Raw genomic sequence first — 138067 nt, 5'->3', positions numbered from 1 at the left:
AAAATCAAAACATAAAACTGTTTCTAGATAACCCAAAATATAACACTGTTTCTGGAAAAAAAAAATCAGATACAATGTTTGTTTTGTCTGTGCACAAACAAACAATGTATCTGGAAAGAAAAGAACCAAAATCCAGAAACAGTGACTTAAATTTCAGAAACAATGACTTAAATTTTAGAAACAGTTATTTGGATTCAAAAAACAGTGACTTAGATTCCAGAAACAGTCTATGTTTTAACCTTTGACAGTTTCTTTTCTTTCATGCATCAGTTGATTATATTTAAGAAATAGGGTGCTTATTTTTCTTTGAATCCAAATACAATGAATTTCACTATTTCTTTTCTAGCTTACATTTAAGAAACAATGTGTCTATTTCATTTGGATCCAGAAACAGTAATTTAGATTTCAGAAATAGTGTTACTTAAAATCCAGAAACAATTTATTTTTACAATCCAGAAATAGTGACTCATCGTTATTATTGAATAGCATGTAGATCTCTAATTTATTTTCTGGAGAAACAAACGATGAACTCCACTGATGAATAAAAATTGAAAAACAGTACCTCGAATACACTATGAATAATAATAATGATCACATTTCAACGAAATAATACAAAATATAAATTAAATAGCATGAGGATCTATATTTTTGTTTCAAAGAAAAAGAAGGTGGTCTGCAAAACAACGATGAACTCCATTAACGATGAAAATCTGGAACTCAACCTAAAAAAGTTAGGGGTAAAATCGACAAATCATAATTTATTATAGTTGGGCTATTTTTAGTTAGACTACTTTAATATGGATCTTGTACTAATCATTAAACAAAACCTATAACATGGTATTTGATTAAAACTAAAACTTTTCAAGGCTTTTTCATTATTATTATTTTCAATTTTTTTGCTGCTGAATGTGCTGAATGCTAGTTTAAAAATACCCAGTATTTCAAGTGGCTATATTTTAAATATGGGACACTTTGGATGCGGTCCCTAACTATCAATATTCTTTGATTGAAACCTTGTTAGTTTTTAGTTTTTGATTGAGGTCCCTAACATTAATGTAATAATGTAAGTTACTATATTTTTTAAATTAAAAATTAAAAATTGAAATTTGTAATTGTTTATATTAATGAGATTTTAAATAAAACCCATAATTTATGGGATTAAAAATAATAAAATATAAATTATACTCTCTATTATATTGTGTGTGTGTGTGTGTGTGTGTGTGTGTACATATATGTATGGGTACATTAACCAAAATTAACAAAAAAAGTTATTGTACCAAAACATGGATACATTCTCAAATCAACGAAAAAGAATGTACCCATATAAGTTTAAACATAGATTAAAAATTTTGAATGGATTTTATATTAAAAAAGGGTACATTTTACATATAACAAATTGATATATTTGAGAATGGGTACATTTAAGATTAAAAAAATTGAAAAATTATATGAATGGGTACATTTAAGATTAAAAATTAAGAATCTTTTTATATATATAAAAAAACTAATAGGTACAAACTTAATTTAATTTAATTTTTTATTATTTTGGAAATGTTTGAATTGAAAATTAATTAGAAGTTTAATAGAGGTGTGAGTATTAAACCCTAAATTAATTACTAATTTTTATATTAAAAAATTATATAATAAACATGTAAATTCATTATCACATTAATGCTAGGGACTTGAATCAAAATTTAATAACTAATAAGGTCTTAGTTAATAAACAGTAAGAATTAGGGACCGGATACTAATTTTTCCTTTAAATATTTAGTTTAATTTAAAAAATAACGTAATCATGTACCAAATACACAATTAAGAATTTAGCTGAGGATAAATGGATAATGTATTATTTAAATGTATAGCATATTACAACTTGTCAAACGCTTTGTATTTTACAAAGCTCTACTGTATTTTGCATTACAACAGCAATTAGGTACGTAATACAGTCCTTGTCGTCGTCGTCATATCAGTTGTCAAATGGGAATAGGATATAAAAAATTTAGAATTCATGACATGAGACTCGGTCTTCGACGATGTATAATATGTCAAATTGTGAAAAACTTCAAGGGGCACGAGGTCAAGCATAAAGAGGGCATGCCACCATTTGCTGTCTTCAAGATACATTTGGCTCCCGTAAGAGGGTTTTGTACCAATTGTTGACGAGTTCAAAGTCACCAACTTACCCAGCTGGTAACTTCTGGTAAACGTTTGAAATGTACAGGCCTTGTTTATGATAACAAAGACGATCATGCTCTTTTTGTAGATACAATTTTCACAGCCTCAAACGATGAAATTATACACTGCCACCGTTTTATTTTAATGGAGCAGCAGTACACCCTATCTACAAGCAGCAGATTGCAGTAATATCACAGATTAAAATTTTTATTTCTCGCACAAAACCAAAACCTAGACAACGTATTATGGCCAAGAAGAAAAAGAGTGTGATTTTACTATTCACCAAAAAACTCCGGATGACAGACTAAACAACATAAGTCATGCCAAGCCAGCAGGTTCAATGGCAAAGATTGGGAAGCTACGATGTTACCTAGAAATAAAGTCAACCCGTGTTTGTCCAATTTTGTGTACGGTTTCAAGAGTAACATTACCAGATGCCTGTTGTGGTGAAGCAGAAGTCAGAAATAAAAAGCAAAAAATCTAATCCATGAGATTAGTAGTTATTTTCCCACACCAACACATATTGAAATTAACTGCTAGCATGAAGGACAGCATATAATCTCTTCGAAACCAGAAGGGTCACAGAGGAAGTGGTTAACCTAGATATAAAGAAAGAGTCTTCAACAGAAAATAGTGAAACTACGATATAAGATGTTTATGGAAAGTTCCAAACAGCCGAACAATCCACATTTTCTACACCGAAATTATGAAATGGCATGGCGAATGTGATACAATAGAAAAATTGAATACAAAATTTAAGGTCCCTCAGTTTCGAATCTCCGTTCAATCAATTTCACAGCTTGTTCGAGCATAAATACATCAACATCCCCATTTGGTAATACAACCATATTATCCAACATCATCTGCGTCAAGGAAGTCTTTGTTTGAGATGCATATTCCAGTACCTTTTCTATCTCCTCAATTGTCCGGGTCTCAACCTGGGAATTAAACACATGTATCCACATGCACACGCGAGAGAGGGAGGGAGAGAGAGAGAGAGAGAGAGGGAGGGAGGGAGGGAGGGAGGGAGGGAGGGAGGGAGGGAGGGAGGGAGGGAGGGAGGGAGGGAGGGAGGGAGGGAGGGAGAGAGAGAGAGAGAGAGAGAGAGAGAGAGAGAGAGAGAGAGAGAGTGGGAATTAAACACATGTATCCACATGCACACGCGAGAGAGGGAGGGAGGGAGGGAGGGAGGGAGGGAGGGAGGGAGGGAGGGAGAGAGAGAGGGAGGGAGAGAGAGAGAGAGAGAGAGAGCATTCTGTAACAGATTGCAGCATGTTGATGCACAAAATCAGTGAGGACTTTGGTACAACAGAAAATGTTATGTTTGTGACCTTCATTAGATTGCTCTGGTCACTAGTGTGGATAAGTAAGTAAATGGATAAGGACAAGGAAGCAAACACAAGATGTACGCGGTTCACCCAGATTGGCTACGTCCACGGAGTAGAGGAGTTCTCATTAATTGTGAAGGGTTTACACAAATACATAGGTTCAAGCTCTCCTTTAGTGAGTACTAGTGAATGATTTAGTACAAATGACATTAGGAAATATTGTGAAAGAATGATCTCTATTTATAGAAGAGAGTTTCTAGTTTCATTCTCACATTGACACGTGTCGTGTTGTGATTGGCTTCTGATGTTGACACGTGTCGCGCTATGATTGGCTTTTAATGTCGACACGTGTCGCGCTGTGATTGGCCTCCTGGTTGGAGGGAAACTCTTCTGGGTCCTTGACGATATAACGTTGACCAGTGCTCAGTAGTTTCGGGATTGGTCAAGTATGGTACAAACAGTGCTCCCCTAAGTTCTCAAGTGAAGGAAGCTCTTCGGTTGGGGACTTGCAAGATCCAAGCCATTGAGTAATCACGATACTTCTAAGTACCGAAGTGTGGTATCATTTTCACTTGCCTTATCTGTCTCATACGTAGATGTGACATCTTCTCTGGAAGTATTTTTCCTCCATCCAGGGGTGGTATCTTTAACCGATGAAAATGCATAAGGTAATGTATCAATTTCACTTGAAGGTTACTCGTAGTTTCGGGCTTGGTCAAGTGCGATACAAAACCTTATAGTAGGAGTCCCCTAAGTCGTTGAGCTAGGAGATTTGCCGAAAGAGGTAACAGACAAGGTAAGCAATCAGACTTCCAAGAAAGCAACCTGGATCGGAGGTTCGACTTCGGCTTCCGGTTGATTGTTCTCCTTCTCCTTGTGTCGTAAACAGCAATAAGGATAAGGAGAAGCAAATGGAGAATAGATGATATGAGATACTTTTACTTTTGAAGAAGTAACTTTCCACAGGCTTATTCTTGAACTAGGCTGGAAGGTTTTCTGGTTTCCTCCAGAGTATAAGGCCAACTCAAGAATTTGAGTGTCAAAACAAGTCCATTAAATCAAGAGTGCATTCGACCTTGATGATATGAGATACTTTTGCTGTTGACGAAGTAATAGATGAATCGGCACGTGTTCTGTTGCGCTTGTCTCCACATGCTTCCTTGTATCATTCTCACTTGCCCTATCTGTTCCTCAGGCAGATGTGGTATCCTTTCTAGAAGCATAAGATGTTGAAGATGAGTACTCGAGAGCAATGCCAAGTAAGTAATCAGGCAAGAGGTTACAGACGGTCAATTCCTGACTGGAAGCTTGATTCCAAGTGTTGACTGATTGGTCTCTTTCTCTTTGTCTTGCAGGTAAGAACAAGGACAAAGGAAAAGACAAGGAAAAAGCATGATATGAGATACTCTTGCTTTTAGCCCTGATGATATGAGATACTCTTACTCTGGTGTGGCTGGTTTGCATAGGTATTATTGGGGGGGAAGAAAGCTGAGTATTTCGAAAGGCTTCGTTGGGAGTGCCTTCTCAGATATGAGGAAGGGTTGAACATTTTTGCAGGTCTGCCTGTCCGTGAAGGATGGAGGTCGACATATATAGGAGTCTCCCTAACAACAAGTAGTAATGTTATTCATTTACCCTTCTTGGTCGTAGCAATGTAGTGGGAGTTGCAAGCTTCACGTGTTTTAACTTTGTCAGAGCACTTTGAAAAAGTAGTATGTGGTATCTGGAAAGCTGATGTTGCGTGTGAAGATTGCAGACAAGCTTTATCCAAGGAAATCTGGCTCTCGAAGTTCGGTTCGGTTTTCGAACAAGCAATCTTGTTGGGGATCTGACTCTCAAGATTCGGAGAACGGTGCCTTTTTAATTTTTTAGAAAGCAATCCTATTGGGAGTCTGGCTCTTGAGATTCGGATAGCAGTGCCTCTTCGATTTTTTGAGAAAGTAATCCTGTTGGGAGTTTGGCTCTTGAGATTCGGAGGGCGGTGCCTCTTCGATTTTTGAGCAAGTAATAATGCTATTCTTTTACCCTTCTTGGTCATAGCAATGTAGTGGAAGCTGCAAGCTTCACATGTTGCGTGTGAAGATTGTAGACAAGTTTTATCCAAGGAAATCTGGCTCTCGAAGTTTGGAGAGCGGTGCCTCTTTGGTTTTTGAACAAGAAATCTTGTTGGGGATCTGGCTCTCGAGATTCAAAAAACGGTGCCTATTCGATTTTTGAGAAAGCAGTCATGTTGCGAGTCCAACTCTTGAGATTCGGAGAGTGGTGCCTCTTCGATTTTTGAGTAAGCAATCTTGTTGGGAGTGTTTTCTCGAATGTGAGTAAAGGTTGGACATTTTTGCCAGTCTGCCTTGCCACGGAGCATGGAAGTTGACACACATTGGGACTTTCTAGTTATCAAGCAGTGGTGATGTTCTTTTACCCTTGTGGGTAATAGTAGGGTAGCTGGACCTTCAAATTTTATATGTCTAAACTTTGTTAGAGATCTTTGGCAAAGTTATCTGCGGTACCCGATGAGCTGATGTTGTGTGTGGAAAGTGGTGCCTCTTCGAATTCGGAGAGTGGTGCCTCTTCGATTTTTAAACCATCGACCTTGTTGCCTTTTCTTTTATAAGGGCAGCAATTGTGTGCAAGAAGTACATTCAGAGAGTTATTACTTGTAGGAATTTTCCCCTTACTTCAGAGATTTATTGCACCTCATTTCTCCTTCATCATTTTTTAGAATGTATGACCTATCCGACCGTCGTTTTGACTTGATCTTTAGTGAAGAGGTAGCCATGCCTTCTCAAGACAATATATGGCGCCCATCCTTCTTATTCCCTACTGGTCCTCTTACCGTTGGGGACTCTGTGATGAAGAATGATATGACAGCTGCGGTGGTGGACAGGAACCTTCTCACTCCCAAAGATAACAAACTACTTTCCAAATGGTCTGATGAGTTGGTTGTTAAGGATTCTCGGGCTCTCAGTGTTTAGTGTGCAGGTTCTGTGTCTAATATGGCCCAACGCCTATTTGCTCGAACCCGCCAAATTGAATCATTGGTTGCTGAAGTGATAAGTCTCAAACAAGAGATCAGAGGGTTCAAGCATGAGAATAAACAATTGCACAGGCTCGCACATGACTATGCTACAAACATGAAAATAAAGCTCGACCAGCTGCAGGAATATGATGGTCAGATTTTACTTGATCATCAGAGGTTTGTGAGTTTGTTCCAAAGACATTTATTGCCTTCGTCTTCTAGGGTTGTACCGCGTAATGAAGCTCCAAATGATCAACCTTTGGTGCCTCCTCCTTCTAGGGTTCTGCCTAGTACTGAGGCTCCGAATAATCACCCTCTGGTACCTTCTCTTTCTGGGGCTCTGCCGACTGCTGAGATTTCTTCTGAGCAACCTTTGTGAAGGCTCCCTCTAGTTTGTTTATTTTGATTCATGTATATGTACATATTTGTAACTTATCGGAGATATCAATAAACAAGCTTTGCTTCATTTCAACGTATTGTGTTAAATACACCAAGGCCTTCTTCACTAAGTTCTTTAAATTTTTCCTTTTGTTGAAGTATGTTGAAGCTTTGTGAGTGAAGCATGTAGGTTGAGGTAATGCTTCCTTAATTTTCCGAGTGAGGAAAACTTCTCATTTGGAGACTGAAAAATCCAAGTTACTGAGTGGTCGTGAGACTTCCGAGTATCAAGGTGCAGTAGCATATGGTAGGAGTCCCCCAAGTCTTCGGTCGAGGGAGTTGACGAATAAGGCATTTCCTTTCTAAGTGGTAGCCCAAAACTCATTCTTCATATATATTTGTTATGAAAGCTGTTAGGCCCAAAGAAGAGGAAGTCTAGGCAACAGACTCTATTAACTAAAGACTTGGGGGACTACACACTATGTACCATATATGGGTTTCCGCAATTGGGTCTCATGAAAAATACTTGGGGGACTTAGCCCATCACTTATGTACTGAGGAGCGAACTCTTATTCTATAAAAGGGACTCCCTTATTTTCATTAAAGAGCACCCATTATTCATGTATTGAGGAGTGAACCCTTATTCTATAAAAGGGACTCCCTCACCTTCATTAGAGAGCACCCATTATTCATATATTAAGGAGCGAACCCTTATTCTATAAAAGGGACTCCCTCACCATCATTAGAGAGCATCGCCGCCTGCTGAGCAACCGCCTCGTCTCGAGCACCAACTCTAGCTCATCATTTTTGTATTGAGGAGCGAACTCTTATTCTATAAAAGGGACTCCCTCACCTTCAACGCACAAGCTGAGCCAACTAAGGCAATATAAGCCACAAGCAGAGCAGCGTCGCAACATGTGCTACTTCTGGTTGAGCATCATTTCAGATTGGGCACCGCCTCATATCGAGTATCAATTCTAGACGACATCTAGTTACTTCAGCCCACACATGGACTGAATTTCAAGTCTCCAGCCAAAAGACTCCCTTGACTGAAGACTTGGGGGACTACTGTTTATACTATACTTAGGGCCTCCGTATTTAGATCTCATATAAATACTCGGATGACTCAAATGTAATTATGTAATAAATGAATGGGCAAATATGTAATACGTGAGGATCCCTTATTCTATAAAAGTGCCTCCTCACCCTCACAAACCTCAAGCTCTCATCCTCACATATAGAGGCCACAAATCTCACAAACAGAGAGCTCTCTCAAACTCTCTCTTTCTCTGGGGGACTCCCTCACACTTGTAATCCATACATTCATACAGAGAAGAGAAATACAATCAACACCAGTGTGGACGTAGCTCAAACATTGGGGTGAACCACGATACATCTTGTGTTCTTTACTTTCTTACAGATTTACGGTCAAATTTACGTTATTCCAAGACCTCCGGTTTTATGCATCAACACAACATAAATGCAGGACATACAACTTACATCACACATAATGTCGGTAAAAAACTCAGAAAGAACTAAGGATGTCATAAATCATGGTAGAAGCAAGATAGTGAACTATGTGATGAATTGCAAAAAGTTTGCACCTTCACTAGTAGATCGTTTAACAGGACTTACGGTGTTGTAGTATAAATCTTGAGAGTTTCCAAAAATTACCTCAACCTCCATCTGAAGATTCAGGTCTACAGATTTGACGGCATTTGTGATGCCTCCAGCAATTGTTATATGATTATCCTTTATCATTACCATATCAAATAACCCATTATTCTGTGATTCCGACCTCCACCAATCCTGGGGCAAGGCCGCAAGAGGTTTTCTTTAAGGTCAAGCAAAAATTAATATACAACTGACAAGAACATGTGTGTGTGTGTGTGTGTTGGTTTGTAGAAGAAGCAAGGATCTACATCGCCCACTTGTCCACAGTCCACCAAACGTAAACCCGGAGCAGTTTTTCTCGTCTCTAAATTACATGCAGGGCTTGCAAGATCTGCCATTGCCTGTGGGAAACACGGATATAAAAAATCGTTCCTTTACACAGCCAACAAAAGTTTTCATATTACTACACATTAATGTGAGGAACGAAGTTACTTTTGCGCGCGTCCTGAGCATGACAAAGGATTTAGGAATACATTATTCAGCACATTCTCATCATGAAGCTAATGACCATTAGATAGAGACTAGACTAGTCGTAGTTGACATCGCTATGGGAAAATTTGTCAAAAGCATGTTCTATTAACTTTCTCTTAAAAAGAACAGACACACAATGAAATCTACTACAACACTAAACAAATGAAGTAACCATGAATGACAATATTGTTGAACTGAAACAGATAAACAGACAACCTACGACCAACAAATTATAAACCACTACTGCTGCCACTGAGAATTGCCCTGAATTATGATGTTAAGGACAAATTTAAACAACACACATCATATAATTCCACGGTGAAGCATGAACTAGAGATACAAACTTTAAAGAAAAAATTTGTAAAAATCATGAAAACATAGCAAATTGAGTAATATGTACCTTTAATTTGCGCACGAGAAACATTCATAAAACGAATAAAAGAGTAACGAAAGTATGGTGGGGTGGAGGAAATTGCTTTTTACCTGACTGGTGATCGAAGGTGGAAGCAGAGGGGAGGAGGGTGGAGAATCAAACCAGTAACGGAGTAAGAGTTGCACGAATTTTGGGGAGAGAAACAATACGAACTCGTAAAACCCAGGTCTGTTCACGGCCGTCACTAAAGAGTATCCCAGTGGCCATGCATGTCTTTATATTTTTTTTTTTTCCATTTTAATAAGTGGTGTCTTCAGTTGTACGTAAGAAAAAAAAGCTTGAAATGTTTACCCCAAATCCCGCCGAGGAACTCTTTGACAGTTTGAGAATGATAAAATGTCAAAGGGTATTGAGTAGGGCATTTGATCCATAAACAAAACTAGTAGGCTGCACTGCACCAGACACATGGTTTAATTTAGTTAATGTCCTGCTTAATTAACCATATTTATATCAAATCTCTCTAATTTTTGTCTAATTCATGGATGGTAGCGACTTCTCAGAAATATTTTTTTGGCAAAAAATAGCAACACCGAATGATGACATGGTTAATTTGTAGGCACTTTCTTGGAACCCTGCCAAAGAAGCCGTTCATAGTTTGCAACTTTGCATCAGACTTCTAATTGTCACGTTTTATATACAGGTATAGACCAAACTACACCACGTTCCCAATACAATACATGAACAAAATTAGGTAGGAGACTAGGAGCTGTTTTCATATAAACTTAGACGTAGAAGAGATTATTTTTCAGTGTGCCAGTAACATGGCCGGTATATCAAGTGTCATAATACAAGTAGTTGGATACTTTAAAAAAAAAATCAACTATTTATATTATGACACTTGATATAACGGATCAAGTTTTGGTACACTAAAAAATGTCTTCATACGTAAAGTTGGTTATGTTTTTGTCTATACAAAGCATATCAAGTCAAACACATTTCAAAAAATTTCAATACTATTATAATTCAAGAGCATCTTGTAGTGCCCCCTTTCATTCACATTCGTGCCTTAGAAGCAAAGGATAAAATATTTATTGCGACTGTCAAATAGTTACATGGTGTTACTCAAATGAATACAATGATAATGGAATATGTCATAAGCTTGAAAAGTATTGACAAATAAATACGCATTGAATTTATGAACATCACGAGGCGTATGATAATCATATTTATAGAGATGAGTTTTCGTTTGAATACAAAATGATACAATTTAAACTTGAATATTCGCTAATTTATTATGTGATTTTTCCAAAATGGCTGCTAGCGTGCGCGTTTGTTCAACTTATTAACAATCATGATCATCCACGGCAACGGCATTCAAACACAACACACAAACAATTCAACAGTTGAGAGCACCCTCCATTTCATTGGCGTTGAAACTCTACAAAGGACGATCTCAAGCCAAAAAGATTCTTCGCTTTATGAGGGTTGGCGGAAGAACGTCTATCGTACGTTATTCTTACTTTGCAAAGAGGATGTTTCTATGACTTGAACCCGTGACCGTTTGGTCACAAAAGAGCAACTTTTCCGTTGTTCCAAGGCTCGCCCTAGTGTCGAAACTCTACCAATTACAAAAATTAAAAACATTCAAATAGTCTTATTAGGGTTTTTTAATTCCTAAGGTCAAAATTTCTAACAGTCATAGTCCAATACATACGGCACTCAACCTCTCCCTTCATCCCACTATAATTAATTCTTTCTATATATATAATAAAAAGGGTCTAGGAATAAGCATGCTGATCATAATGTCGTCTCCTCCAAAGAACCTGTTAATCACTTATCTTATTTTTCTGCTTCTGCTTTTGGGAATGGCGTCAATGGGAAGCTGCCGCAGAGTTTTGAAAGAAGTTAGAGTCGATGAGTTTAGAAGATCGGTTCAAGGCATGCTTCCCAGAGGGCCGGTGCCTCCTTCTGGACCGTCGCCATGCCATAACAAGCTCAGCCCCTTCCGGCACACCGAGCTCTCTTATAATCACGATGATTATGTCATCTGCCCATAATATAAGTTAACCCTAGCAGAAGCAGAAACGGGACTTCTCTTATTTTCTTTTAATATTTGTTTTCATGACTTTAGAAGATTGATAACTCAATGCACAGTTACTTTTCTTCCTCATTCTTTTTATTTCCTTATCTGGGAAATTAGTGTCGATATGCGCAGAGTTGGAATAGAACATGATGTTCCCAGAAGGTTATTGTAATTCCATATAGAAAATACAGGAAAGATTTCGAAGCACCTTGTTTAATTTCTTCTTATAGTTTTACTTCTTGGAAGCTCATATCCACTCTCTCAATCTGTATACTAAGCATATGTAATTGATAAAAATAGATAAATAAAGTAGGCACACGTACCGTCAATGTTTAAATTTATTTGATATTGTTGATATTTCAGAAAAATAAAAAAAAGATATGGAAATGGGATGAAGTTTAAACTTCATTTCATATCGGGAAAACTCTTAAATTTCGGCTAAAATCAACAGACTTCGTCGATATTCCGACATATTGATTAAATATTGACAAACTATCATATAACATTTCCAAGGTTTCATTTTAAGTTTCACGCTTTTGAGCAAATTTCCATCAATTCCATCAAAAGCAACCGATATCGATATCGATATATCCACCTATATTTTTACAAATTTGCATATCGACTTTTCCACCAATACCGATATCGATATATCCTTTCATATTATATACCAGCTTTAGCTAAATAAAGAACCTGAATTGGGTGTCTTTGGGTGCATTCTGCAAGTCCCAATCCCAATATCTCATTGTTTATCTGGTCTGGCAACCTTGATCCAGCCCAAAAATTCCTAACTAATCACTACCGGCCCATTCTATTAGAACAAGAATGGGCTTGTGTTGGACATTTCGGAAATGACCTGGCCCATTCTAATCAACTAATAAAATGACCAATATATCCTCCACTTTCTCTGTTAAGCCTCGATTTGCAACTTCTTCTTTTTGTGTGCGATCTTCTTTTCGATTTGCAGCGATCTGTTTCTTCGATTTGCCGGTGTTCATCTTTTTCCTTTTGGGCTGCTTTCTTCTTCTTTTCAGCAACCATTATCGGGCCTCCAAATCTCGCTGAGAGCTATGTTGTTGGGTCGTCGCGAGCAGTGTCGTTGATTGCGGTCTATTCGTTGTGAGCAGCGCCGTCCATTGACATCAATTCTTCGCGAGCGGTGCCGTCAATTCGTCGCGATCAGTGCGGTCAGGTCGGCGGATGGTCCCGACTCGCGAGAGATGTGGGTCGATGCCTGCCCACCGAGAGACAGGAGAGAGACGTTGACGAGTAAAATATCTACCAAGATGTGGGCCGATACCTGCAGCCTGCCCATCAAGATTTGCTAGCTATCCCAAGTCCCAAGAGAGATGAGAGAGATGTTCGTATGGTCATTGTTGACGACGAAAAAAACTGCTATGCTTTTATCCACCAAAATGGAAAGGGATCATCGGATCCTTTCGTCCTAATCTATTAAGTTTAGAGATTTAGAAACGGCTACAAAAAGGATGAACTTTAAAAGTTATAATAATTTTAGTTATTGGATTAAATTTTAATAGTTTGAATTCCCAAAATTGATGGATAAATTAGAAGGAAGGGATCCAGAGATGATTCATTTCCATTAAAAACTAGTTGAAGGCTCAAAAAGAGCCAGCAAAACAACAACAGATAAATGAAAAGATCCAAGCAAAATGAGAGCAGCAACGCAAGAAATAATTGGAGCCTTCGCAAGCTTATGCTTGAAGGTTGCAAAAACAAATAACAACAAAAACCCTAATTTTAAGTAGCATAAACTAAGCTGTTATTGCAGTTACGTCATCGCATGAAGCCAAATTCTGAGCCTAGAAAGTAGATACTAAATTCAAGTTATTTTCACAAATCCCTAGATTTTATCAAACAATGAATTGGAATTCAAAGCCTAATCAATCACTGCCAATTCAATCTTTTTCCTAAAATCCGATTTCATTTAATCTATCAAACAAGCCCTTAAGGTTTGCTCACCACCAACTAACTATAAATCGCAATTTTCATAGTATCAAGCAAAAGGTACGAGGCACTAATTGGGGTTGGGAAGAGACTGAAAGGTCCCATCCCAACTCATTGGAGCCGTTTGTGGGATTGTCATTTAATGGTGGAAAATCTAAAGTTGTGTTCATGTTGTCCGCCGTTTAGTCTACTGGCATCGTCTTTTTCATTTTTCTTTTTGAAAAATGTGTACGACTTATTTTTAGTGAAATTATTATTTTATTCAAATTATGACACATTTATTTATTTATCTATATATACATATATTTTAAAAATAAAACATATTAATTATGTCATTATCATAATAATTTAATTATTATTATTGCTACAATTTTATATTTACGAAAAATGTAAATGATTCGCTCATAAGCTAAAATAGAAGGATAAAATTAAGGAGATTAAATTTCTGAATTCAATTTTGTAAATTAAATGATGTGGTTGTTGATGATTAGATTATTACTTGAGTGTTGATTAACGTGCTTACTTCATATTGGTGATACATCATTTAATTTAAAATTTTATTTCAAAAATAGTCACCCTAAAATTACCCAAAATAAAATCGCAGCTCAGTTGTTAACTTGTTATGTTTGCTATGGCTTTAATCTTTGAGAAATCACTAGGGCTACCCATACGGCAGCTCATTCCTAAGTAAGCAACGGAGTGGAACTCAAGTAGAGTTTCCATTTTTTAAGTTGTGGGTGAAGAAAGTAACTTACATGGTATGTGTATATACATCGTAATTGTGATATCTCATGTCATTAATATAAAGTCATATGAACAAATATTAACAAATATATTTATATTATTGACACAGAACGTCATGATCATGATGATAGATTTGTACTATGAAAGTCTTTCTTGTGAGATATGAACCTGTGAGAAATCTTGTAGAGAGTATGAAGCTCATTTCGAAGAAAGAATAGACATTGTATGTACTTGTAAGAAATTCAACATATTATCAACTAATTTTGAAATCAAACCTTCCTTCAAGTCTTACCAATACTTTATCGCATCTTTCAGTAACAACAGAATCCAATATATTTGTAAGGTGATTTCAACTGTTCGCTGACTATTCCTTTACGTGATTTGCAAGATAATTAGGTTGTGGAGTGAGGAAAAATGTAAATATGAGTTTCAGAAGTTGATACAAACGTACGGATCTGATCTGAAGCAGTAAAATTACCATTGCTGGGAATGGGACGCAAAACCTTTCTGGAAATGTATGTACAGAGACCCAACAAACACACACACACACACCAAGTTAAAAGTAGTTGGTTGAGGACAATATGTGGTAGTTGGTGGGGTTGTGTTCATTTGGGGGTTGGTACAGTTTCAAGCTTCAAGACGCACCAAACAAATTACACGACGTTGTGGACGTGATAAACCCTAATTAACTAGTAATATGAACAATAATACTTTTGACGCGCAGAAGCAGGAAGGAGCAGGATATGCAGTTTCCAACCTCTAACCTTGATGTTTGGGTCCCAGTGGGTGGTTGTTGGAATTTTAGTTTCAAATCCATTAAATCTTTAAACTTTTTTATATTATGGGGACGGGGGTGGTGCTTTGCTATGACATATTTAAGGAGACCACGTATTTGTACCATATTAGTATACGATATGATGTGATAAGTGATATGTAAGTGATGTGTACATACTGCGCTAATTAATAAATTTATTTAATTGGATAATGGTTGTTGCCACATCATGTGATATATTGCGCTAATTAATAAATTTATTTAATTGGATAATGGTTGTTGCCACATTATGTGATATAATAATGTGGTACAATTTGGTGATATGATTGTGGCAAGGCATGAATCGAACTCAAGATCTTGGATATAGCCTTATACCGGTGAATGTTGTTATTGTTGAACTTCTGAACGTATTAGTTGAACTTTTCAACTTTGAGGTATTAGTTGAACTTTTCAACTTTGAGCTTAAATTGACTAATTTAATTGATATTATTATTCTTTATCGTACCACACATTTATGACAAATTAATTTCCATCTCATGTAGTCTCAGTATTATATGATCGGTGGTAGCATATTTTTGTTGCTAAGTAAAATGGTACGCCAAAGCGATGTCCATGGACACAAGAAATGCATACGTGAGAATTCGAACTTGGATTAAAGGTTCCAAACTTATGCTTACTTTCCACTACACCAACCCCTTAGGCCTCGTTTGAAAGGAAGGTCTAATTTGGATAGAACTATTCACTACGTTGAAGACATTTTGAAGGAAGAAATAGATGGGAAATTCCTATTTTGTCCAAGGTGAAGGTTACCTATGAAGAAAAGATATCTCTACTAGTCTCCATGAAAATGGTAGGTTCAAAAGGGACAACTTTTCTTTATGAGTAATCTTCAACTTGAATAAAATAGGAAAGTTGTCATTCATTTTTCCCTTCAAAATGTCTTTAATATAGTGCATAGTCATGTCCAAACTAATTATCTCCATCAAACACATGTTTATGTATCCCTTGAATAAAATTAACCGTGGGACCCTAAGTAATACATATATATATATATATATATATATATCAGATCCTTTAACAAGAGGGATCTCCATTTAAAAAAAAAAAATAGGGACACCCTCTTGACCGTTAGATTGGCTTTAATGAAAATTGTGTGGTTGAGATTGTGTGGTCTGTGATTTAATCTCAACCACACGATTTCATTAAAGCCAATCTAATGGTCAAGAGGATGTCCCATTCTTTTTTTAAATGGGGATCCCTCTTGTTAAAGGATCCGATATATATATATATATATATATATATATATATATATATATAGATGATGTATTGATAATCAAAATCATCATCCCTAAATATATGCTTACTATATTAACTAAATAACATAGGCTCCAATGTTAGCTTAAATAGATAATAATTAACTAATGTAGGCTCCATTAAAAATTTAAAACTACCCTTGGACATGCTAGCTAGCTAGATAGTGGTTATCGACAATTGGTTAATTATGTTGGTTGAAGTTTACCTCTACCGTTAGTTTTCTCCTTTTGATCTCAGCCTCTCAGGAAAGATTACACATGTTCATGTCGTCCTCCGCACATTCTTTAGCTTAATTTCCTGCTGCGATTGACTTCTCAGTCCTTATAAAAGGAGAAATTTTTAGTTGCAACGGGAATACAAATGGTACACCACGTGTTTTAATAAGAGTGGTGAGAAATTTTATTTTTTAAGTTATTAACTTTTTAGCACACATATCTCACCATTTGTATAGTGACACATTGTATATCATCTCGTATACTAGTTATACTGAAAAATCTCTCCTTATAAAGCAGCTGGTAGCTAGGCTGCATTAATAGTTTCCCTTTTTTCTTCTTCTATATACGTTGTCATGATTAGCTTAATTATCCTTAATAAGCAATAACGACAATTAACACTCATTTTGCTTCATTTATTCTATATATACGTTAAAGGGTAATAATAGGAAGACCTTAATTTAGACTAAATTTGTAAACCATATGATATGATTTTTTATGATTTGATTATTACTTAAGTATAATTCATGTGTTTATTTCCTATTGACGACACATCATATTATTTGCAAATTTTGTATAAAAAGTTAAATCTATACCTAGCATTATTACTCATACGTTAAATTACCTAGTTGAGTGATATGATCCATTTTGCTTCATATTATTTGTTATAATTTCAATCATTCTCAACTAAATCTTTTGTTGATATTTATATAATTTCCCCCAGTATGCCGCATGAAAAATGAATCGATAACTTTGTATGTCTTGAAAAAGTTTGCAAGTTAAGAATTTCGTTTATTTTTATGTTAGGATACTTTTGGTTTTATGTATTAGGATTTTCTGGTAAAATGAGGATTAAGATTGCTTTCTTACAATCTTTTAGAGTTTAATAGACTGCTTCCATGTTTATTGATTTCCTAATTTGTTTCAGACATTTAATTAGCCGTTTATAAATACACTTCTTGTATCGCAATAAAACTAAATCAATGCAGTTCTTTGATTATGCAGTCGTCTTGACAATTTATAATCCTCTTTTTATTTTTTGTGTCTATGATATAAGAACCAGAGTTTGTAAATCGTATGTATATATGTACAGTGTATACCAGCAACTTGCACGCATGCAATATTGCATGTGAAGACGATGCACTGCAGTTTTTTCGATTGTTTAATTAAGGAGGTGACGCGGTTGAGTTTTAACCTAGGACTTCAGAGTTGGTTTGATAAATTTTGTGAAACTGTTCAGTCCTTCTCCTACTCGATAGTCCCCACTGTGCCGGCCGCTAACGGTGGAAAAGTATCTGAGCATAACTATATATCGACATAAGATATTGAAGAGGTACTGGCCAATATGATCGGTATGCGTTGGTGACTAATGACATAATGTGGCAATTGGCGAGGTAGCACAAAACGGAAAACCCACCTATCTGAATTAAAAAAAAAAAAATCAGAGAAGATAAATATAGAGAGAGAGAGAGAGAGAGAGAGAGAGAGAGAGAGAGAGAGAGAGAGAGAGAGAGAGAGAGAGCACGGAAGGGTTTTGGTAATTGGTAGATAAGAAATAAAATCATGTGAGCGGTTGGACAAGAACATCAAGTATTCGACCCTATGATTCTATCAACATTTCAGAATCACACGAGCACAGCTAACCTCCCTCATTGTCGTCTTGTTTTCTTTCTTTACTAATGCTCTCTCTCTCTCTCTCTCTCTCTCTCTCTCTCTCTCTCTCTCTCTCTCTCTCTCTCTCTCTTTCTCTCTGTGTTGGGTAATGATTACGTAATTCCACTAGCTTCTCCAGCTTGTACCTTAAGGAAGGTGCTGACCAGTGCTTCTGGCCAATCAACACCAATCGATAGAAGGTATAACAGTAGGCCAAAAACAAGTAAGATTAACTTAAAGAAGGAAAAATTAAGATAAAATGAAAAGAAAGAGAAACAATTTGTGTGCATCATATTTTTTGTGTTATAAAATGAGTACATGGGATAGTTGTATATATCTCTCACTTCTACATATTTTGAAAAATAGTGGTTGTATTGTTATTTAGTAGGTTTTGTATTGTTTTTCTATTACGTCTTCAATTATATTAATACTATGATCTTGATCGATAATGTTTTTTGCTTTATTTGATTAATGAAATATTTTACCTTCAAAGAAAGTAGAACTATAACATTATGTTTCAATGTTCTCGGTACACAGAAAAATATCTCTATCGAGAGAGGAGCTAGAGGGGAGGTTGTTAAGGATGAGAGGCACATGACATGCACCATTCAATTCCCTAATCTCCCCATGTGTCACCCGTGAGTCAAAGTCATACCCCCTCTCTCACGTGTCAAATGTAGCTCAATCACATATGTTCCCACTTTCACACGCTTCAACCCCTCCTCACTCAGATATTTTAAATTTAAATTTTATTTTATATAATGATCAATTAATATATATATCAGGTCTCTATAAATTGAGCCCCTGATGCTTATGACAAAACCAGGCTGGGCTACACATATGCTCTCTGCCCAGATCAGAGGTACTTGCTCCTCTTCTTTTTATCATCTTCTGCGTTATGCTATATGTGTTTTACTTAATTTTGGTAATTCATAAGTTATATGTATTCTGAATACAACAATTTGTTGCTTTCCAGATGGATATAAATTAACCAACTTATAGAATCTGAAGGAAAAGACTCTATGCTAACTTTATACATGGGTGAGTAGATTCCATGCTATGCTTGTCATGCGAGCAGTCCTTTCTTGGATTGCCCTTTGTTTCGTTGTCTGTTCGACCTTGATATATAAAAAAAAACCTTGCTCGAATTGTCTTGCATCTGTATAGGATTAGAGAATATTATTCTGCTTCCTTTACGAACAGGACCACTTTATTTTCTTCTTTCATGAATAACCCGATTTGTTTTATGTGTCGATCAACTTAATTGATTGATTAATTAATATAAACTCACCTGGAAGATGTGCCCACCTCCATGAAATTTGTGCGACGAACTGACTAATTAATACTTTGATTTGCATGAATATGCACTTACATGTGTGCGTTTGTGTGTTTTATGTGTTGTTTGGTAGGTGTAAGCGCTAAACTAGATGTACAGCTTTGCATGTGATTTTCAGGTGCACTGAGAATTCAAAAACGCTATAAATAGTTTAGTTGGGTACGTATATATGTATATATAGAGTGATAGAATATTCATTTAATTTCAGCCTCCAACGTTCTGAACTTTAGTTTAATTAGAGTTTTGATTCATGAAGTAAAAGTTTATGAATATTGGTCATTGACCTTATCACACTAGAGAGCAATGGTCAATATTAGAAACATTGAAGTTACCCAAAAAACCTTTGCTACACTGTGTAATAAATAATTTAGGGATATATAATACTCACGAGTTTTTAGTTAAGGAACCAAAACTTCAATTTAATTAATTAAAATTCCGCAATCATTGCTCCATTTAAATTATGTTAGTGTATAAGTTAGTTTCAATACGAATATATATGTTAGTTTCAGTACGAATATATATATGTTTGTGTTTACTTCATTTTAAACAATAATTCAATTAGTGGCTTATATTGTCTTTCTTATGACATAAGGAGGGTATGATATTTTAAAACAACAGAAATATGGACCGCTAATTAAGGTTGAAAGCAAGGTTAAGAGTCTAGCACATATAGATGGCTATAATGATGCATTCAGAGTACACTAAGGATGAAAGTCTGCATTATGTGCTTAAAAGATCTCCGGCCTCTCCATCTATTGTCAATTAGTTTTGGTTTATATGCTTTTCCATGATTGAGGGTCAACGGCAAGGTGAAAATAAGGTGAAGGATGTTGGAAAATATTATAGCTCAAGATGTAATACTACCCTGAAACTCTAGCTCTCCTCCTCCATACAGTTTAAGTAATTTACCATACTACAGGAGAAATAACTTGATTGATTCCCTCTCTATAGCTAGCCAGAAAATGGCTTATTGTATATTTATTATAGCAATTCCTGATTGAGTTGAAATGGATTGGTTCCTTAATCTCAAACCAGTAGTTTTAATTTCCATCTAAGATGAAGTGAGGAGGCCTCAAAACCATTAACAGGTTTGATAATAAAGATGAGTAGATCATTAAAATTCCTTGTACTGCCGAGGTTTTTAAAGTTAATTATTTGATCTCACAAAAATATTGTTCTCAACTTGATAATAATTTGCTGAAAAGATATGAAATAGTTGTATCTGCAAGAACTTGACGTGGTTAAAATAATGTGTGCGTACATACATACATATATATATATATATATGTATATGTATATGTTATATTTTATATCAATCTGTAAATGCAGTGTACCCTCACACCTCCTGCAACGTCTGCCCTCCCTCGACCCCAGCCTCTCCCTGTCGACCCCGCCCCGTCTCCTACTCCAAGCTCTCCCCTCCGGCGATCCCATCCCCAATTCGTCCTCTAATAACTCTCCATCGACCCCGCCCTCTATCCGTCATCTTCGCCATGGTAGCCACCGCCCGGGGGGGGGGGGGGGGAGGTGGTGGCTATTCCCGCGAAGTACTCCGATGGTGCTTCCATGAGTTCCTCTGAAAAGTAGGGTCGATGGAGAGAGGTTAGGGGAGGAGATGGGATGGGAGACCTGGAAATGCTTGCTGGTTCGTAGAGATGGAAGGCTGGGCAATATCTCAGTGAGGGAGAAGAAGGATGTTTGGATACTATAGTAAATTTCTGGTAATAAGTTTGAGTTAGGTGTTGGTAACACGTGTTGATATTCTATTGTGAGCAGTATAAAGGATCATGACCGTTGGATTTGGATCATCTCCTGAGTCCAAGGAGAAGATCCTCCTGACCAAGAAGTGTGGGTTGTTGGAGAAGATCTTTTTAAATCGTTGAATAAAAATTCAACGACTGACACTCTTGGTCAGGAGGATCCTCTCCTTGAGCTCAGGAGAGGATCCAAATCCATAACCGTTCATGACCAAAGTATATGTTGTCCCGTTTTCATGGGTACGCCATCCATTAATCCAAACAATATAAATTAATGATAATTATTTGACAATGATAATGACTAGTTAGAATTAGAATTAGGGTTTTTAAATTGAGCTAATCTTGAGTAAATTTAGTGAACCTAGATAGTTAGCATTCACTTTTTTTTTTTTCACCTAATAATTTGACAATATTGTACTTATACATATTCTTTATGTTAGAAGTGATATGTCGACACTTCACTACCACATACAAGTTATGCAAAGATTTTGTTTCCCTTATTCATGGCAAGTTGGATGTACGAAGCTTATATATATATATATATATATATATATATATATATATATATATATATATACACTCAAAAGATAATATGTTATTTCATATCGGTAATAACAAGGCTTGTGTGCGTAGTTGGACATATGTCATTCTCTCTATGTGTGTAGCTTATGGGCTTTGTGTTCTCATCATCTATATATATATATATAGACACACACACACACACGTATACAATGCATTGCAGCCTGTTTAACATAGCAGGTATATATAAACGAAAATTTAGGAACTGTTAACTACGTTGGTCTCACCAGCTAGTATTGATTGTTAAAAGTGTGAATTCTACATCAGAAAATTAAAAAACATTATATATGCTTATAAAGTGTTAAGCGACTCTCGCTTTGTTCATTGATTTCGCCCCAACACGATCATGTGATCGATCAAATTAGAGAGACTTATTTATATGAGTAGTGAGTAAATGGAGCCAGGAAAACCACGTAAGTATATTTGATAGGGTATGCAAATGCAAGGTCGATCTGACAATGAATATGAGGTGTATGCAAGGGACTGTTCGCTTGACAAGGTTTTGCATGGAATGTGACACCTCCATCGATCGCTCTCTCTCTCTCTCTCTCTAAGTTGTATATTGATATGTCAGTTTCCAATGGTCCACATTACAAACACACCCATATGCAAATGCCAGGCATCCTGCTTAAATTCCGGGTCTGATCTCTCTTTCTCTTTCAAGTATATTGTTCTGTGTTTTTTTTTTGGGTTGAATAAACTATCCTTTACTTATAAAAATAACTAAAAATTGACTTTCTTTAAAAAAAATTGGGAACTGATTGCTACTACTGAATTATATAAACTGACTATATTGGAGTGTTAACAACAATTCCTAGTTTTTATTCACAAATACTTATAACTGATTACAAAGTTGGAGCATGTATGTTCTTCTCAGCCCTACTTTTAACTAATTGTACAATTCAGTATATAGCTAAATATATGTAATAGCTGATTTAATTTGTTTTCAATTACCCAAGCAAAGCCCGTGGATGATGACATGAATTACAAGCAATCTGGTCTTAGCTGGCATAAGCCAATATGGTAAGTAACAATGATGTGAGATTGATTTATGCACACCCCTTCTTAGTTCTGATTCTTTCCTTTTAATTTTTTTTCCTATTATTAGGAGAGAGGAGAGTTTGAAACCATTATAATAATTTAAAGAATGAGAAGTTTCAAATCCAAAACACATTGGTATAAACCTAACACATATCCACTAAGATATTAGATCACATGCGTTCTGAGTCATTTTCTCTTTTACTTTGTACAATTCAACAGTTAAAAAAAGACGTGTGCGCGTGACCTGAAAAGAAAAGTGGTGTGTAGAACTGACTTCACTTACATCGATCAAATGCGACGAAGTAGACATATAGGGTCTCACATGTGCGGAGCTGCTCTGCCTACTTGTCTCATGTATGATATTTGTATATGCATCAATTGCAAATGAAGGACGCAAGTATTGTCCTTACTGGTATGTATAATAATGTTGTGCAGGAAAAAGCTACAACGTAAGATGTGCGAAAAGGAAGTTTTCATACCTAGATCACCGCAAGGCCAAGCTATCTGATGACCCACTTCTCTTCCTTTGCTACATATATAATATGTTGGAAAAATATCTATCTTGAAATCTCTTTGAAGCCTAAATTTGAACTTGAGGTTTTCTACCAAAGGTAAAGAAGGGTCGGTGAAAAATAAACTTTTGAAGCCTGGCAAGATCTCTGATGAGCAAATTATATATGTTGCCTATCTAGTTAATTAACTCTAATAGCAACTTATTAAAACGCTCATGATCAAACTAACACAAGTGAAACCATCTCCAGTTTCCTATCATTGATCGAGATGTTTACAGAGGATGCATGTGCTACAGTTTGTTATAATTTTTTTGTTCGATTTCTAGCAACATATATAGTAGGAACTATGATCTCCCAAGCCCTAATTATACATAGGCTGAAGTTTTTCTTTGTTAAGCTATTTGTCGCTTTGATTATTTGCAGAGTGAGAGTACTCTACAAATTTAGTTAAATAAGTACCTGTACTTATTTATTTAGCTCAAATTAAGCACATGTATAATGCAGTCCCACATATATATATATAATGTGACATCATGCATGGACAGTGGAGAACGCAGGATCATCATTAAGTATATGAATTAACAATAAACCACGTTGCTCGGCCTTTGTAATAAAGGAACTTTAATAAAAAGCTTCCAGTATTGTTTACTTTAACGAAAAACCACATTTTTACACTAAAAAATCAATTATGGTACTATTCATTTTATCATTTATTTTGTCATTATCGTTAAAACTCAAAGTTTTCATACTATTTTCATTAGTTTTCCTTTGTAATAATGCCCTAGGCCCCTATAGTACCCTTCCACAACCGCAAATATTTTTATATTGATGAATCCACATGGCAAAATTAAGCTTTTTTAATCCTGCATGCATCCTACAATTAAACAAAAATGGATTTCTAATAATATTAGGTTTATATCATGCAGACTTCATTTTAGTCATATTAGTTAAAGTACTGGTGTGATTTTCCTTCCACACGAGTTCGAGCTCCTTGTTCGTAATCTAAATTACCAATTAACAAAATCTTTTTTGTCAATCAAAAGAAGATGAAAATACCAAGTGAACCTTGTCAACAAAACTAAAGAAAAGTAACTTAAATAAAAATCACGGGCAATATAGTAAATTATACACAAAATAATTTGATTATGCCTCAGAGCCTAGCAACCATATTAGTTGCTTCCATTTCCTCTTCTACGTTTTTCTACAGAATAAAATGAATTTTTAGTGATGAAATAGTTATCTAAAAACAGTCGCTAAAGATATGAACAACCTTTCAGCAACAAATACTCTTTTGAAGGTCGTCACTAGAAAGCTTTAGCCGCTATTTTATATTTTCTTTCTTTGTAAATTTTGTAAAATTTTAATAAGCACATACATAGCATATGTACAATTACTAATTCGAGTGAAGCTAGCTAATGAATTAATTAAAGTCAGCTTGCCATAAAGTAGGTACATCAACCTGGTCCACCACGTTAACATTTTTACAAGAATGTCGGATTAGTATAATCTGGTTCTAAATCCTAATCTAAAATAGCAGCTACAATTTACGTCGTCGATTGATCCTCCATCAATCGATCTTATCTATAATTAATTTTTTTATGAGATGGAAACATAAACAACTAAATACCGGTTAGTCAATGATCTGTCACGTGTAAGGATTTAGCTGATATGAAGATCCGTATAGAATTCGCACCCTCACACAATAATTAACAATTGTAATAGCTTGAAAAAGGATAGCAAGGTTCCTTCTTATCTCTATAAAATGAAGCTCAACCCAGCAACTATATTACACCTCCTAGTTAGGTCTCTTCCTTAAAAGATCAGGTTCTTGTCTTCCTCTCTTCTTCAGCTTTGGCGTACGTATATACGTTCTTCCGAATACGTAGTTTTGCTTATTATTTAGTTCGATTTATGTACTTAATCCAGATCACTATGTTTGCTCTGTGTGTGTGTGTGTTTTTTTTTTGCAGGAAATAAAGAGGTATAGAACAACCATGGTCGAAGATGGCGAGGGATGTATTTGACATGTTTTGATGATACGGGTGAGTGGATTCCATGCTATGCTTGTCAAGTGAGCAGTCCTTTGCAAATTAATCTTAGTTTCGTTGTCTGTTCGACCTGAAACTACGGTAAAGGCTAGGTATATAGTACCCCTGAAAACCCTAATTAGAAAGTAATCATGTTTTTTTATATAGATTAATCAACTTGATTGACCATCTAACAAATTAAACAAGGCAGCTTCGTATTATAGATAACTATATATTGTGTAGCATCTTGGTATTTGACCTCGTAACCTAAATTATAGAGTTACTTTAATGCATAAAAGAGTCATTAACCTAGAAAGAAGAAAGTAAATTAAAACTCCCAATCTTAATCCTGTTTATGCATTTATTGGATAATTCATTTGGAAAGTGGTTTAGGTATATCTTTTGGCTCCTTCTTTTCCTTTCGAAATATGAAGAAGAAAGCAATTGAAAAAATAGTAATAGGCTGGCTATAAGTTTCTAAGTACCCCTTTTGCGGTAATCTAACATAACTTTGATAGTCGTTGGACTTTTACCCTAGGTTTTGCAGTTGCAGCCCGGTATCGATTTTTCAGGTGTATATATGTAGGTTACACACCCAAATCCAGTCCAAAAAGTAGGCAGCCTTATGCTCATTTTGTTTTTACCAAGACATATAATCATCTTTAATATCAAATACCTGAACTCACTGTACTAATTAAATTGGATGTGAAACCAATCTAGTTACCAATTTAGATTAAGTTGCTTCCACAAAAGCATTTTCTTGCTTTCGAACTGCAGAATAATTAGCATGAGCCGTATAAGTACATCCTTAATTAGAAAAATAATGTGGCTAGGAGGGACCGAGTAGTGACTAGCTAGCTAGCCTGCTACCATGGAATGTTGATAGGTCGAACAGACAGCGAACCTGAAGTACAAGCAAGAGACTGTTCATTTGACAAGGGTTTGCATGGAATTCAACATCTTGATTCTTGACCTATATGTTTTCATATGAAGTTTATTAATTAGGAAGCAGATCAACTTTCATAAAAAAGGTGATCGTGTCCAGGTAATTCACTTAGTCTTTCTTAGCTAGTCTAATCTAATCAACTTTTCCCTTCATTCTTCAAATGAATATGATATTTCTTGACAAATTCCAACATTTGCTTTGTGATGATGGAGGCTCAACTGACAGTGAAGGGACGATGGAGGATCATGATCAGTTACTACGTAGAGGCTCGATTTGATACCAATGCCAATATTTTAGAGCGAAGGGTCAAACGGTCCACTACTATATCCACATTGACACTGTCTCCCAACCTGCAACTTATATCATCTGCAGAACACGATAAATATTGTGGTGATTTTTAATCATAAATTGTATCAGTGTAATTAAAAGTAGAACATAAGTAATTTAATTTTGTCAACATTATAATGTGAAATTCTTGTATTTTATTTGTTAACCATTATATAACGTGAAATTCATAAATCTCTTTTATGCTAACCAAATTTATATACGGTTTTGAAAATTACAGTATTCATCAAAATTTATCATTATATGCACGTACATAACCATTGAACACTCAAATGATGAGTAGAAGTTCATGTTTATAACTGGAACCGTTAATATTATAAATTACTCTATAAAAATCGCTTATACAAAAAAATCAATTAAAACTAAGGTCGTTAGTCATCGAATTGTATAAAAACAGATTAACAGAATTGGTAAAAGCATTACGAATGTAATGTATTTGCTATAATAGATTGACTAAATGAGTTTAATTTTAATTCATTTTTTGCAAAGATGATTTTGAAAAGAAAATAATAATAATGTGCATCTTGACATACATGTTTGTCTCACTTTCTTGTTTTATTTTCTTAACCATGCGATGTTGCTCGATCTATTTTGTATGTAACACCTTTAAGTTTGTCTTTAAAGGGGTTAGGTTTCATGTCCCTCGGGCCTCCTTTCCTTGTATCTTTATTGTTTTCGTATCTAGAGGGGTAAAGTTTATGTCCCATCTTATTTTTATGTATTTTTTTTATCTTCGTATTCTTGTATTATGAGGGGTTAGGTTTATGTTCTCCCCCCCACTAGGTGTAACTTCTTTTTTTGTTATCAATAAAATTATCCTCGTACCGTCGAGATTTTCTTTAAAAAAAATCTATATAATGTGATTCATATTATGAATGGTTCTGATCATAAGTGTATAGCTTTATTATTCGAATACAAAAAATTTTGAGTAGAAGTTCCTACTCATTTTCCTCCCTATACACTCACCACTGGACTAACCGCAGCTGTATATTCATTTTGTTTCTCAAATGATCTGAACATATTAATATTTGTTATCTGGTTTTCAAATAAAATTTCTGATTTGGACATTTTCATTCTTCTTTTGAGGGATGAATAAAGTGAAGTGGGTACCAATATCAAGACTTGTACTGCATGCATGCCCCATCCATACCCAAATATAGAAAATGAGTGAGTCTGCTTTTTCAAATATCAGTTTAATTGTGTCTGGGTTCGTCAGATGCAAACAAATGAAAGAGATTAGTGGCTGATTGGCTGGTTGCAACAAATACAAACAAATATGTTCTTGGCAAAGCACATGGAGCTGTCATTTCCATTTTCATTGTGGTTGTGTACCATTCATCCAAACAATCACTCAAATAGGAAGCCGTTTAGTTTATAAATAAACGAACGCAATAAAACAATTACATGTTTATAGTAGTAATATTCAAATGATTTTTTTTTTTGTGGGGGGGGGGGGATCTGTGGTACCATTTTTTACACAAATTTTTATTCATATTTTTGTGCAGCCCACTCCGTAATAAACTATAACGATCCAAATTGTCTATTTTTTAGAATCTCATTCATAGATCATCATTGCTTAAACAAATAAAAAACTATTAAGACATTTATTTGTAGTGAATGAAATGAACGAATAAGGTTCTACATAGAAATCCTAAATTTTTGATCCAACGGTCATATGGTTTCAACTTTAGGTGATTTTGTTTAGATATGATATTTTAGAGAAGACCTAAAAGATAGACGGTTTAGATCGTTGCAATACATTATAAAGTGAGTCCCAAAAAATGTGTGTAAAAATTAAATTGTGTGACCAAAGTGATGTCACAGACTCGTCCCATGATCAAGTTATTATTCTATATTTCTGTTGCGAAACTTGGTCACATTTCTACCTTATTAGAGTAGATAATATTATTGGTTAAAAAACAAAAAAACAAGTGAATAGGTCATATGCCGTATGAAGTTACTAAACTGCTTTTAATGTTACGTCACTACAAAAAATATGACCACTGCACACAAGAAATTATATGTGCCCTTTGAGGCCAAAGAGCACCAACATATGTGCCCATAGACCAATAGCAACAATGCAGCTACTAAGTTTGTATCTGTGCCCTCTATGGGCGTCACCATTTGTCAAAGAGCACAATAAACTGTTTGGTGCTCACAGAGGCAGGCACAAATGGACCACTATTTGTGCCTCGTTTCTGACAACTTGTCAGATACCCTTTTCCAGACAAGTTGGCACTTTATATTGTAATTGTGCCCACATGAATTAAATATTAAAAAAAAATCAAAATTTGAAACTAATATTGAGAAAATGAAAATTTTTAATTTTCTTAAAATGAAAAGGCCTACAACACATTCCCACTCTCACAAACATAATGTAATGTTACATATTTTATCTCTAATACAATAAAACTTGAAAGCACATATTTTTGGACAGATGCATTTTCCCCAGCAAGCCTTGCACCTCATCAAAAGCCATAACAAATATAGTCGAATTCAAAACAAAATTACTCCAAGATTACACCTAAAAAGGGGTTAGTTAAAATCAATAATTACAAGTTTCAGATCTGCCTTATCAAAGATCCATATTCCTCACTCCAGGTTGTAAAAGTAGCTTCTGGGTCTGAGACAACACATTTCTTTAGCTCATAGTCACCTGAATCAAAAAAATATGTAAGTTTGCATATTATTTAGGGTCAAAGTGAGTTGCTTATTTTAATGACATATCTAGTATACATCCATCTATAAACCTGCAATTTTAAATGAAGATAACAAATTAAATTTATGTTCATTTGCTAATAATGAAACAAGTAACATACTTCATAAGTGATGTTTATTTACCCAAATTGTCAAAACCACAGCTCTCCTGCAAAGGCATCAAAGAACAAACCTCTTTTCCTTGAAAGCGAAAACAGTTAGGATTAAAAAGGAAAAATTGACAGGCATGGTAACAGTACAATAAATCAATCCGATGCAATGAGACAAATCCGACAAAATTCACACTAAATGCCACATGAATTTTAGTTATTGATATTTTTAGAAAGACTGAAAATTCATCATAATGAAAAACTGCTTATCAATGACAGTGCACAACATTGTAACATTAGATTCAGAAAATGGTTTTGATTGGTTTTTATAGGAAGAATTGTAAGTTAATCCCAAACATTTAATTCATGCTTCCAAAATAAACAAATTCTACAACTGCAAGAGAAACCCTACTTAAATATCTTAAATGCCAAAACCAAAAACTGCCCTTATCTGCTGGAAGATAAGATTCTACCATCTTCTCTGTATTCTCCACCAGTCGCATTCCAGTATCTGCATTACCAAACACATAAAAACAAGGCAATCTAACTCTCCATCCAAGAAAACAATTCAACATTGTTATGACATTATCTTTCTGTTTGCTCCACAAACGAACTAATCTGGATGATACATGCAACATTTGGACCCTCTCATTGCCAAAGTCATGAGTAGTATAAAAAATTAAAACCATCGATCTAATTCATAAATTTGATCAACAAACAGAACACACAAATGTAGAACTACAAAAATTGATAAAGCAAGAGACATGGAGGTACATGAAAATTCTGTACGATAGGAGCGAGTCTCCAAGTGAGTAAACTGTGACATGCATACAGAAAATGGAATTAAAAAAATTCGAAATCTAGAATCGATCCCAAAACTGAAATTTTTTATTTTGGAAAAGCATTTGCACTGGAGGACAGCCCACGAGGATAGGATCATTTTTACCTCTTGAATCGAGGCCCAATTCTGGCCAATTGCATCTTCCCCGGAAAGCTTTGCTGCTCCACAAATAAATTCATCAGGATGGTCTATATGTGGGTTCGGGACTTCTTTCTGCCTTCAATGATCGCTAACCCCTATATGGCTCAAGAAAACGATTCAACCTCCTAATTAATCCTGAGAAATACTCTTACAAACAACAAAGTCCTTAATTTGTTCCAGCTAATTTCATATACAACAACACTAAAACATACATCCACCAATGCAGACACAACAAGTCATCATTCCCACAAGCAGAGTTCGATCAATCTTGTACTTCCACAGTAGGACTCAAACATATGAATTTATGGGCATAAAGTAAAAAAAAAAAGTCAAATCGGAATCGAAATGAAAATTTTCGCATATTATTTATTTCGGAGGAGAGTTTTACCTTTTTCTTTGTGGATTCAAGAGATTGTAGACCTTTTCCTTCCTTTTGTTCATCGATATGAGATCCGGTCCCATCATTTCATCACCATCATCTCAGATCGGAAACCTACATAAAGAATCAAACACATGCATCAAAAAGTTTTTCTCTTTCTGATTCACACTTTGAAATTGAGAACTAAAACACAGGGGGGGTCATGGTTACCTTTTTGGAGCACCATGATATGTAATCACAGTTTTGACCTTGGCCTGGAGCAAGAGTATGGCCTGGGTTTGAAAACGAAGACGATTCTGAGGTTTGAAGGCAGAGGTTATATATATGGTTTTGCTAATTGAAATGAAAGCCTTGAGGTGTTTATAAGCAGAGAACTCTCGAGTATTCGAGAGAGAAATTAGGGTAGAGGCGTTTGGGTTTGAAGTGGTGTTGCTAGGGTAATCAGAGAGAGAGAGAAGAGGTGGAGCGGCTGCTAGGGTTGAGAAATTACCAAATGGAGCTGCATATCACTTATATAGTAGCACATGCTAGGTTTCTTTGCACACATGTGGCAAGCACGTGAACGCCCTCTGTCCCTTCTCTTTTTATTTAAATATATTAAATTAGAGGGCACGAGAGCCTTTATTGTGCTTTTGTATATTAATAAAAAAATCTAATTTCTGACATGAAAATGACATACATAAGCTAGACACAATAGTTTCGTGCTCAAATTTTTGTAGGCACAGATACACCTTTCTATTTTTCTTTTTCGGCACAAACCAATGTGCCCTTTGTTTAGAGAGCACATTTGAGATGGTTTTGGTGCTCATTGATATTTAAAAAGCACATATATGTATTTGTGCTCAATGATAATGAAAAGGGCACAAATGAATTGTGTTCTTAGCCCATTTTTCTTGTAGTGCGTCTGGCAGGCTGGGTGGGGATCGAAGACAACACTACAAGGACCACGACTTGCAAAAAGGTTTTGGAATCTATATTTTCAAGGGAAAATTAGAATGCCTTACATATTTTCTATAGTTGTTAGATTAAACATTCATTCCTTTTAAAGATTTGATTAAGGTGCTTCAATCAATTGCCACCTCAATAATTTTCTGTTTATTTAATTTCCATGTCATTAATTTAAATGCATTTATATAGAGGTATAAGGGAGCTTAGCGACTAATTGCCTATAATATAGGAATTTAATTTCCTCAATCCCCTTCTGCGCATTAAATGATAATTTTTTAATAAAATAAAATAAAAAATTAATTAACTAATTCCTCATTTCCTTATTATTTGTATTTAAAAAAAATATTCTTTCTATTAAAATTGTATCAATAAAAAGTCTTCAATACATTTTTTTTTCATGTATAGATATATAAAAAATATACTTAAAACTTATGGTACATTTGAGAACAAAAGTATCGACTTTTGGTACGTTTAGATTTCAAATGTACTGAGAAACCAAATGTACCAAAAATTCAAATGTACCATAAAACCAAATGTACCCATTGTTATGTAACCTTTTTGGTACGTTTAGATTTCAAATATACAGAGAAACCAAATGTGCCCATTGTCAGGTAATCCTGTTGGTACGTTTAGATTCCTATTGTACCAAAAGACCAAATGAACAAAAAATCTCAAATGTACCACAAAACCAAATGTCTCTATCAGATAACCCTTTTGGTACATTTACATTCCAAATGTACCATTTTTTTTTATAATCACACAAATCTTTACTATGTGTTGGGTCTTCTAAATAATAAAATTTGACAATTTTTTTATAAATATTCTACTATATTCACAAAAAAAAAAGTAAATATATAACAAACAATAAAAAAATGCATAGAGATGGATAATAAATGCATAAATATAGGGATAATAGGAAAAGAAAAAAAAAGAAAACGAAATGCCCAGAAGATGGATAATAAATGCATAAATATAGGGATAATAGGAACTGAAATTAATAACCAAAATTTTAGGAAAATGTTTGATCAAATTTTCAAAATAAGTGTATGTTTAGCCTAAAAAAATTAAAAAACAAGGCGCCTATATCAAAATGCCCCGATTTTCAAATACAAAAATATGAGTCGTACCTGCTGTCATATTTTCTCACACAGTTTGTATTTGATTTATCGTGTAACATTTAGTGAGTGTGGAAATTGTAAAAGTGATTTAATATTTTTCTGTGTGCCGGAAATAGGGCACAATACCTCAAGTGTTAGAATATAAGTGATTGAATATATATATTTTTTAAAATATCCAACCATTTGTATAATAACACTAAAAAAAAGGAACCATATTCGGATATTCCTAGCACAATAAAAAAATGGGAACTTTAACGAAAAGCTCATGGTACTGTTCACTTTAACGAAAACCACATTATTACACTAAAAAGTCAATCCTGATACTATTCATTTTACCCTTTATTTTGTCCTTATCGTTAAAACTTAAAAAATTTCAAACTCTTTTCATTAGTTTTTCTTAAAAAAATCTCTTCAATTAATGTTATATATCCTGGTAAAGAAACAGAACGAGACGTACAACCAGGCTGGATCAATGAAATCTTTTACACAACGATAGAACCAAAATTAAGTTGGGCCTCCAAAGACCAACGACTTTGTGTTTTCGGTTCCGCGGAACTCTACAACAATATGTAGTCTTGAGACCGTTGATCTTCGCCGGGAGAGACAGATGGCATTCTCTAGTTGCAGCAATCTGGTGGGCGGTCCGCTACCTTTGGCGTCGGTCGGAGAAACCCAGTTTCCGACGAAGCGCTCGATGTCGGTGACAACCACCACAAAGCACAGAGCTCTTCCTCTTCAGGTTGATACTCGTACTGTCTCAATTCACTCAATATGCTGCTTAAAGTCCTTTGCTTTTGATCCGTTTTGTCACTTTGTGTTTAATTATCAATATTTGAACTCTGAATCGATTGACCTTGTTTGTCCGAGCTCATTTCAGCAACAAAAATTCACCAAGTTTTGTTTTTTATTTATATAATTTGTTTTTTTCTTTTTGTTTGTGAAGTTCTTGCTCATACATTATTTGAGATGTGAATCAGTTCAAATGTCCGTTTGACTCAAATGTTAAACAGATCAAGGGCGATGGCATGTCTAATTTCAGGGTAATGAATGAGTAGTAACTCTTGTTTATGTTCCTTATTCCGAAAATTTGCGAAGAAACTTAAACTGTGAACTGTGAGTTGTGTGTTCAGATTTATATCTTGTCCTTAACTCCTAATGTTTGTTATGGGGAGGGTTAGCTGTGAGGCTATAGAGCTCCGGTGCATATAGCGTGCACCTGCATTCGCAACTTAATTGCAGGGCAACGGTTAGTTAGTTCGAAGTTGGATAACCAATTTGTATCATTGAGTGCAAGCTGCATTGCAGTTGTTATGGGAAGCTATCGTCCCTTGCCATTTGAAACTAGCCGTATCTTTTCCAAATACTTGGAAGTTTTCAGTGTTCACGTCGTTGGTTATATAAGTTACAGTTATTAGAACTATGCAGCTGCTGATCTGCTAAATTTTGTCCATAAAGAAACAATTTAAGAGCATGATGTTAAACCATGGGAAATGGTCCTTGTATTTCAAAGTTGGCATTTGATTTCATTGTATCTCCGTATCCGGAGTTTCAGACGAAGAGATAATCACACTTATCATCTATAGAATCTCCAATCATATGTTTTTGGTGGAGAAAGTTACCAAGATTTTGACTATGTAATCTCTGCCGCGTGGTTCACATTGCTCGAGTTATTTTCTGTTGACAATGTAAACCATTGGAAATGCTTAATTTATGCTTAATAATTGTTGTGATCAAGCTTGTCGTGATGGATTCATGGTGATCTGAGTAAGAAGTACCGAACATATGATCTGTTTTGTCATCTCCAGCTTCAGTGTTTTCTTCCCAAAGGTCTAATTAAGAGGGATTAATTGTAACAAGCCGGATTTAATTGTTCGGTCTTTCAGATTGATTCTTAATTGTCAAAAGGCCTGGAGGTGTAGGCTAAGTTGGTTGCTCTAATACTGCCATTGTTAGTACCTTCTAGCATCGTCATTTACTGAAACTGAAGCCGCGATGGATTGTGGAACAATTACTTCTCTTCTACTTTTCAATCTGACTCTGAGATGCATCTTTATTTAACGTCTTCGATCCTCATATTGCAGGTGAGAAGTGAGGGAAAACAAAAACCAGGCTCTCCAAAAACCTTCGGAGTTTCACGAAGAGATGTGATGTTATCTTTGCCAGTTGGGACATTGGCATCACTCACTCTTCTTCCAACAGAACCTGCCGAAGCACGCATTGTCAATCCCGAGATCAGGAAGAAAATTTTTGAAAAGTTAAAGAAGATAAGGGAACACTTTGGTTTGTCAAAGCCAAAAACCAATGACGGGAAAGAGGCATACCCATCGCCGCCGCCGCCGCCACCACCACCATCGTTGGAGGAGAAAAATCCTCAAACATTTCCACCAGCACTGCCCCTGGATCCTCAAGGGAACCTACTTGTACCTCTACCTCCTGTTGAAGTAATTCTCCCTTGAGATTGTAATTGTTGTTCTCAGATAAATAATCGCCCAACTTTTGGGGTCAACGAAACAGTCGAGTGTTACACTACCTAAGGCCTATATGGGTGCATAGTCATTTTTCCTCCTTAGTTAACGATTTGGACAATTTTTTCAGCCATTTCCGCTCCAAATTAAATATTTTTTTTTTCCAAGGGAAGGGCACTTCAAACTTAATACTTTACAATTTTGTAAGGCATGAGGAGCAAATGAGGTTAAAAAAAGTGTGTTAAACTTCCCTAACTGCTCGTTTCTAGAGGCCAAATGTAGGGGCAGGGCTTTTTGGGGATGGACAAGTCTGCTGGTGGGGCCTACTTTGGGGTGCCCATTGGCAAATTATAATGGGGAAAGTGTTCGAATTTGGCATGACAGATGGATCCCATCTTTTCCTCACGGGCACCGTATTCCTCAAGGTAACGTGTTGGTGTCGAGGAACTTGCGTGTGAGCTCTTTAATTTGTGGGCCTTCGAGTACTTGGGATATTGACTTTCTCAAGCCTTTTATTTCGGATGAAGAGTGCAAGGCGATTATTAACACTAGCATTGGTGACCAAATGTGAAGGGACAGGCTGGTGTGGTCGGAGAATAGGAACGGGGTCTACACTATAAGGTCGGGATACCACTGGGTGCATTCCCGAGTGGTGCCAATGGCAGCTAGGGTTACTTCCACATCTTACTCGATTCCTTCTCATGTTTAGAAGGTCATTTTGAAGTTGAAGACCCCCCCTTGAAGATAAGATGCTTTATGTGAAGGGCGTTGAATCGAGCGTTGGCTACAATGGAGGATCTTTATAGGCGTCGATGTTCACTTACTCTGATATGCCCTCTCTGCAATGCTCATGAGGAATATGTTGAGCACTTGCTTCTTTTATGCCCGTGGGTTGCAACCATCTAGTTTGGTGGTTCTCTAAATTACAAAGTAGATAAAGCCTAAAAGGGGTGGTGGTGACCATTACTTGGTGGAGTTCATGCTTCCATGACCTTCTACTGATGCTAGAGACAAATTAAGTTATAGTTTATTTAACATGAATTAATTGGGACTTAACAGATGTGACATTTTCAATAGGTTAGGTAATTGTTTGGAATGTTTAAAAAGTTGAGACCAATTTAGAACGAAACTAAAATATTTAGGGGTTTTAAGTACTTAATCCTAAAACTAATTTATTCTATTTGATCAAACGAGCAAACAAGTATTAAAATAGTAATCTACAAAATGAAAAAAAAAAACAAAAAGAAAAACGAGGGAAAATAAAGCCTCCAAAAAGTAACTGCTTAGTACTACGGTCTAGTGATATTACTCTAAGTAATCTTATATTCAATGCAAATTTGAATCACATTATTATTGCTAGCCGAGTATAAGACTTAACCCACTCTCCCACGCTCCTCTTAGTGAAAATAATATCGTTTGTTAAAAAGAAAAGAAAAAATAGAACCCTCCAAAAACGCTAATTGGTTTTTCTGTTCAATTAGCCAACAAGGTGCCTCATCTTAAACCTTCAAAACAAGAAATAAGCCAATCCCAACCCAATCAAAACGAATATCCAAACACCGTCTTCCTTGCTTTCAAGAGATTTTTCAATATGACAGGAACACGGGATGGTATATCATAGGGGTGGGTTCGGTTCAAATCGGTTCGGTTTTTTGCCAAAATCGAAACCGAACCAAAACTTCGGTTCGGTTCTTTTTTTTTCGGTTCGATTTTTTCCTGTTCGGGTTCGGTTTTTTGTTTTTTGTTTTTTTTTAAATGAAAAATATTGAAATTTTAAATTTTAACATCTCCAACACAATCATAAGCATTCTAACTAGAATCAAAGACAATGAAAATAAAAATTTTAAGTTGAACTAAAATCATCAATCAAGTCTTCCAAAGTCCAAACTAACAACCTCACAACACAAAAATCGTACAAATGACTTAGAAAAGTTAAATTGTATGATGTTGTTCAAAAATCAGGGCTATTTGCTCGTAACTGCATGTTGACAACTTGATTAGTAAAAGTAATGCGTGGGTGGATTTATTTAGTGTGTGTTGGATTCTTTTCCATCATAAATTACGCAAGTAATCTACCCGAAATAAATGTTTATAAATTCTGTTACATGTTATATGAGAGTAGATTTAGAAAAGAAAGCTGGGGCAGAAGTAGACAGTGTTATGGAGATGGATATAGGTACTTTAGGAGGAGGTTTGGTTCCGGAAACTTATATGGGGGAGAAATAATAAGTTAGGGTTTAGAGTTTTTATAGGCCTTTTAAAAATATTTTGAGCTTAAAATTTGGCAACACATTGGGTTTAGCACATTTTAACTTACAAATTGAGTTTATAAAATAATACCCAAAATAAATAATTAAATAAAAAAATTAATTTAATTAATTTGGTTTGGTTCGGTTTGGTTCGGTTTCTAGATCACTAAAACCGAACCGAACCAAAAGAAATCGGTTCAGTTTGGTTTTTTCAATTTGGTTCAGTTTTTTCATTCAGTTCGGTTTTTTCGATTTCGGTTCGGTTCGGTTTTCAGTTTTTTGAACCCACCCCTAGTATATCATATGTCACTATACAAATGATGTGATATGTGTATTAAAAAGTTAATAACTTAAAAAATAAAAATTTTCACCACTTATATAAAAACACGTGATATACCACTCATACCTCACCTCCTTAATACTAAACTCCTCCCGCTCCACATCTCCTTTTACACCTTCCATCAGGTGCCCATCGCAACACGTACACTTTGTCCTCCCCGTAGACCGCCACTAAAGTCGGAGACCCCTCTGGGTCAAGGGCAATTTTGTCATAAAAATCGCCATTCCCCTAAATGTCCTAGCTCATTAGTAACCACAGTGTCTTGTACGACACCACCATAACAACGCTGTCACTTTGGACCGTGATCCTGTAGGCTAAAAGTAAGTCATTTGGCAATAGCACCAGGTTGGCCGTGCTGTCGTCCGCGTCCACCTTGAACATCTTGTCGGTGTTCGATTGCACCACCAATAGATACCCCTTGCTATTGTAAGCAACGCCGTTTAGGCCCAAGTCAGTATACGACAAGTTGTAGTCCACGCTATGCGACATGAAGATGAGTGATTTAGAGAAGATAAAGGCCTCCCCTTAGGTGTTGACCTTCCAGATGTAGTTGCCGCCCGAGTTGGTGACATAGGCGTTGCCCCTTGAAGTCAACCGCGATTTAGTTCGTGATGGGACCTGGTCAGCTATCGTCGTCTGATAGGAGGGTAGCGAGGAAGAAGCGTTGGCGGGTGCATAAGTTGTAGGCTGCGAGGGCGTGGAATTGGGAGCCCGGCTCCAATAGCGGAGCTAGAAATTTTGGTGGCTAGTTTAAAGATTTAAATTTTTATAAACAAAGAAACTTGATAATATATTTTTTACAGTATCGGCTAGCTTAAGAAAATTTTCACAAGTTAAGCCAAGAACTTTCGTTATTCAAACTTGTACATGTACAACAAGCGATGAGAAAAAATATGTGAGAAAAAAGAGATGCTTTGTAAATTGTATTATATAATTAAATTGAGAGAATTCGAATTAGTGACTAAATATATGGTAGGGCTACATTCGAAAATCAATAAAAATTACGTGTAAAATTTTATCTTCTACCGAAAGCTACCTGGGCTACAGCCCAGAGTAGCCCTAAGTATTGGTTTGGTATTGAGGTGCTTTTATAAAAAATGTCTATAAAAAAAAAAAACTGAGCTAAAAAATGTGTTTGGTAAACACTTAAAAACAATTTATTTCACAGTTTTGAGTGAAAAAAAAAAACTGAAAACGTGAAGCAGCAAAAATAACCTTATTTTCATAGCACAGCAGAAATTTTTTTTTTTCAAAGCACAACAATACCTAATCAGCTCTTAATGCGGTTGTTGAGTTTGTCGACGGCGAGGCCGAGTACGGTGAGGTTCTCAGGGACTACGGTGGGGTCGAAGATGAGAGTGTCGATGACGCCAGCTTCGGAGACAGAGACGATAATGCGGTAGCCTAAGGAGCCGACGATAAAGTGTTGGGCAAATGGGTCGTAGGCGAGGCCTTCGGGGAAGAGGTTGGGGGATCGGAAATTGATGAGGCGGGGCTCTGTGGCGTGGGTCAGGTTTGGGATTGGACCAAGATGATCAGAACGGCGGCGATGAGGGAGATTAACGATGGTTTCGATGCCATGGTTTTGTTTAGTGGAACTTGAGTGATGGAAACATCGACTCTGCCGTTGTATTCAAATAGAAAGGTTGATGGGCCTTGCGATAAAACTTATGGATCCAAACAGCAAGCCCAAGTATGCAAAGCATACATTGAAAACATTAGCTTCCAGGTGTCAGCTGGACACTGGATAATATCGGCATATAAATCCGTATCCAAACTGAGCACCTACTAAATCAGGAAACTGAAAAATATCTGAGGGCCGAAAAAATCTAGGGTACGACCACAGACAGAAGAGACTTCCACGTTATCATACAGAGTGTTCGGGAACATTCCGGATGGCGAACCTGAGTTAAAAATCAAAAGCCCACCAGATATTTTGCTCCGTCTTCTCCTATATATCATGTATAACATGTATAACCGACCTGCGACCGCATCATAAATCACGCAACCACCGCCTTTCCCTCGTAATTCGTTGTATTGCAAAGGTCGTCTGGGCACCAGAATTTTCGAGATCAGCAAGCTTCGGATGCGATTATTTTGTGGACTGAGAATTTGGTTTGAAGAAGTTCCGAGAGTTTGGTTTTGTTGAAGATGGAGGGTGATCGAATTCAGGGGTCTCCCTCTTATTACAGTGTTCTTGGTGTCGGCTCGGATTCTTCCGTGGAAGAGATAAGGCGTGCATATCGCAAGCTAGCTATGGTGAGTAAACTTTATCAAATATAATCTCTTTTTATTCTTGTCTAAAACCCTGTATCCCGCTGGCGTAACCGCATTGGCTTGCGGATGTTGTTTACGTATGCATCCGAGTTCGAATTCTCAACCTAGTTGAGATGGTAGAATATTGGGTTGGTTTACTTGCTTTTGAAAGATTGTTTCTTCTCGAATTCTGGTGAAAATTCATGAAATGAGCATAGATTTGATGGTTTGTGTTGGTCAATGCGGTTTTGGGTGCAGAAATGGCATCCGGACAGGTGGACAAGAACCCCTTCTTTGTTGGGTGAAGCCAAGCGGAAATTCCAGCAAATTCAAGAAGCCTATTCAGGTATAATATATATAAAATTAAAAATATCGGGTTGGTTTTTTGGAATTTTATTTGAATTAATTATTATTTATTATTTCATAATATTAAACAAGATGCTAGTATTAACAGCGTGTTTGTTGTTCGTTGTTTTCGCTTTGATGCAGTGTTATCCGACCAGAGAAAACGAAGTATGTACGATGTTGGCCTGTACGATCCCGATGACGACGAAGAGGACGAGGTGGGTATTTGTTTGTTGATTTTATTTTTATTTTTTAAAATAGTTTGGATGGTGTATTGGATTGTGTGTGATTTCCTCGGTTGCTCTATTTTTTTGATGCGGAATGCAGGGGTTCTGTGATTTTGTGCAAGAAATGGTGTCTCTGATGGCGGAATCCAGAAGAGAGGCAAAGAGTTATACCATGGAGGACTTGCAAGCAATGTTCATGGAGATGGTCAAAGGATTCGAGTCTCCTCCTTCCTCTTTCTTCTGTGGACAACCGGTGGCTTTCGAACAATCTGGATGCTCGAAAAGAACGCGTCTCGAATCTAATTCCGGGATTGGCAGAGATTCAGGTGCCGGCTCATCTCTCCATGTACCAAACTTAGGGATGTATGGAGAAGGATTCTTTTCATTTCAGTGGCAAGGACAAAGATGATAAGAATTCTTTCGAGTGTTTTGACAGCGGATTGTGTGTCCTCTTTCTCTTGTTCTTTAGAGACCACATGTATATAGAAAGGCAAGTAGATGAAAGATTGCAGTTCTTCTCTTTGTTGTGTAATTTGGGCAATTTTGTTGGGTTTTTTTTCTCTCCGTTTTCTCCTTGGACTTGTATCTTCTGAAAGCTTGCAAGATATTTTGGGGCTTTAATCGACCAAAACCCGTCAAAGCCCAGGGCTTTTCGCAACAATTTGGATAACAACAGTCAAATTAGATGACAGATTTGGCCCATGTAGGCCTGGCAATTTACACGATCCGTTAAACAGATATAAAACGACAAGAAAATAACGGGTTTTGGATCAATCTGTGAATGGGTTGTGTTGTATTTGGGTAATTTTTTACATGACGTTAACTCGCCATGAAATGATACGACGAGACAGATGATTATTGGGTTACCTGTTAAGAACCCGCTAAGATTACGAGTTTAACATCATACGATCTGTTAAGATAATTAGTATAACATGGAAACGAACATGGCAAATACTACTCGTTTGCCAAACTAGGCCTATAGAGGACTGTTTATTTGTTAAGTGCTTGTTTTTCATGCTTCCGCTGTTGTTTTACCGTCATGTTATGCTCATAACTGTAGCGTAACCATTGCTCGAAAAATTATCGCCTTGGTGTCTGAAACTCTGAATTGTTGAAGTTGACATTACATAAGACGCGGCACTTCGCTCGGATTGATCCGACTCTTCTCGGCAGGTTCATGGACAAGTGTGCTGTCTACTTGGCCTTGGAAGGCTACAACCTTACCCAGTTAAACAAAATTTCAAATTTTCAGAAGTGACATCGGCAGGTGGCACGTAGAACTTTTGGAATCCACATACCTACGGATTCTTCAATTAAATAATACATAAAACTGAACTATTCCATCATTGGAACTAACAATTAAAATTGGATTAATTAGTGATTAGTTTGTTTATATGGAAAGTAGTAATTAGGTTCCGAGATCATATCCTATCGTTGGGCTGAATTTTAATCTGTGCTATAACTTGTATGTTGAGGAGGTTGATCTGGATTTATGAAAGCCAACAAGAAATGGGGAGGAATCGAAGATGCTTTAAGAGAAAATGGGACGGTGCCCCTTTACTAGTTTTTTGTTCTCCTTTTTCCCTCTTCAGTTTCTTCAGGATTAAGTTCCTCCCATTACGACTTGATGTTTTATTTCCTTTGAAAATTTAACACGTACAACTAATATCAATGACTATTATCATTTTTTTTTATTTTGGTTAACTCGTGATGATTGAACGAAAACGTTTGCAGGAGACCAAGAGAGACAGGGATCTGTATCTTGATCGGATCCCTTCGCGGTGGAACTGGGGTGATTAGGAACTAGCTAGGTCATCAAACGTGTCTAATATATGGCATCGGAACTTGGAATCTCTCTAAAATTTTGTAAGTCTTCACTCAGACAATAGGTTAATCAACTCGTACATGTGCCCCAAGTGCCACGGCAGCCAGTCTTTGCAAGTCTTCCGCATGGCTAGTACTCCTCCTTAATTATTTCTTGTTAATTTTTTTTTAATTTTTTTGGTCAGGATTATTTCTTGTTAATTTATTTACCCTTATCAGTCTCATCATACTTTTGTATTTGACCTTGCTAATGTGTCAGTATAATATAAGTTTCAGCTGACACAAAACTTAGCAGAACAACAATTACGCAGGCAATCCATCAATTTCGTATATGCAGTATGCACCAATCATGTGACGCAACATGAAGAATTTCCACAAAATATGAGTCATCCTCTGAACATACAAGGATGTTCAAATTAATTAATGATGCAATTTCTTTTTGATAACTCAAATGATGCAGATTGAGGAGAAATTTTCCATTGTAACCGGAACACGAGTGGTACACAACGTGTTTTTATAGAAGTAGTGAGAAATTTTATTTTTTAAGTTATTAACTTTTTAACACACATATCCCACAATTTGTATAATGACATATAATGTACTACTCCATATACTGATCACACCGAAAAATCACTTCAGTATAAGAAGTATCTTACTAGCATAAAAAGTACTTGCAAAATGTTAACAACATCGGAAATGATAAAATTTAAAGTGCACAATACTTTTTAAAATTGCACTACGAGCATAATTTTTTTTAAATACAGTTTTTAACATTAAACCAGTTATCTTTAAATTTAATTCCACCATTATACAGCGATAATTAAGTCCGCTCTTCTCCTTTTCCGCTTTCTTGATTGTTCCTCGATTAATTCCAAGTTCTTCCCAGTTCCCCCTCTGATTTTTCTAAGATTTTGCTACTTTCAAAATAAAATCTGCATAATATTACATTGAAAAAATTATTGCCTGTATATGCGCCCATACACTTAATATATATGAAATGTAGATGGTGGTGGGGTCCAATAATTTGGAGCATACACATGCAGTGCGATTCCCTTATGGAAAAAAGCAACATCCTTCCACCCATGACCTAGTAGAAAAAGGCCCCATAAGAATACGTCTCACTCACTCCAGTTTGCCCATCTAATTAATCCTCTTTCTTCCTAACCCACCAAACCCCACAAGCCTACGTCCAAAGCAAACTTTCTTTACTCTGTATACTTTCTTTCAAGTTTCAACCCCCATGCACCTAATAACGTAACAAACCATCCCTCCTTCCTCTCCCTCAAATTCATTGCAACCAACGTAAGACGTAGAATCGATCGAGATTTCAGACAGACGAGCCTGCAATATGGCGATCAAACTGCAGTATGGCTCGAAACATCCCGTGGTTCTAATAATCATGCTCCTTTTGATTGCCTACGTACTAGGCCCAGTCCATGCCGATGAAACCCCAGGTGCTCCCGGCGAGGAAAAGTGCGGCTCGTGCACTCCAAGCCCACCACCGCCGGTTCCATCCCCACCACCACCATCACCGTGTCCTCCTCCACCACCATCACCGTGTCCTCCTCCACCAGCGCTTCCGCCACCGTTATCACCCCCGCCTTCTCCCAAGCTGCCACCGTGCGGCTCATGCGGTCAATACGCGCCTCCACCGCCGTCAACGCTGATATACATCACCGGTCCGCCTGGACAGTTGTACCCTATCGAACAGAATTTCAACGGTGCCAGTCGGAGTTCGGTCAACGCGTTACCGGTTTTGCTTGGGCTGCTGGCTCTCCTGCCTTTTTGGTGATCAATTATGACTTGTTAATTCATATGGTAAGTACGCATTACAAAATTAATTCAGATGATTACAAGGGATATAAAATTTAATTTCTGGATGTTATAGTTAAGGATAAGAGTTTCAGAGCAGGACTATCATTTTTGTAATCCAGGGAAATATTAAGGGCACAAAGGGGATGGTCAACACTTTCGTTTGATTCTTGCTCTAATCTCATCTCTAGTCAATTGTGTAATAATCTTCCTTAACAATCTTTCAATTTCAATTTTATTATCAATAGCATTAGAGTTCGTTCGTAACCACTTTTATTTTCTCAATTTCATATTTCTTTATTTTTCTTTCATTCAATTCAATTTTGGTGTCTAGCTCTCAAATTATTTTTATTTTTTTATTCATACAAGTAATACATTACATTAAGTTCATCTAAATTACGAGAGAAAAAAAATATTCAAAGTTGAGTGCAAAGTAATATATTTCATTGCGCACATAATCGATGCGATCGATCCTGTGTATCTAGATTGTGTGTATGGATTTGCCAACCCAACCCACCAGCTTGCACTTCCACCGACGTCTTAATTAAAAAACTTCGTTTTATTTCGGGACGCTGTAATTATATAATGTGTGATGTGCTTGTAGGTTAGGTAAGGGGTAACCATGTGTCCACGCGGCATGTTCTTTGTGGACTCAATTGTGAATGTGCTCTGGGACATAATTCAAGGTAGAACTTATGCATTTGTCCCCCAAAGTTATTTGAGTTGCTTCTGTTAATAAACTTCCTCTTATAGTCTCATTCAGGGTAGAATATCTCGGAACGAGATATATTAAAAAAACTACTTATTAGTCCAATTGTTGGAGATGAATTCTATGACTGTATGCACATACTAAATTTTATTCCCAACACTGATAAATCACACGATAATAACTAGAAAAAGACTAATGTAATAATGCATTTGTATGTACATGAGTGGTGTTTGGGTGTACTCGTTTGTTCTATACCCATATCGGAGAAAATGGTCATCACATGCGGACAGTAGACAGTACAATATGCATTCCAAGACCAAAATACAGAGTTTTTTTCTATCTGTTTGTCTCAGAGCCGTTGACAATTTAATTTGTATAATGAACAATGTGCCATTATAGTATGATATGGCTGGATAAATACACAAGTAACTCTTTCTGTAAAGGTTTAGAAAAGTGGACGTACAGTATTTCAACAAGTCCGATATCGCCGTTTTATCAAACTTAATTAGTTCATGGCAGAAATAAAATATATAAATTGATCAAGTTTTCAGCGTACACCATGTGAAATTTAGTATGAAATTGATCTTGTACATGATTAACCCTAACAGAAATTAATGTCCAAGGGACTTCCCGGATGACCATACCGGGGAAATCTATTGCACTCTATGCAGCTATTAAAATGTGTATATTTACGTACGAGTTTCTATTCGGCTGTCGATCGGATTCTGGGCTCTTTACTTCATGGTTTCATTGATAGCTGGAAGTTCTCCAAAAGTATGAACAGTTGGAGGACTTTGTACCATCAATTCCAGTGTTGTTGAATTATGTTCAACGCCCCCCGAGGACTTGGAACAAATCTTTTGTTATTTCCACTGCTTAAAGTGGTTGTTACGACCACGAAGAAACCACCGTGCTAGACCTAATAAGAGTTATTTATTTTGCTAATCTTTTAAGAAAACTACTAGGCCATTTTTCTAGTCAAATTGCTAGCGATTATTCAGCACTGAACATTATTTGAAACTGGCAAAAAATGAGTACCTATCCCTTACGAGAATCAAACCCCATCACTGAACATTATTTGAAACCGGCAGAGAATGAGTACCTATCTCTTACGAGAATCAAACCCATGTCATCATAAAAACTCGAATGCAATTAATCAGCACTTTAAATTAGTATTAACTTTAATCTATTTTCAGTGTCATACAATTTCAAATACACGAGGAGGCGATATAAATTTAGAGGTTAACTGTTAAGCAAAAAGGGTAAACATCTTGACACTCCGATGCGTTCACATCACAGCCAACTACGAAGGTGCACATGGACTGTCGTGTTTGACTACGTGGGGCAGTCGGTCTGTCACATGCACAAAATTCCAACTATGTGATCTTTGATGTCAGACTTCATTCCCATTCTGTTAACGTTTCAAATATATAGAAAAGTGCATGTGCTTCTGTGCTTGTAAAAGAAAGATCAACTTCGGTTTCACCAAACTATGGGTCCCTTGCTCGCAGGGCAGGTTTGGTAATTAAGTTTAATTAAGACTTAGTTAGTTGTCATTATCTACTAATTACCATTCATGGATGACGCGTTACCATTAAGAATTGCATAAATAAGTTGCGGCCTAAAAAAGAGATAAAAGCCGGTGCTTAATTTAGTAAATAATGCAATTCCTTAATTACATGTGCCACGTGCAAGTCTCGGATTGGCTCAAGGAAATCATCCAAGTTGGTTAGCTCTAAGTGAATAAGGCTACACCAAGTCATCAACCAGGCAACCAAACCTAGCTAACAGACTGATGGTACATCATCAGATCAATATTCATGAAATGAAAGGGCAACCCCTTTTGATTTGGAGTAAAGAAGAAACGAGCAGCAATGCTACACATGTAGTAAGTTGGGGCCATGGTGATGCCTACCTCTGACGTTTTTATAAGACATTTACTCGGATTTGATTGTAAGAGAAGTGCCAATTATCTTAACTACCTGACCTAATATGCGTATGCATATCTATCTTTGACGTTGACCAGATGAAACGAAAACATTTAAGATAAAAAGGTGATGGATGATTCTCCTATAGATTTCAATTTCAAAGTTATAATTGTAGTGGTGATTAATTTTCTTTTAGTGGCCCCAAAAGGAATTAACATCAACTTATTTTATTTTTTATTTTATTATTATTTTTGTTTTGGTTGGAAAAAATTTAAAAAGAGATTGTCCACTCTCAACAATAGCATTAGTACATACTTGTAACCTTGAGCTTGAAGGACTTACGCGTGACACTCAATTGATAACTGTCATCGATATGAATTTACATAATAATTTACAAATTGCACACCAATAAAGACTGATGGCAGCAAGACTCAAATCTTCGTAAGGTAACACACAAGTAGGGGCTTACCAACTGAGTCAACCTCATTTGTTTTTTCTGTTTTTCTTTGGCTGTATTGAAAATGAAACATAAAAAAGTGGTATTTTTGAAAGGTTGTGAGCATACAGAGTGTTTGGCTGACAATAATAGAGCACCACAGGCTGTACTGTGTACTGGTGGTTGGACCAAAGATAAAAGCAAATGCTAATGCTACCTTAAAATGGATTTATAGGTTTCAAAAAAGTTACAAGATATATGCTACTTTTAAGGGAAGGTTCTACCTGTACATGTTCTCCCAATGACTTTTCTAACATGACACCTCACCTATTTCTATTGATGATGATACACCAAGGCATCGTCCTTTCTAATCCCAAAAATTCAAACTTAAAGATAGAACAATTTCACCATACTTGCTGAAAACACAAATTTGATATAAGTCAATTAATCGTGCACATACCTTTCATTTTTTCAGATTAATAAAAAAGTTTTCTCTTTTTTTCTTGATGAGTTATAATTTTTACTTTGTGATATGAGACGCTAACCTTGCTACACGCGTACTTATGTGACAATATGGTCTTTTTTTATTTGAAAAAAATAAGTTTTATTTTTTTAGGGCATTGTGGGGAAATTCAAAGTTTCACCGTTTTTGTCTTCTCATATGACTTTATATAGATAACGAGGGAGAGAGAATTCCATTATGAAATTCATAATTGTAGGAAAAAAAAGCGATCAGACATGAATCAACCTAATTAGTTAAGATAGTGTACACGTCCCCTTCAACTTAAATTCATAACCATATATGAGAGCAACTTAGAAAGGAACAAGTGCAGTGAAGGCGCAATGTTGAATGGGTCACCATGGTCCTATTTAGTATTACTTTCGTAGTATCAATGGTAGCTATAACTACAATGTACAAAAGGGTTTGCTTCTTTTAAGTTAAGAAATACAAGGTAAACCCTAGAATTCTTTTACAAAACCAAAGAAGTCATCATGTTAAATCGTACGCGGTCGAGTTTATATATGTTGGGTTGTGTTGTTCGTCAAAATTACTCAACTTCTGACCGCTTTTTTCTCCCAGTTGCATGTGCATATGCCTTCAAGTTTGCTCCTTGCGTACGTCGCAGCAAAGAAAAATTATACGTTTTCGATTGCATCTTTCTACACCTGTCTCTCTCCATGATTAATTTGATTCTCAAATATTATGCTTGGTTAAAGAACACCGTTAGGTGTAGAAATTAGTGGCTGTTGACAATAATTTGCTATATCCACATGCATATATATGGTCACACACATACGCATAACCAAAGAGACTTTGAAATTTTTGCTTATTTTTTTGTTTTTTAAAATTGAAATACATGCATCAATTTCGGCGTATATTATTAATCATTACTTGTGATTTGAAGGATTAGTTTAATTATAATATAATCTCATATGCAGGAATATAGTACGCACTTTATAATAGAAGGCTTATGCCTGAAGTATGTTTTCTTTTTTCTTTAACATTAGAGGGTTTCGAATTGTGAACACAGTCTATTTTTAATTTTGTTTTTACCCATCATCTTACCCGCTCTTACCATTAGGCTAACCAAATGAGCTCTTCGATACTCGGTGTCTTTCGATAGTTTGGCAAGATCCAATTGTAGAGCAGATTAACACGAGTTTCAAGTTTGAAGAAGCTAGCTAGGGAACAGGATACAATTCCATCGAAGTTGGGAGAGAGAAGAATATTAAAGCATTACTAATTTATTTGCAGAGATGACCAACTAGGGTTTTCACCAAACCTGCAGGTTGGTTTAAGTGATCTGTTTTCATCCAAGGCATTGAAACTATTGGTTCAGCAAAAACATATTTCCTTCTAGTTATGAAACATTACTTGGGGCAGGTAGCAAAGAAATTTATTTAAGGGAGTGATATAATTTATTCCAAAACTAAAATGATTGAGTTTCAGTCAGCTAAGGCTGCGATCATATGACATTTATTTATCTTTGACGTGCACTCTCACTACGCAAGGGCAATAATTGCACATTATTACAATAATAGTTAGCTAGCCCACACATTTTCCTCTACCTTCTTCCAATAGGTTCGTCTAAGCTCTCCTCATGTGGGATTGGGGCTCACTATAGTAAACTAGTGTGGGAAGTGAATTAGGTCTTACGAAATGTCCCACCTTCGAAGGCAAAAGATGTATAATTATCAGTGATCTAAAATTCGACAAATTCGGATAATGTTTGAGCTCAAAAAGGTTACTAAGTAACCTGATTTAGGGTTGTCTCAAATGAATAATTCGTGATTTTAGCCTAATTGAACTATATACTCTTCTTTTTTTCTTAACTTAAGGACTAGGAAGTTTGAAACGAGTTGACATCTAATAACTAGAAGCTATGTGAACAATCTTAGAGTTTTTTCGACTACGTCTTACTTAAGAAGTTTGTTTACTTTATACATGTTAAATAACTTCAAAATTTGTTCATCTAGCAGGCTACTATTGACTTTAAAATTTAAATAACACTAATAGCCAAATTCAAAACGTAAAAGTGATGGTAAGTAGAATGATAAGTAAGAATATACTAAGTACAGGATTCGAAACCTCCCATATATCAAAAAGAAATTCATAAAGTGAAAGTGTAATGAGGCATCTTCTAACTATATACGGTCTAAAACTATTTAGGTGTAGCTGCTCGCTGCTAGATAGAATTTGCTTTCTTCAACAATCCCTTTTGGCCCCTCTATATTTTCTTTCTTTTTCTTACTCTTTGAGTCATGACAAGACCCTCAAAGTCTTCTTTCTAATAAGAAAAGTTGTACAACCACCTCCACCTCCACCCACTCCACTTGTTTTCTTCCCCAAACACACACACACACACACACACACACATCCCTTTTCCTTCCACTCTCTCACTCATTTTCCTAAACTCCCACAAAATACTCGGCCCAATCTCCCATGGCTGCTGCTGCAAAGATAAACCCACTCATTCTCTCAGGTCTCTTTTTGTTCTCAATAATTCTCAGCTTTCCTGCAACAACAATATCAGACAATCCCTGCGCGTATCCATGTTATCCTCCACCTACAGGCACCGGAGGCACTTTTACTCCAACAACTCCGACCACCACAACGCCATCTCCTCCGTCGTCCCAAACCGCGGCATACCCGCCTCCGGCCGTCGTCAACAACCCAACTGGATATTACCCGTACAACCCTCCTCCGTCTACTTATAACGGCGGCTATGGATATGGTGCTAATCCTCCTCCGGACCCCATCTTACCTTATTTTCCGTTCTACTACAAAAACGGTGCTCATGGAAATCAAGACGCTTCGTCGGCAACTTCTGTAAGCAGAAGATCGTCAACGCTCTTCAACACTATTGCCACCACCAATCTTTACGTTGTATTTGTCTACTTCTTTTTTAACTTTCAGTAAAAGTTAGAAAGTCTTCTTTGTTTGTTAGAAAGTCTTCTTTGTTTTAATGAATTAATGAGCTTAGTCGCAATTATCTCTCGTTGGAATGATATCAAACGTCATTTGTTTTGTTTAATTAGATTAATCATGTTAAATATTTTTATGCTACGCATTTTGTTACACATAATGTATGGTATACACTATTATTACTAGATCACGCCTATTTTTTTTTTTTTTAAATTCTTTAAAATCTTGAGTGATCTAGACGTTAAATTACAAACATATGTTAAATGACATAATTTTGTAAACTGTACAAACATAATTTTGTAAACTAAAGGACATAGAAGTTGATGAGTTAATTATTACTAAAATGTTGATTAACATGCTTATTTTTATTGTTGATAAATCATTTAGTTTTCAAATTTAATGTCCTTATCATTACCCATATATTTAGTTGTAAAGATGATGAGATGAATTGAGCATTGGCGACCACCATGGGATAGTTCAATAGTTGAAGATAAATTTCAGGCCTGTATTCGAATTTAGGTGCTTTTTGAAAGAAAGAAAAACACGCAAAATATGTGCTTTTTGCAGAAAGCGCTTAAAGTGTTTATTTTAGGATCCATTTGAATTTTTACTAAAGATTAGTTTTAAAAACATTTTCACCAAAGCATTTTCACTGGTTTTAGATGTACTTCCAATTAGTCATATTTAGAAATATGTAAGATGATGAGGTGAATTGAGCATTGGCAATGTAAGTGAGAGAAAACAGAGCAAGCGTTAAAGAAAGAAAATGAAGATGATGATACTATATTCGTTTTCTTTTGTCCTAAGGTGCATGATTTGTAAATTGTAACCAACCATTTGTGTATTGCATCATTTGTTTTGGTGATATTTGCAGAAAAGGACAGCAAATATGTTTAATTTAACAGTCGGGCAGGACCATGGAGACTTCACGATTCCTAGTCAATTATGCTCCTTAGGCTCCTTCCTTTCATTTTTTGTCTTCATTCCAAACTTTTAGTATAGAGCTAAGGACCGACCCCTCATGACCATCAAGTCAATTGGGAAAGGAAAATGTTATTTGAACTCATTTAATTTTTTTTCTACACCCAATTTAGATTTTAAATGTGAAATATCTTTATTACCTTATTGCATAATTAAGATAAAATTAACAAGAAAAATAAGATACTAATAAGGAGTAATTAGGTTTTCATCCTTATTTTTACTACTCTATTGATTAAAACCTTATTACTTTTCAATTTTTGATCAAGGTCCTTTGTATTAATAATATCATTAATTATTTCAATAATAAAATATTTTTTATTTCTAAATATATTCATTTAATATTAAAAATGTTACAATTAGTATATTTATACTTATGGCTAAATTTTTTATCATATATTTTTATTTTTAGTTTGTACCCATTTTTAATTTGCAACCCTTTTTTAATTTGTACCAATTTTCCTTTCAGTTTTAATTTGTACCCATATATTAAATTCTTTTTGTGCCCATATTTTTTAAAGTTTTATTTGTATTGTACCCATATTTTTTTATTTATTTGTACCCATTTTTATTTTTGCTAAATGTACCCATTTTGAAGAATGTACCCATGTTTTGATACAATAATTTTTTGGTTATTTTTATGAATGTACCCATGTTTACACACACGCACACACAATAGTATATTTATATTTTAATATTTTTAATCCCACAAATTATGGTTTTTTATTTAAAATCTCATTACTATAAACAACTATAAATTTTAATTTTTAATTTAAAAAATATAGTAACGTACATAGAAATAAATTATCAATTAATTTCAGGGACTTGGATCAAAAATTGAAAACCAATAAGGTTTCAGTCAAAGATTGTTCATAACTAGGGACCGCATCCAAAGTCTCCCTATTAATAAACCCACAATCAGTAACTAAACTCTTACGTAACTTTTAACGTACGTTTTGTTCTAGCAAAAACCCTAAGACGCTTTCATAAAGAAAAAATAAACTCTTTTTGACGGATAGAGGGTGATTTTGAAAATTTTAATCCTCCAACTAAAATATAAATTTATTTATGCGAGAGTTGAATTATTGATTTATTGACATATATGCCATATACTACCATTCTGACTATTAGCTGTATAAGTTTACCAAGTATTTGTTCTTTTTGGACACCATTTACCAAAGTCTTCTACTTCTTAATTTACATATAACCATAACATCCTGCTTTTGTTATTGGATTACTTATCAATCTGCTACTACTTAATTTGAGAGTTACAATTAGATAATAGACAGCATTGATTAGCTAAGTTCCTCATGTCTGCGTTCGTATAATATCTTACTGATAAAATTAGTCTTTGCTTTGCAATCTAAATTCTAATTAGCCAAACCACCAACAGCTGCATTCTTTGCATCATTGTTTTCGCATGTTTCCCAGCTCTTTTCATTTGATTTTGGTTTTTTATTTTTTAAATGAGTGTAAAGATAAATTTACATCCTTAAATTGGGTTTGTGAGGATAATTTAGGCAATAAATTTGGGTTTAAAGAGATATTGAAAGTTTAATTAAAAACAATATGTGTGTAAAGAGTAAGCTGGGTGTAGAAAGAGGTTCAACGGGTTCAAATAAAATTTCTCATTGGGAAATTGTATGATGACTAATGAACCTAAGCATCCAAATATGTTTCTTTAGAAACAATATTTATTTAAAACTAATCTAAACCGTGAGAGAAGAGAGTTTTGAATAGTATAAATAAAGGGTGATGTTATTCACACGCTTATTTTTATCTCTAGACACTCTTTTTAATTTTCAAATGTCAAATCGAAATGAATTGATGAAGATCAATAGACAAAAATTAATAAGAATGTATGAAAAATAAAAAGAAGTGTATAAATAGCACGACCTTATTAAAAATAGGGAATGAAATTGCTTTGTTAAAGCAAATAAGGAATTTCTTTGCATGTGTGTTGTAATGAGGGGTGACTACGTAGGTATCTAGGTCAATCCTTTCACAAGCACTAATAATTTGGCGTGTAATTAACGGAAGGAAAATGTCAGGGAGATTATCTTTTTAGATTATAATTTGTAAATCACATGATGTAGTGATTGATCGTTGGATTTATTTTATAATGATTTAAGTAAGAAGTCCAACCATTAACCATCATTGTACCACGTCATGTGATCTACAAAATATGGTCTAAATAAATAGTCTTAACATAAAGGATATTGTTTTCAAACTCTCGAGGTTTAGCTGGTCTACACCACAATAATAAGATATACAACCACTAATCAAACCCAATTAGCATAAATCCAATAGCAATTAGGCTATTAGGTAGGCTTAATTCATGGTATGGCCGTTTGTTCGCGTAAAACGCAGTATTGCTCTTAGATACGGTGCCACATGCCGTGCACGTGACTCTAAAAAGAGAAGGAACTATAAGTTGCAACCTAACCGAAACGACTAATAAGTACTTGATTGAAATTTGAAACAGCTGAAACAATAAGGATGAAATTGAAATCCGAGTCAAAGTAGTTGGTGACTTTTGTGAATTGCTTCATACGCAAGATAAATGCCAAGGAGAAATCTTGATCCACCAATCAGTGAAAGATGGGTCAAGTTTCCAACTTTCCCTACCACAATTTTTTGTACAAGTGATGACGAAGAAGATGGAATTGAATTTAGAATCTCGAGTGCAAGAGTGAAATGCTTTTTATCAACTCATTAATTCATTTTAAGGTACTTGATTACACAGTACTAATCTGACACATCCCGAACCAAATATCCACGTGAATGCTGAGATCAAAGCATGTTGGCTGACGCTCGAAGGATGACGAAACCATAAAATGAAGGTGATGTGTGAAAAATATGAAGAAATCAAAACAAGAATTCACAGTGCACGGAAAAAACGCTTATTAGTTATTACATAGTCCGCAGTGTCAAAGCATAGAAGATAACTTGGTTTGATTACATGATAAATAAATTTAATAAAACATTTAATTGTAAAGGTGGCAAGAGGGCCTAGGATTCCAATTTTTCTACTCCCTCAAACAGCACAACCATATATTATTCTCTCTTCGCCTACATGGTTTGTTACAAGCTTTGCTTCCATTAAAACTCAGGCTTGCAGTGTTCACCCTGCACGGCTGACTATATTCCGTCTCTCGGTGTTCATTCATGAGGCAACACCAACTGTTAGATGACCCATTCTTGAACTGCTTCCAAAGCCGACGCTGACTTTCACACCCTTCCTTGCCATCTCTCTGCTGTTCCTTTCACCTCCTACTTTCTGCTTCCCCTCAGTTTTCTGACTTTTTGCCATTTTTCCGCTCTCTAATGATCGATGTTTCTGTGTATTAACATTCTTCTCTCTTTCTTTTGTCCTCATGACTTCACCTTTTGTTGTATCTCGGGACAAGTTTTTGCTGCTCAATGTGGTTGAAGAAACTGAACTAGCTTCAGAGGGCTCAGCCATCATGAAGTTAGTTTCTCTTGAGGCCTCGGGCAAATCGGTTGTGTTTACAGAATCACTATCAGTAGGAGCTTCAGACTTTCCTGTCTCTGAATGTGATAGCAATCTTGAGGTAGCTCCACTCCCTGGATTTGTTGACATGCTTTGTACTTTAGAGGATTTGGTAGATACAGCCTGAAAAACATATTGAAAATCCATGATTAACTGGGCCATTAGTTTCCAATTTTCCATTTCGAAATCTTAATCACATTCAGAACTGAACTGTTTGGTGCGAGAAAGAACATCTGGTCATGCTTTAGGCAAGGTGGTGAAACCATGCAACAAAATGGAACAGCAACAAGTCATCCTCTAATCTCAAATTTATGCTCGATTCACTTGGAAGTTCTTGTCTTAAAATGCAATGGATGGCATTTATTTACCTTGCTCCCATCATGCACTGAATTCACAGCTGAATGATAGAAAGAAGGCATTGGTGCTGCTTTGAAGTTGAGGCTTTTGCGGAATTGTCTAATCTCAGCTTCGTTTTTTTCCTGCAATAACAGTAATGTAACCCCGCTGAGATTCTTAAGCAAAGTTTCGGAAGCATGCAATAAGGAAAATTTGAGTGGCTTCATCATTAACCATTTGGATCCTTGCTCCAAGCATCAAATATAGCATTCTACTAGTTTGAAAGACATAATTGTCTTCTTTGACACACCGATGTCCCACAATGAACTTGTCAAATAGATGAATCGTCTCATTTACCTGCTTTCTTGCTTGGATCTTATTCATCTCATCTTCCTTGGCATGCATTTTTTCTTCCATCTTGGTGAAGAACTGGATTGTAAGAGCCACAAGGACAAAGGAACAAGTCATTTCAGCATTGTAAGCAATATAAATCTTAACCCAAAATCTAAAGGAACACCAAATTCATAAAAAGTACATGGTGGCTTGCCTCTTTCCTCCTTTCTGCTCGTTCAGAACTTTTGAAATTGAAAGTTGCAACACTTGATCTTGTATCAGACTTGGTCAAATTGACTCTTTGGTTAAGCCTATACGAGAGAGGAATATGGAAAGGGTGACCTCACAAAAATTCTACAGTTTGAGAGGTAGAAACACTGATAGCATCAGTAAGAAATTCCAATAAACCTGTTTGCCATTTGGCGTCCTCGGGACTCAGGCTTGACGGCAGGAGGTTGAGGTTCACCAAGGTTCTTAACACAGTACTCTTTATCACTACAATAATGCAAGAACTATGCATATGAGGTTCCATTCAGTAAAACATTTTGGATTTCTACTTGCAATCAACAATATATACCTTCGACTCTCATGAGCAGAATTTCCCTTCAGTTTTGTAGAATCCTGCGCGTAGAATCCAAAGGCACACCAGTTTTTGAGAAACCAATATGCTTACAATGTACTATGTAGAAGGTGAAGAACGTCATAAAGACGATAAAATGCTTACCTCTGATTTTGGAGTCCTGCGAACAGAATGTGTAGGTGGAATTGCAGTTTTTGATGACAGCTTTTCTTTATACGTTCTTCGTGTACCCTCTCTTTCTCTTGTATTAGATTTATTTGTAGGAACTTTAGACGACTCAGCAGAAATGCTTCTCTTAACCGGAGAAATGCTGGCCTTAGATTTTACTCTGGACTTGGAAATTTTGGATTCTTTTCCAGCCTTCAACTAGATAGGAAACCGAGGAATTTATAGTTAGTATTGTTACTAACTAAAGAAAAATGAGTTAGGGGTGGTTTGGGAGTGAGGTGCTTAAAAAAAAAAACACCCATGAAAAAAAAATGTGAGGGTTTTAGGTGTTTAGCAAACTGAAAAAAAAAAAACTTATTTTGGAAGCTGATGTGAGAATAAGCCGAAATCAAAGGAAAAAGCTGAAGCTGCTATTTGTAGCTTTGGAAAACTGGTTTTTTTTCAAAGCACACGGAGCTACAATGATCCTTTAATGAAAATAGCCACTATCAGACTACTTTTTTTTTTTTTTTTTTTTCCAAAAACACTTTTACATAAAAGTTTACCAAACACTCTGCTGATTTATTTCACAGCCGCTTATTCTCACAGCACAGTCGATTATTCTCACAACAGTTTTTTTTCAAAGGACAGCAATACCAAACCAGCCCTTAGTACGATGAAAGTTTTCTATAAGAACATACCTTTGAAGAAGAATTGTGCAAACTTTCCACAATGGTGATGTTAACTTCCTCATCTGCTGCAGTCTTGGGGTTCATATTAACAGAATTACATGATTCATCAGCATTCACAGCATCACCATTATGATTCTCATTTACATTGGTCTCTGGTTCATCGATACTTGAAGAAAACATGTCACAACCTATTCCAGTTTGATGTGTTTCCTCGGGATTATCATCTTTAATATCCACCAGAATATGTTCATCGTTCAACTCAGATGCCCTCTGAGGATCAGACAATGAAACTTCAGGATCTTCCCTTTCACATTCTTTCACTTCAAAGTCTCCGTGGTACTCTGAACCCTCCGAGGTCTCATCAAAATGAGCGCAACTATTATCTTCATTTCCGTCTTCAAATTCTTCTCCGTACGCATCACTCTCCAAGACATCATTTTCACAGACTTGATGATTTGAACCGCTATAGCACTCGAGTAAATTTGGTTTGGGAAAACCCTTCTTCTTGAATTGAGCTTCGAAGTAAGCTTTCCTCTCAATAACTGAACCCGGTTTCAAGCATTTTTCAACCTCTTCAACATATCTGTTATGCGAGAAAGACGACCTCTTTTCCCAAGATAAAACTTCGTTTTCAAACCTCCCGAATGATATGGAACCAGAGTGTAAAGAGTCTGCCTGTCCATTTCGAAGAAGTAGCTGTTATAAAAGCGGAGGACTACAAAACAGAATGAATCACTAAATATAATTTGTCAATTCATCCACTAGTTTGGACATTCATAGCAGAATGGCACATTGTGGGAGAATTTGGATGCACTAGTATATCAATTTCTGGGCACTTCTACTGAAAATTAACCAAAGGGATGCAAATCAACGATCGGAAAAGCAGATCAGAACTGATTGATTGCCTCGAAATGCAAGTTCATCGCGCTTTCCATATGACTTACAAAAAACCATATCGTGCACAAAACATTTCATGTAAGGGAAACATTTGTTCCAGCTAATCAACCTCTAGGCCTATATTTATTTTCATTCTTTGAATCTCATATCTAGCGCAAAAATTGAAACTTAAACACCGGAAACAAAATGGTTATCAAACGGGCCCAAATCTTCCTGATTAAGCAGTTAATCTCGTACTGGTGCAGAATTTAAGAAACATTACTCACTAACAAACATAATTAATCAAGAAAATTATTCTCGACAAAAATAAAAATAAAAAAATAAAAAATCAATCAAGCATAAAGAAGTTACCTGACAGCTAAAACCAACAGGCTCTTCTATCTCCCCAGACATGACTATAATCTGCCCTCGAAATCTCAAAGGAATGCCTATCTTTCAGAGACAAAATCTGAGTTTAGTAAGCAAACAAACATGGGCAAGCAAGTCCATTAATTTATCAGAAAACCTTGCAAGAAACGTTAAGAATTTGCCTTAATCAAAACCCCATTTCACAGCTACAAGAAAAGCATATCAAACAGTGATCTGGGATTGGATAGAATTCCAGAGGATTAAAAAGTTGGGTTATGAAGGATGGAGGAGCTAAAATGTTAGTCGGGAATCTGAAGCAAGCGTGTTAGGAGCGAAAACACACTCACATGAGTCTAAGGCACAAAACCCACTTGTCTGTCTGTCTTTAGATCTTGGTTTTTTGTTTTTTGGGTTGCAAGATTAGATCTTGTTGTTTGGCTAACAAGCTTCTGAGGTTTCTAGAGAGAGAATGAGCAGGAGAGAGAGAAAGAGAGACATAGACTTTTTTGGTGAATGAGTGAGAAGTGATTAGTGTACTTATAAGTTGTTTTCCACGTACGATATCAAAGTGTGAAGTCGGATTTGCTTGAAAAGGTTGGATTGTGAACTGTAGCAATCAACGACAAATCTCAATCGGTGAGGGTTTTGGTTGCCCTTTCGCATCATATTATTATTAATTATGGAAAATTTTGAAAGAGGTCCAATATTATAATTCATTTTTTGAAATATGTTCAATTTTTAATGATTTTTTCCTTTTGAAATAGGTTCAATTTTTAGTAAGGTGCCCCTTTAAATTTCTCTAATTTATGGATAAAGATTTTAACTTGGGCGAAAATGGAGTGGGACATTGCCTGCCTGGCCAGGTTTTTTTTTTTTTTTTTTTCCTTCGCCAATACAATTAAACTTGCATTTTCAACTCTGAATTTGACGAATGGACATTAAGAATAAGTTGAGTGAGCATCGAAAATATTTTGGTTTTTGGCTTCGCGTGTGTATAATGGCAAAGCCAGGAATTGTTGGGGAGAGGGTGAACTTAAAAGAGTGCAAGGTTCAAAAAACTGGCAACAATCTAATCCTTTTATATAGTAGTGTCTTCCATAATTTATCAGTACAAACAAATTTCAATTGTTGCCGACGAGATTTCAGATCATGAAAACATCGCATAGTAAGCTCGTTATCAATTAAAGTAAATACATCTCTCTCAATGTAAACAATCATGCTACCACTTAACCATTGATCTCCCATTTGTACACAATGGTGTTTTCACAATATTCATAGCAGAAAAAGCTCTCACCATTGAAGCAGTTGTAACCAGTAATACCAAAACCAATGTAAGAAGCTTATACGCTATCATATAGCTTGCACACCTCCTGATCTTCACCAACTCCTTTGCAAGATCATTGCTTCCTCCCGGTCTTAGACTCTTAATCCTAGAGTAAAATATACTTTATGACTACTAACTAATTAAACCAACAATTCAATTAATCAATACCAATAATGATATAAATTATTCAATAATCCAAAATTCAATTCCATTAATCAATATCAATAATTAATTAATCAATAATCAAGAATTAAATTTTTACCCTAAAAAACAATTTCATTCATCAATAATCATACATAGGATTCATAACTATAATCAATAATCAGTATATTAGTGTATTACTCTATGATTCTTTATTAATTAAACAAAATTTCATATTAATTAATCAAATTAGGGTTAAGGTTGGAAAAAATCAATTAGAGTTAAGGATAATATAAATTTAAAAATTAAGAAAAAATAAAACATGAAGATCTTTGCTCTTTTTTTTTATGGGAGTTTTAACAAAACACTCCCAGTACTGTTTACTTTTAACGAAAAACCACATTTTTACCTTTAACTGACACTATTCACTAAACCTTTAAAAAAGGGTTTTCGTTAAAAGAGAAATTTTTTTAGATTTTTCATTAGTTTTCATTTTTTTAATGGAATTGAGGACTTAATGGTGTGAAGGCAAAGGTAACGAGGGACCCATGTCAATTATTATGTTTAATCAACTAAATGAAACGCATCATCTGATTAAGGATTTAAATAAAAAATAAAAAAAATAAAACACTAATGCACAACAGCAGCAAAAACCCATAAACTAGAAAGCAAGCTGAGCAGCCATAACTTCCGGTGGGACAAGAGAGGCGGAACCATCGCTCCTAGGCTTAATTTTCAACGAGGGGAAGGATGGACGTCCCTCCTTGTCCCTTTGTGGCTTCACCACTGCGTGTGTATATTACCACATACAAAATAAAAAAAGTACATAACTCAATCCAGTACAATACGTAAGCCACATTTAAAAAATAAAGAATTAGATTGATTAGTTGATCTCCAACTCGTTCTTTTTTTTGTTTTTTAACAAATTCATGAATTCGCCGGTCAACAAATTTTAAACATGCAATCGATCTCAGCTTTTCATATTGACGAAAGAAAAAATGTTTTACACAATTTTTTACACTAAACTATAGTGTTAGTGACGACATTTTTTCTATTTAAATGTCAAAAATATTGGTTGTCGTATTTAGAGGAAACATTAGAGCCGTTACATTATAAAATATTGGGGATATTGATGGGCGGTCCAGTTACAAATTTACAATTTGGACAAAGTCTAAACCTTTGGAGGAGCCATGTGTCTCGCTGTGCCCTACATATTCAAGATACAGGGCCAGCCACACCTTATCTAAACTCGGATCCTGTCCGTTTATTGAATTGTGTTCTTGCAATCCTGTCCGTTACTAAAAAAACTAATATATTTTTTTTTATTTTTTATCCTTTATCCTCTGGTTTCGCTTTTTAGAAAATAATATATACACTAATCATATATCAACCAAACATGATAGATCCATGGAATCCTCATGAACAAAAAGGGACTGATTCCAACCAGTCAAACAGATCTGTAATATTGTTTCCTAATCAATGACACTTACGTATTTATTTGAGTAAATTACATTTTGCACTCTTACGTTTGAATGTAATTGCAAACTCATGTTTTATTTTAAAAACATTGTAAGTTCAAGCTTTGTTTTACATCTGTTAGTGAATTAGTCAAATTAGCAAGTGCAAGTTCCACATATTTATTGACGTGTATGCCACATTTCCACCCAAAATTAGACCTTACCCATGTGGCACCAGAAGATCAGAGAGTCAATGATTTCGCCTAGAGACATTTGGTGGGAGGGAGGGATACATCAGATGGAAAGTCTATGGCTTCACCATATATATAACTTTGAAGAATAAAAACAAAGGATCGATCGAGAAGGTTGTGAAAATAACTCGGCAACTTAGATTTATATGGGTCCTTTGACGAATATATATCACTACACAATTTAATTGATTTTACAAGTTTTTACCACAGATGTAACAATTGGTAAAAGTTCAAAGGTAACTAGTCAGGATGTGGTAGTTTCGAATCGAAAGACACGTGTAGTATTTGCTCTATGCAACGTATAACTCATGCATGTGAGGAGCTCCATGTGTTTTGGATCTAACCTTCTTTGTTTAACTAAGTGCGATTAATGTTTGATAACTAATTAAATTAATTAGTTCAAAGTTTATGAATGGAGCATCTCAGGAAGTTCATATATATACATATTAAACAAAGGCAGCTATCATTATGTATATGTTTACACATCAATTACAATCAAATATGATTTTGATAGAGTAACAAATTATGGAAAATTTAAGCCAAATAATGGTTACCAGTTGAAATTATTGAGAAACTGTCTATTGCTTTCGGAACTTAAGTTAGCAATTACATATGTTATAATTTAGGTAAAATAGTATTTTACCGTGTGATAGATAGAGTTAATATGTGGTTGTTTAGGCCTTGTCAATTAATTGATTAGATATATAGTTGGTTAGATAACTGTTAATCTTGGAGTATCGACCACTATAAAACTTCATTCCTTGTATTACTACCTCAATAAGAAATGTAATAAACAACTGTTCATTTCCTCTTCTTCCTTTTCTCTCTGAAGTTCTTTCTTTTCTTACAAAGCTTACCTCCTTTTCTCTCTGAAGTTCTTTCTTTTCTTACAAAGCTTACCGTGTATAAACTGATTCATTTTGTATAAATTAACAGTGATCATATTACGACAATGATCGTATTTTGAGTAAACGATTATATAATAACTCGTAAGCATGGCACAAAGGCTACAAATCATTTTTTAAAAAATATGAAAAAACAATTTAATTTAAAGCAGACTATGAAATCAACAAAAAGAAGTCGATTTTTATTTTATACTCCCTTCCAAACAGCAAATGGCCTATTTGACCTCCCAAAAAAATCAGCATATTCCCTAGGGCCTAGGATAATGTGCACAAGCTTAAGCAATTGGTCTGCATGTCATGCAGCAGCAGGCTGTAGAAGGGGAAGAGATCAACAACCGATCGATTTCATCAAAGCAGCACGTAATAATTTATTATGAATTAGCTAGGATTATTAAGTTCTATTAGAATTGTTTTTGGAGACGGATTTGAAGAAGGAAGCACTCTTGCTTAACTCCCGCAGTACTGGTTTGTCAGTTAACTCTTTCAATGGTTTGTCAGTGAACCGAATGAGATTGTATACAAATCCACCGAGTATGGTGCCAATGAATGGACCTACAAAATAGATCCATATTCCCTTGTAAGTGTGCATCACTATTGCTGGCCCTAGGCTCCGTGCTGGGTTCATCGATGCCCCTGAGATCGGTCTGCATCATGTTATATGTATTCAAGTACGTTAATTTTATGTATCCAAACAACATTATTGTATGCTGCATATTTGCTATATGTATATGTATGTATGTACCCGGCAACAAAGACGTCGATGGTTATTGTCATTCCTACAGCAATTCCTGCCAATTCTCCAATCTGCATGCATGAAGTGCAGATATGCATATATGTATGAGATATTAGGGGTTTAGGTTTAATTAATTAATTAACGAAGATAGTGTTAATTACTAACAGCTCTGCTGTCTGTGGCGACGCCTGAAATAACAAACATCAAGAGAAAAGAGGCAATGATCTCCATGAGCAAAGATCGAATGTTTGGTCCAACTGGTATTGTTCCAAAATATGCCGTTTGGGGCACGTCCAAAACAAGGCATAACGTCCCGCTTGCAAGGATGGATCCTAACACATGCGCTGCAATATACAGAGGCACCTGCAAATTATGTAATGCAATGCATGAATACATTGCAAAAAGTCAATCATGATTAATTAATTGATTGATTGGAGATAATTTGCGATTAATTAATGCCTGTTTGAGTGGAAAATGGCGGAAGATGGCGAAGGTGACGGTAACGGCCGGATTAAAGTGGGCACCGGAGATATGGCCAAGGGAATAGACCATAACCATGACGATTAATCCCCATGTAAAGCAAATTCCTGGAAATGTTACTGAACCGTAAATTTTATTCACTGCTACCGAGCCACATCCAATAAATATCACAAAATATGTCCCTATCACCTCTGCAATTACCTGCACATTAATTTACATAAACATATATATATATATATATATGTATACTCTTAATTAATAATTTATTTAATCTAATAAATGGGGTCTTTTTTTTTTCACGTATGTTGTTACCTTTTGGGTAAGTTGAACAATCTCTGGAGAATGCCAAAATCCAGAACGCTCCGAGTTACCACTGCGCCCTTCTTCCAACGTTACCGCAACTTGATCAGACATCTTGTTATCCTTTTAATCAAGAACTATACAGGACTTTCCTATACGCTAGTTAACCTCTTAACGATTTCTTCGTGTCTATCTCTCTCCTCTTGTTGATCTATTTAAGCAAATAAGCAGAAAAGGATCTTGGTGTTACTGGAAGAAATTTAAACAGCAAAGATAATTATCCTTGTTTTTGGATAAACAAAATGGATGGTTTAGCTGTTTTGGTGAGTTTGTTCCTAACTATTTATCAAATTTCATCCCCAAAATACGCAACTAACACCCAACATTCATCTTGAATCAGTAAAACTTGTGGTGTTGCATCTTGGTGATACTTGCCAACCTTATACGAAAATTTGGGTCTCAAATCGGGTTTCGACTTTTATTTAAGGGTTGGGGTTTACTAAAAACGGCTGCACCAGTTTACTTCGAGGCTCCGAACTCCGAAGTCCTTCTACTTTAATTTGTTGCTATGAATATTTGATATTATCTAACCCAGCCCAATTCAGAAACATTTAACAATTGGGCTAATATTTTCCAGCCCACCATGTATCTCACATTTTGCTTACCTATTTATTTTGTTTTGGCAGGGTGCAAGCAAATGACATTTTACTCCATGATATTTTGTAGGTTGATGTAATCTGTTCTTTATTAGGAATCCTACTCTTTGAAAACATATACAAAGGTGTGTGCCCTGTAAATTAGCCCATTCTTCCACTTGCTAATAACGTATGACCACCGTAGAAATTTCATAATTAGAACCGTTCATTCTCATAATCTTCATTTAAAAATCATCCCTACAAAAAATTATTCAAATCTGATATCATTTAGTCATCTAAATGTATCAAAAAAATCAATGGTGTAGATACTAAATAACATATTCTTGATGAACTGTTTTACATAATACATTTAGATGACGAAATAATATCAGATTTTAAAGATTTTTTGCAAGGATAATCTTTAAATAAAGATTAAGAGATTAAATGATTCCAATTATATAATTTATACAATGAATATACGTTACTTTCAAATGAAGAAGCGTTTTTTTACATGTATACTTTGACTTTAGTTAGTAAATGTTTGACTAAAATTTTATCCTTGTTTGTGCAGGGGTAGAAATTTTTTATAATATCTTCTTAATTTAGTTACAAAAGAAATATTATATGCTTTTGACGTTCTTTCTTTTGAAACAAAAATAAAGCAATGAATTAAGTAGGTTAAAGCGTCCGTACATTAATCACACAACTTAAAGTGAAGTTTGCTTTGACAGAGCTAGACATTTCCTCGTTATACGAGTATTGATTTATGGAATTCTTGGTCTAACTAAATTAATTGAACGGAGATAGAGGATATATGAATTCATACGAAGGGAGAAAAGAAGAAAAAATGGCTAACTACAAAAACATGCAATCAAGAGAGGAACATGGGACCATTCACCTGATGCAAAGTATATCTCTAGTCCAAAGTCAAAAGTCTATCGAACAAATTATGCTATTAATGTGGTGCATTGGTTGCAAGAAAACTTCATTTTCCAAATCAGATATAGGAGAAATCAGATGTTCATCTCTTGTTGTTGTATTTCATTGGTTGACATCTTATTCTTTTTCTTTTATTTTTATCAACGTCTTTTGGTTTTTATTTACGTTATTATTTCAATATATAATAAAATATTTACATGTTAGCATATTTAAATTAAAAATTATTTAACCATTTTCAAAAAGATCCATTTAGTGTTAGAAACGTTACACTTGACATATTTATATTTATAACTAAATTTTGTATTGTATATTTCTATTTTTAATTTGCAACCATTTTTTAAATATGTACCAATTTTCTTTTTAGTTTTAATTTGTACCTATATATTTCTTTTTTTTTCTATGCCCATATTTTAAACGTTTATGTGTACCCATAATTTTTTTTAATCTTTTATTAGGACCCATAATTTATTTAAAATGTACTAGTATTTCATAAAGAAAATGTACCACTTTGTTATACATATGTAAAATGTACCCCTTTGTTACATATATGTAAAATGCACCAATTTTTTTAATTTAGAACATACAAATATTTAAAACTAAAAATAAAAAAGCGCAGATCATATTTCACGATTCAAATTTGAGGGAAAAAAATAAAAAATTCTTATTTGGTATTAATTTTTGCTTGATTTTAGAAAGGATTTAATCATTTTTGTTATTAAAATTTTTAATTAATATTGAATTTAATTTTATGAATATTATTGTATCTCATTGGATTGGACGAGCAAAGTTTCTATTACATGCAATGTCTCTCTCGATCGCTCTCTCAACAGTCAAACAAATAATGGTCCCAAAGCCGCAGCTGGTCCATCTCTCTAGCTTTCGTGTTCGTTGTTCACCCTACACTGACCACGATGGCATGACCACCTCCTCTCTTGCTCTCTCCATCTTTTGATGATCCATTTTTGTTTCTATGTATTTATTTCATCTGCACCACGCCTTTAATGTTTTGGTCCAAAACCTAGCCAATTCTCCAACTTGCGCAACACTTCTTCTGATATCTATCGATTCATGCATACACACACACACACACACACACACAAACATTATCTTATCGTATAATTAATGAAAAAGCTAACGAATGATGGTTGAGTTTGGGTATATTATTTTTATGTTACTGAAAATTTTCCACCTGAATAAATTTTGGTTATGAAATTGGGGGTATATACTGCAAGGAACCGATTAAGTCACGCAGTATATATAATCATAGTTCCATATTTCAGATTTTTTTTTTTTGTATCATGAGGTGGTGTGCCTGCAGGACTTTAGGACCAGAAGGGTAGCATGGCCCCCATGGATGCTCAAGAATGAAGCCACGCGCACGAGGACATACCATATGTTCTTGATGGTGTACCCTACTCATCTTCAATCCAACCTAATCACCCATTAATCTTTACATAATCTATGTTCTACTACGTCCAAGTACAAATATATTACAATTAGTTTGACACATTCATCTATATTAAAGAGCGTGTTAGTAACATGTCATTATTTTTTGAGTCTAAGGAACATTATTTATGAAAATACTCATTAAAAACCTTATATAAGTAGAGTTTTATGTGTGCACTGAGATGATCATGGTCAGCTATATCTTTTAGTTTGTCAACCATGCACCAATCGGATTTTTAGTGTGTGAAGTGCAAGCTGACGGCATTTGTGTACGACCAAAGTACCGAATATAATTAGCTGCAGCAAACGATCAATCATGCATTGCATATGCAGAGGCTTCTGTTCGTTAGCTGCAAAAAGATATATGCACATATATTGAGATAAGTTCAAACTTCAAAAGGCCTGGACTTTTAGGACCTCATAATTCAACTGCTGCCATATCGTGGGGACTCTTATATATAATATAATTCCCTTCCATGTATTTTATCATCCACACAATGTTGGGTTCGATCCCTTTACAAAGTAAGGAGTCGTAAAATGGTAGGACCTTGACTCTTATAGCTACTTAACTATATGTATATATAAGTGTGGTTCGTGTCACATTGGGGTCCATTCCCTTTTGTATCCAGAGAAAGTTGCAACAACAAAGTCCAAAAGCCTCAGAGGAACTTGGTTCCCAAACCGTCCCTACCTTGCTTGGATTATATATATCTTTTATCTACTTGGCCACATTGAGCAATTCGATCAATAATTGACAGCAATGGCATGTTTGGCTGCAATCGCTGTTTGAACAGTTTTAGCTAGCTTTCCAGGCTCCAGCTCCACATGAACAAGGTATGGGCATCCACATGAGCATCGACCCCCGCCACTTTGGCCACGTGTTTGCAAGCGGGAACTGTACGATGGTCGTCACTTAATCGCCATGCCCATGAGAATTAGTCCACCTCAATCAATCATACTAGCGCCATTACAGTCTAATGCATCGGGGCGATTTATATAGAATGATTTTATCGTTACCATGACATTCTATTTCAATAATACATTGTCACACATGTTGTATTACTAATTAAACTGAAACTTCTTTATGCAAGTCTTTCTCCAATCCATAATCTCAAGATTAATGCGTTAGACTTTCTTTACGGAAGTTAATGTTGTTTGCCGCATGTCAACTTTTCACCAACATGAAACCCTAGCATTTCAAGTCCAACAAGTAAAAGATAGGGTTTAGGGTTTACATTGAATATTTTTGGTATAAGATTAATTGATTTAATAACATGAAACCCTAGCATTTCCAAATGCAACAAGTTAAAGGGTAGGGTATTGCTTTATATAAAAAGTAATGATCAATAATTAATTGAATTTGGGGATATCATTAACCATTTAGCCATTAACAAGCAATAGCCACTAAAACGGGATAGTGAGTTAGAAGGTGTCAAGATTTTAGGAAGATAAGTAATAGGTTTACACTGATAAATTATCTTTCAACTTGCATTTTACCAATTTATACAACATGACAATTGCAAGAGTTTTATCACAAAACGTCTTCATGTAATTTGAAATTTGAATATAAATCATGAACTCTTGTGTTATTGAAAAGATCGTGAGGTTGAAAACACAGTGCACACGTGGGGGTGAGAGCTACCTGCTTAATTGCATTTGTTGGATTGTGGCTACAATCGCATGTGAGAGCGAACCCATCTGCATGTTAAGGCTGAGTCCGCCGTTTCGAAACTCGCCAATTCGCAACCTCCAACATGCATACACGACTGCCATCGCTTTCGTTTTCTTGTTGGCCGACTGATCGAATCGATCGTCGAACATGTTGGTCTTTAATTTCTTCCCTCTTTCGTGTTTTACGGCCTAATTTTGTTCTTTGACTCCTTACATTTTACCTTCTTTACGAGGATAATAATTAAACTAAGGCTAAGTTTTAGGTTAAATGTTAACACCTGATACTGTGTAGTGTGTACGTGTGTTCCCTCCCAAAACTACACACCCCCTCCTTACTTCAAATCTTGGGATACGGGGGTTCCCCTTTGCCCTCATGTCTAATCCTAAAACTTACCAACTTGTCGACGGATTAACATTGATTAAATTAATTGGTAACTTGAAAACCGCCTTAACTTACAAATGATGAATTCCGTTGATAATTATAGTATTTCCCTTCAATCTACTGTGTTTTGAGTTTAAAATCTTTCATTTCTCTCCAAGTGTAAATTAGTATAAAATATCGTTTTTACTAAAAAATTAAATAATTACCACCTTAAGTTAATTGGCTGATTTATATACGCACGAAAGCTAATGCAGATTCTTTTTTCCATTAGTCCCTTTAATCGCTAATCTTCTGTCTTGGTAAATAAAATACCATAATGCTTGCACTTCACTTTTTTAGGAACGAACTCAATCCACACTTGCAATTATTGTGTCTTCATTGTAGAATTTTCATAATCCATTGTTCAATTTCTTAATTTTCATTAAATATCATCTTTACAAACAATTATTTGAATAAGAGATTGTTTAATCATCGAACTGTATCAAATAAATCAACAATTCATCAAGAATATGCTACTTGACACATTTACCATTAATTTATTTGATACATTTAGATAATTAAATGATCTTCGATTCAAACGATTTTTTTGTAGGCATAACCTTCAAATGAAGATTAAAAGATTAAATGATTCTAGTTATGAAAATCTTACGATGAAGATACGTTATTCGCAACTGGAGAACAAGCTCATCCCTTTAAGAGAAAATACAAACATTACATCCAATAAAATGCCTAACTATCTCGCTAATTACCAACAAGAGGTAATTAAACACACATTGTTAACGTCATTTTGTACCTCGGTTTAAATATTGACATTTATGTAACAAAAACGATTTGCATTTTGCAAAGTTTCTTAATTCTCCAACCGTGAAGTTTCAACGCAAAATCCGTACGGCAGCAATCGGGTGAAGGATCGATTCAACGTCGCGGTTAAGATTCGAATTGACGTCTGATGATCGATCACCACCGACTACTCGGGAGGTGAATGTGATGATCATGTCCTGTGATCATTCTGAATGAATGATACAAATTGATTGGTACCCATCACGTGCCATCATTGCTTAAAAAAAAAAAAAAAAAAAACAAAATTATTGTGCTGACCAGCACGCCACTGGCTAGTGGGCCTACGGCCTATATGAAAACTAAAAAGTAGGGTAGGGTTGTGGGCTTGGTGGCTTGGTGGCTTGGTGACTTGGTGTGCCTGCATCAAAAGCGAAAAGCAAAAAGCTAAAAAGTAACCTAAGCAAAAAATTGCTTTTGACTCCTGCTTATCTACCTTTCCGCTTTTTCTTTATCTCGCTTGGTTGAAAAGACAATATCCTCCAACCCCAAGTGGTAAAAGTCTTCACAGAACCACAAGTTGCTTTCATTGCTTCAAATCTAGAAGAGCCGTGTAAGTGACAAATTGAGATTAATTTAAAAGTGTTTTTCAAATGATTAAAAACAAAGCTTTATGAATAATTAAATAAATAAAAATTCAAGAAAATAATTGAGAGATCATTGAGTTTGTAGCACTCCTGATTTAATTTCCTGCAATTGATATCTCGTAAATAAAATTACAGATTATTGAGTTTGGAGTATACATGGCTAAAAATGATGCAAAAATCGATACTCGCTAAAAACTGCGCCCTTTTATCTTGAAACTTGATATTAACAACTAAATAACAGGACGCTTAACCAATTAATTTCTTTTGAAGTAACACCAAGGAACACGACAAATGCAAATAATTTCCGATCCACATTCCACGGACAACACCTCAAAACCATATCTGAGAACAAAATTAAGAAAACTACACCAGAAAAAATATTAAAAAATTAATCATTGTTTAGTAATTTTGTCCCCTAATCCTTTGTCGTCCATATATTCATGAACTAATTTCAACCGCCACTTCTTTTATATGGTAAAGGACGAATTTTGCCTGAAATAATCTCATCACTGTAAACAACAACAAATGCGTGACGCAACGAAGCGAAATTGATTAATTAAATAATAAATCATCTGCTTTTCTTCCCTGTTTTCCTCTTGTGCGTTTTGCTCCCTCCCAACAAGCTCTCCCACAAATTTAGACACACTTAGGCCTCTCATGGGAGCATAGTCCTTAAAAACAGGGCTTTTTTCTTAATTACATAAAGTCAAAATCTATTAATTTGCTCCCAAAAATTTGGATTAAAACACCTTCAAACCTCGACGGATTCTTCGTTCTCCATCGTACTTAATCTAGCTAGCTAAACTTCTTCTCTGCCAGAAAATCCTCGTCGGTTTCAAAGAGTGACACATTTTGATCATATATGCACGGCCACGAACATACGATTGGAAGCCTCTTCTTCGTTTTCCTAGCTTTGTGTATCTCCATATGTGCTTCTGTGACAACAACATTTACAATCCCAGAAGAATGTAGTAGACCAAAGTAATTGGTAAAGCTATCAACATTCCGAAAATAACCCTGCAGTAAATTATTTAATTAATTAGTTAAAATATAAACAAATTAAGTTTAAGATAAGAAGGAACTAATTTTAAAATATAAGACTCGTCTAGAAATACTTTTAAAATTACTGAAAATATTTTTGATAAAAATGTTTTTAGAACCAATCTTTAGTAAAAATGCAAATGAGTCTAAGAAAAACACTTGAAGTATTTCTTAGAAAGAAAAAAACATAATTGGAGTTTTTTTATAAAAATCATTTAAAGTGATTTTGGAACTCAAAATTATTAATAAAAAAAAAACGTTTTCAGTCATTTTTAAAGTATTTCCAAACAAGCGCATAATTTTTTGTTACTTACCCAGTGCTAAGAATGGCTGGATGAACATTGTACTCCTTGGCAAATACAAAGGGAACAATTCCTTGAGGAAGAGCAGCCTACATTTGCCACAGATGGATTAACAATGTTAAGTAATTATATATTAATTATAAACAAAGGGCATGATGGGTAGTTTAAAAGTACCTGGACAATAGCTAAGTGGAGGAGGGTGCCACGGAGGCCAACAGCAATGGAGGCGGCAGCCATGACGGCGGGGCCAGTGAGGAACCTTACTGCCATTGCAAATCCGGCAACTGAGTTCCCACATGCTATTATCTTGGGTTGAAGTGCCATAAAAAGACCTGCCATTGTTATCACACCAGTAACAATCAAATAATCAGTATTGCCATAGTGATTTTCGTACTCCACAATTTATTCTGCAAATTAAATATAAAATACATAAAAAGTAAGAAAAAGTAATTGAGAAAAAAAATTTCAATGTGTTTTGAACACGATTTGCTACATTAAATATCATAATATTTGGTGTATCAGATCATATTTTTGACAAAAAAAAATGTTAAAATCATTTGTAAACGAAATATATAATTTATTTTAAGGGAGACTTTAGATGTGGTGCTTAGTTATGAATATTATTTTATTGAAACCTTGTTGGTTTTTAATTTTTTATCGAGGTCCCTGAAATTAATGTGATAATTTATTTCTATGTATATTACTATATTTTTTTAAATTAAAAATTAGAAATTTTAGTTGTTTATATAAATGAGATTTTAAATAAAAAAAACCATAATTTGTGGGATTAAAAATATTAAAATATAAATATACTATTGTATGTGTGTATATATATATATATAAACATGGGTACATTCATCAAAATTAACCAAAAAATTTATTGTATCAAAACATGGGTACATTCTTCAAAATCACAAAAAAAAAAAAAAAGATATTAGACTCAATAATAGTAGTAAATTTCTTCGATTTTAACTTGACATGGATACATTTTAAAATCAAAGAAAAAAGCATGTACCCATATAAGTATAAAAATGGATTAGAAAAAAATTGAATAGATTTTATATAAAAAAAGGGTACATTTTATATATAACAAATTGGTACATTTAAGAATGAGTACATTTTAAGATAAAAAAGTTTTACATGAATGGGTACGTATAATTAGCATGGGTACATTTAGCAAAATAAAAAGTACAAATGCAAAAAATATATGAGTACAAATACAAATAAACTTTAAAAAATATGGGCACAAAAAGAAATTAATATATGGGAACAAATTAAAACTGAAAAGAAAATTGGTACAAGTTAAAAAAGAATTACAAATTAAAAATGGGTACAAACTAAAACTAAAAATATATGATAAAAAATTTAGTCATAATTATAAATATACTAATTGTAACATTTTAACATTAAATGAATATATTCAGAAATAAAAAATTATTTTATTATTGAAATAATTAATGATGTTATTATTGAAATAATTAATTATGTTATTAATACCCAAGAACTTTGATTAAAAATTAAAAAAGAATACGATTTTAACCAAAAAAGTAGTAAAAAAAAAAAGAGAACCTAATCTCTTCTTATTTTAATTTGGATTTCAGCTGGTTATTTCAAACTTTTAACTACTTTCACAAATTTGGACCAAATCGGGCATCTGTCACAACCAATGTCCACCGACCCTGGACCGCAAGATCTGCCCCACATGTCGGGTGGTCAATATACCCGTTTAAAGTCCACTAAAACTACAAGTCCACACCCTTCAACTTCTATTTCTTATGATGAGCAAACAAGCGGCTGTAAGAACCATTGATTGGTTGTGACTCGTCAGAGTACGGAGTATCCACACCCATAAAACTTATTTGTAATTGAAATGACATCGCAACAAATGCGTAATTGACGTTAGATATTATCAGTCTATTTTATTTTGACAAAATACATGTCATTCTAACAATATTTATCTACTTGCATAATATATTGAAGTATTGAACTTAGTGTTCTAAAAGACGCCATAGGCGGCCGCCTAGCAACCGAGGCGTTTTTGGGCAAATCGCTTGAAAAAATCGGGTTGAGCCTAGGCGGGTTGGGCGGCTAGGCGGGCTAGACGGTCCTAGGAGGTTTTATTTATTTATTTTTTATTAATTGCGTGCTTTTTTCTTTTTTGGTTTCATGGTGGTATACTTATGGAAATGATGTATCTAATTTGCAAATTATGGATCTACTACAAGTTCATCCAATACTTATGGAAATAGTGTACCTAATTTGCATTTTATCATTATTTTATTATCCATACAAGTATATTTTTTTTTAGGTGTCAATATGCACTTATATACAAGATATACAAGAAATTTACCTAAATAAGCCTAGGCGCTAGGCGCTAGCTCGCCGCTCGACTAGAACTGCAACTCTAAAGTTTGTTTTTCGTATCTAATTAGAAATGTCCATCACGCGTTTTTGTTTAAGATGTTACTTGAACTAAATTCAATAGTGCAAATTTGCTGTCCGGGTAGACCATCGATAACACCTCAGGCGCGCCTCCCAAGTGCCTAGGCTAGTCGATAGCTTACCCACACTGGACAGAGGCGTAATAAAGAGAGGAATGCATAAGAAATATTTTGTAGCGCTAATAATAATTTTTTAAAGTTAATAGCTTGATTAATTTGAAGAGTATGGCAATTAAGAAACAAATTGACTTACCTAAGCTGAACATAGCCATTCCAAGGCCAGCATCAGATAGTATGGAAATGGACTTTTCTACTATTCTCGGCATCTCCACATGCCACCTACAAATCAAATAATTCAAATCATAAATTTTAAAGTGGTATAAAAATGTTTGTAACAAACATATCAAAAACAAAAATAATAAAACCGTATAAAGTTGTCTCACCGGAAAGCGATGAGAGACCAGATGAGACCAATGAGGCTCGAATACGTGTTGGGATTGCGGATAAGCTTCCGCCACACCATGATCAAGATCAGACGGGTCATAACGCTCGCGGGAGGCATTTGCTTTCCGACACTTGACTCATGAGGATCACCAAGTGCGCCGCCCTTTGGGTGCAGCTCCGTAGTGGAGTTTGACCCCAGCTTAGTAAGACCTGTGGGTCCCGCTCTTTCCCTCTCAGCCTCCTCTCCCTCGCCGCCCCTCCCGCCGAAGCTAAACGCTTCCCTGCCGTACCCCTCCGCCGTCGGCGCACTCTCCGGAACTGCCGCTGCACAATCATAGTCAGGGTTAAATTAGATTGAATTGGGAAAAAAACATTGCATTAAAGCAACGATAACGACAGTGCTCCTAATCTGTCAATCGTTTTCGTTTAATTGATTTAATTCGACAAATAGAAATAAACAAGAGGTTGTAAGAAGGAAAAATGACGTGTGATTATTACTTTTGCCGGGAAAATTACAAGTTAGTTACCTTTGTTTTCTCCGTTTTGGGGGTGATCAGCAACAATCATTCTTATCTCCTTGGCGCCCTGATCGGACCGTCCAGATTGCTCGGCCGCACTGGAATCGTTCCCGCCAAAAACATGAAGCCCACCGCCATCGGAAACCGGGGACGCGCTGGAGCTCCATACAAACATGTGGAGCTCTTTAGCATCGTGATGACTATTCGTTTTAGCAATAGCACTATTCGAAACCGGTGGCGCCTCCACTTGGGGCTGCGGCGGCGGCTGCTGATTTTTGCTGTTACTTTTAGCTATGGGTGCCGAGAACTCCGGATTAGGAGCCGGGTACGACGCGGGTACCGTCTGCGCGGGATAAAACCCAAACCGGGGAGACGTAACGGTCTGAGCGGCGCAATTCTCTTCGAAATTGGAGGGTCGGGGAGTCGGACCGCGGGAGGACTGAACCGAATACAAGTCGGCGGGTCCGAAATTGGAGTGCCGGGTGTTGAACCCTTGGACTCCCATCATGGAGTAAAAATCGGAGGGGTTGAAATTGGAGCCTCTCGGCGTCGGGTTTCGGGAGGAGCTCAGGCTGTAAATCTCGGCGCCGGTGAGGTTCGACGGCCGAGGGGTCATTGCGGAGAGTGACCGCCTTGATGCGTTGGACTTCCGGACCTTGACGTGGAGCTTTCCGTCGTCGCCGATTTCGGCGTCGGTCTCGAGAAAATCGCGACCGTCGAGCGATACGACGTCGGAGTCGACTTTGAAGGAGACGATGGAGGCGGCGGTCTCCGGGAACTGCTCCATGATTAGAAGCTTGGCGCCACGGTACTCGAAGAGGAAGAGGAGGAGAGTGTACCAGATGATGCACTGCAGTACCACCACCTGCACCATGAGGCTGCCGGATTCCGGGATTTTATGGCCGTACATGGCGATTAACAGCGGAATCCCCATGACGAGAGTGTTGGGGAGAGTAGAGAGGGAGAAAATTGTAATCATCCACTCGAGGCTGCCGTTGCGGGTGAAGTTGGTCCAGAGGCCGAGGGCAAAGAGCATGATGATTTTCTGGAGGGTATCGGCGGCGATGAACCGGAAGTTCATGGTGTAGGGGTCGTTGGTGGAGATGAAGTGGAAGGAGAGCAAGGGGACGGCAAATATCGCGACGAAGCGGTTGATGCCGGAGCACTGGTCGGGGGAGAAGATCTTCCACCACCGGACGGAGCCGTAGGCTAAGATCATGGCCACGTACAGCGGCACCACCGCCGTCAAGACTTTGTAAAGGTCGTGCCACGAAATCATTTTTGATTGGCTGTTGGGAGTGCGCGTGAGTGAAACGGGTGGTGCTTAATTACTACTGGCACTTTCGGTGTTCAGATCTGGTGGAGGTGGGATGGCATTTGGATGTGAATTGAAGAAGAGGTAAGGGGCAAAATGGGAAGAAGAAATAAAACCGTTAGTTAACGAACTGGGAGTGGGAAGGATACTCTGCGCAGCTGGTGTTGGCTGCGCTCGATCAGTGTGTTATCTCAGGTTCTGATACTGCTGATGAACCCAGAGAGAGAAAGTAGAGAGAGAGGACGGAAGAGAGGCAGTGATTTTACAAGGGGAGGATTGGGTTGTAGTAACTTTGGAGGGAGTATATATAGGCCGACAGAGAGAACAGAGTAGATAACGATACATACACGGGGGTGTATACATGCAGATTTTTTTTATTTCTTTTTAATTATAATAATAATTTGATTAAGAAAATTTAAATATTATTATAATACAAGTGGATAGACGTAACTCAGTACACTAAGTTTTATAATACAAGTGGATTGACACTAGAAAAAGAATTCTCCTATTTATCATAGGAAACATGATGTACTGGTCTGTATTCCAGGACAAATTTCTTAGTGTGCCGGGAATACGGTCAGGCATATAAAGTGTCACAACACAATTGGTTGAATTATGTTTTTTCTTTAAGTTTCCAACTAATTGTATTATTATACTTAGTGTACCGAGCCGTATTTTTTGTACACTGAAAACTATCTCGCATTCTAGACACACAAAAATCTCTCCTCTGCCATGTTTAAAGCAGCGTGTCTTATTTCTATAATTTTGTTCGAACATTTTTTTTCTATTATACTTAAATAGATAGATTAAATTATCCCATTCAAATGTAGAGTACAAATTTAAGAAACTAATATAAATGAAATACTTTTAATAAGTTATACTTCCATTGAGGACACCAGCCTCAGAACACACAACATTGATCGTGACAAGTAGGGTGCAATTCCTAATTAGCCTCTTATTCAAGCTCGAAAGAGATGGATAATAGTAGTTTGCCACCAGTAATCATCTTTTTAAAGAAAAATGGGATAATAGTGTTGCAATTCCTATGCCTCTACAAACAATGTTGTATATAAAATGTGAAAAAAAACGAATCAATATTATATCACTTCAAAATTGCAAGTCTTCTAGAACCAATACTATATTGCTTCTTAAAAAAAAGTGTGACTAACAATTGATTGTTAATCGTGGCCAACTTTCTTTGTTAATATATGATTAAGTTTATTTATGGTGTTTAAATTACGAGTTTTGCTCGACCATCTCCCCAAAACTTTGCATTTTATAACAATTTATTTGTCTGTTGATTTATTTTCAATGCATAAAAGCATCTTTTAACTTCCGACGTGCAGGTGATTTCAAAGCTTTCGCTATCTTAACCATATTATTTATGTTACGAGATTATTATTATTATTATTTTTTAAATTCTTGCCAGTCGTCTAGGCTAATTTAAAAGAAGAGAAACCCTTTTAAAGTAAGGAAAGCTAATGAAAAGGGCTTGAAAACTTTGAGTTTTAACGATAAGGACAAAATAAAGGGTAAAATGAATAGTACCAGAATTGACTTTTTAGTGTAAAAATGTGATTTTTCGTTAAAGTGAACAGTACCGAAAGCTTTTCGTTAAAGTTCACTTTAAAGTATTCTATATTTTTCACAAAAATACAGACAGGCAAGGGAGGCACACGGGTGTGGAAGCGTATACGGCGGAGGTGATAGAGGTTGAACGTGAAATATGTGTTGTAGTTGGATCCGCGGGCATTGGGGCCGGCGGGAGACGGGAGGCGGGAGGCGAATGTGAAGGGTGGGTTAGGAATTGACCGCCTGACATGTTTAGGTTAACCCGACATGGGTTCGCACACGCGGCGGCATTCATGTGGTAGAGCTTCTTCAATGACGTGGACAACCTTCTATCTTCTTTCCATATCTACTTTCTGGTTTCTTTGGTCCTGGTTCTGGTTGCTCTTTTCTTTCAAAGTAGAAGCCAAATGTGTGTGAATAGAAAAAGTTCATCTAATTTATGAAAATGACTTACACGAAACGGAGATGCAAAGTTACGATATTCCAAGTTAATCATGCAGCGATCGCTAAATAATTTAAAACGAAATGCCCTAGCAGGTTTACCCTTGGAACTGAACTTTAACCTAGCTAGGCAATAGTAAGATTCCGCACTTGTGGATTGCGGTTAAAGGCGACAAAATCTGGTCCGTTTCAAACAAAACTCAGAGAATCAATCAAAGCGATATCACAGTACCTTGGCAAGGACTTCGCAATTTTGATCAGAAATTGATTGTTTCATATCAGATTAATTTTGACCATCACATCCTCAAACATTTACCCAACGAAGTCCAATCACGCTCTTCCACTTAGCAAGAGCTTCTCGCACGTAATCATGCTACATCTCGTTCTCTTTCATCACGTGATCAAGTGTGTTTCTTTTGTCGAATACGTGATTTGGTGTTGAAGCGTTTTTTATGATGAAACTCCAACATCTCTTGGGCTAGCAGGTACTACCTTCCCTATTCAACATTTTTCTCTGCTCAAATTTGTGTTCTTGGGTCGAACCAGACCAACCCATTCTATGATGAAGGACAGAAAGAAAGAGGATCTTCAAGATTTTATGTTATTTGTGATCGTGATGAATTTTAGGGTGGGTAACCAGAGCCAAAAGGTGCCTACTTTTTCTTGACACGATACTGTATTTTCAGTCATGATATTTTAGGTACGTGAATGCGACTGATGCTTATCAATCATGAACTTCCCACCTTCTGTTATATTCCCTTCTCATCGACATATATACGATCATCCAAATCATTTGCTGATCAACCATTCACTTAATCTTACATTTTGGCCATTAATTATTCATCATCGTGTTAAATCGATTGATTAGCTAATGACAAAACTGGACTGACTAATCATTTTTGTAGCAGTATATATTAACAGGTCAATGCGAATATATAAGACCTTATAGGTATAGAAGCTTCACGGGGTCGTATCATACTAATTAAATAAATAAAAAGATGGTGTGCTTTAATTTAGCAGCCATACGAGGATTTCTTTTGTTGTGAAAAAGATATGCATGCATGAAATATCTCGGTATAAGATCGTATTCCCTTAGAACATTTTCCCTTCTTTATGATATTCTTTGGCGGTTGATGGTTGCAATTTTTATTTAAGAGTTCGTTTAGAAGTGTTTATAAAATGATTAAAAGCGAAAGTGTTTTTGGAATTGATCCTTAGTAAAAATGCAAGTGAATTATGAAAAAAACACTTCCAAAAACAATTTCACAAAAAGTGTTTTCAGTCATTTTAAAATACTTCCAAAATATGACATTAAAGAAAAAATCCAACAATCATCCGCCACATCATGTGATCTACAAAATATAGTCTAAAAACATGGTCTCCCTAACATTCTTTGTTTTTTTTAACTTTTCACTATCATATGGAAGAAAACTCAACTCAAGAATTAAGATAATATGAGTATGTAGTTAGGTGAAACTATTCACACACATCTTTTTACTTCTTCTACATTCATGTTAATATTTGTCCTTTGATACTCTTCAATTCACTCAATCTGACGATCGAAAATTGAGAGGTGTGTGTGGAAAGTAAAAATGGGTATGAATAGCACCACCCTTTAGTTAATAATAAAACTACTTTGACACAAAACTAACACTTTCTAATATAGCTGAGTCATACCATTGTATGTGAATCTCATTTTTATTGGACAACATGTTAATAATGTGTCCTAGTATTTTAATAAATGTGACATTCACTGGCACACTCTAATAAAGGTGAGCGCTACCATTATATTTAGACCTCGTATAGTCATATATATTAGATAATGTGTCAACAAATGCGTAAAAATTTTGTGTCCAAATTAATAGCTTCATTAGTTAGTAAGTAAATGATGAATCAAATGCAAAGTCATAAAGCTATATATAATTTGAAAGCTCGAGAGTTCTATTATTAGGGCTAAAAGAGAAGGGATGATTGACATGTCAAGGGGGCCAAAGAGAAAGGCAATATCAATTTTTGCAGGGGTCTAAAAGACGAATGGATCGAAGTGGCTCTCTCTTTTGTGCAGTTAGGCGAACGTGTGAGTAAAAAAAAGTGAGCCTGTCGGGCCATTGGACCTCCCCCACAACCCATGCTAGCTCACGACTCATGACTCATCGCCATGCTGCTGGAGCCCCCCCCCAACCTCATCATCTTCCCTTTCCCGATGCTAACATGCATGCTCTTCTCTATTCAAGGACTTGTAATTACTTACACAAATTACATCGTTGGTATAAACATTTTTGTTGCACTAAGGCTTGTCTTTAATAGAACGACTTCAAACTAACAAACTTTTCGTTTTGTCAGGGTAATGGAAAAGTCTATTGTATGCAAACTTACCCTTATTTTACAAAGAGACTGTTTCCACGACTCGAATTCAAGCAAGTAAGTCTCTTTCTTAAGTACATATAAAATGGTCATCGTGATTATATATGGTCTTAAACTATCTTTAAGTTGGGGTCTTAAACTCATAATTTAGTATAAAATGTGATCATATAGCGTGCATCATTTGACCCAAATGGATGGTGCATTGTCAATTTGACAATAATCACACTCCTTTTGCTGATACTTTTTCACTTTCTTGCCCTAAAGGGTACAGATTTTAAACCCCACTAAAGTGATATCGTACTTAAAAAGAAGCTTGCATCGCATGCCACAACTTAATCAAGAATCTAGGACCATGCCTTGTGTACGTATCATTGTGGAGGTCGTTGTTTAGGCTTATCAAAACAATTAGTTTATATGGTAGGGTTTGTGACAACATATTTGCATTATTAACTTAAGATCGTGCTCAAAAGTACCTTAACGACGAAAATCTAATTGAGGTTTTCTTAGACTCAATAAAATAAAGTTAAAATTAAAATTAATTTAAAAAAAAAACATGTGTAACCCAATGAATTATGTACTACTAGAATTCGTTTGGAAGTGCTTATTAATAACTGAAAACTTTTTTAAAGAAAATGTTTTTGGGTTCCAAAAGCACTTAAAGTGCTTCCCTGCAAGAAGCATCAGCTAAGTATTTTTTGTAAGAAACACTTCAAGTATTTTTTATAAAGATTTACTTGCATTCTTACTATGTATCATGATTCCAAAATAATTTTACAAAAAATGCTTTGTCATTTTAGAAACACCGTCAAACAAGCCTTTAATTTGTATTGTATTTTCCTTCTCTAACTATGCATGTGTGGCACGCAACCTGCCCGTGAAGGAATTCTTCTGCTTTTCGTTGGGCCTATTTCATATATATTCTTCTTCGTACTAAATTAGGTCAACCTTGATTGGCCCAATTTTTAGGGTTTTCAAGCAATTGCTGCCATTATTGAGCTCAGGCCACATTCCCCACCAGTAATAAACATACAAAATGCGAATTAAGAAAAACCAACTTGCATTTCGTTTTTCACAATCCCACCTTTAATTGGATGATCATAACATAATTGTACTCTTCACGTACATATAATTAAACTTCAAATTAGCTCCAAATCCATATGTATCTAATTAGAGTATTACGTTATCCTATGATATTACAACGACGCCATTCGCATGCATCGTAATGTGGATTATTAAACTATAATTATCCGTTCCAACACGTGACTACAAGGTTGACTCAAATCTTGGGCCGTGATCAAGATAAAGATAGGGCGAATCAAGATTAATTATAATAATCAAAACATAGATGTTAATGTAACAACAATAAAATTGTGAGCCAAGCCAAATAGATTTCGTGATTTGTTAGGTTATAGTTTATTGAATTCATAGCCAACCATGTGAAAGGAACATTCTTTCGGATCAGCCGGTGTGTGTGACACAAACTCGCATTCGTCTCTGCCATTTGCTTCTGCAAATGTCCCTTCACATATATAATTTTTTTTTACCCTAAATCCCTCCCAAAGAGGCATAAATTTCCAAAATACAGCTAAGAAAAAGAAACTATCTCTTTGGAATTTTCCTGGTTTTATTAGGAAAAAGTTAAAATACGGGGAACATGTTAAATGGGAATTGGAGACATGTTGAGTGTGTTGTTTGACAGATTATATATGTTTTTTTTATTTTAAACAAATCAACGGGTGGTGAAGCCATGATAGTCCATTCTTTCAAGGGTCGGAGGACTCACTGAGACATTTTAGTTTTTTTCTAACCACCATCGTGTGATTCACACGCATCAAGATTCAAACTCAAGACCAACTGTGTGACCGTGTTGAATACAAGCCTAAAATTCGTCCCAATGGTGGTTGACAGATTATATGTTGGAAATGAACTTTGTCATGGCAGATGAATCCATGGCTGTCCATTTGGAATAAGGATCTACGTATCCATTGTGTGGCCCATGTGATATGTGCATGGTTTGGCAGCATATTCTAAATGTTGGGTTGGGAGGTGAAGGGAGGTTATATTACGTGCCTTAGATATAAAGTGATCATAAATTTATACGAGCTGAAACTTGAAAATACTTATCAGACAATTAAATGCTTTAAAGATGCTAAATTTTGCCCTACATAATCCCAATCTAAAGGACCGGATGGTACGCATCAACCCCCATATTCTCAAATCTGTTTGGAATTATTTAGGGTGTACAAGCCCCTAAATGTAACCTAAACCGACCTTTTTTCTTTTTCGAAATATAGTGATATATTTACATTAAAGGGTGGAGGAATAAATTGGTTTAAATTTGTTATCAACAAGATTACAACTGAACCGACCCCTTTTCTTTTCTTCTGAAACACAACGATATATTTAGACTAATGGGTGGGATAATAATTGGTCTCATCTCGCTGTCAACAAAAATCGAACCTAAACTCACCCTCATTTGTGGTTCTATATATTTCCATACTTTCTTTTGCTAGGTCATCTTTTGGTTCTGTAATTGTATAAGGTGTTAATGTTTGGAGGTGACTATTGCAAACTTAAATTAATATTCAGTTTAATTTACATTTTAGAAGAACTTATCAAACTCTTAGTGGATCAATGGAGGTCACCAACATATTTTTAGCAAGAAATGAGAAACCTTTATGGATCATGGGAGAATTATAACATGATTATAAATGGGATGGGAGTGTGCCCTACACAAACAATTGACATGAAAACTAGTTGTCACGTATGGTCCTTGTCTCAGACAGGATCAAACACTGTTTCCTCATATTTTCTCAAGGAGGAAAGTGTTCCAGCATTTCCGATATATATCTTACCTGTTCTTCCTCCGAGGTGATCCAATTCCATCAAGGTTTGTCTGATATTGTAATTTTCTTTAAAAATATATATATAATTTTAGTCTTTGTTTTCGAGCTGAGCAGCTCAAGATTTCCAGATTTCCCTAAGAAGTTTCATTATTTTGTTCAGCATTACAGCCCATCGTTTCCCTTAGCTGTTTCAACTGAAGCCCAAATTTGTGGGCCTTGTTAAAACTAAGCCCAAAAGTGCGGGCTTCTCATGTTATGGACATAAGGAAACAATTAAATAATATCAGGAAATGAATATCATAAAAGGATTTGTTATTTGTTCTGAAAAAAATCATCATCATGGGCTCTTCTTCTTTGAAAAATAAAAAGGAAAAAAGCGGTATTTTCAGTTCTTTTTAGTGCTTCAATTCCTAAAAGAAAATTATACGAGGGTATACGGTCTCTTCTTAAAGAGAGAGTAAGACTGTGTACGATCGATGTTTTGTCAACGTTCTCAAAGTGGAGAAGTTTGTTGGCATGCAATCACCATTTTTGCCTCGACTTGTCCACTTAAAGATTGTAGCATTTTTTAAAATCGGGTTCTTTGTCCATGGTTTCAAATCATTGCTGCGCACAGTGGCAAACATGCCAGAACATCCGAAACATTTACGCAGATTCCCAAACGAAGTCAGTGTTCTGTGTCCCAAGAGTCCCAACCCAAACACGTCAATCATTATACTAACATTAACATTATCTAATCTTAATTTCTTTTCACTATTCATTCCTTTGATATCGATGACGATCATGATCAAGTTGGTCAAATTACAAACTGATTAAGATTAACTACACGCAGCCGCGATTAGAGGGCAGGCGTCGCCACTTTAGTGGACAAGGTTGGGGCCGCGGTGGCCGGGATATTATTAGTCTTGGTTGGCCCGCCGCCCCTGTTCCTGTCGGGAGTGGTGGTGGTGGTGACTCGCTCGCAACGAGGGCACATGGTGAGTGTGGATGCCGGAAGAGGGTCGCAACTGTGGGGGTAAAGCACGGTGGGCGGGCTGACTTTCATTGCCCTCAGCTCCTCCACCTCCTTTTGCAGCCGCCTGTTCTGTTCAGTCAGCGATCCGAACCATCTCTTCAGATACTCGCATTCCATCTCTGTTTGCTTCAGCTTGCTCCTACAAACTCACCGTCCACGTTAATTAATTAATTAATTAAAATATCAAAATCATAAATTGTTTTAAAATTTAAAAACCTGGAAAACTACGTGCACGCGTAAGTAAAAGATAACTCATATGTTATGACATACGTGAGTTACAAAACACTTGCAAACCTTTTAATAAGCACGTGTTTATGTATGTATGTATGTGTGTATATGCATCTATATATACAATGAACTTCAGTTGAGCGATTCCTCAAATACTTTACATATGTATGCGTACAAACGAACTTAAATGGGGAGGAGGAATCATCACCTAAAGTTCGGATGAGAAATCGAACCCAACACCCAAAGTGTAAGGATAAATACTCTTAACTAACTAAGTTGTAAACCCCGCTCCAAATTACTGAAGAATCCAAATGTTATCGAATTGAATATGTTTATATATTCAAATTGTTTACATCATTAAATTATGAAATACACGTACGTAGGTACGTTTTGAGCAAAATATGAGACGCGTGGTGGATGACATAGATGAAATCATAAATGCATGGCAACAAGTCCAAAGAGTAAAGACTACCAGGCAGCTAGAGTGAGTCATGAGTCAAAGAAAGCACTTATTAGAGTGATGGAACTGACGAGCACACGAGGTTATCAAACACCAGAAACATCGTCTTCTTCATCAATGCTCACTTCTTTATATCATCATTATGTTTGATTCTTAAGAACAAAACTATTATTATCTTTCGAGTAATATTACACTTACTCCATATTTGTATTATTTATATACAGGTAGGGCCTACTAATACACTTGAATCTCATCTCAAAAATAATGATACAAATATTTAGTAAGAATAACATTTTTGTTATCTTCCTTCAAAATATCATAAATTTGAGTGTCTACTTTACCCACCTAATTGTAGCTGCCAATATTATTAGGGTTAATTATGTATATGTTACACTTAAAGTTTTTGCCAAAAAAAAGAAAGAAAATTCAATCATTTTCTTCCGAGGAATCTAAGAACAAGAATATTATGACATCTTTTAGCATAAAAAAGGAAAACTACACAAAAAAATCTTAGCAACGAATACCCAGAGTTCGACATTTTATTATACACACATATACACATAGATATATATATATATATATATATAGAATTAGATTCAAATGATAAATGCATAAGTATAGTTTGTGAAAAGGACATAACGAGAGATATAAAAATCCCAACCACCAAGGAAACAAAAATTAATGGAAGGGCCAAAGAAAATAAAGTTCCAAGTCCATGAGGTGATGCTGGCTGAGCTATTAGGGTACACACTTACCTGGCCCTACGATTTTGAAACCACACCTCGACCTGGCGTGGCCTCAGCTTCAACTGCATCGCCAACGCCTCTTTCTGTTTCTACAAAACATTCCAAAACTGTATTTATTATTTTGAACAAGATGAACATGTTTAATTTAGTAATTAATATATATTTAATTAGTTAAGATCACAGACTACTAATTATAATTAAGCTTACAGGGTTCAAGGTGTGGTTTTGTCTGAAGCTCTCTTCGAGAAGACGAGACTGTTCCTTTGTGAGACGAAGCTTCTTGCGGGGAGGACCCGATCCGTTGCTGCTTTCTTCTTCGTCTTCCATGCCCGCTGTCATCCATTCTTCTTGATCTCCTTGTAGTGATGGTATTTGGTTTATGTCCAAGTCTCTCACTGCAAAACCCAATTCACAATTTTTAAAGATTTTTTTATACCAACGATATCGAGGGAGGGGGATTAAACTTCAACTTGTTATGAATTTAATATATATGTACCAATAAAAACAGTTTTAAAATAAATATTAGCCACCAAACCTGTCTCTGTGAGACATGACAAAGAGAGAGTTTATTAGGGTTTGTTGGGGGTGGAAGAAAAAAGGAAAGGCATGCAAGATATCCGGGTGAAAGATCGTATCGTATATATGATAAGGATCAACCAAAAACAAAAAAATCGTATGTTTAATAAAAAATTTAAACAAAAAAAAGAAAATATTGATAGCTAATAATATGTTTCCAAATAATACACAAACATCAATCGATTAAGGCTAATTAATAGACTTTAAAAAAGAAAAATATGGTGTAGAAAAATGAAGGAAGAAAAGCTTCGGTGGGTTCATTTACCAGATGAATTAGGAAAAGACGGGTACGAAGAGAAGCCAGGTACGGATATAGTCAACTCCAAGCTCGACGATCCCATCGCCGTCGGTAAAACCGCCATAGAAACCCTAGCTAGTCGCAGGTGTGAGATAGAAGATGAAGAATGAAGAGGAAGAAGAAAGGAGGACGAGATAGAGAGAGAGAGAGAGAGAGAGAGAGAGAGAGAGGGGAAAGGGTAAAGTAAAAACAGGAAGAGACAGAGATGAAAACCACACAACTAGATGATGAAATAGAGAGAAAAAGTTAAAAGGTGTAAAGGTCAAATAAATAGTGGGTAGAGAGAGAGAGAGAGAGAGCAACAAATAAAAATGGGGGAAGGGCAAAGGAGTAAAAAAAACATAAAAAAAAGTATGGATGGGACGAGGATATATGGAGTTTGGGCTAGGGTTTTCTTGACCGTTGTCGTCAAGTCAAAAGGTCTGACCGTTCGTTTGCGAGGTGTCGGACTGAAGAGAAACCAGTGTGGGAGAATGACCGGCAAGCTCTCCTGTTGAAGGCGATTACAAAAGAGAGGGGGTGTTGAATGGTGGTTGTCGGTTGAAAGGTCAGCCGGTGAAATGATTGGGAACGATGAGTTTGGTTCTTGAGCCTTCTTTCTCAATTTTGTCACGAGAGAAGAACTTACATGAAATAGATAAATCTTTATATTGTATTCGAAATTTTGTTGTTACAAATCTTGTAATATACTTGTTTCATATAAATCTTCTTTCAAATGCTTACAACATTTTCAATGAGCCCCTATACCCTTTAAAGGAAAAGGGATAACCTATTAAAGCACCGACCCATAAACATATACTTCATGATAACTGATTGAATCAGGGCCGTTGAGAGTTTGATCAGCGATGCAGAGGAAAAAGGATGGCATGGGGTGGGGCACATTGGATGTAATTTTTTGTTTTAAATTCTAATCTTTTTATTTAAAATATGCTTAAGGTGGGCATATATATTAATGGGACTGTGCTGTTACGTAGTGTTTGGATGATGGGAAAATTGAATGCTGCTCGAGTTATCTGATTTGCTGGCACAAAAGGAGTTGTAACGTTTGCTCAAGAAGAAAATGACATAATTCTGGGCAGGTATGGTATTTTGGAGCAGAGTCATTTATGAAGCAATTGAGCGTTGCTAATTTTCTGCAACCTTCTTAATTTTTAATGCCTCTGTAATTGCACCAACGACTTTAGAATAAATTTTCTGGTGTGGACTCTGGAGACCGTTTTGGGGCTTTAATGCCTCTCTCTCTCTCTCTCTCTCTCTCTCGCTCTCTCTTCTGTAATGAGCTTATTGTTACAATGACGTTTTGGTTCAGTAATACATTATTTTAACAACCGAAAGATATTTACACAATATTACATTATGGAATCGAGACATCACTATTTCGGTGAACCTATTTCGTAGAAATCCATTTTTATCCCGATGGGACGTTATAGGAATTCATGAGGTTCTACTACTAATTATTCATGGGTTGGAATTTGGAAACATGTTCTTGTTTTTCCAAATTGCATCAGAAGACTAGTCAGCAAAATTAAAATAAAGATCATAATTATTGAGGAACAATTAATGGAAGATTTATCTAGGAATATTAAAAACTGAAATGTATAATCAGTAGATTTGACCATGAATATCAATATCCAATGTCCCAAATAATTGATCACCTCCCTCCCTTTTTCGAGATAATTTTATGTGTGCCGGAAACACGGTTTAGTACATCAAATGTTATAATATAAGTGATTATAATTTTTTTTTGTAAGTATCTAACCACTTGTAGTATTACATTTAGTATATTAAACCGTATTCCTATCACACTAAAAAATCTCTCCATCTTTTCACAGAGTGAAGAATTACAACCGGCCATTTGTTTTATAATGTATGTCAAAAACCAAATCAAACACTTGTGAGACACACCGACATTTCTATTGGTTAAAGTCAGACAACTGGCGTGAAATTATCATGTTGTTAAACCCATCTAACATCATTAGTCATTTTACTTTAAATGAATGCTAAAGTTTTAACAAAGTATATATGATGTTTACAACGACTTTTACTGTGCACCCAAGTGCCACACTAATGCTCCTGAATTTTCCAATGTGCGTCAATTCTCAATATTCTCTCACACGTTTGTTCACATGTTGTGAAGTTCACGTTAAATATATGAACGATACATCTTAATAAGTCAAGTGAAGAACGTGTGACTATTAGGCTTCACGTGTGGTGCAAACTTAAGTTGATACATGAAGTTCAAGTTCCATCATGGAAAGGCAATTGGAGAAGTAGTCTTAGCCTTAGCCTTAGCCTATGTAAGATTTCTTAACTTTGTTCGTGAAACAACTCTCTACATCCCTTATGAATACAACTAGATAGAAGAGTAGTTGATTACTTTTGCATGAAGTTGAAGAGTGACTTTGGTGCAACAAAGCGTATAATATATATTTTCGTCTTTCTATCTATCACACATCAAATGAGGAGAAAGACAGGCACAAAAAATGTATACTCGTTACACCTAAATATTCTCATTTAAGTAATATTACTGAACCTTGTTACGTGAAAAGAATGTCAAATCATCAGCCGTTGGTCTTAGTTCAGCTTCTCTCGCATGCAGTCATTTGTGCACACAGCACGGCCTTCCCACGCCCTCATGCTCAGTCATTGGGCCAAATTCTATTTATTTTTCTTTCTTTTTATTTATTTGATTTTTCGGTCGTAAAGTCCTAACTTTTTAGTAGGAATTATTATATTTCTGAAGAGAAAAGAGAATTATTATTGCATATTTGGCAAAGGCGTGGGGGTGGGGGTGGGGGTCCACTTTGATCATTACGTGGAAGACAAGTCATGGAACATGGTGGCTGTGAACCCCACTTTTGAATGATTGGTAGGGAACCGTTTGGGACCCACTTGTCTGCTTGTCCCCCTCTCGTGAATTGCTGATTGGGCATTCCATCAAACATTGCCGTGCCTGTAATACCAGTGGATAACAGGTGGGTCCCTCCGTCAACCTTGTGGTTTCACACTCACTCGTGACGATGGTCGCACCATTACGTGATATCATCAACTTACTCAACAAAAATGCTAAAGAGACTCTCGCAAAAATAAGATTCTTCATAAATTCTTTGACACACCATGTTTTTGATACAATGATGTATAATGATGATAAAAAAATTAACGTCAAACTTTGAAGTAACAGATAATCCTCAACAATTTCGATGACTTCATTCTGATGTATACTCCTCGACAATTTCAAGAAACTATTTTTCTTTGCGAAAGTCTCAAATGATAATGTAAAATTTCAAGTCGTCATAAAACACTATGATATAATCGTATTCTTCTTTACTTTTACTTGCGTGTCATTGCAGAAAAAAGAAATATGGACCTTAAATATCTCTACGCGACATATGGTCCAACAGAACGACAAAGATTTCATTTTCTACAAATGTTCGCATTGACTTTCTTCAATAATTTGTGTCAATATATTCTCAAGTCCTTTTCTGGGCAGGATGTTCAGCAGATAAGGAGAGCTATACAAGGAAGTACGTGAGGAGCAGTCTTTCAATGAAAATTACTGAATTTCGTCGAAAAATCGTTACGTTCTGAAACAGAAATTCGTAGAGAAGACGAGTCGATTAAGGAAAAGAATCTCCTAAACATGTGAAACCTAGGAAGAGATCAAAACGTTAACAGAAGCAAAAACATAAAAATTACATAGCAGATTACTCACTTTCTTTATACATCTTTGAGAATTCTTCGAAATTCAAGCAAGCGGATTGTTAGGATGCTGACATATCAAATTATGTAAAAAAATGCCTACTAAACAGTGATTAACAATCTACTTCAATGGCAAAAAGCACGTTTGAATATGGCATTCCTTTTCGCTGGTGTGCAAAAATGGGCATGTCTGCATATTCAGTGTTTGCTCTCCAAATTCGACCAGGGCAACGTTTTTCATGACTAGCCATTACCAGTTGCTCCCCTTAACTCTACGTCACGACTTTGCTCTATTCCAAGGAGGCAACCTAAGAAATCGAGCAAACATCTTCAGCAAGACATCACTGTTCTTTGTGTACAAGTATTTCTAATCAAACTAATTCAGATCACAAGTACAACCCTGAAGTTGGAGTTGGGATTACCGCTAAGGAAATCACGCAGAAGCATCAAGCTTGCAACAGATATGGTATACACGACATGGTTCCCGAAAGCAATACACAAAAAAGGACAAGATGCCATCAATACAACCAATAGAATCTTGTATAGATTTGCAAGGTTCCAAATTTTACCACGACACTCAGTCACCCAGAATAGACAGCGGCTGTCTCATGCTAAGCTCTGCCTTAAGCAGCGGGAATTGCTCCAAATCATGGGAAGCACCTAAAACTTTCTGCAAAAAGAATCACCGCATGTGTTATACTACATGAACCAGAGCATCAACCAAACATGAATTGCAGAGTCAACTATGCATTTGTACCATAAAATAATTAAACCTTAAACAGCAAGAAATTCTTGCACACAGATTAGTTTTATGTACTAATAGTCTAATAAATAGAACCATGTAAAAGAATGGTAACCAAGAAATTATCACTGAATTTATAAGATTAAAAGGACACAGCAGGAGTACTATTTACCAGAGCAGCAAGATGCGCTTCTTGTAAGATATTGCCATCTACTTCCAATCTTGCAATAGGAAACTCTGGAAGATGTCCTGACTGTTTCTTGCCAAGCAAGTTACCAGGTCCACGTAAAAGAAGGTCCATGTTTGCCAAATAAAAACCATCTGACGATTTCCCCAGGACCTTCAGCCGAGTTAGACTACTGGAAGAAGATACTAATAGTAAACATTTAGACTTTCTCACTCCTCGTCCAACTCGTCCTCTAAGTTGGTGTAACTGAGCTATCCCAAATCTCTCAGCATTCATAACAACCATCATAGATGCATCCGGAACATCAACACCAATCTCAATTACTTGTGTGGAAAGCAGTATATCTGTTTCTCCAGATCTGAACTTTCTCAATGCTTCATCTTTCTCATCACTCTTCATCCTTCCATGCAACAATCCACAAGTGTAGCCCTGAAACCTATCAGATATAGCTTCAAAATCTGCCGCAGCAGCACGAAGTTGCGGCAGCTGTTCAGATTGTTCAATAACTGGATACACAAGATAGACTCTCCCTCCTTCTTTTAACTCATCCAGCATCATCTGTTACATGCTATATCATTTGCGTCAGAAATAATAAAATCAAAAGGGTAGAATTAGTAAAATCTTTCTATTCTAGTCTAACAAGAAAATAATATATCTGTCATTCTGTCAAGTATCTTGTGAAGACGACCATGATCTCTTAACAAAATGATGAACCCAGTGATGTTCTTCATTTTTTTTTTCAAATCCAAAACCTTTTCTGCACCAAATGGCTTTATTGTGTTTCAAAAAAAAAAATGTATATATATATATATATTAGAGTCCTGTAACAAAGTTAAAACAAGGACAATCACCTCATAAACATCCTCAAATCCATTGTCATTTCCTTCAATGATGAATGTCTCAACTGGAATTCTTCCTGGAGGTAAGTCTGTTATCTGTTATTCAAAGAAAATAGAAACGAAAGAATCAACAAATACTCAATACAGGGTATCAACCTATACAAATGCAGCAGCCACCAAGAAATAGAATACCTATTAACTTTTAAACTGAATATAGTTCCCTTTTAAATTAAATGTGGCACGAACACCTTGATTGCAATAAGAAATAATCTTAGATTGGTTTATTTCTTAAGAAAGTTCAAATTTTCACTGCAAAAGACTTTAAGATTAGGCATCTCAATGTAATTTTTAAAGTTTAAATCACAGTCTTGGAGCCTGATATCCAAATGAGAAAAGAGAAATGCTTACCTGTGTCAATGACATATCCCCATATAAAGCAAGAGCAAGTGTCCTCGGGATAGGAGTAGCTGACATGGCAAGAACATGAGGAGCCATATGGTTGTCACCTTTTGAGGTCACATCTGAACTGGCGGCTACCATTCTAGAATTTATGGAGGTATAGTATAGCTGCAGGGATTAGTGCCTCAGTTAGCTCATCTTACAAAAAGAATTACAGTATAAAACGGAACCATTTCAAATTTCATGGAAACATCGAGAACAGCAAGCAGCATCCAAGGACATTCTAAAATGTTCACACAAAATGAACTCCTAGAACAATACCATCAAAATCTAATCATCCATATTACATAAGGTCTAAATGAAACAGTTTGCATACAGGACAAAAGTGGAGTACTACACCACAGAGGACACAACTAGAATACTTGGTTCAATTAGAAGCAAACAACCTTACTGTTAAACCGTCCTCTCTGGATCACACCAAAACGGTGTTGTTCATCCACCACTGCAATGCGTAATGCAAAGAATTCGATTTTGTCAGATATTAAACTGGTGGTTCCAACGACCATCGATATTTCTCCAGTCCTGAGACCCTGATACACGCAATATCAATGTTAGTATCACTGCCAATAACTAGGATGTGAAACGTTATACTTAACAAAACAAAAGAAGTGGACATTAATCCATGCCTCAAGAATTATCCGTGATTGTTTTGATGGGGTTGAGCCTGTTAGTAAAGCAATTGAAGGTTTTCGTTCAACATCCTCCATATTTTCAAGCAATTTATTTAAGTGCTCGTAATGCTGGACTGCAAGCAACTCAGTGGGAACCATGAAAGCTGCCTTTACATGAAACAAATAAAAACAACCAGTTACCTTCTGTTAGTAACAAAGATCATAACTCCTATTACATTACGAAAATATAAATGAAAAAAGGTCTGAAATGAAAACCTTTAAACAAGACCAACCTGATATCCAGAGCCAATAACCTCCATGCATGCTAGAAAAGCTACCACGGTTTTCCCACAACCAACATCACCCTGAAAATAAGTGTAACAACATTTATAAATCAAGAATGTCCTTTAGTTTCAAGTATACCTACTGTGCATGCCATGGTAATTAGGATGAAGAACACGGGCGGCCAATTTGAAAAGAGAGAGGAACAGAATTAGGGCAAAAGTCTAGGCTTAAAATTGTATTCAACCAGATGCCAAGAAAAAATTATCATGTTTTGTCCTCACTTTTTTTTATATATACTGCAGGTGCTCTAGTTACATGATATGAACGTCAAAATCAGCATCAAAATACTGTTTCATATTGTAACAAATATGAACAATTGGATACATCCTGTACACAAGATTACAACCTGCAAAAGCCGATTCATAGGAACTGGTTGCCTTAGATCCCAGATGATTTCTGAAACGGCAGTGAGTTGACTAGGAGTAAGGGTATATGGAAGAGCTTTTGAAAACTTCTTGGTAAGAATGGACCATTCCTTCGTGTAAGCAGCACTTGATTCAGGTTTCCTGTACTTATCCAGCAATCCATCTTTCTCTATTTGTGTACCAAGACCTTCAAGCATTTGGTAAAGGCGCGCTAACTGACGGGCAATAACAACTAGGTCAGTTCAAACTTCAAATCTAAGAGAACTAATTACGAAATTTTAGTCAACATCACCTGCAGGTAAAAGAACTCATCAAATATTAGCCTTTTCCGAGCCAAATCAGCTTCGTCCATACTCTTTGGTTCGTGAATCCCCTTGTACGCCTGTATTATTAGTGCAAAAAGGACATCAGCTCAAGTTTTTCTGTATGCCAAAACAAGTTATTAAAAGAACAGCAAGGGGTAAATATAGCTAGTTCTTTAATAAATACAGGTAAACACTAAGACAAAGTGATGCCAATTGAGATGCTAAGGTTCACAGGGGTATAAGTGACCATAGTCAAAAGTATGAATTTCAATTGCATATATGCTTGATAATAAGGACACAAGTGAAGTGTCTTACATCATGAAGGCTTAACAGCCCAAAGTCCTGAGTGATATTTTTAGGAATAGGATCAACATCGACAGCCAAAACTTGTGCAACTCTGGGACAAGTAAAAATAGTAAAGATTTAGTTTACTGATATTGGAGCAAGTTACAAAGAGATTACCTAATTAATACCATAGTTCAAATAATTCAAAACAGCTGCAAAGAACTAAGAAGTAACCCCCATAGGATGAACGGAGTAATGTTATTGCATAAATGATAAACACAAAATTAGATTTCTAATATTGAGAAACCAGCCACGCGCCCAGAAACTGGGGTATGTTGTATAAAGAACTTAGAATAAGGGGAAACTAAATTAGAATCGGAAACTATAACCCCGCTAAAGAGAGTGGTTATGTTATGATGTTAGAAATGAAGTTACATAAAAGGTCAGAGGCACAGACCTTGCAATGATGTCTCTCAAAACATTTGGATCTAAACCTCCTTTTGAAGGGTATATAGGATAAGGCCTCCCTTTTGCATGAAAAGACACTTCATTTTCATCTTTAAGCACATCAATATTGTATTCTCTCATTTCATAGTGACCTTTGACAGGCATTGTCCTTACCTATGTTAAAAGGCAACATGGTAAGTACAAGGCTCTAAATTAAGACAAAGATTAGAAAATGAATGATAAAATCTCAAGATAGCAATTGTACAGAATTTCATAAATCGATTCTGTTTACGCCCTAATGGTTTCAGCACATGAAAGGGTGAGCCAATTGATGTGGATCCATTGTCACTAAAAGTGCTGCAAAGTGCACTAACCAGCGAGTGACCATAAACTCATCAAAAGGTCTTTAAGGTAGTTCACATGCAGGACTCTAATTTCTGGTAACATTACAGGAATCCAAAGAGTAATCAGCAAACAAAGACCAACAACAACAGAAGAGTTACACATAGATTCTGTCATCTTCCATCCAGTAGAAACTGGCCCAAAGTAATAGTTTATAGGTGCGCAGAAGGAATATGAATATTACTCTCTGGACTATATTCTTCTTGTGATTAACTATATATTTGAGCACCAAGTAACAGTCCAAATAATAATAATAATAATAACACAAAATATCATTGCATTCTAAACCAATAAAAACAAATTGAGGAGCAAGCAATTAGTCCAACAACAGAGAAAAAACCCATAAGCTTACCTTGCCACTAACACATACAAAGTCCCCCTCTTTATGCTTTCCCTCAACAAGTCTAAGAAAGGGTAGAGAAGTAAAACGAGCGCCACGAAAAAATTTCTTCAGATGCAAAGAAATTGTCTTCTTTCTTCTACCATCAGCAGAATCATTCAAATGCTCAGTTGATTCATCGTCCATAATTTCGCATCCAACAACTACCTCAATAAATGAGAAAGAACTACTAGCTTTGATTCCCCTGTAACAGAAGAGGTAAGATATCGATTTTAAAAACAAAAACTTTACCGCAGATTGGCAACAAAAAGTGAGTGAATAAGTGGCTACGTACACAAGTATAAATGCATGTAACATGTCTAGAGAAGCTTTACCAGATATGAGATACAAAAGCACAATCCTAGCATATAATATGTCATGAAATGTTCTTCATTATGTCATTGAACTAGATATCCATTTATCTCGTACAGAAACAGATTAACATCACTTCATATGTCAAAACATCAAGGTGTCGGTCACCAAGTAAATTACATTCCCACTTGTGCCTCATTGTTTTTCGAAACATATTTGTTTCTCATTATTTCATGAACCATAACTATGAAACAAACTAAAAACCTTAACGAGTAAGCTAACTTGGAATCTATCAGATTACACATGTAGGGTCTTACCTCATCCAATTGATAAGGTTAGCACAAAAAAAAAATTCAATAGATATTTTGGAAAAAATTTAATACCTCGAACTTAATACCTTCCCAATGAAAATCAAGTACTGTCCATCATCAATTTTCATCTGAGCATTCTGTAAATCCGCATAGGTCCGAGGAAAGTGGTGAAGCAATTGCCGCAACTGTATGGAAACAAAACCAAAGCAATACAAACACAAGGCTTCTTTCAGATTCTCGATAAGAAGAGTAATGTGTCCTTTAACATAATTTCCTAAAACTCACTGTATGAAAGCCACAGTCTTCTAGCTGCCGACAGCGCTTCTTAGTTATTCCAGGTATGAAACTGATAGAACTGTCCAGGGAAAACTGAACAGACCCAGTATGATTTTGTGATTTAAGCAAAACCTTGCTAGAAGATTCCTCCACAGGAACTGTTTGATGTGAGTTTTCCTCAATAACCACAGTTGCGGACTGGAGAAATAAGGGCAGTATTTAAGAATCTTCTCTTAATAAGGAATTTTTTACACCTGTATAAGCAGGATACATAAAATCCCATATTTACAAAAGATAATCTTCGTACCTGCTCTTCACACATAGTATCAGACAGAAATCCTTCACCACTTTGAGTTGACAAAAGCATCCTTTCATTGAAACTGGTGGTTCCATCATACAATTCCACCCGAGGGGAACTACCTAAAATGATTGATGGAAATCGTGCACACACCAAGGAGACATCAAATTCATCTACGACATCTCTAACATGCATACCGGACTGCTTTTCAGCTCCTTCATTCTCAATCAAATCATCAAGACTATCATAACCAACCAAAGCAGATACCTACAAGAAAAAGAAACAGAAGAATATGAAGAGCAAACTTACGCATTCCCTTAGTCAGGATCCATGCACATCAGAAAAAGTTACAGCAATCAAACACAAACAGTACAACTTTTTGTCAATCAAACTTGTATAGACACAAAACCTACCTTATTGAGCAACTTTGACCGATCTGAGATGCTTGCTATGCCAAAAATATCTACTTCCTCCAAATTATTTTTGACAAGACTATGCTTTGGACGAGAACATAATCTCGATACCGTTGAAAAGAGAAAATTACTGAACCTGCAAATCGAAATAGGCATGCCCACCTTATTACTTACATGCTGTCATAACAACAACAACAACAACAACAAAGCCTTTTCCCACTAAGTGGGGTCGGCTATGTGAATCCTAGAACGCCATTGCGCTCGGTTTTGTATATAACTTCCAGACCTCATTTTTCTACCCAAAGCATTCCGATATCCCTTCTCAGCTTCAAAAGCAATTGCACTTCTCAATCCATTCCCGCTGAAGCACTGAAATGGAAACTCTTTGTCAATCATCATATAAAAGATGTCAACTTTAGCCCTATGTTTTCAAATAGTTTTAGAATATGTCAAAATAATTTACAACAACATAGCAATTACGCATTAGCCACTCCCAATCACTCTCATCCCGCACACGCTTGCACTCTATTTTCCTCCTCAAACTCCACAACGCCGGACATGGACACTAGCATATTATCACATTCTATATGCTCAAAACCGCAGGCATTTTGTTTCTCTTGGGCCATTTTCCCGACTCTATGCATTGTGATTCTGCAACTCTCACTCAAATCTCACGCGCTACCGAAAATTGTAAGATATTGCAGCTATTTCCTTCCGATAGTATTGAAGTTTGACGTGAATTCTCAACTCTCACACGGCACGATACAGAAACACGATTCGGTAAGTTCAAAACTTCAAAGCATCTTAGTAAGCAACTCTACCACATCTTACTTGGAAATCGAAAATTCTTCATAAAATTAAGGCTGATGATGAGAGGAAATGGAAAAGTTAGAAACTTACAGGTTGCACAGCTGAGACTGTGGGTGCCATGTGCAACAAGCAAGCTTACCCCAAGAACTGGACATCCCTAAACAGCAAAAACATCAAAACCTGCACAGGATTGAGTAAACAGGTACACAGGAAGAATGCAAAGTGTCAAAACATGGAAAAATTAACCTCGGAAACAACATTCTTAACATTGACAAGGAACAAGACAACGTCAAATTTGTGATTTAACATTAAAATACCAGATTATGGCTCGGAACTGAAAGGAAAGTCTGTTTCTTTCTCTCTCTCCGTCGTCTAGATATCTCTCACTCCATGTCTGAGGATACTTTTCTCTGTTTTTCGATTTACTCGTTCAGAAAAGGCCGGGCCTTTACCGGCCCAGACAGATCCTCACGAACCCCGTTGGGCCTTTCTGAAAAGTTACAAGGACGAAACTGAAAAACCGAGTAAATACGGAAGCTATTAGTGCAATTTAGCCATTTTAGCGATTATAAATACAGTGAGATGCAAAGTTTTTCAGCTAGGGTTTCGACAGAGAGAGGGCGCAGCGTCACAGCGTGTTAGCAGACGTTTGGGTTTATGTTCATATCTTCCTTCTGCAATTTTTTTCTCAAGTTTGAATGAATCAAAGGGCTGAGGCAAAAGGGCAGAGCAATGAATCAATGGCTCTGATTTACTTGTGGGTTTTCTACAGGACCCCCTGCCATGGAAGCCCTGGAGATCAAGTCCTTCCACAGATTTTACTCTTCTGTGGGAGACGATGGCATCATAGTACGGGTTTTGTGCTTGAATGATGGGTTGGTTGTGGATTTGGAAATTTGGGACTCCCATATCTTCCCTGCCCGCCTCCTTCCCATTTTTCTCCTCTCACAAACCCGCCTCCAATCGCCATTACATTCCCCCAATCATCCCAAATTACATTTTTGTCCATGTAACAAATTTTTTTAATAAATAATATTATCTATACGTAGACAAATACTTAAGTTTCACAATAAGTTAACAATAATATGGTTCGAATTTTTTTCTGATGAAAACCAAACATAAGACATCGATGAATAACTTCAAATTTTATGTGGTTCATTTAATTGAAATTTTGAGAAATTCATTAATTTTGATCAAATTTAATTAATTTGTAAATATTTTATATAAATTTTTAATTCAATTATTTAATATTAAAAAAACTCAATAATCAATAATCAAATTTATTGGTTTTTCAATTGAAATTCGAGAAATTTAAGGAATGTCTTTTTGTTTAAATTTAGTAAAGTTCTCTATTTAACCTCAATGATCAAATGTATAGGAGATTATTCTTTGTAAGTTTGTTCTTTTTTTTTTTTTAAAGAAAAATTAACGAAAATTTCAAAAAAACTTTATTTTTAATAAGAAACTATTTTTAAAGGTATAATGAATAGTATCATAGAAAGGTATAAATAGTTTTTTATTAAAAGTGAACAATATCGGAAGTGTTTTATTAAAACTTTTTTTTTTATACCTTTTCACTCTTTCTTTTTTTTTTTGAATAAAAAGAAGATGTGAAAAGTAAAAAATAAATATAGGAGATAGTAATAAACATAAATATTGAAATGTATTGTAAGAAATGGAGAAGATGCGTATTTATAAAATAATAAAATTCTTACTTCTTTAAATTAAAAAATTTCACTATTGAATTAATCTTGATCGTTGATTTCTCTGTACATTTAAAATTAGACGCACTGGAACATGCCATGTGGCACAAAGGTAATTTTATCAAAAAAACAAAATTACAGTTCAATGAGTATAAAATTACGCACTAATAATCAAGCATTTTCTTTCATGTGGGCAAGCATGCTTGCTTAAAGACTTCACAAGTGGACAGAATTGTAGAGCGAATCATTGGGGTTGTTGGTAATGATGAGAATCTTCAAAATGCAAGATGCCAAATAAATTGTCACATTGTGGCTCACTTATAATAAAACTGAGATGACAGTAAAGTTAAATAACCTTGAAATGCTATGCATCTGACTCAATATCTTAAGTCATTTTCAACCGAACGAGGGTCAAAGAGCTTCCTTTAGCCCTATAGTCATGCAAGAAATTATATTTTAATGAACAGTACTAGGCCATATTTTATATCATCTTCAACCGAAGGGACCAAAGGATCATAGGCCAAACGTAATTTATTATTTTAATTAAATTAATATGATTAATTAAATTAAACTACCATATTAAAATAAGGTTTTCAGACATATTTTGAATGTTACTGGTCGCCAAATGAATAAGTATTCATATTTCTTATCTTCGTATAATCTCAATAATTTTTTTGATAGGATTTCAAGTAACATGTGTCGCTAACGTGAGTAACTCTCCAGGTTTCTAATCTTTATGTAATCTCAATCATTTTTCGGATAGGATTTCAAGTGACACGTGTCGCTAAAGTGAGTAACTCTCTAGATTTCTTATCTTTATGTAATCTTAATAATTTTTCGATTAGGATTTCAAATGTCACGTGTCGAGATGTAATTGGTTTTACAAATTTTAGATAGGATTCTTATCTATGTGACACTTCTTATCTTCAGCTTTCAATGTTGTAGGTATAGTGTAGGTATTTATAGGAAAAAAAATTAGATTTTTTTTTAAATTCGTCCAAAAAAAAAAAACAAAAATTCAAATTCCAACGGTAACCTAACTGCAGCATGATGTTAGCTAGTTGTTGTCAGCTGGCGTCATGCTAACACTAGGTAGCCGTTGGCATTCAAAAAGGCTGATTTGGAGGGCTGGCAAAATGTCAACCTTGACATTCTGGAGCTGGAAGGTTGGCAAAATGTCAACCTTAACATTCTAGCATTGAAGGGCTAGCTAGCTGGCTACCCTATGACCATTTGGGCGGGTTGGTTGGAGATTACCTTAATGGATAGAGTGTTGGATTTATATCCATGCGTCAAATGTTCAAAACTCTCTTTCCTAAATTATTGTAATAATTTTGAATTCTCCTCATTCCTTTGATGATAATAGAATTAAAAACAAAAAATAACTTTGATGTGTTTGATCTAATAATACATTGTTGTAGAGAAAAACTTATGCATAACAATGAATTATTTAATGAGAAACGTCACGTGGCGGTGAACAAAGCCAAATACACATTATTAAGCAAGCTTAATATACAAAATTATCACCCAAAATACAATAACCACGAAAATTAAACTTCACAATAATATCACCCATCAAGAAACCAAGAATGTCACACATTGCCTGAGAACTCAAGGGCTGTTCAGCAGGTACAGTATGCCCTGGCCTTTAAACCACAGCACTGCTCAAACACCCCCTTGCCCAAAACCCAGTCTTCTATCATCACCTGCGCCCTCACCGGCTGGTCCGCCGGCAAAAGATGCCCTGCCCCTGAAACCACAACATGGCTCAAGCTCCCCCACTTCTGCACATACCCACCAACCTCTCCCCTCACCTTCCAAACCTTCCGCTCCGCCGCCATAAACTTCCCAATCCCCTCCCACTTCAGCGTCTTCATCCACGCCTCCGTTGAAACGATGCCGTCTCTCAAATCGTACTGCCCCTGGTACAGCAACACCTTACTCTCCTTCAGCAGATACTCTACCATGTACTTCACGCTCTTCATCACGTCCTCGTGCAATATGCCCCCTACAAAATCACTGCACGATTCGAAAGGCGCCTCCCCTTTGGCCCCCAGCGCCGCCTTCACCGCCTCGTTGCTCAGCAATTCATCCACCAAACTCATCTTATAAGGCTCATTCTTCGTGTAGTCGTATAATGTGGCTAGCCCCGTCATGTCCTGCAGCGTATTCAACACTCTGTTTCTCGCATCCGTAGCCGCGCTCCAGTTCATCGCCGCCGTGAACCCTACCGCCTCCAATTGCAGCTTCTCCAGCTGCCTCCTCTGTTTCTCATTGATCAAACCAGAGTAGAAAGCGTTGACGGCGTGAGTGTTCACCTGAATTATGGGGTCTGTGAGACCGTCTCCGATCGCAACGCCCTGCAAGTTCACCCCTTTAGACCCAGCTGGCAACTCAGCGTTTCTTTTCAAAATATAGTACCCGATCGCCGGAACATACTTCCCGGCGTAGCTCTCGCCGGTTATGTACATGGGTCGGGTTTTGAACGCCGGGTCGAGCTCAATGAACTTGGTGATCGCGGCAAAGAGGTGTATCGCGACGGAGTCCTGGTCCCTCGGGATCTCTGCGGAGTTCGCAGCGATGCTAAATCCGGTACCGATCGGGTTGTCAAGGAATATCAGGCCGAAGATTCTGTTCCAGGAGGCAGAATTGGGTTCCAGAGCGAGGGGATCGGAAGGGTCTTTGTTGAAATTCACGCGCCATGGGCCGAGCTCGTAGAAGTTGGCGAGCATGGAGGAGCATCCGGGGCCGCCCTGGAGCCATATGAGGAGGGGGACTTTGGAAACGTCTGTTGTGAGGTTCTGAGCTTCGTAGAAAGTGTAGAAAATGGCAGAGCCGCTGGTGGAGTTGACCGGGAGGTAGCCTGATTTGGTGGGGTGGGCTTGTTTGGGGAAGAGAGGGGGGGACGATGCGGCGGCGATGCGGCGGAGAAAGAAGAGGAGGAGGAGGAAGAGGAGGTTGAGATGGTTTCTGGCACTTGACTCCATCGATGATATGCGGAGGGAGCGAGCGCAGACACTTTCTTTGACGATAAGTAGCTACGTACGACTCTTCATTTGCATGACACGTAGCTACATGCACTTTGACTGCTGCATAGAGACTTTTGAGTGTGATGGTACACGAGTGTACATCACGTGTTACTATACAAATGATGAGATATGTGTACTAAAAAATTAATAACTTAAAAAATAAAATTTCCCACCACTTCTATTAAAACACGTGGTGTACCACTTGTATTCCCGTCACAATTAAAAATTTCTCGAATGATGCATTCAATTTTGAACCGTACAAGAAAAATAGTGTTATTTCAAACTAATCATACAAAAAATACCGGGATTTTAAATAAGGAAAACTAATGAAAATAATTTAAAAACTTTGAGTTTTAACAATAAGGATAAAAGAAAGGGTAAAATGAATAGTACCAAGATTAAATTTTTAATGTAAAAATATGATTTTTCGTTAAAATGAACTGTACTGAAAGTTTTTTATTAAAGTTCAATTTTCAATAATTATTCGATTCATATTACAATGATGGGAATCTTCCAAATGGAAGATGCCAAATAAATTGAACGCGTTTCTTGTAACATTCATTTGCTTTGGCTTCTCACCTTCCTCCCCTCAAGCCTTGTTGATTGGACTGCCCTTGCCGGCTATGCAACTTACTTCTTTTCTTGCTTTCTCTGGATACAACCGTACAAGAACAACTATGCAAATTACCTAAGGCAATCATCACGCTCACGTAATATTACATTTTTTCGGATTAGTACTTACACTTCATGAGTACACTGTCATGATAGCATTTTATGTCAATAAAATAAAAATATAAGTAAATTTTTTTAAATGTCCTTATTTCGCTAGTTTGGGGCTACATGGAAATATTCTATTTTTGTTATTAAAAAAAAAATTAACTCGTCTTTCTGAAAAAAAAAAGAAGAAGAAGTTGCAAGTGGCCCTTTACCATAGTGATGGAAAGGTGTTGTACCCTTGCATGACGACGTAGGTTAGAACCCCGTTGGTGACTAATCTAACATTTAACTTACTAAAGTCTAACGCTATCGTTTCACTCAAAAAAAAAAAAAAAAAAGGTAATTTGGGCCCAGCCGGGTTCCAAACATATAGTGCCCGGCCCAAGTTGCTTAATATATCGCCATTTTGCAACCTCTACCAGTCCCAAGACGCCTGAAAAGTGAAGGGCACACCACCTGTTTGATCAAATGTCGAGCTGAAAATTCCCAAACGTTTTGGCCTTCAGGTACTCAAATTATAGTCTCAAATCAAGATGAATGTGTTCAATGGATGCAAAGAAATTCTAAAGATTCAGAAGTTTCGGAGAATCGTGTCGTATGCCGGATTCTACTGCTTCACAGCAGTCCTGACCTACGCTTACACAAGCAATACGTGAGTCGCTTTACAACCTACCTCGAACGCGTATGAAATAAGAAAAATATTTCTGGGTTTTGAAGCTGGTGTTGTTTTTAACTGTTGTCATCCATGGTATTTGTGTTTGGTGTTGCAGAACCCGAGCTGGGTTTTCGAGAGCGGACCAGTTCTATGCTTCTTACCCAGCTGGAACCGAGCTCTTGACGGACACAGCAAAGGTTTGTGAGAGAACTCTACTTATTTGAATGCAAAAGGTTTTAGCTTTCTATGTGTTTGATTTGATTTGTGTTAGTTTCGTCTTCTATGTGTCCGTGCCTTTGCACCCCGAGTTTGTATTAGATTAAAGTAGTTCAGAATATCGTGTTGTCAAATAAAAATTGAATGTTTGATATGCTATGTGAATAATTCTTGGTTTGTTGCACAGTTGTATAAAGCTGCGCTTGGTAATTGTTTCGAAAACGAAGAATGGGGTCCGATTGAGTATTGCATTATGGCCAAACACTTCGAGCGACAGGGGAAAGGGCCCTATGCGTACCATGCTGTATGTTACTCAATTCTACTTGAATTTGCATTTCTAATTACGTTTTGATATTCTGTTTTCTTTGTGAGAATTGCTATGTTAATGCACAAATTTTTTTGTTGCTGGTGTTTTGATGCTTCCGGATTCAGCATCTCTCGTTTTTAGAAGCTAGAAAAATTGCATAAGCATTCTCATTCGTCATTCCATCTTGTTCGTATCCCGTAGGGTAGAATGGTTCTCGGTTTTGGTTTAAGACTTCATATGTTCCCATCGTAAGGCAATTACAAACTGCGCCAATCGTGGCGAAAATTTGACAATGCTATTCTCTTGAAGGAGACAAACATACAAAATGTACTGCATCAAACATTTTCATGAAAATAAAGTTTCGACCCCTACCAGAGCGGTGACTATCTACATTTACGTTTGTTATGCTTGTTTTCTTTCCTAAACGAATGGCTATAGGAGTCGTTTGTAGGGTTTTCAGCTAGCTCAAAAGAGACACCTTTGGTCTTATGCGAGCGTTAACAAGCACCATTATACGCTCGCTAAACTGCTTCCTCCACCCTCCTCGTCTTTGTTAACGTAAGGGTAGAGTGCACTTTTATGTCGATTGACCTGTTTTGTGAACTCTCCTCAGCGTTCATAAGAAGCGGTTATGATTCTTGTTAGCTCAGTTATGTATTGATGCTCCAAATTTGACTTCAACAATTCATTGGGTAAACTGTTACATAGAATGAAAGCTCATTCAGTGTTTTTTTTCACTTATGCATTTTGTCTGCATGGTTGCAGCATTACATGGCACACCTTCTATCGCACGGACAGCTCGATGGAAGTGGATAGAAGTAGCGTTGTTCGCCGGAAGATAAGTAGAACATCGCATACCATATCTCTAAGAAACTTGACGCTCGTGCTGGTAATGTACGATGCCAATCATAAGATGTGAGGATTATAGAGCAGATGAATCCCATGATGCTGGAACTTCCTTTGAATCATTTTGTTGTTCAATCACCCAATACAACATACATTTAATCTAAATCATGGTTGTAACAAGCGTTTCCTGAACAATCCGTTTTTGTTGTATGAAGCGTTTTCCCGAATAATCCGTTTTTGTGCTTTCCTAATCACAATTAATCAAAGTAATTAACAGCTCTCCAGTACCGCAATTGTGAACTTTACTAGCATTCTTCCGGCACATAGGTTTAAGAACAAATCATCATATAGGTTTGACATATAGTATAACTGCCAAATGAGTGGCATTTGCCTTCTGGCCCTAAGAAAACAGAAGAAAATGAAAATAAAATGCAAGTCCGCGGTAAAACGACCGTAAATTATCGGGAAAATATGGCAAACAAAATAAATCCATCCCCACTTGGTAGTGCAGGCTCAATCTTATCAGATATAACACTACCAGTTGTAGTGCGGTATGCTGCTGCTGCTGCAATCCTCTACGACAGCACGTTGACCATCTCTTCGTTTCGCCCTGCAATTCGATCTTCCTGCAGAGGTGGACAATGTGCATTTACAAATTTGGATTTCAAAGAAAATCGGGAGGCAGCTACCTAAATATACTGAAAAATCCGGGAACTCTTACCTCGCAGTACTGGCTTTTCATAACCACACACTTCGAAGCGCTAATGCTATCGCTCCTCCACAGGCTGTGGGGACTATGGTTTGGATTATTAACGCCATTCGGTATAGTTGATCCATTTTGATATGTTGGTTCTGGTACTTTTACCTCCTGAGACCTTTGAGGGCTATGAACAGCTGCACGACCCACTGAAGCCGTTGTACTCTTTTTAACGTTACCATTTTGCTCCGCAGCCTCATCCTGCGACATACACACTCGTTCCCTATGGACAATAATGGAAAGACATCAATATTGTGAAGATGATAACGGAACTCGAGTAGAAGTGAAAAAAAAAAAAGGAATTCAACGCAATTTGTTCAAAATTTTACCTAGGTAACGAGGCATGCTTCCTTTGAAGCGCAGTGCTTCTTTCACCTTTGCCGTAGTGTGCCTCAAGATGCTCAAACTGTCGTCTAAATCGATCAACTCCACTGGTGGACACAAGATGAATTTTCACTATACGTATTCTCATGTAATATGAAATCACGATATAAACATATGCAAGCATGCGCATCATGAACAAGTAGTAGTTTTACGAACAAATGCTGACCTTGGATACATGAAGCCAATATTATCTGAACCTTGAAGGTAATCCTGCAGCATCTTCGGATGATACTCCAAAATCTGAACGATAAGAACATTCGCTATGAGTAGGTGGTAAGGAAAGAAATTACCAACAAGAAGAAGTGAAGGATAATGCCACCGAAGAAAACCATCACTGACGATAGTCATACCTCTCTATAAATTAGCTCTCTCACATCATCTTTTGTCAATCTACTCCTCTCGAACTCAAACTCGAGCTTTGAAATGGGCTGTCTGGACGGTTCCTGGTCCAAATTTGCCAATCCAACAAAATATGGGTCTGCTAAGGCCTGTAAAGAAAGCAATGACTTTTATCAGAAGAAGTTCTCTAGCATCAAAAGCAAACAAACGTTACCTCTTCAGCAGAAGGACGATCTCTAGCATCAAAAGCAAGCAAACGCTCAAGCAAACGAAGAGCCAATGGGTCCGCATTTGGGATTTTTTGCGAGAGAGGAACTGGTTTCTTTCTCCTCATGCTACTTAAATATCTTCTGGCCTTTTCGTTCCGAATCTGCAGTCATTAAGATGATCCCACAGGAACAAGTTCTTTTAACACTGTCCTAATAAAAAATGACATCGACAAAAAGAGATAACAAACCCTTGCAATAGATTCAGTGGGAGGAGTGCCAAGTAAGTCGGTAATGAGATCCAATTGATGCACAACATTTTTCCCGGGAAACAACGGTTTTCCTGTTAGCATTTCTGCAAATATGCACCCTATGCTCCATATATCAATAGCAGGGGTGTACTGCATATACAAATTACAAAATGCTTAGCCGAAATCTAAAAGGGTTTAGTTTTAGAACAAATTGCACGAAAATTATCGGAGTTAAAACATTCAGAAAGCCTTGCAGCAAAGAGCATTATATCACTGTCAGCAAATTATTCATTTTATATCACTGTAAGCTGAAAATCTCACAACACCATATTTCCACTCACCTTGGAGAAAAAGGAACCACAGAGTTCAGGAGCACGGTACCATCGAGTTGCCACATAATCCTTGGAACAAGCAAAAGGAAAAATACAGCAATAAGAACGAAAAGGAAGCTAAAAAGGCTAATAACTACCGCATCAATGGCAATCCACAACTTTTTTTTTTTTTCTTTCCTCCATAAGATTTACACATACAGTCCAAAAAATGGTTGATGGAGCGTCATTACACGCAGCACGAGCGAGCCCAAAGTCACAAATTTTCAGTTTGCAGTCTGCATTAGCAAGTATATTTTTCGGCTTCAAATCTCGATGGAAGACATTTGCTGCAAAAAGAAGAAAACAAGGTCATCAGATCCATAGATTATGCGAAAACGAAGGAAATTCCATGGTAGTGCAATAAAATGATCGTCAAACCTGTATGTATATACTTGAGGGCGCGAAGAAGCTGGTACAAGAAGAACTGATAATGCTCGGGAGTGAGATCATCATTCGCCTTAATAACTTGGTGAAGGTCAGATTCCATCAACTCAAACACAACGTATATGTCTTTAAATTCTCGCCGGCAAGGGGGTAGCATTATATGCCTGATTTCGACAATATCAGGGTGATGCAGCAGCCGAAGGAGCTTAATTTCGCGCAAAATCCTCGTAGCATCGGAGACATGCTCGAAGACGTCGTTGATCTTCTTAATGGCCACTTTCTCACCCGTGTGAGTGTCAACTGCAGATGCAACAACTCCATAGCTACCTTTCCCAATCACTTCCTGGATTTCGTACTGGCTCGCCTCACCATATTCTGTGAAAAATTCCTTGTCCAGCATCTTCTGAATTATCAGCCAAATTAGAAACAAAAAAAAAAGGATTTTACATAAAAAAAAAAAAAGGAAACTTTGAAGAACCTCGATGTATATCAGTATCAGACAACAATTAAACCACCCAGAAGATAAGATTTCCTGATCCTCTCCGGGAACCAAAAAAAAAAACCCAGAAAAGGATATGACAGGTATGAAATGATCAAGGATATGAACCCATCAGATGTATGTATGTACGTATGTATGTATGTATGTATGTATGTATGTATATCTGTGTGCAGGATACAGCAGTGCAGATTTGAACTTGTCAACAGAAATGTTCTTATGAGCGATCACCAACAACAGTAAAAATTAACGGAAGAAAAGTCAAAAAAATTAAAAGTAAAGAAAAAGAAATAGAGAGAGAGAGAGAGTCATGAGGGAAAGAAAGAATGGAAGCCGAAAAATATTAAAATTGATCACAAAAAATCAGTTGAGCAAAAGACAAGTTATGGCGACCGACTCAGCTCTGTAATCCCCTAGAAACGCGGACCTTATCTTATCAGAAAACCACGGAGAGAGAGGGAGGGAGAGGAGAGGGAGAGAGAGAGAGAGAGAGGAGAGAGGAGAGAGGAGAGAGAAGAGAGAATATATTATGATTTGAGAGCAACAACTGGGTTACAGTCTGTAATACTAGTGCGGCTGACCTTATGATGGTCCATAGTGGCGACTCTGTGATTGGTCCTCATCGGCACCTTGATGGGCGTCAATCCACTCATGTCCAGGTCCACCGTCATCATCAACTCCCTCTGCTCCTCATCAGTGCTGGCCGATGACGGCGGTGGCCGTTCGACGGCGTCGTTTAAGGAAACATCACCGTGATCGGCGGAAGAAGAAGAAAGGCCCTGAAACCAGCGGCGAATGCCATCCATGTCGAGAGTCGAGAATCGAGAGCGATGAATCTATTGCCCGCGTTTTGCGGAGCGTTTTCTTCCTATGTACTCTGTTTTTTTCCCTGTTTTGCTGGTTCGGGAAACGTCCGAGTTTTCAAAGACTCTCTCTGTCTCTGTCTTTGTCTATCAATCGGGCCGTTTGTAATATTAAAACATTATGAGTAACATCGCTGGCTTCCTAAGTTACCAATTAATTTTTTTTTCTGTTGGATAAGATGCCGACCACCTAGTTGTTTATTTGGGTAACACTTGCTGCCGCGCCACGATTGCACATTGTGTCGTGGTTTATCTATAATCGAAACTGTTAATTTTAATTTTCTCTTGAAAGGTTGATATTTTATTATACAAGTACGTGAATCACAATTGGAATAAGCTTAAGAGGTGTGTCCACGGCGAGATTTTTTGTTTGCTAAAAACACAACTCAGTTTATTACGTGTCATAATACAAATAATTAGATATTTGAAAATAAAAATTCATGCACTTGTTTTAGAACATTTGGTACAACAGACCACATTCCCAACACACTGATAAAAATTCATGCCCGTGGCAAAGAAAACAAGTTGTGACTTCCTATTTGAGAGCAATATGTCACTACGACTTCCAGGACGCATTTGGAGCAATTTTTCTGTTTTTGGTCCTCACTGCAACTGCTCAATCTCAAGCTTCTCTGGGATCTCAGCATTTTCTGCAACTAATTTTGGTTTAAGAGGCCTTCCTCTGCCTCTGCGCTGCGGTTGCTGCTGTGGATGATGGGGTTGAGAAGGTAGAGAAGGCTCCCCTCCGCCTTGTTTTGGCTTACGAGGCCTCCCTCTTCCTCGGCCCCTTGGTGGCTGCTCATTTTGATCATGTTCAGGTACCAATGCCCTAGTGCTTACATCCACATTGTTTCTAGCTTTAGGAGGCCTGCCTCGACGCTTTGGTGGCTGCTCCTCATGAGGACTTTCAGGAACAAAGGGTACCCATTGCCAAGAACTTTCCGAATCTTTTCTTGGTTTACGAGGCTTTCCTCTACGTCCCTTTACTTGTCCTTGCAGTGGTGGTTTCTGTTGCTGACCATCAGGAGCGAAGGGTCCCTTTAATTGAGTCTTCGGGTTTTCATCACCATGGCATTCCAATATCTTACTTCCAACCTCAAAATTTTGCCCTTGGACTACATCTCCAGACTCTCTGATTTTTACTGATTGCGGATGACAGTGATTTTCGATGACTTCAACTTCTTGAGCTTGTGGTTCGTTTTGCTCATAGGTCTCCCCACTTTGCACTTCTTCTCTGTGATGATTTTCTTCGATCACTTCAGCTTCAGTTTTTTCTTTTATCATTTCATTTGTATTTGCTTTCCCCGGGTTATATTCTGGTTTGGGGAATGCCACTATTGCTTCTTCATTCAAACCCCCTTCCCCATCCAACTCTATGCCTGCCCTCTGCATTGTCAAACAGAAACCACAACAAACTGAAAGTCACGAAGGGTTTTCATTGTTCTTGGCAGTTTCAATATTTCTCTTTTAGTTGAGTGAGCCTACTACCTTCCATACAGTATCACCAATAAAAAATATTTACCAGATAAGCAAAGTAAATACGAATATAATAGAAACCAAAGGCAGAAAATGAAAAGTCGCAGGCCGTACCTCAAAATCAAATTGTTCCTCAATCATTTGCATTAGCTTCATTTCCGATTCACATTGGTTTTCGGTCACTCCAAAATGCTCTTGCTTTTCTTCATTGTGTCTTCCCACCATCATGCTTTTTCCAAAACCTTCATTTTGCTCCCCTTCCTCCCTACCTCCATCCTCATTTCTGCCCTGTCTACCCTGTACCCTTCCCAGCCCCCTTTCACTCCTGCACTCTCTGTCCTCCACGCCCCCATCACCACCATCCTTAACCCCAACATCGTACCTCCCACCTTCCAAACTTATGCCCAATATCTTAGTTCCGACTTTAACATTTTGAGCTTGTGGTTCGCTTTGCTTAAATATCTTCCTACTTTGCTCTTCTTTTCTATGATGATTTTCTTTGATCACTTCAGCTTCAATATGTTCTTTTACCGTTTCCTTTTTAACCACTTCTCCATGGTTATATTTCGGTTCAACAAATGCCACTATTCCTTCTTCACTCAAACCCCCTTCATCCAACTCCTTGCTTGCCATCTGCACTGTCAAACAGAAATTACACACACAATGTTGCCAGCAGCAAAAAAAAAAGAACTAAAGTGCTAATGATGAAAAGAAAAATCAAAGGAAAGTAAAAAACAAGATACAAGAAGAAAATATCAAGTGAAGATGCAATAATGGTGATACGTGAACAGCATTGCTCAACAAAATTCAAACCAAACAAAAGATTACCAGATAAGCAGTTAAAAATGTAAACAAATTGTCCTCCACTTACTTGCATTTGCTTTGTTTCTGGTTCACATTGGTCTTCAGTCACTCCAAAATGCTCTTGCTTTTCCCCCGCGTCACCTTTATCTTTTAGCTGCATCTCTGCAATGCTTTCTCCAAACACTTTTTTATGCGCCTCTTCCTCCCTACCTCCATCCTCATCCTCAACTCCTTGCCGTCTACCCGGTACTCTTCCTTTCCCCTCCCGCCTTTTGCTATGGCACTCTCTATCCTCCACATTCCCATCATCATCTTCATCATCCTGATTCGCAACATTGTACCTCCCACGTTTCAAACTCACAACCACTCCACTCTCACAAAGCTTCCTCAAATGATGCCTCAAAAAACCTTCATGTGCCAATGGCAAATCCTTGTATTCCCTTTTGATAAACTCCGATATGCCCCCCTCACTCGCCCCACCATCCTCATTCAACACCTTTATTGCCCTCTGAATCATCTACATTAAACAAAAACACAAAGCGAACAAACGAGATCGTAAAACCACACTACACACAAAAAGAGGGGGAAAAAAGGCTCTACTCACTTTAAACTTACTAATCACTTCTACGGTGAAGAAGGACTTTTGGGAGAAGCAATTAGGATTTTTGATAAAAATTGTCAGTATGTTTACAATAAAAGAACTTCTAGCAAAAGCCCTTTTGAGCACAAATGCTTCCTTTAGAAGCAGTCCCAAACTAGCCCTTCAGGACAAACAAAAACGCTTCTAACTAACTTCGGTCGTATAAGCACTTTCTGAGCAGGTGCTTTTCCAGAAAGCACTTAAATTTTTTTACAAGAACTTCAACACTTGTAGTACTTATGAGCAGATAGGCTACTTCCAAAAGCAGTCCCAACAATAAAAGCACTTTTAATATATTGAATGAAGTGAAACAAGAAATTAAACAACTTTGCTGTGTTAATTAAAGTGAAATTTACCGAGGCATAAGGAGGGTGATTCGGAATGTGGAATGCCGGGATGAGCAGCCGGAGGCCGCGCTCGATGTTGGACTTGAGGCGGTCGGAGTCGATGGGTTTGGAGGGTTCGGAAGCGGCAATGCGGGCCAAAACGGCGTCGCAGAGCCTGCGCCTGAAGCGTTTCAGCCTATGGTCATCGGCGTTTCGAAGACGATGAAGGAGCGGGTCGGGTTTTAGGGTTGCCATTTTTGGGGGTTTGAGAATTGAGAGCGGGTGGAGAGTGGAGACACACTTTGTAAGTTTGTATATAATGTGCGCTCGTTCGTACTCTGTCTGATTAAATGTTGAAAAATATATCAGTCAACTTTGTTTAATGTAACAGTGTATTAGTCAACTTTTTGTTTAAGCTTTAATTAGAATTTCTTTTCTTCTCAAAATTATAATTTTTGGAGGCTTTGAGCATGATTTTGGATGTCGGCAAGTACAGTAATGAGAATGCAGCTAATCCATGTTCATGCGTTTGAAATTTTAACGGGAATATTTTTGCTCACTTTTCATATTTATTCGTTTTTTGAACTGTCTAGTAGATAAATATAAATTTGAAAAATTTAAATTTATTCAACGATGATAAATAAAGTGGTGAGCGTTACCACTACTTGAGGCCGAACAAAAGGCTACTTGACCCAATCTAAGGTCATTTCCAACCGATCCGACCAAAGGGCCATAGAGCTAAAAATAGCTCGAAATGACACGAAAACCGTCTCTAACTGAGGGCTAGGCCAAAGGGCTTGTGGGCCCCACTGAGTCCAAACCCCCAAACCAGGCCAGTGGGCTGGCCATTTTCAACTAGCCAGCCAGCCCTCCAACTCACCCTATTTGAATGACGCCAGCTAACTAACGTCATGTTGCCGTCAGGTTACTGTTGGAATTTGAAATTTTTTTTTGGACGAATTTAAAAAAAAAATTCTAATATGGTAGTTTAATTTAATTAAAATAATAAATTATGTTTGGCCTATGACTATGACCTGTTGGCCTCCTCGGCTGGGGATGGTATAAAATATGATCTAACACTGTTTATTAAAATATAATTTCTTGCAGAGTTACAGGGCTAAAAGGAGCCCTTTGGCCCTCCTTCGGTTGGAGATGACCTAACGACTTGATTCTTCCGAATGGAACTGAAATCTCTAAGATTTTTGCATTCTGATGCTCTTTGCAATCACCATGCCAGGCAAAAGCATTTGAAGCAACGAGTAATTCCACATAGAATTTTATCGATCCAAGTTACAACAACCCAAACATAGATCTAATTACCAGGTTCTCTCCTTATCATTTACAAAAAGCAGGAGCCCTACTCGATCCAAATCCAATGAGGACATAACTGCACAAGCACACCCATGGCGTTCACCATTTTGTCGATTTACATTTCGCAGATAAACTACTTCCGTCAAAGTAGGACTCGAAGGTCTTCATCACTCCCTCGTACGTTGGCCTCTTGTAGTCCACTGCCTGTAATCATCAAACAACCCATATCTGATCATGTCCGTGAAACAGTATTGGGAAAGTAATTGAGTAGAATGATGGTTTTTCATCGCACCTGCTCGATAACTTCCTCAGGGGTAGCCCATTTCCACTCTGCAAATTCTGGATCAGCTGCCCCATTAGCTAAGTTGATCTCGCTCTCATTTTTTGTGAACCTCATAAGAAACCTGCGGTTGCACTAACTCGGTTGTTAGGAAGCAGAAACTTGAGCGTCCTTATTTCCATCCATACAGATTTGTAGCAACACATGAAGCACATTCTAACAACTGGAAGATTACATCAAGCAAGTTCATATTTTAACCGGGAGAGGAGCATGATGACTGAACATTTTCGTGGTTAGCAAGCTCAATATCGAAATTTATCAGTCATCGCAACAAATACAAAGGTATTTCATGTGCCAGAGTCACTACTACACACAGTAAATTACTAGCAAAATGTTTCTCGACAGATACTTCGACTATGCAACAGTACATATCTGGTGACTAACGAGGAAATAATCCTAGCATATCGATCAGACACGTTCAGACAGACAGGAAATATAAGTTTTGGCAAACAAGTTGCAAGCTGAGGAAGGCAGGACTTAAAATTCATGTTGTTTTCAGTTCATCAAGTGTGTGCATGTGAAGGAATAAGGACATGCCATTTTTGTGCTTGCCCGTGCCATTCACCTCCCCACAGACGATTAACTTTGGTCTTCACGGCAGGTGGAAAGTCATAAGTTAGCCAATTCGGAACCTGTCAATATGCAACCTCGTTAATCACGAGCGTGCAAAATTGACTGCAACATCAAGCTGCTCACCCAGCATAGTTATGAAACTCAGCCTAATTCTTCAGTTATGAACTCTATCCAAGCTATACAAACCTCAGCAATAATTTCAGCAGACTCAATCCCCGTCTCTTCTCGTAATTCCCTAATAGCTGCTTTTTTGGGTTCTTCGCCATCTTCAATACCCCCCTGAGAAATGAGGATCCAAAAACAATTCACTTATCAATGTAAAGTATAAATTAACCATAAACCCTATGTTCTTAAAGAAGAATCATTTTCAAGTTTCGACATTGGTTAAGAAGCGCCGGAGTCCCGGGTTTGATTCCCTCCTCCTCCTCCTCCTCCTCCTCCCAATATCGTTTGTACATCAACAAAAGAACATTGGTTATATATGAAGCTCTATCATGGTTGAAAAAGAAAGAGATCCGTTCAGTGTGGTTAGTGGTTACTACCTGAGGCATCTGCCATGCACCCGGAACATTCAATCTTGATCCAACGAAAATCTGCAGTAAAATCTTCAACCGTTAAAATTTCCTCCCTCAAGTATGTTTACTTTAAAATTTACAACCGCTCTTCTTCATCAAAAGATGGTTTACGCAAAACGATATTCTAAACTACTATAATCTACCGCCGTGATTCAAACTCGTATGCAACAACAAGAACAACGGATTTGATTTACTGGGTTTTGTCGCAGAGTTAACATGGTGACAAAATTAGATCAAATCTAACCCATAAGCATGCAAGACCCCACCAAAGAGTCGAAGAATAATTAAGTGGGTAATTAATTAAGTTAATTAAAGAGATTAAGAAGGGAAAAGAAGATTTGGGTACCAGATTATCGGAGTTAATGAGGCAAACGCCCACGTTGGGACGATAACCAGACGGCAGATCCTCCATTTTCCTCTGGTTCTTCTTCTTCCTTCTCTCTGCTCTGCGAATGATTGACCCTCGGAAAATCAAAAGCCCAATCCCAAGAAATAAAAAATAGTGGGGGTTTGGGTTTGTGGGAATTAGTGACGCTGGCTGTGACAAAATGGTGAATCAGACTCTTTATCTTGTGCGCACAGCAACTTACATGATATAAATTCACAATCATGTAATAATATCGCGTTTTAATACAATAATACATTATAAATTTTTTAGCAATATATTAGATAAAAGACACTTTATGGTTCTTTAAGGATTTTTCAATGTGATCAGCACACGAGATGATACATCACGTATCACTATATAAATAATAAGATATGTGTGTTAAAAAATTAATAACTTAAAAGTTTCATCCCAATCAAGAGTACTCTTCTATGCAACTCCCCTCACTTTCTTGCCATGATGGGCGTCTCATATGTAGACATGTGTCTTTTTCTTTTGTGTCTTAATATTTCTCATGAAAAAAATATGTTCGCAAAAAAATTATGAAAAGTTGACAACCTACTGATATTTTATAGGAAGCTTTGCCTATAAATACAAGTAGTTTTAAATTATTTTAAAGAGATACAAAAGTTCAAATTTTTAAAAAATATAGCTAAAAACAAAAAAACTAAAATTTGATATTTTTCATACATGTTTGTAATAGACTTATTACTTAACCAAACCAAAACTACAAACTAACACCATTTATAAACTTCAAACTGATTTTAAATTCGTAAAGATTAATTTATGCACTTCTGCAATATTAGTTTCACAATTCATGTTCTTCTACAAGATCAATTTCACTAGTCATGCTCCTTTGCAAGATCAATTTCATAATTTTTTGTAATATCAGTTTCAAAATTCTATTACTTTTGCAATATTAGTTTCAAAGTTCCAGCATTTTTGCAAGATCAATTTCCAAATTTTCAACACTTCTACAATATGAGTTTCAAAATTTTAGCACTTTTGCAAGATCAGTTTCAAAATGATTGCATCCAACTCATAAAAAAAATCAAACACTTAAAAAAAACCAAAAAATAAAATAAAATCTCAATTGTTCTCATAAAAGAAAAAGAAACATTCATAAATCTAAGAAACAATACAAAGAAGAGGAGGAGAGAGAGAAGAGAGGTACGATGAAGAACGAGGATGAGGGAGAGGTAGGATGAAGAACGAGGATGAGGGAGAGGTAGGATGAAGAACGAGGATGAGAGAGGTAGGAAGAAGAACGAGAGAGAGAAAGAGAGAAGTAATGAAGACAAAAAGAGGATAGAGAAGAATGAGGAGAAAGAGACCCATGTTTCAAACATAGAGAGGTAAAATTGTAAATGCAAGGATAATTAAAAAAAACAACCGTGACATCATGCCACATTCCTCTTTAAAATAAATAAAAAAACTTCGTCTCTTCCTAAAATATAGTCTTATAATTTGACTCTATGTGTAATTTTTCCTATTTTATATACGCTAAATTACTGTAACCATTTTAGGATATTTTGTATCATTTTTGTCCTTGTAGATCAATTTTGTTTACTCACCCAATTCATTAAGTTGGATGAGTAATGTGAAACAAAATATTTTACAAGGACTGAAATGAAATCTTGGTGAACTTCGAAGATGATTTCTGCAATTTGAAGTTTTAGTTGTTTGAATTTACAATAAATTTTGGTAAAAATGGGTAGAGCTCATGGTAAGGAGTTGAGGGCGCGCACATAGGAACATGCCTTTGGTGGACGAATGTGGCGCGTGATGGTGACATGGGACTGAAAGTCAATGACCGAACATGCGCATAGAAAAAAATGAGCGTAAAAACGAGGCAGCGGTAAAAGACAAAGAGTCAACATAGTAAAAGTGGCCAGAAGGGCCGTTGACTTTTGGCACCTGAGTGTCAGAAAGTGCATCTCTCCTTTAATTATCATTATCGATACATTTCCGTGGTTATTCTACTGTCGACCGTAAAAACAAATTTATATAGAACGAGTACATTATATTTTACATTCTCAATCATTAAGTTTCTTGATATTTAGTATTATATTATTAGATTTAGAATGTCGTGAAAAAATGAATTTGTTTTATGCAAGTTGATTGTATTCGTATTCTGTACGTATGGATAATAACTAGAGTAAGACGAATTTATTATCATTATGATGTCATGAGCTACTAACACAAATGATGTATAAGACTATTTTCACATGGATTTTATTAGTGACGGTTTAACAACTCTCAACACATGACCTTGATAAGTGACATGATATTTTAAGGTGGTGATAAACTCCTGTAACTAAAGTACCTCATGTGTGTATAGGAGGCAATGCTAAAGAGATCAAATTTGGAAATTAAATTTACAAACTAAATAACGTGTTACCAACAAGAATAAGCACGTTTATCAACGTGTAATCAATAAACAACTTCCATGTCTTTTAATTTTCAAAATTTTATCTACAAACTCAATCTCTCTAGCATTACTCTCGTATAAAACATTTACCCAAATTATCTAGAAAAACATGTTTTGGACTATAAATACATCGCTTGAATAGAAAAGAGACCCATAGTTGTTATTACATGTCAAATCACCATGACAAAAAGGTTTAAAGTTGTTTACCAAAAAAAAACAAAAGGGTTTAAAGTTAATCTACGAATTATAACATGGATTTGACTGGACTTTCCTTATTGGATACTGAAATAGTATTTGGGCCGGCTGATTTGGAACTGGACTCTCCTCATCTGTTTTTGGGTTCTTATCGTCTTATGTGGATGTGGCCTTTTGGGCTCTTGAAGTTTTAAATCTCTAGTTTTTATTTTCATGTAGACTTTAGAATTTTTTGAAAATGATTTGGTTTATGTGTCAACATTCTTTATCATTGTCAATCATATAAATTTAACTTGTTTGAACGAGAAAAATAAATTTATAAATTCTGATAAAAATTTTACATTACATGCTCTTTTGTTTATATTTATAACATAAGAATTTCGAATTTTCGCGTGGACAAAAGAATTTGGAATTTGAGACTTCCAATTCTCAAGTTTAAATTTCATGTAAACATGTTTAATTTCTAAATTTTCATGAGCGAGAGTCTAAAAATAAAAAAAATTCCGTATTCAAATTTCATTGTTTTATTAAGTTAATTAAACAAGAAAATTTATAAATTCTACAAAACAAAATTTCGTCATTTATATTTTTGTCATTTTGAAATTTCTTAATAATCTTAAATTTTCTCGTCCATATATATTTTTAAATAATATATAACAAGTGGAATGATTTCATTTGCTAAGTCAATGATGATTGGTTGAGTTGATAAAAATCGTTACCATAGCCAAATCAAAACTTAAAAAAGATGGTTAGAATTTTGTTTCCTACAATCTCTTTTCGGTTGATAAATTTTATTAGATTAAACGTTAAAAGTAAGCAAAATTCCCAACACAAAAGATGCAACAGAAACAAGGCGGGACGAGGAAAAGAAATAATAAAGATTCTGTCTTTAATTGGAGCATAAGTTTCCTCTCTCTAGCAAACAATCTGAGAACAAAAAAAGAAAAGAAAAGATTAGGTGAGAGCTCGAATTGGTTGGGGATTTGCGATTTCTTCCGCGAATCCTCCACTTCCAGGACTTCATCTTCTTCGTCGAGACCCCAGAAATGGACGAGGACGTCGTACAGCGAGTCTTCCAAGAAGGAGGCCGCGACTACTTCCAGCAGCAACCCTCCACTTCCTCTTCCTCTTCCTCAATTCTCCAATCGCTTCCTCTCCATGTGGTATGACAGTTCAGACTTTCACCTAGCACTTGGCTTCTTTGTACTTTGCTTTGCAGTTCGGCATTTTTCCATTTTTTTTGCTCGTAATATTGAATTGTTGGAGTGATTTTTTGCCTTGAAATTATGGGTTTTCATGGAATTGGGATTTGTGTTTTGGAGCTGTAATTTTTGTTTCTACTGGTTAGGTGAGATTTTGGGCTTGTTTGGGTTCTCATTTGCTGCTTGCGGGTTCAATTAGGAAATGAGAATTCTAGGAACTGACCTGAATCTCGAAGTCGGGTTAAGATGCCATTACATATATACATTACTTGAACCTATTCATTTCTGATATTATATGAGATGCCCTAATTACTGCTGGTGTTGAGATGGTGCAGTCTTTCGATCACGGATATTATTTGCTAGTAAAGTCTATCCAAGAACTTAGAGAGAAAAAAGAGGGCATTGTAACAGTTGGCATTGGTGGTCCAAGTGGTTCTGGTAAAACAAGGTATGTATAGAGTTTTATGTAGGGCAAAAAGCATTCCTTCTCGTGTTTGTCGTGGTGTTAATTTTTATTTCCATTTTAATGTTTCCTGAAGCTTAGCAGAAAAGGTGGCATCTGTTATTGGTTGCACTGTTGTGTCAATGGAGAACTATCGTGATGGATTTGATGAAGGGAATGATCTGGGTTCAATAGATTTTGATATGCTGGTCAGAAATCTTGAGGTTTGCATCCACTTCTTTATTGTCATGTTTCTCATTACTTGATTATGTCTGTGAACTTAGTAAGACATGCGTATGCTGAAAACAGGATTTGACAAAGGGTGAGGATACATTGATTCCAGTATTTGACTATCAACAAAAGAAACGTGTTGGTTCAAAAACAATAAAGAGTGCTTCATCTGGGGTGGTAAGTTTGTTTGGTCCTCAACCTGTATGATTTTCCTTGATTGTTAGGTTCTTATCCTCCCCTTGTCTACAGGTAATAGTTGATGGTACCTATGCTTTGCATGCAAAGCTTCGCTCTTTGCTAGATATTCGAGTTGCAGTGGTAAAATCTTCTTAATCCTATTTGGTTTGTCGGGGCTTCTAGAATATCAGTTAACAGAAAATTGACATGACAGTTGATATGTGTTTTTGGTATATCAGGTTGGTGGTGTTCATTTTAGCCTTCTATCCAAAGTTCGATATGATATCGGAGATTCTTGTTCATTGGATTATCTTATTGACAGCATTTTCCCATTGTTCAGGAAGCACATTGAACCAGACCTTCATCATGCACAGGTTGGTCTTTGACTGATCTTACCTTTGAAATTTCACTGTTAATTCTCAATATATAGTATTTATTTTGCAGATTAGGATTAACAACAGCTTTGTCTCATCATTTAGGGAGGCAATCTACAAGCTGAAATGCAGGAGTGAGGTCTGTATGTGCCTTATATAATTTATTTCAATGGATATTGGGTCCATTTAAATTTCTCTTTTGGCTATATGATTGGGTGATCTGATTAAAGCCTGAAAAGACCCTCTTTCAGTGTTTAACATTTTTTGTATTATCTTAACTCCTTGATGACATTAACTTGCTTAGAGAAAATGGCTTTTGTACTGGCCCACTTCTTTTTTTTTTTGTTTGAGAAATAAACTGGCCCAATCTTTTTAAGATGAATGCATATGGTGGAATCAAGTGAGTTTTTAGTATGATACAGCCTATCAAATCATTTTAACTGTAATGTGTATGTGTGTGGGCAATAGTGTTGTCAATTATAGTGTTGTTTTTCCTTTAGCTTTTACTGGTGCTCCATCTTATTTCTTGAAACTTTAGTTTGAGATAGGGTGTTATTCATCACCCTCATGCTTTCATCAATATGACTTACATTTCACATTTTCATTACAGGCAGCAGAGGGGCATTTTGCTTATGCCTTCCAAGGAGGTGAACCTCAAATAGATAAGTGAGTTTGGGACTCTGGTGGATGATTGTTATATATATATCTTGTCTATTTCTTTTGATGTTATAGAACTAAAGAAAAGTAAATTGTTTTTATTCCTAAAATTTTGAATTCTACTGCAACTGAAGCTTTTGCACAATTTATTTTCTTTCAGTTTTATTGAGATGTATCTTAGGCCTCCTTCAGCGAGTGAAGAAGCACGGATAAATGATTGGATCAAGGTGCGTCAATCGGGTATAAGATATTATCTCTCACTGGGGGACCAGAGGATTGTTGACAAAAATTTCATTATCAGACCAAAAGCTGAGTTTGAGGTAAGAATTATTTTCATTGGTTTCGACTATAGTATGGACACTAGATAATACACAAAGCCACTGATCATCGGGATATACTTTAGGTTGGTTCCTCATCTATCTACATTCTGTTTTAGGGTTTATGGTTCTTATGCAAGCTTTCTAGTCAGTGACGAGCAAATAATAGGGTTATTCTTTGGGGATTTTAGATGAGATGTCTGTTTATATGTGAAATTTTGTAAAGGCTGACTCCTTGCATAATATTACTGTAAAGTTTCTAGATGTTTAATAACTCTTATCTGTTTGCTCCTTTTAACATTGAAAGCAGGTTGGAAGGATGACCCTGGGTGGGTTACTGGCTTTGGGATATGTTGTGGTTGTTAGTTACAAACGAGCATCAAAATCAGTTGATAATGGCAATGCTTCCTTGTCACTTGAAACCATTGATTCCCTTGGTGAGACCTTCATGGTGCTGAGGGGCACAAATAGAAAAGTATGAACTTTGCATTTTTACTATAGTCGTTATAGCATTTTTTTTGGTTTTGAAATGTAGGAAATATAGATTCTGGAACCTGAGATATTGGCTTGTCATTTGTTAACAACTAAACGTTCATTTGTTTCTTACTCTTGTGCAGACAGTTGGAACTGAAGCATTGAAAATGGGTATCACTGAGCCTTGGATCACTAAATCATATCTAGAAATGATTCTTGAGAGCAAAGGTCGGAAGCTAGAAATAGCTCATCTTTTCATCTTTTTAATTCCAAGTTATTTTTGTATTTTTGGTTTTGAACCATTATGCCTGCACCTTTGGTACTAAGACACAAGGGTTTGTATTGTTATTTATCTCTCTCTCTGCTGTGTGTGTAACGTAGATCATGTTTGTTCTTGATGCAGGTGTACCTCGCCTTAATACACCACCCCTTTTGCCAAATACATCTATGGCCAGTGATCAGGACAAAACAATTGTTGCACCAAGACCAATTCGCGTTCCTCCAAACCTTGTTACTCGGCTTGAGGATCTATCTCAGCCATGGACTAGATCTCCAACAAAATCTAAGATGGAACCTATATTAGCAACATGGCATTTCATCTCATCTGATCCTTCCCAAGCCGAAAACTCAACCATAGGTAAGTTACTTTGACTTAGAGATATATATCTTTCTTGGATGTGTTACATCTGTTTGTGTTTCGACTTCTCTCATGAAGCAACCACAGATCCATCCTCTTTCAGGGATACCATGCAACTTGCTCCAATGCCTGACTCGTATGACTTGGATCGAGGATTGCTTCTTGCTGTGCAAGCAATACAGGTAAGGAGTGAAGTGAATAAGGAATTGTCTGAGAGATTTCCATGATGAAAACTTAAAAGTGTATAAAAAAGACCAAACTTAGTAGTATGTTTTTGTTGGAATGTACCTTCATACATTATTCATCTTTTTCAGGCATTGTTGGAGAATAAAGGGTTTCCAGTTATAGTTGGAATTGGTAATACAGGCTTTATCTACTCTCACCGTCTCTCCTTTTTGTGTTTTCTATTCCATTCTGTAAACAGAAAAATACAGTCCTAATTCATTTCAAGAACTGTTATTTCTCAGTACCTTTTACCATTCCAACTTAATTGAGCTTGAAGTACGTCCTTATGTTGTCGCTGGTGTTGTCCTTCTAGGAGGTCCAAGTGGTTCTGGAAAAACTAGTTTGGCTCATAAAATGGCAAACATAGTAGGATGTGAAGTTATTTCGCTTGAAAGCTATTATAAATCTGAACAAGTTAAGGATTTCAAGTATGATGACTTCAGCTCGCTGGATATGTCTTTGCTTTCAAAAGTAAGGTTTGATGACTGGATATTTTTTTACTAGTTTTGTATTCTCTTTTTAGTACAACTCTGGGCCATATGGGATGGCCAGTCAGATGATTGGTATAATTGTGCTAGACAATAAAATGTTACCCCATGAAGAAACAGAAAGCATGCCTTGTTTTATATTAGTTTCTTCCATATGCCCATTATGTTTATGTTTTTTGAGTTACCATGTAAAGTTCATCCCTTAGTAAGCCCTTAAGGTTGTTGAAGCCTTGACGGTCATATTTCCCTAATTTGTTTTTCCAGTTGCCAAATAACTGCCAATTTGATGGCTTATCCTTTTGACCTTTGCTGAATCACATCTTAAGTTACAATTTATGATGGCAACAGTGAAAATATGATTTCATTGACTTCAAAATTCACAGCGCCAAATTTAGATATACTGTGTGCGCCTGGCTTTCTTGTTGCAGTACTTAGTAGTCTTACATTACCATTTGCAGAACATTGATGATATAAGGAATGGTCAAAGGACAAAAGTACCTTTATTTGATTTGGAAACTGGTGCTCGGAGTGACTTTAAGGAACTTGAAGTTTCTGAAGACTGTGGAGTGGTAAGTTATCAGACAGGCTTGACAGTACTCCCAGAATTTTGGCTTGTTCCATTGGGATAATATTTTATTGTTCTGTGTTTTCCTTTAAACAAATCTATTAGTTTATACTTTGTATTTTCTGTAACAGATTATTTTTGAAGGAGTTTATGCTTTGCATCCACATATCCGAAAATCACTTGACTTGTGGATTGCTGTTGTAAGTATAACCCCCACTGTACTGTTAGAGCTTTGATATCTATGTATTCATTGTGTTTCTAAGTCAGTTTGAGCTGTTTATGAGAAAGACTGACCAGGAACTATCCATTGTTGTTTTTTGGTTATCAGGTTGGAGGTGTTCATTCACACCTCATTTCTAGAGTTCAAAGGGATAAAAGTAGAGTGGGGTGTTTTATGTCCCAGAATGAGATCATGATGACAGTGTTTCCAATGTTCCAGCAGTTCATTGAACCCCATCTTGTTCATGCACATGTTAGGACTTTAACCTTATTAGAACAGTAGTTCAATTGTCGCCATGTGAAAGAACTTCTTTTACTGCTGATATTTGGTTGCAACTTTCAAGGGCTAAATCTGGTGTTCGTTTCTCCTTATCTTAATGCAGCTCAAAATTCGAAATGACTTTGATCCAGTGCTTTCCCCTGAGAGCTCATTGTTTGTATTGAAGAGTAACAAGCAAGTACGGGAATCATCTTGCTTCTATCTTGATCCATAAAATTTGTTTTGCACCTAACATATTCTAACTTTTTCCGTTTACTTACAGGTGGCATACCAAGATATTTTAAAAATACTGGATCCTTCAAAGTTCTGCAGCTCCGTGCAGAATTTCATTGATATATACTTGAAGCTTCCTGGACTTCCCACTAATGGGCAGTTAACAGAGGGTGACTGCATTAGGGTCAGAATATGTGAGGGCAGATTTGCATTGCTGATACGGGAGGTTTGTAATGTGTCCTATATATAGTTTGCTCTTTTTGTTAATAAATACAGTGTTTTATCTTTCCACCTACGGTATACACTTAATTCTTCTATTTTTCTTTTTCCCGAATTTGGTTTGGTTAGCCTATAAGAGAAGGAAACTTCATCATCCAACCTAAAGTGGATTTTGATATTAGCATTAGCACAGTTGCGGGGCTTCTTAACCTTGGGTATCAAGCCGTAGCTTATATTGAAGCATCTGCATTTATCTACCAAGATGGAAAGGTCAGATCAACTTCTATGAGATTTATCTGGTTTTTTTTTACATATATACTTTCTGGAAAGTACTTTGTCTGTGGTTGTAACATGTATATTTTTAGTTGGTGTTTAATTTAGAATTGGTTCTGATTCTCTTTAGATTTTGGTTGAGGTCGATCATCTACAAGATGCCCCAAACCCTTACTTGCAAATCAAGGGGGTTGATAAAGATGCTGTAGCAGCTGCAGGGTCAACGCTTAAACTGGATGATTCATATACTACGAAGGTTTTTGCCTGTACTTACACTGCAAAGTTTCTGTTCTTGCATGGTTTCGAATTCAGAATTCTGGATGAAACCTTTCTTCTTTTTCATTTTTGGTTACATTTCATCTGACTTGGTAGTTGGTTTGTTTGTTGTAGAGCTATCTTCAAATAGTTCTGGAAAGATTGCCAGCATTGGGAAGAGGCTCAGGTGGAATTCACGCTCAGCAAGCTGCAAGGTTGCAGGAACTTGTGGAATTTATTCAATCTCAGGTATTTTGCTATCAAATTAATGGATGGCATCCCATTTATTTTTGGAATTTAGTTGAGAAAACTGTCACAACAAATACAGTTGAGGTAACCATTGATGTCCAATGGTGGAAAAAAAAACTCACACGAATTATGCTGACTTTAGAGACTTGGCAGACTTTGTGAATGAGAGAAATAATGGCATAAGCCAACGAGAGAAACTCATTCTTGCAATTCTGCATTTCTAATGTTCAGTGAAAATATCATGGTGTAATGAACAGGGCAGCAGTTCAGCTTCTGAATCCTCACCAATCAGGGAAGTTTCTCCGGTTGAAGGAGTTATCGAAGACATCCAGTCAAGGATTAGAAGACTTGAGCGGTGGCATACAATCAATACGGTGCTTCCAATACCTTATTCCTCACAAAGTTCTGGAACTACTATTTGTCCATCTGTTGGATAAATAGGTGTTACTTGTGCTAATCCGTTCGTGTGCTTCTGTGACAGGTACTATGGACATTTTTAATGTCTGCGCTCGTTGGTTACTCACTCTACGAAAGGAAGCGTCAATGATGTCGTTTTGTTTTCTGTTTTGCGTTGCAAGAAAGAGATTTTCGTGTTGCACTGATCATATCATCTTCACTGCGGCTGCCACAGAGAGCCCCTCCATCTCCTTTTGCGGGTTCAAATCAATCGCCGAATACCTGAATCTGAACAGTAACTTCCTAATTACGGTTTCAGTTTACCTGTTTTTCGGAACTAGGATCGATTTAAGTCGCAATGAATCAATGTATTAAGTGATCCCTTCTCCGGGAATACTCTGATGAAGATGAAAATTACAGGCGGAGAATACACATCCATATTTTTTGTGGCTAAATTTGTGTCCAGATTATTTATGGGCGGCCCCATTTACTCTGGCAGACGGACTTGTACTGATTGCAAAGAAAGAGCCTTCGCGCTTTGTCTTGAACCCACAGCCAAATTTGACCACTGAATGTGAAATTAATTAGTGAAGATAGAAGGAGGACTTCCTGAGTTGAAATCTCATAAACGATAGTCGAGTTGATATCAACTCGTTGATGTATATATTGGCTATAACAGATGTGCATTTTTTAGTATAACATTGTTATTTCAAAATTAAAGTTGTAACGATAGTTTTTCATTTATGTACGTAACAATTTTACACATATGCAGAAGTAAATTATCAAAAATATTTGTTCATATCTCAAAATGTAGGACGTAAGAATGCTATTTTTGCAAAAGGATATCCTAATTTAAATTCTGGATTAATTTATTTTTTCATCAAATCTAAATAATTTTTTGTTGGGAAAATATAAATTTTAAAAAGGGAGCTTATTTAAAAAAAAATATATATATATATATATATATATATATTATTCAGTTTGTCTGTCATTTCTCAGACAAAGATCTGATCCGAAAATCCCAAGTGCCAATGGACACTCCCAATAACTACCAGAAGTACGGCGTCCCTTTCTACGCCGCCGCTTGGCTTCCGGGTCTCGGCAAATCTAAACGACCGGACCAGGAAGACGACGCCGGCGACGACAAAAAGGAAATCGAGACCCAGACTGAACTAGCCCAATTCGATTCCAGCCAAAACTACGTCGTTTTCTCCGGCGGTGGCGGCGAGGGCCGCAGCGGCGTCCCAAACGCCATCCTTATAGCCCAATTCGATCCCGCCTCCGTTTCTCTCTCCAATCAGCCGGTAATACTTCAATCCCCAATCCCACCCTTCCAGTTTTTGCATATATGTGGTGTTGCATAGATTTGCCTGGCTGCGTGTAATTGGGTGTTTGGTGTTTGATTTTTCAGGTGGCTAAGCTCAACACTGGCTCCAATTTGCCGTATAGAATGGCGGTTCACCCCGCCGGTAGCGGCCTCGTTTGTTCTTTCCCTGATAGTTGCAGGTCTTTTTTGTTCAACTTTCCCATCTATCTGTCATACTGAAAGCACAAGATTCAATCTTTTACTGATTTGATTTATCTTTATTTACCTATTCATTTGGCTTGAAACAAGTGAAACCCAACTCAGATTTACTATTTTTTTCCATGATTATATCTTCAGGTTCTTGAGCTGTAGGATGCTATAAGGGCATATATATTTTCTTGTGCAGATGGTTTGAATTGGAGGAAGAAAGCGATGAAGTACCTAAACTGGCATTGAGGCAGTCTGAGAGAGTGCTGGAGCAATTGCAAGATGTTGGACAACAGTTAGCTTTGGCGTTTGACAGAGACGGTTCCATGCTTGCTGCTGGAGGCGAGGTATGGACCATCCTTCACCTTTTATTTTTTGGATTCAATTACATTTGTTGAAATTTATTAGTATCTTACAGTTTTATTTTCTGGATTGTTTTTAGATGTGACAGTGGATAGCATACCGTATAATAATGCTCTCCTTTGGTGCAGCACAGGATGGCAAGTTAAGGGTTTTCAAGTGGCCTAGCATGGTAATTATTCTCGATGAAGCTAAAGCTCATACTACAATGAAGCAATTAGATTTCAGGTCGGCAATATTGGTGACATTGAAAAACTTACTTTGTATGTCTTTTATTTGTGAAGTCGTTGCTGATGATCTGGCTTGGTTATCTTGCAGCCCTGATGGGAAATTTCTCATCTCCTTAGGAGATAGAGGCCCTGGTAGGGTGTGGGATGTAACTTCATCTACCGTTGTAGCTTCTCTACCAGCGGAAAGGGTTAGCAATATCTGAAATTCTTGCCTAAATAAAAATATTTGATATCCAACTTTAAGTGGATGGAAATTATCTTCGACTTTGTAGATTGACATGGGTGCTTGTATTGTATTTAGTTGTATGCTTATTGAACACCGACTAAAAAATATGTCGAGCCTCTGACACCTATATCTCTGCATTGTTGCGAATCATTAACCTACATGTCTGTTGTTACCACTTGGTCATTAAATATGAATTAGAGGTTCCTCATGCTTTTCTTTTAATGTAACCAATGAGTATAATACATGCAGGATGAGGTTTTTTGCGGATGCAGATTTTCTGTAATTGATGATGGGGTTCATATTTTATATATTGCAGGTAGATAAAAAACAATTCATCTGTTTTCTCGATAACTGCCATCGCTCTACCTTTGTATGAGTTTATTATTTTTATCTGTACCTATTGTATAATATAGATAAATCGGGAAGCATTGTAACATGGAACACGACCACTTGGAAGAGGATTGGATCAAAGACCATTAGTAGAGACATTATTTCCGCCTTTGATGTTTCAGCTGATGGAAAACTCCTTGCATGGTAAAATTTATATTAGAAGCTTACCGTTAACATTTTTGGAGATGCTTTTCATATAGTGCAATGTGTCAAATGAGACTGCATTTCATATCGTTTGAGATCATCAGTTTAACAGTACTTGCATTGATTTTCTGGATAAAGGAGAAAATTAACACGTTTGATCGATGAAAATGCAGTGGGACAGCTGTTGGAGATCTTGTGATAGTAAATCCAACCAGAATGCGGATTCATAAAGTGGTTAAGAAAGCACACATGGGCTTGGTAACTGCATTGAGTTTCTCTCATGATTCAAGGTAAACAACGTCTCAACTTTATGCGTCTTCTACCCCTTGAACTGTTAGTAAAGTGTGTGGTTTTAAATACAGAGCTTTGGCTTCGGCATCCATGGATTCAAGTGCAAGGGTGTCCACACTTGAGGTGGAGAAGAAAAATGGTAAGTGCATACCATCATTTTTAGTTGGATAATTCAATCACATGTCGTCACTTTTCTTGGAAATTGTGGAATTGCTATTTACAACCTAGTAGAATCATCATGGTAGAAGAAAACCTAACCAATATTTGGAGCCCGTTCTGGTTGGTCATGGCTCTGGTGGTACAAGCAACTAAATTCCAACTCACTTCATCCTTTATGCTATCTAGGAACTTAGAAATTAAAACACCAACTCGGTATGAATAAATGCAAAGTTGAAACAATAACTAATTCTGATTTCAACCCTACAACATTAGGACGGTAACAGGATGATTAGGATCACCAGTGCTGAACTTTCTGAAATGTGAAATTTGAGTCCATTATTTCTACCCGAAAATGCCTAAACTTCTTTTGTTTGTATGGCGGGACGAGTATCGAGTCCCTTAACGTTGTTGCATGTTGAGTTCATTAAGAATGAGACATATTTCTCTTTGGTTTGGTTGCAGGAGGAGTGTTGAGCTTATGGGTCATCATACTCATCATCCTGATAGCCATTGCTGCATATTTCCAGAAGAATCCTGACAAGTTGCCTTCGGCGTTGAAAGGATTTTAAGTTTGCAGAAAACAGCTTCATGGTTGTGAATAGTACCAGGATTGACTTTTTAGTGTAAAAATATGGTTTTTCCGTTAAAGTGAACAGTACCAGAAGCATTTCGTTAAAGTTCCCTAAATATGAGAAAACTAATGAAAAATGTTTGAAACTTTGAGTTTTAACAATAAGGACAAAATAAATGGTAAAGTAAATAGTATCATGATTATTTTTTAGTGTAAAAATATGGTTTTTCGTTAAAGTGAACATTACCGAAAGTTTTTCATTAAAGTTCTTATAAATATGATAGAGAATTTTGTCTTTGCAAGCCTGTTGTTATAGGATAAAAAAATTGGATAAATAGGACACTGACGAGTTGGGCTTGGGCCCATTCAAGCCCATCTCATTTGAAGCTGAAATTATCCATTTGTGGGCGCTAGCCTTATGATATGGTTAATGCATATCTCACATCAGTCTTGTAAGCGAGAGGTTTTAGGTTTGAATCTCAAGAATTTCGAATCCGCAATCAATTTATCCTTTCGCCATCTTAGTGTAATATATCATTCATGTAAAATAAAATAAAATAAAAGTGTATGCATGAGTTATGGAGGAAACTTGAACGAAAATTTTAAGGAAGTGATAGTAACACATGTTTTGTTAGCAACGATCAAGATTAAACGAGGGTATATAAGAGGCTGAAAAGGACCAAATTAGAAAACTATTTATTTACATAAGGGGAATGAACGAAAACGACCCACTAAAACTGCATGGTGGTACAGAATTACAACCTAACTTGACAATATTATTGGTCACCAACTAGGAACTCGTTACCAAAGACGGCCAACAGCCAAAACTTGGAACGTGTGATGCTGCTTAACTCGGGAGTAATTAGGTTTAGTTAATGATTAATTAGGGAACACCATTGGCGATCGTCTCCATTTCTTCATCGTACGTGTTTGAATTTGACGATGCATGATTGTTCTTCATTCCCATCGACAGCGACGCCACTGCCTCTCCGACCGACAGGTAAAGCATGAACTCTTCGCCTCCATTGTTCACCTTCTGCAATTTGTCCATCACCTCCGCCAGTGGATTTACCAGCACCAGCTGCAATTATTTCATTATTTACTGTCCATTTTACCGAACATCCAAACCAACAACAACATATGTAGACATCAAATCTACCAACTTACCTTAATTCCCTTCTTTCGGATTGATTTCCTTATATCTACGAAAAGTGTGATCCCAGTTGTGTCTATTGTGCTCACAGCTGAAAATAAAGGACACAAAGGAGCCTGAGATACCCAATTGGCGGGAAGAACTTTCATGCAACAAGAATGTCAGTGTGTCCATATTTCAAGTTACTCACGCATTGTCATGCAAGAAAGTTAAAATGCATGAGAGAGTACATGATTGGTTTGAAATGCAATGACATCCCAACCATGCACTGCCATGTTGAAAAGTTAAAACGCACTAGAGCAAGTGATTGATTTAGAATGTTGTGACATCCCAGCTCATGTAAGTTTCTGTTTGAAAGAGGATGAATTGATGCTCAAGGTTAACAAACTTTTACCTGACATGTCTATAACAACAAATCTAATGTTTGAAACCTTGTCCTCGCCGCTTTCTTCTTCTATCCATCTCAAAATCCTTTCATTGAGATAAGTGGTGTTGGCAAAGTTGATTGAAGCTTCGATGAGTATGATTAGGAAACCAGGCACGCTCACTGCTGATTCCTTGTACTGGTGCAGGTCTCTGAATACGTCCGTCCCGGGTATGTTTCCCAACACCACCGTCCTCGGCCTAGTCACTTGCAGCAAAACCTTGAAAACCGATATCCCAACCTGTTCATATCGTCAAATTTATCTATAATTAGGGTTTCATCGGAAAATATGCACAAATAGAACTGGCTACAAACTTATTCGAAAAGGACACTTTAAACAGACAATAACTGAGCACTAAACCGTGGTTTACATACAGTTTGTTGTCTAGTGTCTTCTCAGTTTGTAACCGGTTCTCGATAGTTTATTTACGATTTATTGTTTGTTTAGGTACCGCGATGGCGAGGCCATGTTGGACTGAGATAAAGATGACTCCCAAGAAAGCACAGATCAAGACAAGGAAGTCATATTTGTCGATCTTCCAAATGTGGAAAGCAGCTGGGACATCAATGAGGCCGACCACGGCAGTGATAATAATTGCACCCAGAATTACATTGGGTGTGTAGTGGAAAAGAGGCATCAGAAACAGCAGTGTCACCATGACTGTCACCGACATTACAATGTTGGACAACGCTGTCTTTCCTCCAGCATTGTGATTCACAGCTGATCTTGAGAATGATCCTGAAATGAAACCCATCACTAAAATCAAAACTTTGTTATCAGATTCTAGGCTTTTCTACTATGGACCGGAGCATAGCATGCGTCGGGATTCTTGGTCGTTGGATCTGTAGCCATTGGATCCTTGGCCACACATCCAGCATTTCTTTCACCTGATCCATGTTATGAGCCGCTCCATTCTATAATTTTTGCCTTACAACTCACGTTGCAGTTTTGCACGGTATAAGTTGACACGATGAAGATGAAATTTTACGAGTACCAGCAAGTCCGTGTAAACTTGTTCTCGAGAGAGTCTGAATAGTGTTCTTTGTTTGATATTATTAATTTATGTGATCTGTAATCAATGAGTGTTAACCTGTTGTAATATAGCACGAAGTGATGGAGCCAACAACGTTCATGATCCCAATTGCTATCATCTCCTTGTTTCCATCCACTCTGTATTCTCTTATACTAGCAAAAGTCCTTCCTACTGCAATACCTTCCTATAAATTTGATATAAAATCAACCAATCAGTCAAACCAATCACGTATTGATACTGTAAAAAATATATCGATAACATGTCATTATTTTTCATTATTACTAATAATATTGACACATTATCGATAATCGCAGAATTCAACTTACAGTGAGGGCAATAATGCCAGTGACAATCCCGGTCTTGATTGCAAGTGCAAGGTGGGATCCATGAAAAACCAGCATGTTCCATGATGGTGGGTTCAGTCCTTTCTGTAATTCCCCAATCTGCCAATAAAGAAAACCCCAAGATAATCATTATCTCAGAATATGGTGTGGGTCCGGATACGGATGGTGGAGTGTTGGTCCCAGCAAACAAACAACTTACCACACTGATGCCGTGGCGATCGGCTTTGAATGCAAAGACAATCACAGTGGAGAGGATCACAGACACCAGAGGGGCTCCAGCTGAGACCCAGAACAACTTTGGCTTCTTTATGCTCTGCATTCCATGGCAAGCAGCCCAATGTGAAGGTTAGTCAAACAACAACAAAATTTTATCTCACTAAATGAAGTCGGTGGTATGAATTCTCAAACGCAACTACGCTTGGTTATCCTACTAAATTAGTCAAATTTGTCAATTCTTCTTCCTCCTCAAGATGGACTTACATGTAAAGAAGACACTGATACCTTGGCATCCGAATGCAAGAATTTGAATAAAGTATTTGATTGCAAATTATAGAGGTATGTGGCCATTTGGCCAACAGAAATCATGGTGGAGTGGTAAAATAACGCAGCCCAATCCAATATGATCATGAAAACTGTTGGCTTCAACGTCGATGTTATAGTCATTGTATTTGATTTCCACATCTATTAGATCTTTTATTTTAAACTCTATCATTTTATTTTTGTGTCATTCAATACTACGGATCATTGAAGAAAAAATTGTCGTTATAATAATCAGGAATTGATGTTAATACTTAATTAATGAAGTTATTAAACAGAGCTAGTATGCATGTTGAGAACATGTCAAAGTGGCCATGGGCAAGTGGAGAATATTGTCATGCTGGTTTTAAATTTTCAAACATAACAATGTGTGATTAGATTATGATACCGTCAAATCTAAAGCGAAGATAAGTTTTAAGACAACAGTGGAAAGGAGAACATACAACGTGTCTTGCGATTAGGAGCAACACAAGGAAGCAAACGCCCATTAATATGGTTTGCCATGACCACTGCACAGAGAAAGCACCCAAATTAGGCAACGAGAAAAGAACACAAATATGATTAATATACCGAAAGGTACATTATCTTCAATTTTGAATAATATCTTAGTTGATAGTTATCTACTGAATGATAGCTGAGAAAAGCTAAACACTGTATTAACAGAGTAATCACTGTTCGAACTGTTTTATTAATTTGCTGTGTTGTGTTTAATTAATTACCTCCTTCCGTTCATGAAAAACGGAGCTCAAAACAGGGACGATTGCCATTTTCTTGGTGAAATGTTTGATTCCAAGGAGGCTCTTAAGCTGTTGCAGAGAGACTATCACCGCAGCTCCGGCCATGAAACCAAGAAGAGTTGCCTTCGAAATAAAATCGATTATAAATCCAAGCCTGCACACATCAATCTTAAATCATTTTGGGTTCTTAAAAACAAAAACGCAAAATTATAGCAGTTCAGTTGGTTAAGAGCATTCAATTTATGACGCTAAATTTCCAGGTTTTTGATCCCCCCTCCTCAATGTCGCTTGTATCGAAAATTAGGTGGGGGACCAATTACCTTAATAAACCTAGGGAAGCTTGGAGGATGCCACTAAAGAAGGTTGAAGTGAAGGCAAGTTGGAGGTACAAGCTTGGATCTTTGGATGGAGATACTTCTTGCATGAGCATTGATCCCATGATTAGAGAAGCAATGGAAACAGGTCCTACTGCAAGATCCTTTGAGCTTCCAAACACAGCGTACAGCAAAGGAGGAACGAAGCTTGAATCTACAAATTCCATTACAACAGTTAACAAATGCAACAAACAACAACAAAAACAAAGCCTTATTCCACTAAGCGAGGTTGGCTGTATGAATTCTAGAAAGTCACAACGCTCGAATTTGCGCCCAAGTCATTTAGTTAACGAATGCAACAGAAATAAAAATTGAGAAAAGGGATAAAGAAATTTCAATCGATACATATGAATACGTAAAGAAATACCACAAAAAAAAAATTACTCACAGAGACCCACAATTGGAGGTAGATTCGCAAGCTTAGCATAACTGATTCCCTGAAAAAATAAATAAATAGAGATTTATTAAGAACAGAGCACATGTAGACAAGGCAATTTTCTGTCTCTCTCAATTACTAATGTACGGGAAGGGTGATTCAAACTTGGACATAGAGAGCTACGCACTGTCTTTGCTCATTGTTTTGGCCAATCACCCTAAGACGCTGACCTGATCGACTAAGCTAACACTCTGACGTGACCAACTGACTTAAGACATTGATCTTGTCAACTAACTTAAGACACTGAATAGGCTAATGGGCCTAAGACATTGTGCCTGAACTAGCCTAACACTGTCCAAATCAAAAGTAAAAGTAAAGATTAAATTTTAATAATTGAATTACCTGAGGAATGGCTAAACTGGCAATGGTGACACCAGAAATGATGTCTGATTTGAGGAGCTTGAAGCTGTAATTAGGGCCCCACTCAAGGATTGGAAAGACATACTGCGCTCCAAGAATCCATTTTTTCTTTGGTGGCTGACCTTTGAATTGGTAGAGAGGGTCATCTGGAAAGAAGGTTTCTTTGAGCCTGGCCAGCAGCTTCCGAAAAGTGCTTCTGTAAGGCGGTGGAACCACCTTGTGCACCTCCATCCCCATTGGGATTTCCATGCAGTGGTGCTGCTGCTGCTGCATGTCCATGGTGGGCTGCTGCTGCATGTCTATGGTGGGCTGCTGCTGCTGCTGCTTCTCGATATTTATCCTTGTGGGAGAGCAGCAGTCCTTCATTTTATCATGTGAAACTTCTCCCATCAATCAACTTTCTCCAAAGAACCGCTATCAAACAAATTACTACTACTAGCCCCCACAACTTTTACTAATTACTGCTGATGATAAGACTAATTATGTTTAATTCTCTAATTAATCAGCTCACCTATCTCTATCTGATATCTCTGGATACCTGCACATATATGTACATTTAAGCTAAGCTAGGCTATTGGGTGGTCAAACAATAAAAATGAAAAATATATAGGGAAGAATCTGCAAAAAAAAAAGTAGAGGAAGGAGACGATAAAAGGACAGCTTATAGGTAGAAAATATTGCTGAAAAGTACTAGACCTGATGATTGGAAAGCAAATACCTCTCACTGCCCATTACCCATATATATCTATGTGTGTGTGTGTGTGTGTGTGTGTATCTGTATCTATGTATATATGCAGTAGTGATTTAAGTTTGAAGGGAAAAAGATTGATGGACATTGGAGAAGGTTACATAGAGGAGTGTGCCATGCAATTTTAGGGTTGGGTGGAGAAGACGATCAGCAGGTAATATTCGAGGGATATTCTCTGTGTTCTTGAATATCATCAGTTTGTAGAAATAATTACAGGGTGGAAGAAGACGTGTAAAAAATGGTGCACACTTGGCCAAACTGTATGAATTTTACGTGGACGATTGCAGCTGCTGGGCATGTTCAATACAAACGCACAAGTTACAAACTTTCAATCTCTCAGAAGGAGTAGAGGAGAAGAAGAGAGTCGGTGCTGCTGTGTGTATAATATATAAATATATAGATATACACACGTTATATTATCACTTTATCTGTAATTCGGTTTGGGTCGGTAGCTTGTTCTGATCAGGATTTAGCAGCCTAGCACCATTCTCAAATTATTTGTCTTCGCATAAATTTTTTGATTCGTTTGATTTTCTAACCTAATCCACGGAGAGTGATTCTAAACCCAACTGATTTTCTAACCTAACCTAAAAGGAGTGGGATTTCAA

At 36.5% G+C, this 138067-nt stretch overlaps 16 protein-coding genes, 4 long non-coding RNA genes and 2 pseudogenes across 37 annotated transcripts; 9 read left to right on the top strand and 13 right to left on the bottom strand.

Moving 5' to 3' along the window:
* Positions 1 to 2541: 2541 nt before the first annotated feature.
* LOC114820580 (nicotinate-nucleotide pyrophosphorylase [carboxylating], chloroplastic-like) lies at positions 2542 to 8909 on the bottom strand (annotated as a pseudogene).
* Positions 8910 to 18946: 10037 nt separating this feature from the next.
* On the top strand, positions 18947 to 23969 carry LOC139190646 (uncharacterized). Of its 3 annotated transcripts, XR_011574988.1 has the most exons (6): positions 18947 to 19017; positions 19132 to 19196; positions 22402 to 22466; positions 22792 to 22850; positions 23088 to 23222; positions 23304 to 23969. It is a non-coding gene; the product is annotated as an uncharacterized lncRNA (long non-coding RNA). The 3 variants fall into 3 exon arrangements; XR_011574987.1 differs by lacking the exons at positions 18947 to 19017; positions 19132 to 19196 and having other exon boundaries at positions 22253 to 22466; positions 22787 to 22850; XR_011574986.1 differs by lacking the exons at positions 18947 to 19017; positions 19132 to 19196 and having other exon boundaries at positions 22273 to 22466.
* A 1138-nt stretch (positions 23970 to 25107) lies between these two features.
* LOC139190648 (uncharacterized) lies at positions 25108 to 25570 on the top strand. The gene is made up of 2 exons (XR_011574989.1): positions 25108 to 25236; positions 25351 to 25570. It is a non-coding gene; the product is annotated as an uncharacterized lncRNA (long non-coding RNA).
* A 741-nt stretch (positions 25571 to 26311) lies between these two features.
* On the top strand, positions 26312 to 26872 carry LOC139190649 (uncharacterized). Its single transcript, XR_011574990.1, has 2 exons — positions 26312 to 26452; positions 26566 to 26872. It is a non-coding gene; the product is annotated as an uncharacterized lncRNA (long non-coding RNA).
* Positions 26873 to 29001: 2129 nt separating this feature from the next.
* LOC114820535 (uncharacterized) lies at positions 29002 to 31331 on the bottom strand. 4 transcript variants are annotated; one of them, XR_011574702.1, is made up of 6 exons: positions 31077 to 31331; positions 30876 to 30980; positions 30452 to 30582; positions 30280 to 30322; positions 29518 to 30016; positions 29002 to 29354 (listed from the first exon to the last, which is right to left on the bottom strand). It is a non-coding gene; the product is annotated as an uncharacterized lncRNA (long non-coding RNA). The 4 variants fall into 4 exon arrangements; XR_011574704.1 differs by having other exon boundaries at positions 29518 to 30322; XR_003767979.2 differs by lacking the exon at positions 30280 to 30322.
* A 2038-nt stretch (positions 31332 to 33369) lies between these two features.
* On the top strand, positions 33370 to 35530 carry LOC103414224 (uncharacterized). Its single transcript, XM_008352622.4, has 2 exons — positions 33370 to 33671; positions 35014 to 35530. The coding sequence occupies exons 1-2, from the start codon at positions 33540 to 33542 to the stop codon at positions 35386 to 35388; spliced, it is 507 nt and encodes a 168-aa protein (XP_008350844.2). The 5' UTR covers positions 33370 to 33539; the 3' UTR covers positions 35389 to 35530.
* Positions 35531 to 37945: 2415 nt separating this feature from the next.
* On the bottom strand, positions 37946 to 38587 carry LOC139190424 (uncharacterized; annotated as a pseudogene).
* Positions 38588 to 39788: 1201 nt separating this feature from the next.
* Positions 39789 to 41445, top strand: LOC103451584 (uncharacterized). The gene is made up of 4 exons (XM_008390999.4): positions 39789 to 40245; positions 40501 to 40588; positions 40732 to 40805; positions 40915 to 41445. Exons 1-4 carry the CDS (start codon positions 40138 to 40140, stop codon positions 41221 to 41223), a joined length of 579 nt encoding a protein of 192 aa, XP_008389221.3. The 5' UTR covers positions 39789 to 40137; the 3' UTR covers positions 41224 to 41445.
* Positions 41446 to 50467: 9022 nt separating this feature from the next.
* Positions 50468 to 50944, top strand: LOC139190423 (extensin-like). Its single transcript, XM_070810698.1, has one exon. The coding sequence runs from the start codon at positions 50468 to 50470 to the stop codon at positions 50942 to 50944; it is 477 nt and encodes a 158-aa protein (XP_070666799.1).
* A 3871-nt stretch (positions 50945 to 54815) lies between these two features.
* On the bottom strand, positions 54816 to 59287 carry LOC139190645 (protein WVD2-like 7). 4 transcript variants are annotated; one of them, XM_070811027.1, is made up of 10 exons: positions 58958 to 59287; positions 58779 to 58855; positions 57540 to 58205; positions 56836 to 57057; positions 56689 to 56732; positions 56520 to 56606; positions 56314 to 56422; positions 56136 to 56207; positions 55811 to 55921; positions 54816 to 55565 (listed from the first exon to the last, which is right to left on the bottom strand). In XM_070811027.1, exons 2-10 carry the CDS (start codon positions 58818 to 58820, stop codon positions 55095 to 55097), a joined length of 1824 nt encoding a protein of 607 aa, XP_070667128.1. In that variant the 5' UTR covers positions 58821 to 58855; positions 58958 to 59287; the 3' UTR covers positions 54816 to 55094. The 4 variants fall into 4 exon arrangements, with proteins under 4 accessions (XP_070667128.1, XP_070667130.1, XP_070667127.1 ...); XM_070811029.1 differs by having other exon boundaries at positions 56326 to 56422; XM_070811026.1 differs by having other exon boundaries at positions 58779 to 58859; positions 58958 to 59286.
* Positions 59288 to 63014: 3727 nt separating this feature from the next.
* LOC139190759 (probable aquaporin NIP-type) lies at positions 63015 to 64706 on the bottom strand. Its single transcript, XM_070811227.1, has 5 exons — positions 64379 to 64706; positions 64046 to 64267; positions 63752 to 63949; positions 63596 to 63657; positions 63015 to 63497 (listed from the first exon to the last, which is right to left on the bottom strand). Exons 1-5 carry the CDS (start codon positions 64478 to 64480, stop codon positions 63245 to 63247), a joined length of 837 nt encoding a protein of 278 aa, XP_070667328.1. The 5' UTR covers positions 64481 to 64706; the 3' UTR covers positions 63015 to 63244.
* A 6683-nt stretch (positions 64707 to 71389) lies between these two features.
* Positions 71390 to 77251, bottom strand: PIN7 (auxin efflux carrier component 3). The gene is made up of 6 exons (XM_008390994.4): positions 75619 to 77251; positions 75091 to 75415; positions 74901 to 74986; positions 72381 to 72538; positions 72219 to 72295; positions 71390 to 71880 (listed from the first exon to the last, which is right to left on the bottom strand). Exons 1-6 carry the CDS (start codon positions 76886 to 76888, stop codon positions 71814 to 71816), a joined length of 1983 nt encoding a protein of 660 aa, XP_008389216.2. The 5' UTR covers positions 76889 to 77251; the 3' UTR covers positions 71390 to 71813.
* Positions 77252 to 84859: 7608 nt separating this feature from the next.
* On the bottom strand, positions 84860 to 87811 carry LOC103451579 (homeobox-leucine zipper protein HOX3-like). Its single transcript, XM_008390995.4, has 4 exons — positions 87438 to 87811; positions 86804 to 86991; positions 86606 to 86685; positions 84860 to 85301 (listed from the first exon to the last, which is right to left on the bottom strand). The coding sequence occupies exons 1-4, from the start codon at positions 87532 to 87534 to the stop codon at positions 84986 to 84988; spliced, it is 681 nt and encodes a 226-aa protein (XP_008389217.1). The 5' UTR covers positions 87535 to 87811; the 3' UTR covers positions 84860 to 84985.
* A 3327-nt stretch (positions 87812 to 91138) lies between these two features.
* LOC103451580 (ATP-dependent DNA helicase homolog RECG1, chloroplastic/mitochondrial-like) lies at positions 91139 to 99964 on the bottom strand. 2 transcript variants are annotated; one of them, XR_003767914.2, is made up of 20 exons: positions 99273 to 99964; positions 99046 to 99135; positions 98432 to 98514; positions 98146 to 98281; positions 97742 to 97999; positions 97444 to 97632; positions 97231 to 97343; positions 96509 to 96740; positions 95765 to 95928; positions 95338 to 95419; positions 95010 to 95099; positions 94699 to 94932; positions 94301 to 94372; positions 94023 to 94175; positions 93783 to 93926; positions 93346 to 93504; positions 92950 to 93033; positions 92084 to 92656; positions 91592 to 91839; positions 91139 to 91477 (listed from the first exon to the last, which is right to left on the bottom strand). XR_003767914.2 is itself a non-coding variant. In XM_029091330.2 (20 exons), exons 2-19 carry the CDS (start codon positions 99073 to 99075, stop codon positions 91747 to 91749), a joined length of 2889 nt encoding a protein of 962 aa, XP_028947163.1. In that variant the 5' UTR covers positions 99076 to 99135; positions 99273 to 99415; the 3' UTR covers positions 91139 to 91477; positions 91739 to 91746. The 2 variants fall into 2 exon arrangements, 1 of the variants encoding a protein (XP_028947163.1); XM_029091330.2 differs by having other exon boundaries at positions 91739 to 91839; positions 99273 to 99415.
* Positions 99965 to 102087: 2123 nt separating this feature from the next.
* LOC103414379 (serine carboxypeptidase-like 50) lies at positions 102088 to 103932 on the bottom strand. The gene has a single exon (XM_029091269.2). The coding sequence runs from the start codon at positions 103643 to 103645 to the stop codon at positions 102281 to 102283; it is 1365 nt and encodes a 454-aa protein (XP_028947102.1). The 5' UTR covers positions 103646 to 103932; the 3' UTR covers positions 102088 to 102280.
* A 341-nt stretch (positions 103933 to 104273) lies between these two features.
* Positions 104274 to 106651, top strand: LOC103451577 (uncharacterized). The gene is made up of 4 exons (XM_029091697.2): positions 104274 to 105056; positions 105175 to 105256; positions 105463 to 105579; positions 106348 to 106651. Exons 1-4 carry the CDS (start codon positions 104938 to 104940, stop codon positions 106396 to 106398), a joined length of 369 nt encoding a protein of 122 aa, XP_028947530.1. The 5' UTR covers positions 104274 to 104937; the 3' UTR covers positions 106399 to 106651.
* Positions 106652 to 106713: 62 nt separating this feature from the next.
* Positions 106714 to 110910, bottom strand: LOC114820643 (mitogen-activated protein kinase 12-like). 6 transcript variants are annotated; one of them, XM_029091691.2, is made up of 11 exons: positions 110198 to 110910; positions 109115 to 109523; positions 108896 to 109023; positions 108707 to 108766; positions 108366 to 108515; positions 108123 to 108278; positions 107920 to 108057; positions 107736 to 107809; positions 107515 to 107616; positions 107150 to 107408; positions 106714 to 107054 (listed from the first exon to the last, which is right to left on the bottom strand). In XM_029091691.2, the coding sequence occupies exons 1-11, from the start codon at positions 110420 to 110422 to the stop codon at positions 107004 to 107006; spliced, it is 1752 nt and encodes a 583-aa protein (XP_028947524.1). In that variant the 5' UTR covers positions 110423 to 110910; the 3' UTR covers positions 106714 to 107003. The 6 variants fall into 6 exon arrangements, with proteins under 6 accessions (XP_028947524.1, XP_028947525.1, XP_070667126.1 ...); XM_029091692.2 differs by having other exon boundaries at positions 109115 to 109520; XM_070811025.1 differs by lacking the exon at positions 110198 to 110910 and adding an exon at positions 110044 to 110172 and having other exon boundaries at positions 109115 to 109520.
* LOC114820642 (uncharacterized) lies at positions 110842 to 114075 on the bottom strand. Its single transcript, XM_029091690.2, has 4 exons — positions 113756 to 114075; positions 112827 to 113276; positions 112070 to 112588; positions 110842 to 111865 (listed from the first exon to the last, which is right to left on the bottom strand). The coding sequence occupies exons 1-4, from the start codon at positions 113978 to 113980 to the stop codon at positions 111083 to 111085; spliced, it is 1977 nt and encodes a 658-aa protein (XP_028947523.1). The 5' UTR covers positions 113981 to 114075; the 3' UTR covers positions 110842 to 111082.
* Positions 114076 to 114971: 896 nt separating this feature from the next.
* On the bottom strand, positions 114972 to 117156 carry LOC114820663 (nudix hydrolase 25-like). Its single transcript, XM_029091791.2, has 6 exons — positions 116871 to 117156; positions 116492 to 116542; positions 116136 to 116228; positions 115914 to 116008; positions 115329 to 115440; positions 114972 to 115240 (listed from the first exon to the last, which is right to left on the bottom strand). Exons 1-6 carry the CDS (start codon positions 116934 to 116936, stop codon positions 115136 to 115138), a joined length of 522 nt encoding a protein of 173 aa, XP_028947624.1. The 5' UTR covers positions 116937 to 117156; the 3' UTR covers positions 114972 to 115135.
* Positions 117157 to 120349: 3193 nt separating this feature from the next.
* LOC103451570 (uncharacterized) lies at positions 120350 to 128227 on the top strand. 2 transcript variants are annotated; one of them, XM_008390982.4, is made up of 25 exons: positions 120350 to 120698; positions 121073 to 121185; positions 121277 to 121403; positions 121489 to 121587; positions 121660 to 121728; positions 121827 to 121961; positions 122032 to 122100; positions 122572 to 122627; positions 122779 to 122938; positions 123243 to 123410; positions 123553 to 123637; positions 123813 to 124046; positions 124134 to 124228; positions 124361 to 124403; positions 124585 to 124742; positions 125218 to 125328; positions 125456 to 125524; positions 125653 to 125796; positions 125927 to 126001; positions 126086 to 126262; positions 126385 to 126525; positions 126659 to 126784; positions 126919 to 127032; positions 127290 to 127406; positions 127514 to 128227. In XM_008390982.4, the coding sequence occupies exons 1-25, from the start codon at positions 120582 to 120584 to the stop codon at positions 127577 to 127579; spliced, it is 2868 nt and encodes a 955-aa protein (XP_008389204.2). In that variant the 5' UTR covers positions 120350 to 120581; the 3' UTR covers positions 127580 to 128227. The 2 variants fall into 2 exon arrangements, with proteins under 2 accessions (XP_008389204.2, XP_008389205.2); XM_008390983.4 differs by having other exon boundaries at positions 120369 to 120698; positions 123246 to 123410.
* A 185-nt stretch (positions 128228 to 128412) lies between these two features.
* On the top strand, positions 128413 to 131553 carry LOC103451571 (SEC12-like protein 2). 3 transcript variants are annotated; one of them, XM_070811024.1, is made up of 11 exons: positions 128413 to 128732; positions 128840 to 128934; positions 129141 to 129288; positions 129438 to 129529; positions 129620 to 129719; positions 130007 to 130073; positions 130171 to 130291; positions 130465 to 130581; positions 130654 to 130721; positions 131204 to 131355; positions 131516 to 131553. In XM_070811024.1, exons 1-10 carry the CDS (start codon positions 128460 to 128462, stop codon positions 131308 to 131310), a joined length of 1188 nt encoding a protein of 395 aa, XP_070667125.1. In that variant the 5' UTR covers positions 128413 to 128459; the 3' UTR covers positions 131311 to 131355; positions 131516 to 131553. The 3 variants fall into 3 exon arrangements, with proteins under 3 accessions (XP_070667125.1, XP_008389210.2, XP_008389209.2); XM_008390988.4 differs by lacking the exon at positions 131516 to 131553 and having other exon boundaries at positions 131207 to 131458; XM_008390987.4 differs by lacking the exon at positions 131516 to 131553 and having other exon boundaries at positions 131204 to 131458.
* A 421-nt stretch (positions 131554 to 131974) lies between these two features.
* Positions 131975 to 137275, bottom strand: LOC103451572 (probable sulfate transporter 3.3). The gene is made up of 12 exons (XM_008390989.4): positions 136694 to 137275; positions 136304 to 136352; positions 135862 to 136069; positions 135524 to 135695; positions 135248 to 135313; positions 134467 to 134580; positions 134250 to 134366; positions 133981 to 134107; positions 133342 to 133628; positions 132860 to 133130; positions 132480 to 132556; positions 131975 to 132393 (listed from the first exon to the last, which is right to left on the bottom strand). Exons 1-12 carry the CDS (start codon positions 137099 to 137101, stop codon positions 132196 to 132198), a joined length of 2094 nt encoding a protein of 697 aa, XP_008389211.3. The 5' UTR covers positions 137102 to 137275; the 3' UTR covers positions 131975 to 132195.
* Positions 137276 to 138067: the final 792 nt, after the last annotated feature.

Source organism: Malus domestica, chromosome 13, assembly GCF_042453785.1.
Source record: "Malus domestica chromosome 13, GDT2T_hap1".
Taxonomy (NCBI): domain Eukaryota; kingdom Viridiplantae; phylum Streptophyta; class Magnoliopsida; order Rosales; family Rosaceae; genus Malus; species Malus domestica.
The sequence above is the reverse complement of the archived record's forward strand: the minus strand, read 5'-3'. Positions and strand labels throughout refer to the sequence as shown.

Bases quoted from the DNA above. Each gene is read 5' to 3' on its own strand.
- LOC139190759 (XM_070811227.1), bottom strand. From the start codon at position 64,480: ATGTCTGATCAAGTTGCGGTAACGTTGGAAGAAGGGCGCAGTGGTAAC. The intron at 64,268-64,378 runs GTAACAACATAC...ATTAATGTGCAG, and splicing joins TTGTTCAACTTACCCAAAAG to GTAATTGCAGAGGTGATAGG. The intron at 63,498-63,595 runs GTACATACATAC...AACATGATGCAG, and splicing joins ATCGACGTCTTTGTTGCCGG to ACCGATCTCAGGGGCATCGA.
- LOC139190645 (XM_070811027.1), bottom strand. From the start codon at position 58,820: ATGTCTGGGGAGATAGAAGAGCCTGTTGGTTTTAGCTGTCAG. The intron at 56,208-56,313 runs GTACTTTTTATG...CTTACAATCCAG, and splicing joins GGAAAGAGGCAAGCCACCAT to TTCTTCACCAAGATGGAAGA. The intron at 55,566-55,810 runs GTAAATAAATGC...TATGTTTTTCAG, and splicing joins CAGTGCATGATGGGAGCAAG to GCTGTATCTACCAAATCCTC.
- LOC103451584 (XM_008390999.4), top strand. From the start codon at position 40,138: ATGGAGGGTGATCGAATTCAGGGGTCTCCCTCTTATTACAGTGTTCTT. The intron at 40,246-40,500 runs GTGAGTAAACTT...TTTTGGGTGCAG, and splicing joins CATATCGCAAGCTAGCTATG to AAATGGCATCCGGACAGGTG. The intron at 40,806-40,914 runs GTGGGTATTTGT...TGCGGAATGCAG, and splicing joins ATGACGACGAAGAGGACGAG to GGGTTCTGTGATTTTGTGCA.
- LOC114820642 (XM_029091690.2), bottom strand. From the start codon at position 113,980: ATGGCAACCCTAAAACCCGACCCGCTCCTTCATCGTCTTCGAAACGCC. The intron at 113,277-113,755 runs GTAAATTTCACT...TGTTTAATGTAG, and splicing joins ATCACCCTCCTTATGCCTCG to ATGATTCAGAGGGCAATAAA. The intron at 111,866-112,069 runs GTACGGCCTGCG...TTGACAATGCAG, and splicing joins AGGAACAATTTGATTTTGAG to AGGGCAGGCATAGAGTTGGA.
- LOC103451577 (XM_029091697.2), top strand. From the start codon at position 104,938: ATGAATGTGTTCAATGGATGCAAAGAAATTCTAAAGATTCAGAAGTTT. The intron at 105,057-105,174 runs GTGAGTCGCTTT...TTGGTGTTGCAG, and splicing joins TACGCTTACACAAGCAATAC to AACCCGAGCTGGGTTTTCGA. The intron at 105,257-105,462 runs GTTTGTGAGAGA...TTTGTTGCACAG, and splicing joins TCTTGACGGACACAGCAAAG to TTGTATAAAGCTGCGCTTGG.
- LOC103451579 (XM_008390995.4), bottom strand. From the start codon at position 87,534: ATGGCGGTTTTACCGACGGCGATGGGATCGTCGAGCTTGGAGTTGACT. The intron at 86,992-87,437 runs GTAAATGAACCC...TGGGTTTTGCAG, and splicing joins GTCTTTTCCTAATTCATCTG to TGAGAGACTTGGACATAAAC. The intron at 86,686-86,803 runs GTAAGCTTAATT...AATGTTTTGTAG, and splicing joins AAAACCACACCTTGAACCCT to AAACAGAAAGAGGCGTTGGC.
- LOC114820643 (XM_029091691.2), bottom strand. From the start codon at position 110,422: ATGGATGGCATTCGCCGCTGGTTTCAGGGCCTTTCTTCTTCTTCCGCC. The intron at 108,279-108,365 runs GTTTGTTATCTC...TAATGACTGCAG, and splicing joins CCACTGAATCTATTGCAAGG to ATTCGGAACGAAAAGGCCAG. The intron at 107,617-107,735 runs GTCAGCATTTGT...TGTGTCCACCAG, and splicing joins ATTGGCTTCATGTATCCAAG to TGGAGTTGATCGATTTAGAC.
- PIN7 (XM_008390994.4), bottom strand. From the start codon at position 76,888: ATGATTTCGTGGCACGACCTTTACAAAGTCTTGACGGCGGTGGTGCCG. The intron at 75,416-75,618 runs GTAACTAACTTG...ATGATTGTGCAG, and splicing joins CCAAAACGGAGAAAACAAAG to CGGCAGTTCCGGAGAGTGCG. The intron at 72,539-74,900 runs GTAAGTCAATTT...TAACAATGGCAG, and splicing joins AATGGCTATGTTCAGCTTAG to GTCTTTTTATGGCACTTCAA.
- LOC103451580 (XM_029091330.2), bottom strand. From the start codon at position 99,075: ATGGCACCCACAGTCTCAGCTGTGCAACCT. The intron at 97,344-97,443 runs GTGAGTTTTAGG...GTTTCCATACAG, and splicing joins AAGACTGTGGCTTTCATACA to TTGCGGCAATTGCTTCACCA. The intron at 94,933-95,009 runs GTGATGTTGACT...ATTGCCCGTCAG, and splicing joins ATGAGTTCTTTTACCTGCAG to TTAGCGCGCCTTTACCAAAT.
- LOC139190423 (XM_070810698.1), top strand. From the start codon at position 50,468: ATGGCTGCTGCTGCAAAGATAAACCCACTCATTCTCTCAGGTCTCTTT.
- LOC103451572 (XM_008390989.4), bottom strand. From the start codon at position 137,101: ATGGGAGAAGTTTCACATGATAAAATGAAGGACTGCTGCTCTCCCACA. The intron at 136,070-136,303 runs GTGAGTAATTTT...TGGAATTTGTAG, and splicing joins ACCTCCAATTGTGGGTCTCT to ATTCAAGCTTCGTTCCTCCT. The intron at 133,629-133,980 runs GTTAACACTCAT...GTTTCATTTCAG, and splicing joins TTCGTGCTATATTACAACAG to GATCATTCTCAAGATCAGCT.
- LOC103414224 (XM_008352622.4), top strand. From the start codon at position 33,540: ATGGCATTCTCTAGTTGCAGCAATCTGGTGGGCGGTCCGCTACCTTTG. The intron at 33,672-35,013 runs GTTGATACTCGT...CTCATATTGCAG, and splicing joins ACAGAGCTCTTCCTCTTCAG to GTGAGAAGTGAGGGAAAACA.
- LOC103414379 (XM_029091269.2), bottom strand. From the start codon at position 103,645: ATGGAGTCAAGTGCCAGAAACCATCTCAACCTCCTCTTCCTCCTCCTC.
- LOC114820663 (XM_029091791.2), bottom strand. From the start codon at position 116,936: ATGGAGGATCTGCCGTCTGGTTATCGTCCCAACGTGGGCGTTTGCCTC. The intron at 116,229-116,491 runs GTAGTAACCACT...CTCATTTCTCAG, and splicing joins GTGCATGGCAGATGCCTCAG to GGGGGTATTGAAGATGGCGA. The intron at 116,009-116,135 runs GTTTGTATAGCT...GCATATTGACAG, and splicing joins CTGCTGAAATTATTGCTGAG to GTTCCGAATTGGCTAACTTA.
- LOC103451570 (XM_008390982.4), top strand. From the start codon at position 120,582: ATGGACGAGGACGTCGTACAGCGAGTCTTCCAAGAAGGAGGCCGCGAC. The intron at 121,404-121,488 runs GTTTGCATCCAC...TGCTGAAAACAG, and splicing joins TGCTGGTCAGAAATCTTGAG to GATTTGACAAAGGGTGAGGA. The intron at 124,229-124,360 runs GTAAGGAGTGAA...CATCTTTTTCAG, and splicing joins TTGCTGTGCAAGCAATACAG to GCATTGTTGGAGAATAAAGG.
- LOC103451571 (XM_070811024.1), top strand. From the start codon at position 128,460: ATGGACACTCCCAATAACTACCAGAAGTACGGCGTCCCTTTCTACGCC. The intron at 128,733-128,839 runs GTAATACTTCAA...TTGATTTTTCAG, and splicing joins TTTCTCTCTCCAATCAGCCG to GTGGCTAAGCTCAACACTGG. The intron at 130,722-131,203 runs GTAAGTGCATAC...GTTTGGTTGCAG, and splicing joins TGAGGTGGAGAAGAAAAATG to GAGGAGTGTTGAGCTTATGG.